Here is a 122,931-nt window from a genome sequence, read left to right on the forward strand (position 1 = left end):
TCATTTTAATCCCCTTCTCCCTACGTGCTGCATGCCCCACGAAACACCTCTCACTCACATGGCTTAAAGTTATTTGGCCACTTTAGTTCGGTTTGAAAAAGTTGCAAAAAAAAGAGGTATGCATTGTTTCTCGCTGGGCATCATTCACAAGTGATAATATATCATTTACAAGTGATAGGCTAAAATTGTCGCCCATCAGACAATTCCTGATTTAATCTTGTATACTAAATAACATATACTAAATAAAATGTGTGAAATTTGTTTTGATTTAGAATGGACCATTATCACGCACCTGTCTTGAAACAGGGGGGGCACTTAAAAAGCAAATGGAGGATGCTTTTCCCGTGGTTCATTTTTATGCCAGCCAGGTAGGCTATACTCCTGTTGTAAATACAAGCAATATTCTTAATATTAGGAAAGTTGATATATAAATATAGTAGGCCTAGCCTATAGAAAGCTGATGGGATCCTCCTCTTTTTAATAGAAGCCATCACTCTGTTTTCTCATTCAATTGCATAGCCTATAGAAATGTTGTGCAACATGAACTCTCATGAAGTTTTTGATTAGATTTTCGGTCACATTTGCATTTATGTCAGAGTGATTAGAGGGACAGTAGAGTACTGAGTACCAGGCAGTTAGCAAGTTTGGTAGGATACTAATGACCATCAGCAGTATCAGAGCATGGAGATGCCAAATTACCGTGACTAAATGGTCACTTGAAATTTGACTGCCTTCATGACTCGTGACTGCAATAACATAACAGCCCTAGTGCCGTGCAGATTTTTTTTTTTACGTACGAGAGGTCGAGGTATCGGAGCTTACACTATTACTAAGTCTGTTGGTACCCCTGACGTTGCTCCTCACCCCATTTAACTTTTATTTGATATGGGGTCCTCAGTCTCTATCCTGCCCAAGCATTTGTATATGCACTACTTTCATAAATCAGAGGTAGATCTCTGGCGTTCGCAAATTCACTCTGTCTATCTACTTAGATTTCAGAGCACTCTCATCTGACTGTGCCAGAGCGTGGAACTGATGAATTTATCAATGCACAACACCTGCTGAATATGACCTGTGCCAGTAAACGTAGGCAAAACAAGTTATAGTTAGCCAAGAATGCTCAAGATAACATGTAAACAACCTAACCAGCTCTCCTACGGCCAGTAAAATGGTCAGCGTGAGATGTTCTCTGATTTGTGTTTGAAAGTAGCTAGCTAGCAAGCTAGCCAACTTTAGCCAGTTAGTTTGGGTGCTTGGTTGGGACAAGCATGCATTGGCAGGAAAGCTGCAGAAGGATGAGGAGGCTACAATTCCCCATCGTTTATCAGTGCAATTTTGATGGCCAACTAGCTGAAAACGTTTGAGAGGGTTTATCTAATTTGTCCCTTCGTTAGATTGTAGCCCATCTTGCTCTGTCTAGCATTAGTTGTTGATCTTGTTGTTGTTGATGTGTATAACTGAGGGAGAGAGAGCCTATCTTGTCATGGTTGTTTGACCAATAGGACGGTAAAAGTTCCCAAATGCAAGAAGACTCCCGTGGTATTGACATATTTGCAGAAATCCATTCAGGTGTATTTTGTGGCTTTTGTTGAATGCACTTTAATGATCTAAAGTCACACTGTTGCAACTGCCTGTAAACACACAGTCCTGTTCAAAGTGAATGATGGCAGCCCCGTGTGGCAAATGGCTTGTTGGTATAGAGGTCTACTGCAGCTTTGATTGGCTATAGCGCACCGCTCTGTGTAGACTCTTGTACTGGACAAGACATACAGTACCAGTCAAAAGTTTGGACACACCTACTCATTCAAGGGTTTTTTATTACTTTTACTATTTTCTACATTGTAGAATAATAATGAAGACATCAACCTATGAAATACACATATAGAATAATGTATTAACCATAAATGTGCTACTTATTCAAAGTAGGCACCCTTTACCTTGACAGCTTTGTACACTCTTTGCATTCTCTCAACCAGCTTTGTGAGGTAGTCACCTGGAATGCACTTCTAACAAGGTGTGCCTTGTTAAAGGTTCATTTGTGGAATTTCTTTCCTTCTTAATGCAATTGAGCCAATCAGTTGAGTTGTGACAAGGTAGGGGTGGTAAACAGAAAATAGCCCTATTTGGTAAAAGACCAAGTCCAAATTATGGAACATTTCAAGAACTTTGAAAGTGTCTTCAAGTCTATTCGCAAAAACCATCAAGCGCTATGATGAAACTGTCTCACATTGAGGACCGCCACAGTAAAGGAAGACCCAGAGTTACCTCTGCTGCAGAGGAGAAGTTCATTAGAGTTACCAGCCTCAGAAATTGCAGCCCAAATAAATGCTTCACAGAGTTCAAGTAACAGACACATCTCAACATCAACTGTTCAGAGGAGACTGTGTGAATCAAGCATTCATGGTTGAATTGCTGCAAAGAAACCACTACTAAAGGTCACCAATAAGAAGAAGAGACTTGATTGGGCCAAGAATCACGAGCAATGGACATTAGACCAGTTGAAATCTGTCCTTTGGTCTGATGAGTCCAAATTTGAGATTTTTGGTTCCAACTGCTGTGTCTTTGTGAGACGCAGAATAGGTGAAAGGATGATCTCCACATGTGTGGTTCCCACCGTGATGGGAGAACCTTTCCAGAAGGACAACCATCTCTGCAGCACTTCACCAATCAGGCCTTTATGGTAGATTGGCCAGACGGAAGACACTCCTCAGTAAAAGGCACATGGCAGCCCACTTGGAGTTTGTCATAAAGCACCTAAAGGATTCTCTGACCATGAGAAACAAGATTCTCTAGTCTGATGAAACCAAGATTGAACTCTTTGGCCTGAATGCCAAGCGTCACGTCCAGAGCACTCAGGACCTCAGACTGGGGCGAAGGTTCACCTTCCAACAGGACAACAACCCTAAGCAAACAGCCAAGACACTGCAGGAGTGGCTTCGGGACAAGTCTCAATGTCCTTGAGTGGTCCTGCCAGAGCCCGGACTTGATCGAACATCTCTGGAGACCTGAAAATGTCCTGCGCTGCATCCGTCCACGTGAAATAGCCGCCTGGCCTGTGGCAGGCGCGCATATGCTCGACCTAGAGACACTGCAGTAGTGGCTTCGGGACAAGTCTCAATGTCCTTGAGTGGTCCTGCCAGAGCCCGGACTTGATCGAACATCTCTGGAGACCTTCCATCACTCTCCATCTTGGTCAAATGTCTGGAGGTGTGTTTGGTTATTGTCCTGTTGAAATACAAATGATAGACCCACTAAGTGCAAACCAGATGGGATGGCGTATCGCTGCAGAATGCTGTGATAGCCATGCTGGTTAAGTGTAACTTGAATTCGAAATAAATCACTGACAGTGTCACCAGCAAAGCACCCCTACACCATCACACCTCCTACTCCATGCTTCACGGTGGAAACCACACATTCGGATATCGTCCGTTCACCTACTCTACGTCTCACAAGGACATGGCGGTTGGAACCAAAAATCTCAAATTTGGAGTTGGCACGGGTCTTGTATCTTTGTTTATTGTTTATCAAATTTGGACACAAATCAGACCAAAGGACAGATTTCCAACAGTCTAATGTCCATTGCTCGTGTTTCTTGGCCCAAGCAAGTGTCTTATTATTATTGGTGTCCTTTACTAGTGGTTTCTTTGCAGCAATTCGACCATCAAGGCCTGATAGTAGTCTCACGTAGTCTCCTCTTAATAGTTGATGTTGAGATGTGTCTGTTACTTGAACTCTGTGAAACATTTATTTGGGCTGCAATTTCTGAGGCTGGTAACTCTAATGAACTAATCCTCTGCTGCAGAGGTAACTCTGGGTCTTTCTTTCCTGTGACGGTGCTCATGAGAGCCAGTTTCATCATAGCCCTTGATGGTTTTTGCGACTGAAATTATCTGGATTGACTGACCTTCATGTCTTAAATTAATAATGGACTGTCGTTTCTCTTTGCTTATTTGAGCTGTTCTTTCCATAATATGGACTTGGTCTTTTACCAAATAGGCCTATCTTCTTCTGTATACCAACCCCTACCTTGTCACAACACAACTGGTTGGCTCAAACGCATTAAATAGGAAAGTAACTTTTAAGAAGGCACACATGTTAATTGAAATGCATTCCAGGTGACTACCTCATGAAGCTGGTTAAAATAATGCCAAGAGTGTGCAAAGCAGTGATCAAGGCAAAGGGTGGCTATTTGAAGAATCTCAAATATATTTTGATTTCTTTAACACTTTTTTTGGTTACTACATGATTCCATATGTGTTATTTCATAGTTTTTATGTCTTCACTATTATTCTACAATGTAGAAAATAGTAAAAAATAAAGAAAAACCCTTGAATGAGTAGGTGTGTCCAAGCTTTTGAATGGTACTGTATATATATATTTTTTTTTTTCCGGAACTCAGTCTGGCTTTTAACTTACCCTTGAAGGTTTTGAAAGTTGTAATAGTAGAATGCACAAGGTGCAATTTCGAAATTGGGTAGTGCATCATCAGGTCCTCTTGTCATGTTAGTCATTGCATACCTTAAAGAGCTATTTACAACTTGTTAGAAATGCCCAGATCAACTAGCCCATGTCAGCAAAGTATTTTTATTTAGGTTTTTTAGCCCATAGATATTGTTGTAATTTTTTTGTGACTCAAATATCACATGAATACACATTAGACATGACAAAATGTATAGAATTTCACGAACATTTGCTTTAAACCTGCAAAATTCTCTCCACCAACAAGAGGGTTGTGAACAGTTTGTGTCATGAACAGTGCTTGTGCCCATAGAAATAGACATGGCACGTGTGCGCACACCAGTGGGACGCGGGATGTTCCCCAATGCTGGAAAGGGGTCCCAGAGTGAGAAAGTTTGGGAACCCCTGTACTACATGACACCTATGGTCCATTCTGTCTGGGACAAGGCTTACTTACTTACTGGTGGATGCACTTACCCTTACCCTAGTTACTACCACATTCATATTAACATGCCTGCTGCAGCCGATTTTCCTCTGTGAAAATGTGGGGCTAGATTATAAAGTCCCTATTCTTGTGGCTTAAATGTCCAAATAAAGAGAGATGATACAGTCAGTGGTTATAGTAATCGAGGACTCAAGCCTCGCTGTGCAAGTGTCTGGGAGAATCGTAGAATCTAGATTTTGATCAGCAGCACTGCTCACCTATACATTTATCACTGACCTCAGAGGAACGCTTGAGAGCACAAGGTGCAGAGTTGAACAATTTCTCTGTCCGTCATCCTTACCCCACTCTCGTATTACATGTTTACATCTATCTCACAGTCCTGTGCTCTGCACTCGATTAAAACAGTTTTTTCCCTATGCTAATGTGCGGGGCAGCCTAGCCTGCTGGCTTCTGTTTTATTTAAAGCCCTTTGGTGAAGAGAGAAATTAAACTCTTACCACTCGAGTAATTCATTGTTACAAACGGCTTCTCACGTTTACAGTGGAAACCAGCAAGGATCCGACTACAACATGGGGCACATTCAGTAGGGCCTGCAACAGAAAACATTTTCAAATGTTTTGCATCAGAAAACAAAAATAAGCGTTTCTTATTAGACAACTTCAGGTAGTCCATCCCTGTTTCAGCTAGTATATTGTGTTATTGGAAACGTGCGCTGTTCTGCGGGCTAGTCTTTCAAAAGGAGTGCACTATATACAGTATATATGTCGACGTTGCAATTATATTACCACTGCTCCTTGTTAGACATCAATAGGTCTACTGGTGTGTGTATACTAGACACTGTTGAATCACCATTCCTGAACCCACATGTTGGTTCCTTGGTGCAGGATTGGGAATTGCAGACTCTTGTTATCAACTATTAAGTGAAATTAGCACAAGGGGTATCCAAGGGGTCCAATCAGTAACTGTTGATGAGATAATAATAATTCATGTTAGTTAATTACTGATTATTACTGAAAACTACCAGGCTCAGATTGATTAATAGGGATGAGTTCAGTGACGGTGGTGTTGGTTACGATGATGGTGGTGATGAAGATGATAACGATGTTGACGGTAAAGATGTTGACGATAACAATAATTATTTATATTGATAACGATTTCAATAACACTATCGGCAACGCTGATAAAGCTGTTACATCACAGTTTGAATATTAGCTCATCTAACTTCTCCTTCGCCTGATAGGCGTGTCTGAGATGGAGTGTAGTAGCGGGATTATGGAAATGGCAACGTGCAGAGAATCTGGCGGTTTCCCCTCACAGTTCGACTTCAAAGCAAGAGCAGGACTGGAGAGAGAGAATTAGTGCTCTGCCTAATCCCAATGGAGGAGGGAGGGGACGTTTCACTTGATTAATGCATCAGCATGCTTAATCAGAGAGACAGAGAGACAGAGATGAGGGTGGTGGGAGGGGGGAGAGAGAGATGGCAGGAAGATGGGGGAGATGGAGGGCAGGGAGGCAGAGGGATGGAGGGAGAAAGGGCAGGGAAGAGATAGAGATGGAGGGAAAGAGAAAAAGAGACGGGCAGAGATCAGGGATGAGGTAGAGGGAAAGAGGTGGTAGAGAGAGAGGGCGAAGGAGAGAGATACAGGTAGAGAAAGAGCTGGGAGAGATGAAGGTAGAGGGAAAGAGGCAGTAGAGAGAGGGAAGAGAGAGGGTATATAGTGAGAGAGAGGGAATATATCAAAGGGAATTGTGCTCACCGGAATACTCGTGTGATTTCCTTGTTTCTCTAACATGGCTCCTCTCCTGCAGAAACACCTCAACGCTAATACTTTTACAGTCAGAGGAGAACAAGAGGAGCAGGAGAGGAGCAGTTTACGAGAGACAGGGAGCGAGAGGTAGTTGAAGAGAGAGAGATCAAATGAAAGCTATGAGGGAAAAGAAAGAGAAAGGAGGTAAAGAAACTGAGAGGAAGAGAAAGAGGATGGAGAGAGAGAGGGAGAGAGAAAAGACAGGATGAGGAAAAGAAAGAAAGGAGAGAAAGAGGGAGAAAGAAAGAGAGGAAACAGAGGGGGAGAAAAAAGGAAGTGTGAAGTAGATCACTAAAGGTACGGCAGATAGACTCTAAGCTACAGTACAGTGTGTACGCAGCCTGTGATACCCAGCAGTCTAGCTCAAAGTCTTAGGAACACATCAGCAATGACCTCTATCAATTGCTTCAGTCGTATTATCCCATAGAATATGCAGAAATAGGTCAAAGCACCAACCATTAAGGCCCTCGACCTCATTCAATCCAGAAAGAATATCACAGTGAAGAGTGTTTGGGAGGGGATCAAGTAATGTCAAACATTTTAAAAAGTAGCTATCATGTTTTTTTGGGGCATTGGGATTTCATCTTCTAGAGAAAGCGTGCGAGAGAGAGAGAAAGAAAGACAGAACGATAGGGGAAGAGAGAGGGAGAGAGAGAAAGATAGAAACAACAGTCAGCCCCATTCACACCCGAGTCAATACTCATCCTGTCTCATCTCTGAGTCGATCAACATTTTCTCGCCGACATCAACGGATTGTCTTATTCTCGTCTAATGCAGGTTGCCAGATAATCACGTGTCTCATGCAGGTTGCCAGATAAACAAATCATAATTATGAAGATAAACGAATGCTAATTCTGCCTGGCCTCTGACTGCCCCGCTCTGTACCACAAGCATTATATTAACTGGTTCTCATGCCGTTGGTGTGTGTGTGCGTCAAAGTGAGTATCTATAAAGATACGAGCAGCCTATCCATCGCTTTGATGATGCAGTGATCAAAGCGCCGGCACAATGAGCGGCACAGTATGCGTGTCACATGCTGAGGTGTGCATGTGTGTGAGTATGCATGTGTGTGTGTTTACTATAATGTACAAACCATCGAACAAGCAAGTAGGACCCATTTTATGATGTTATTTCATATATCTGTCGTACATGTGAACTAGTAGTTTGCGGCCAGGTTTTGGGCACGCTCTCGCCATAACGTAAACTGCATATCGTAATGAAGTTATTTTTTAGAATTCTAACACGCGATTGCATTAAGAACTAGTGTATCTATCATTTCCTATACAACATGTATTTTTTAGTTATGTTTATGAATAGTTATTTGGTCAGAATATGTGTGTCAGAAAAAGTGTCAGAAAAATATCCGGACGTTGTGGGAAAAAGATGCTACGTTAGCACAATGTATAACCACTGATTTCGAACATGCACATTTTCGAACAAAACATAAGTGTATGTATAACCTGATGTTATAGGACTGTCATCTGATGAAGCTTATCAAGGTTAGTCAAAAATTATATATCTTTTGCTGGTTTATTCGCTATCGCTAACGTGCCTATTGCTATCGCTAACATGCCTTGATGAATGAATGCGGTAGTGTGGTAGGCTATTGTAGTAAGCTAATATAATGCTATATTGTGTTTTCGCTGTAAAACACTTAAAAAATCGGAAATATTGGCTGGATTCACAAGATGTTTGTCTGTAATTTGCTGTACACCTTCGATTTTTCAGAAATGTTTTATGATGAGTATTTAGGTATTTGACGTTGGTGTCTGTAATTACTCTGGCTGCTTCGGTCCTATTTGTGACGGTAGCTGTGATGGTAGCTGCAATGTAAAACTGATTTATACCTCAAATATGCACATTTTTCGAACAAAACATAGATTTATTGTATAACATGTTATAAGACTGTCATCTGATGAAGTTGTTTCTTGGTTAGTTTGGTTGGTTCTTGGTTAGTTAGGTTGGCTTTGTGCATGCTACCTGTGCTGTGAAAAATGTCTGTCCTTTTTTGTATTTGGTGGTGAGCTAACATAAATATATGTGGTGTTTTCGCTGTAAAACATTTTAAAAATCGTACATGTTGGCTGGATTCACAAGATGTTTATCTTTCAAATGCTGTATTGGACTTGTTAATGTGTGAAAGTTAAATATTTCTAAAAAATATATTTTGAATTTCGCGCCCTGCATTTGAAGTGGATGTTGTCATATTGTGCCCGGCTTCGGGCTTGCAGCCCAAAGAAGTTAATGACTCCAACCTAAGTGTATGTAAACTTCCGACTTCAACTGTATGTGAGAATGCTGTTCATTGACTAAAGCTCAGCGTTCAACACCATAGTGCCCACAAAGCTCATCAATAAGCTAAGGACCCTGGGACTAAACACCTCCCTCTGCAACTGGATCCTGGACTTCCTGACAGGCCACCCCCACGTGGTAAGAGTAGGCAACAACAAGTCTGCCACACTGATCCTGAGCCAAACACGACTCCAACACCATCATTAAGTTTGCTGATGACACAACAGTGGTAGGCCTGATCACGACAACGAGTTTTGTTTATTTATTTCACCTTTATTTAACCAGGTAGGCTAGTTGAGAACAAGTTCTCATTTACAACTGTGACCTGGTCAAGATAAAGCAAAGCAGTTCGACACATACAACAACACAGAGTTACACATGGAATAAACAAACATACAGTCAATAATACAGTAGAAAAAGTATTTATACAGTGTGTGCAAATTAGGTAAGATAACGGAAGGTAAGGCAATAAATAGGCCATGGTGGCTAAGTAATTACAATATACCAATTAAACACTGGAGTGATAGATGTGCAGAAGATGAATGTGCAAGTAGAGATACTGGGGTGCAAAGGGGAAAGATAAATAAATAAATACAGTATGGGGATGAGGTAGTTGGATGGGCTATTTACAGATGGGCTATGTACAGGTGCAGTGATCTGTGAGCTGCTCTGACAGCTGATGCTTAAAGCTAGTGAGGGAGATATGAGTCTCCGATGGGGGAGGAGGTGGAGGATGGAGGAGGAGGTCAGAGAACTGGCAGTGTGGTGCCAGGACAACAACCTCTCCCTCAATGTGAGCAAGACAAAGGAGCTGATCGTGGACTACAGGAAAATCCGAGCCGAACAGGCCCCCATTAACATCGACGGGGCTGTAGTGGAGCGGGTCGAGAGTTTCAAGATCCTTAGTGTCCACATCACCAACAAACTATCATGGTCCAAACAAAACATTTTCCCCCTCAGGAGACTGAAAAGTTTTGGCATGGGTCCCCAGCACCATCGAGAGCATCCTGACCGGTTGCATCACCGCCTGGTATGTCAACTGCTCGGCATCTGACCGGAAGGCGCTACAGAGGGTAGTGCGTACAGCCCAGTACATCATTGGGGCGAAGCTTCCTGCCATCCAGGACCTATATAATAGGCGGTGTCAGAGAAATGCCCATAGAATTGTCAGAGACTTCAGTCACCCAAGTCATCGACTGTTTTCTAAGCTACAGAACGGCAAGCGGTACCGGAGCGCCAAGTCTCGGACCAAAAGGCTCCTTAACAGCTTCTACCCCCAAACCATAAGACTGCTGAACAATTAATCAGATGGCCACCAGACTATTTACATTGACCCCCCCTCCCTTTGTTTTTTACACTGCTGCTACTCGCTGTTTATTATCTACGCATAGTCACATTACCCCCACCTACATGTACAAATTATCTCAACTAACCTGTACCCCCGCACACTGACTCGGTACCGGTCCCCCCTGCCTCATTATTGTTATGTTATTGTGTTATTTTTTTTATTTTATTTAGTAAATATTTTCTTCAACTCTTCTTGAACTGCACTGTTGGTTAAGGGCTTGTAAGTAAGCATTTTACGTTAAGGTCTACAATTGTTGTATTAAGTTTGGTTTGATTTGTATCTGTATGCTTGTGAAAGACAACCAAACCAAACCTGCAGTACTGTATTCTCGGCAGCAGAGCGGAGGGAACGCAAAGGTGAATGAGATGATGAATGATGGGAGCGTGAGTAGGGTACTCAGGGAGAGATGGCAGACCTGTGTATGACCATTTGATTTGCGTAAAATACACCTTGATTACCAGGGGTGACCTTCCGCGCTTAAGTGGGCCGCCATTAACATCCTCCTGTTAATGAATTGTCGCTCGGCGACTGACAGTGTGATGCGAGCCAAAATAGAGAGGGGGGGGGGAGAACGTTTTTGGGGGAAAGAGAGTGATTGTAGGACGCTGGGTGGGGGGAGAAAGTGTGAGAGAGAGAGCGAGAGAGAGAGAGTATGGTTGGGGTGAGAGAGATGCCATAAAGCATCTGGCTGTGCGTTCACAGTCAGCCCACTAACACCCCTATCAGATCACAGCAAAATCACAGTCACCTGAAGATAGCAATACTCAATCATGAGACATCAAAGCCAAAGGAACTACACAATATTAAGAAGTGCTATAGATAGAAGGAAAGTAGTGTAGAAACCTGCCAAAAAACAATTAGGCAACAACAAATTCCCTTTTAGACAACTTCCTGGACAAAACTTTTCACTGTAATAGTGAAGGTGTAAACTTGTCAGTTGAAAGCCTAAACAGTATATTTGACCTTTCAGCTTCCCTATCAAATCTAAACATTTCAAGCAGACAACTTAAGAAAATTAACAATAATGACAAATGGTTTGATGAAGAATGCAAAAACCTAAGAAAGAAATTGAGAAACCTATCCAACCAAAAACATAGAGACCCAGAAAACCAGTCTACACCTTCACTATGGTGAATCACTAAAACAATACAGAAATACACAATGGAAAAAGAAGGAACAGCATGTCAGAAATCAGCTCAATGTAATTGAAGAGTCCATAGAATCTAACCGCTTCTGGGGAAATTGGAATACACTAAACAAACACCACAAAGTTATCTATCCAAAACAGAGATGTGTTGATAAACCACCTTTCCAATCTCATTGGCTCTATAACAAAGAACAGCAAAAACATATACATGATCAATTACAAATCTTAGAATCAGCTATTAGAGACTACCAGAACCCACTGGATTCTCCAATTACATTGAATGAACTACAGGACAAAATACAAACCTCCAACCCAAAAAAGGCCTGTGGTGTTGATGGTATCCTACATGAAATTATAAAATATACAGACCACAAATTCCAATTGGCTATACTTAAAACTATTTAACATGATCCTTAACTCTGGCATCTTCCCCAATATTTGGAACCAAGGACTGATAATCCCAATCCACAAAAGTGAAAGAAAATTTGACCCCAATAACTACAGTGGGATATGCTTCAACAGCAACCTTGGGAAAGTCCTCTGCATTATCATTAACAGTAGATTTGCACATTTTCCTCAGTGAAAACAATGTACTGTGTCACGCCTGCTCCCACTCCCCCTCCAAGCGCCAGGCTGCCCAGCATTATACACCCCTGCCACCATCATTACGCACACCTGCCTCCGCCCTGTCATGCGCATCAGCGATTATGGGACTCAAGTCACATCTGTCATTACCTCCCCTATATCTGTCTGGTTTCCCGCTCTGTTCCCTGCTTCAGCATTAATGTTCCTATTTCTTTTCATTACCTGTTGACTGATGCTGTTCCTGTCCGTTCCGCATTAGATGTTCAACTCACCGTACCTTACAGTACTGAGCAAATATCAAATTGGCTTTTTACCAAATTACCGTAAGACAAACCACGTTTTCACCCTGCACACGCTAACTGACAAACAAACCAAAACAAAGGCAAAGTCTTCTCATGCTTTGTTGACTTCAAAAAAGCTTTTGACTCAATTTGGCATGAGGGTTTGCTATACAAATTGACGGAAATTGGTGTTTGGGGGAAAAATTATGACATTATAAAATCCATACACAAAAACAACAAGTGTGCGGTTAAAATTGGCAAAAGACACCCACATTTCTTTCTACAGGGCCGTGGGGTGAGACAGGGATGCAGTCTCGACCCCGCCCATTTACTTCCGGCGCCGACAGAGACGGCTGCCTCGCTTCGCGTTCTTAGGAATCTATGCAGTATTTCGTTTTTTTATGTATTATTTCTTACACTGTTACCCCAGGAAATCTTAAGTCTTATTACATACAGCTGGGAGGAACTATTGGATATAAGAGCAACGTCAACTTAGCAACATTATAACTAGGAATACGACTCCCGAAGTGGATCCTCTGTTTGGTCCACCACCCAGGACAATGGATCGGATCCCAGCAGGCGACCCAAAACAACAGCACCGCAGAAGGGGCAGACTGAGCAGTCTTCTGGTCAGGCTCCGTAGATGGGCACATCACCCACCGCTCCCGAGTATACTACTCGCCAATGTCCAGTCTCTTGACAACAAGGTAGACAAAATCCAAGCAAGGGTTGCCTTCCAGAGAGACATCACAGATTGTAACATTCTCTGTTTCACGGAAACATGGCTCACTCGGGATACGTTATCAGAGTCGGTACAGCCACCTGGTTTCTTCACGCATCGCGCCGACAGAAACAAACATCTCTCTGGTAAGAAGAAGGGCGGGGGTGTATGCCTTATGATTAACGAGTCGTGGTGTGATCATAACAACATACAGGAACTCAAGTCCTTTTGTTCACCTGACCTATAATTCCTTACAATCAAATGTCGACTGCATTATCTACCAAGAGAATTCTCTTCGATTACAATCACAGCCGTGTATATACCCCCCAAGCAGACACCTCGACGGCCCTGAAAGAACTTCATTGGACACTATGTAAACCACATATCCTGAGGCAGCATTTATTGTAGCTGGGGATTTTAACAAGGCTAATCTGAAAACAAGGCTCCCTAAATGATATCAGCATAACGAATGCGTGACCCGGGCTGGCAAAATTCTGGATCATTGTTACTCCAACTTCCGTGACGCATACAAAGCCCTCCCCCGCCCTCCTTTCGGCAAATCTGACCACAACTCCATTTTGTTGCTCCCAGCCTATAGACAGAAACTAAAACAGGAAACGCCCGTGCTCAGGTCTGTTCAACGCTGGTCCGACCAATCTGATTCCACGCTTCAAGATTGCTTCGATCACGTGGACTGGGATATGTTCCAGATAGCGTCGAACAACAACATTGGTGTATACGCTGACTCGGTGAGTGAGTTTATTAGCAAGTGCATCGGTGATGTTGTACCCACGGCGACTATTAAAACCTTCCCCAACTAGAAACCGTGGATTGATGGCAGCATTCGCGCAAAACTGAAAGAGCGAACCACTGCTTTTAATCATGGCAAGGCGACCGGAAACATGACCGAATACAAACAGTGTAGCTATTCCCTCCGCAAGGCAATCAAACAAGCTAAGCGTCAGTATAGAGACAAAGTAGAGTTTCAATTCAACGGCTCAGACACTAGAGGTATGTGGCAGGGTCTACAGACTACAAAAAGAAAACCAGCCCTGTCGCGGACCCCGATGTCTTACTCCCAGACAAACTAAACAACTTCTTTGCTCACTTTGAGGACAATACAGTGCCACTGACACGGCCCGCTACCAAAACCTGCGGGCTCTCCTTCACTGCAGCCAACGTGAGTAAAACATTTAAACGTGTTAACCCTCGCAAGGCTGCCGGCCCAGACGGCATCCATAGCCGCGTCCTCAGAGCATGCGCAGACCAGCTGGCTGGTGTGTTTACGGACATATTCAATCAATCGCTATCCCAGTCTGCTGTTCCCACATGCTTCAAGAGGGCCACCATTGTTCCTGTTCCTAAGAAAGCTAAGGTAACTGAGCTAAATGACTATCGCCCCATAGCACTCACTTCCGTCATCATGAAGTGCTTTGAGAGACTAGTCAAGGATCATATCACCTCCACCCTACCTGACACCCTAGACTCACTCCAATTTGCTTACCGCCCCAATAGGTCTACAGATGACGCAATCGCAATCACACTGCCCTAACCCATCTGGACAAGAGGAATACATATGTAAGAATGCTGTTCATCAACTACAGCTCAGCATTTAACACCATAGTACCCTCCAAACTGGGTCTGGGTCTCGACCCCGCCCTGTGCAACTGGGTCTTGGACTTTCTGACGGGACGCCCCCAGGTGGTGAGGGTACGAAACAACATCTCCACCCCGCTGATACTCAACACTGGGGCCCCACAAGGGTGTGTTCTCAGCCCTCTCTTGTACTCCCTGTTCACCCATGACTGCATGGCCATGCATACCTCCAACTCAATCATCTAGTTTGCAGACGGCACTACAGTGGTAGGCTTGATTACCAACAACGACGAGACGGCCTACAGGGAGGAGGTGAGGGCCCTCGGAGTGTGGTGTCAGGAAAATAACCTCACACTCAACGTTAACAAAACAAAGCAGATGATCGTGCAGTTCAGGAAACAGCAGAGGGAGCACCCCCTTATCCACATCGACGGGACAGTAGTGAAGGTGGAAAGTTTTAAGTTCCTCAGCGTACACATCACGGACAAACCGAAATGGTCCATCCACACAGACAGCGTGTTGAAGAAGGCTCTGAAGAAAGGAGGCTGAAGAAATTTGGCTTGTCACCAAAAACACCCACAAACTTTTATAGGTGCACAATCGAGAGCATCCTGTCGGACCGTATCACCGCCTGGTACGGCAGCTGCTCCGCCCACAACCGTAAGGCTCTCCAGAGGGTAGTGAGGTCAGCACAACCCAGCACTGGGTGCAAACTACCTGCCCTCCAGGACACCTACACCACCCGATGTCACCGGAAGGCCAAAAAGATCATCAAGGACAACAACCACCCGAGCCACTGCCTGTTCACCTCGTTATTATCCAGAAAGCGAGGTCAGTACAGGTGCATCAAAGCTGGGACCAAGAGACTGAAAAAACAGCTTCTATCTCAAGGCCATCAGACTGTTAAACAGCCATCACTAACATTGAGTTGCTGCTGCCAACATACTGACTCAAATCTCTAGCCACTTTAATAATTAAAAATTGGATGTAATTAATGTATCACTAGTCACTTTAAACAATGCCACTTTATGTAATGTTTACATACCCTACATTACTCATCTCATGTATATACTGTACTCTATACCATCTACTGCATCTTGCCTATGCCGTTCGGCCATCGCTCATCCATATATTTATATGTACATATTCTTATTCATTCCTTTACACTTGTGTGTAAAAGGTAGTTGTTGTGAAATTGTTAGATTACTTTTTAGATATTACTGCATAGTCGGAACTAGAAGCAGAAGCATTTCGCTACACTCGCATTAACATCTGCTAACCATGTGTATGTGACCAATACATTTGATTTGATTTTTAATCCCCACCCTCTTCAACATATATATCAATGAATTGGCAAGGGCACTAGAACAGTCTGTAGAACCCGGCCTCACCCTTGTAGAATCTGAAGTCAAATGTCTACTGTTTGCTGATGGTGCTTCTGTCCCCAACCAAGGAGAGCCCACATCAGCACCTAGAACTTCTGCACAGATTCTGTCAGACCTGGGCCCTGACAGTAAATCTCAGTAAGACAAAAATAATAGTGTTCCAAAAAAGGTCCAGTTGCCAGGACCACAAATACAAATTCCATCTAGACATCGTTGCCCTAGAGCAAACAAAAAACGATACATACCTCGATACATGCCTAAACATCAGCGCCACAGGTAACTTCACAAAGTTGTGAACGATCTGAGACGATCTGAGACAAGGCAAGAAGGGCCTTCTATGCCATCAAAAGCAACATAAATTTGACACACCAATAAATACTTGAATCAGTTATAGAACTTATTGCCCTTTATGGTTGTGAGGTCTGGGGTCCGCTCACCAACCAATAATTCACAAAATGGGACAAATACCAGATTGAGACTCTGCATTCAGAATTCTGCATATATATCCTCTGTGTACAACGTAAAACACCAAATAATGCATGCAGAGCAGAATTAGGCCTATACTCGCTAATTATCAAAATCCAGAAAAGAGACGTTAAATTCTACAACCACCTAAAAGGAAGCAATTCCCAAACCTTCCATAACAAAGCCATCAGCTATAGAGAGATGAACCTGGAGAAGAGTCCCCTAAGCTAGCTGGTCCTGGGGATCTGTTCACAAACACAAACAGACCCCACAGAGCCCTAGGACAGCAACACAATTAGACCCAACCAAATCATTACTTACATGACACATTGGAAAGAAAGAACAAATAAACAGAGCAAACTATCATTTTATTTGGCCCTAAACAGAGAGTACACAGTGGCAGAATACCTGACCACTGTGACTGACCCAAAATTAAGGAAAGCTTTGACTATGTACAGACTCAGTGAGCATAGCCTTGCTATTGAGAACAGTCACCATAGGCAGACCTGGCTCTCAAGAGAAGACAGGCTATGTGCAAACTGCCCATAAAATGAGGTGCAAACTGAGTAGCACTTCCTAACCTGCCAAATGTATGACCATATTAGAGACACATATTTCCCTCAGATTACACAGACCCAGAATTCGAAAACAAATCCAATTTTGATAAACATCCATATATTTTGGGTGAAACACCACAGTATGCAATCACAGCAGCAACATTTGTGACCTGTTGCTACAAGAAAAAGGCAACGAGTGAAGAACAAACACCATTATAAATACACCCATATTTATGTTTAGTTTTTTAAGGTTATTTTTTTTACAATTTGCACATCGTTACAACACTGTGTATAGACACAATGACACTTGAAATGTCTTTATTATTTTGGAACTTGTGTTAGTGTAATATTTACTGTCAACTTTTTATTGTTTATTTCTCTTTTGTTTATCCATTTCACTTGCTTTGGCAATGTTAACATATGTTTCTCATGCCAATAAAGCCCTTTGAATTGAATTGAGAGAGAAATGAGGGGAGTGAGGGGGAGAGAAAGAAATGGGTTCGCAGCGAATGAAAACAGAGTCGCTTGTCACTGTTTTGTTTTCAGAAAACAACTCGATTCTTGATTTATATTAGGTTAATCGCACCTATGAAAGGATACAGCGGTGAGAGTATGTCTTGATTAGTTTGTAGCGTTTAATCGGGCAAAAGGAAGGACTAAAAGTCGCTTTTGAATTTTAGTTTGAAGGATGTTTCTATTCAGTTTCTGTGACCTTGAGTTTTCACTTAGTCATAATCATAGGCATTGTATCAATTCTTGGAAGGGTGAGACAGATAGCGATGAAATGGATGTTGCAAATCATCTCGGTTTGTCAAAATGAATAATTGCTGATTCATCCACTTTGGATTCATGAGTAGGAAATATATTCAATCCACTACTGTGCAGTAATATGAATCTTTGATTGTGTGTACAGTTTGAGACAGAGCCATATATAAAGATATATAACAGTGTATATATATATAGCTCTTTCCATAATGTAACGGTGTAGGGTAAAGTTGCCCCTAGACGCTGTCTTGAGTCAGTTTTGCATTTCCCGCACTAACAAATAAGGTTAGGAATGGGAGAGGGGAAACTAATCCTAGATCTTTACCAAGGTAAGATGTCACGGAGCATTGATAATGCATGAGGGCCTCTGAGTTCTTGCAAGGGTTGTCACTCCCTATGCCTAATCAATAAGGTAGAAATAATTTCATACAATTATAGTTTGAAATACAAAGAGTTTTCTTATTTGATTGATTAAAAAACCAACAGTCATGATCGCATTTGAACCATCAAAAGTGTGTATGTAGTCTGATCTCTTAATAAGGGATGAATAGAAAATGCCATTCAAGCAATAGCCTACAGTTCAACATTCTCCCTCTGGGCCCATTCATTTGGGTATGTTATGACTTTGCGATATCTATTCAATATCTCAACTCACCCCACTGCAAATGTATATGTTGCGGCCGTCAGACACAAGCGTAGCAGAGAGTGGATGTTGCTGTCCGCTGGCACCACCACATGGCCACTTGCTGCACCAGCAGCAATGTCAGATTGCCATACACACAGAGATTAGGGTCGTGTTCATTAGGCACCAAACAGAAGAAAAGTGACTGAAACAGGTCTTGTCCAATAAGAAAAGCATGCACAATGTTTTATGTTGCATGTCCTAAGGAACATGACCCAGGTTTACTGCAGCTGTCAGAAGGGGATCCTGTGATAACTGCATATTCTATAAGGGCCCGATCCCCTTTTTATGCACTTTTGTCTTTTGTGTATTCTGACCTTGAATTTAAGCATGAGAATAGCATGCTATTCACCAGCTATTCGTTTGAGGTGGAGATCTAATAAATTAAGGTGTGGCGGAGTGGTCTACCGATCTTCTGACCTTAATTCCCTAATAATTCCAACACGTGTGAGGAAACCATGAATAAAGTCTAGCGAACCAACCTGTTTCAAGTTGTAAAATCATCTATTTTTTCTTCTCCATGCACTTTAATATACAACTTAATAAGAGCTAGGTACATTTGTAATCCGTTTGATAAGGTTTTAATCTATTTTACCTTATAATTGCTGGAGACAAATGTGAAACCAGTCATATGACAGCAAACGGAAGCATATAAACATATCAACTTTCCCACAGTAAAGTTTCTGAAATGCTGTGCCTTTATGCAGAATTTAAATTGTACAGACTCTTTTTTTCTTTTACCCCTTTTTCGTTGTATCCAATTGGTAGTTACAGTCTTGTCATCGCTGCAACTCCAGTACGGACTCTAGATAGGCGAAGGTCGAGAGCAGTGCGTCCTCCGAAACACAACCCAACCAAGCCACACTGCTTCTTGACACAATGCCCACTTAACCCAATGTGTCGGAAGAAACACTGTGCACCTGGCAACCGTTTCAGCATGCACTGCGCCTGGCCCGCCACAGGAGTTGCTTGTGCGTGACGGGACAAGGACATCCCTGCCGGCCAAACCCTCCCCTAACCCGGACGACGCTGGGCCAATTGTGCGCCACCCCATTGGTCTCCCGGTCACGGCCAGCTGTGACAGAGCCTGGACTCGAACCCAGAATCTCTAGCTAGCACTGCGATGCAGTGCCTTAGACCACTGCGCCACTCGGGAGGCATTGTACATACAGCCTTTTAATGCAGGGATGGCCACTCTCAAATGTCTTAATCATAGGCTACCCCGACTTTCTCTCTCCTATTTCTATCATGTTAAATATTAGCCACTATCAGTATCGATCGTTAGTAGGTCTAAAACCACACATATTCAACTGCCAATTTACTGTTAGTTCCCTTCAGGTGGTATAGCCTATATTATCATTTCATGTAATTACATTGTTTCATTTACCTTCATTTGATTCCTCTGTAAACGCTGTCACGGCTGTGTGGTTGTTGCTGAGGATCATTAATAACAGTTGATAATATTTTTTAAAAGACATGTATGATAATTAAATTGTTATGAAGTGGAGCGCAGACCAAGCCCTTGGCGCAATACTTGGCCATGTCGTCACACAGTTCCATCGTTGGTGCAGGCAATAGACAGGGTATAGTCTAAAATGTACACTATTCAAACCACCGTTTTCTTTATTCCGTGCGCACGACAACACCTTTTTCCCCCTCAGGAGACTGAAAAGATTTGGCATGGGTCCCCAGATCCTCAAAAAGTTATACAGCTGCACCATCAAGAGCATCCTGACTGGTTGCATCACCGCCTGGTATTGCAACTGCTCGGCATCTGACCGTAAGGCTCTACAGAGGGTAGTGCATACGGCCCAGTACATCACTGGGGCCAAGCTTGTTTTTCATCGGCAGGGACTGGGAAACCGGTTAGAATTGAAGGACGGAGCTAAATACAGGGAAATTCTTGAGGAAAACCTGTTTCAGTCTTCCAGAGGTTCACCTTCCAGCAGGACAATGACCCTAAGCATACTGCTAACGCAACACTTGAGTGGTTTAAGGGGAAACATTTAAATGTCTTGGAATGGCCTAGTCAAAGCCCAGACTTCAATCCAATTGAGAATCTGTGGTTTGACTTAAATATTGCTGTACATCATCGGAACCCATCCAACTTGAAGGAGCTGGAGCAGTTTCGCCTTGAAGTATGGGCAAAAATCCCAGTGGCTAGATGTGCCAAGCTTATAGAGACATACCCCAAGAGACTTGCAGTTGTAATTGCTGCAAAGGTGGCTCTACAAAGTATTGACTTTGGGGGGGTAAATAGTTATGCACGCTCAAGTTCTGTTTTTTTGTGTTATTTCTTGTGTGTTTCAAAATAAAAAAGATTTTGCATCTTCAAAGTGGTAGGCATGTTGTGTAAATCAAATGATACAACCCCCCCAAAAATCAATTTTAATTCCAGGTTGTAAGGCAACAAAATGCCAAGGGCAGTGAATACTTTCGCAAGCCACTGTATATACTAGGCGGTGTCAGAGGAAATTGTCAAAAACTCCAGTCACCCAAGTCATAGACTGTTCTCTCTGCTACCGCACGGCAAGCGGTACCTGTCAATGGTGTGCATACTGGGAGCGGAGTCAAGTGCAGGAGAGCAGAGAGTTGTGAACAGGCGCACACTTTGAGGCAGGAGAAACCAACAGATGGACACCACTGCGTTGAAACCTCCAGCCAATATGCAAAAGTGCAAAATGCGCAAACAGTCACAATAATTATGTTCAAACAAATAAACATACCTTGTGAATAAAACATCGAACAAAACGAACACCAGTCTACCGCGTCAAAAATTGACACGTAACACAAAATAATTTCACACAAAGACATGAGGGGGAACAGAGGAATAAATACATGTAGTGTGATTGGGGAATGAAAACCAGGTGTGCAGGGAACAAGACAAAACAAATGGATAAATGAAAAATGGAGCGGCGATGGCTAGAAAGCCGGTGACGTCGACCGCCGAACGCCGCCCGAACAAGGAGAGGAGCCGACTTCGGCGGAAGTCGTGACAGTACCGGAGCGCCAAGTCTAGGACCAAAAGGCTCCTTAACAGCTTCTACCCCCAAGCCACAAGACTGCTGAACAATTAACCAAATGTCCACCTGGACTATATAAATTGACCCCACCTTTGTTTTTACACTGCTGCTACTCACTGTTTATTATCTATGCATAGTCTCTTTACAAATTACCTCAACTAACCTGTACCCCTGCACATTGACTCGGTACCGGTACCACCTGTATATAGCCTCGTTGTGTAGTTTTCTTGGTTACTCTTATTTTTTTATTTTGTAAATATTTTCTTAACTCTATTTCTTGAACTGCATTGTTGGTTAAGGTCTTGTAAGTAAGCATTTCACAGTAAAGTATACACCTGTTGTATTCGGCGCATGTGATTTAAAGGCTCTCCAAACCAGTCTTTTTATGTTTCATAAATAATTTCCTAAACAAAATAATCTATAAAATCAGAGTATTTTTGTATCTACCAATTGGTGCTGAAACGGAGACTAATATGCATATATTTAGATGGCTTTCTTTCATTGATCCCAGATACTCTGAACCCGTTCTCTCGATATACATTCTAGTGAGTCTGTAGACAAAATTCGAACTTAAAGGTACAGCGTATTTAAAGGGATGGCTTAAGATAAATGTACTGAAAACCCTATTGAATGAAAACAAATGAAAACATTTGTTGGTCACTAAGTGGAAGGGTTTTCAGTGGTTGAATGAAATTTATTCAGAGCGTGTGTCATGGCTGTTGAAGGAGGAGGACCAAGGTGCAGCGTGGTGAGCCTACATTTTCTTTATTATTATGAAAAGACGCCGAACAAACAATAAACACTACAAAACAAACAGTGAAGCTAAAGGCTAAGTGCCATAAACAAAGTCAACTTCCCACAAAGACAGGTGTGAAAAAGGGATACCTAAGTATGGTTCTCAATCAGAGACAACGATAGACAGCTGTCCCTGATTGAGAACCCTACCCGGCCAAAACATAGAAATACAAATAATAGAATATAGAATACCCACCCCAACTCACACCCTGACCAAACCAAAATAGAGACATAAAAAGGATCTCTAAGGTCAGGGAGTGACAGCGTGCAAGGGAGCCACATCTCAACAAGGTAAGTCTGAATATCAAATACTGAGACGTGCGTAGGAAAGGCGTGCATAGGAAAGGAATCCATTCCTAAGTCGGAATCGGCCCCTAAGACTTTATTGTATAATGTAAACACTATAACAGATCAGATGAGAATTGAGATTGCATTATTGGATTGTGGTTTGTTGTGGATTTCCATTTGTGGCAATGATATTACCTCAGTTCAGTCTTGTGTTAACTTGGAAAGAGAGAGTGAGAATTAGAAAGTGAGAACGAGAGTGAGGAGGGGCAAAGAGAAACAGGAGGGGGAGAGAAAGAGAATGAAAGAAACAGAAAGAAGCTGGCAATAAATCCTCTCATCCATGACTGACAGTGAGACACAAATCCTGGTTGGTTTATCACCCCTTAATAACTGTTAACTACCTGTAATGCCATTAAGTACTATCAAGATGGAGGGCATAAACAACGCTAGATGAATCTTTCTTCGTCTGTGATTGAACTTATTCTCACAGACGTTGACTGTCATCTCATCATATACACGGATACAGTCACATTAATACAAACAAACACATTGTGTTCCAAATGGCACCCTATTCCCTCGTGCACTACCTTTGGTCAAAAGTGTAGTTGAAAACAGAGAGTGAATCAATGTGAACAATGATGAAGGCCAGTGATGAAGATGCATCTAGAGAACTTGCTGGCACAGAGGCCCAGCATGATGACTCAATCCCGATTCATGACAGTTTTTGGATGGCTGACCATCTGTGGGATATCACAGGGGTCAAACACACCTTATCTGTGGCAATCTCGAGGAAGAGACATTCCCACAGACGCCCTGGGGTCACTGACGCCAGGAGAGGTGTGAAGACTGATGAAACTTGAATCAACAAAATGAATGTCACTGTGTGAATTAAATTGTTATGTTTGGATTGTTTCAAGAGTTCTTAAAGAACTATGCATTTTGATATGTTTCATTGTACTGTAAGTGCTATAGATTTATTGTTACAGAGACACTGTGTTATTCTGTTCGTCGGACAGTGGATAGTTCAAAGAGGAGCGACACAGGGTTTTGCTCTTATCGTACAGTTTTGAGGTGTGGTGATTAGATGTATGTAAAGTTTGATGCCTTTTGTTTTCATGTTTTGGGCCATGCAAAGTGATGTTAATTAGACGATGGGAGATACTGGGGTTTGAAGCTCCTGGAAGAATAAAAGCTGGGTTTAAACTTTGATCATGGAGTCATTGGTAAACCGATCTCCTGATGTACGTCATAGTGGTGAATTTTCTATGCTGTTAAAAGTTAGAATATTTTGTATTCTTTTTATCGTGAAGATTTCTGGTATGTACCATTTGCTAATTGTATTCTTATTGCGTAACTGTAATAAATCGGATTACTTTTAAATAGGTACGAACTGTAGCCCTCACATTCCTGAGTAACATTTCTTGAATTATTATTTGGTGAAATGTCTAATGGGAAATGTTATTCACAATACACATAGCATATATGCTTGGTCTTTAACTGTGCATCTCTGAGCTAAAGTTAACTCAATCATTGAATGTGAGCACATCGATTGCAAGATATTAGCTCCTTGTTCCTTAGCCTCTTAATAATTGCATAATGGTAAACCTAGACACGTGCAACATGTAGTATTCCGATTGGTGACGCAAGGCTCGCAACCTTGGCTATATCCACCTGATATGATTATGGGCATATAGCATTCATATGATAATGGAGTCAGATGGTATATCATATTAAGGTCATTGACCCCTACACTAATTCTCTGTCATCCTCAGACAAAGTGGATTTTCACCTACAGTATCTACAAAAGTAGTGCGCCATGTTCCGGTCAGTCTCAGATAACATCCATCTATATGCTGACTCGGTGAGTGAGTTTATAAAGAAGTGCATTGGAGATGTTGTACCCACTGTGACTATTAAAACCTACCCTAACCACAAACCGTGGATGGATGGCTGCATTCACACAAAACTGAAAGCGCGAACCACCGCATTTAACCATGGAAAGAGGTCTGGGAATATGGCTGAATACAAACAGTGTAGTTATTCCCTCCACAAGGAAATCAAACAAGCGAAATGCCGGTACAGGGACAAAGTGGAGTCACAATTCAACGACTCAGACACGAGACGTATGTGGCAGGGTCTACAGGAAATCATGGACTACAAAAAGAAAACCAGCCACGTCATGGACACCGATGTCACGCTTCCAGACAAACTAAACACCTTCTTTGCCCGCTTTGAGGATAATACAGTGCCACCGTCGCGGCCCACTAACAAGGACTGCGCCCCCACCCCTCTCCTTCTCCGTGGTCGACGTGAGTAAAACATTTAAACGTGTTAACCTTCGCAAGGCTACTGGCCCAGACGGCATCCTTAGCCGCGTCCTCAGAGCATGCGCAGACTGGCTGGCTGGTGTGTTTACGGATATATTCAATCGCTCCCTATCCCGGTCTGCTGTCCCCACATGCGTCAAGATGGCCACCATTGTTCCTGTACCCAAGAAGGCAAAGATAACTGAACTAAATGACTACCGCCCCGTAGCACTCACTTCTGTCATCATGAAGTGCTTTGAGAGACTCGTCAATGATCATAAAACCTCCACCTAACCCGCCACCCTAGACCCACTTCAGTTTGCATACCGCCCCAACAGGCCCAGAGACGATGCAATCACCATCACAATGCCCTATCCCATCTGGACAAGAGGAATACCTATGTAAGAATGCTGTTCATTGACTACAGCTCAGTATTCAACACCATAGTACCCTCCAAGCTCATCATCAAGCTGAAGGCCCTGGGTTTCAACCCCACCCTGTGCAATTGGGTCCTGGACTTTTTGACGGGCCGCCCCCAGGTGGTGAAGGTAGGAAACAACATCTCCACTTCACTGACCCTCAACACTGGAGTCCCACAAGGGTGCGTGCTCAGCTCCCTCCTGTACTCCCTGTTCACCCACGACTGCGTGGCCATGCACTCCTCCAACTCAATCATCAAGTTTGCAGACGACACAACAGTAGTGGGCTTGTTTACCAACAACGACGAGACACCCTACACGGAGGAGGTGAGGGCCCTCGGAGTGTGGTGTCAGGAAAATAACCTTTCACTCAATGCCAACAAAACAAAGGAGATGATCTTGAACTTCAGGAAACAGCAGAGGGAGCACCCCCCTATCCACATCAAAGGGACAGCAGTGGAGAAAGTGGAAAGTTTTAAGTTCCTCGGCGTACACATCACAGACAAACTAAAATGGTCCACCCACACAGACAGTGTGGTGAAGAAGGCGCAACAGCGCCTCTTCCACCTCAGGAGGCTGAAGAAATTTGGCTTGGCCACTAATAACTTAATAAACCTTTACAGAAGTACAATTGAGAGCATCCTGTCGGGCTGTATCACCGCCTGGTACGGCAACTGCACCGTCCTCAACCGCAAGGCTCTCCAGACGGTGGTGGGGTCTGCACAACGCATCACCGGGGGCAAACTACCTGCCCGCCATGACGCCTATAGCATCCTATGTCACAGGAAGGCCAAAAACAATCATCATCAACGACAACAACCACCCGAGCCATTGCCTGTTCTCACCGCTACCATCCAGAAGGCGAGGTCAGTACAGGTGCATCAAAGATGGGAACGAGAGATTGAGAAACAGCTTCTATCTCAAGGCCATCAGACTGCTAAACAGAAATCACTAACTCAGAAAGGCTGCTGCCTAAATTGAGACCCAATCACTTTAATAAATGGATCACTAGTCACTTTAAACAATGCCACTTTAAACAATGCCACTTTAATAATGTTTACATATCTTACATTACTCATATCACATGTATATAATGTATTTTATACCATCTATGGCACCTTGCCTATGCCGCTCGGCCATCGCTCATCCATATATTTATATGTACAAATTCTCATTCACACCTTTAGATTTGTGTGTATTAGGTAGTTGTTGGGGAATTGTTAGATTACTTGTTAGATATTACTGCACTGTCGGAAATAGAAGCACAAGCATTTCCCTACACACGGATTAACCACTGCTAACCATGTGTATGCGACCAATAAAATTTGATTTGATGTAGGGTGTCATTTAGGATGCAGCCTAAAAGTTACACATACAGCCAGTCAATGTAGGAGCTCGGTTACGATCAATAGACAATTGAAGCAGTAGACTGTGCCTTGCATGAATCCAATGTCTCTCCACACAGAGAGAAAAAATGACACTTCAATTACTGACGGACCTATGGGGCGGTGAGGAGAGAAAGGCTGCTATGATCTAAAGGCTGCCATGGTGTTGTACACACAAAATTGTGTCATTCTGAACTTTATCCGCAACATATTCCATTTTTGTTGGACTCGAGCAATACTTTCCTGTGTGCGCATGCTTTCTTGTTTTCAGTGTGCTGATAGAAAGCACGTGCATGGAAAAGTATCTCTTGAGTCCAACAAAATGGAATATAATGTTGCGTATAAAGTTCGGAATGACATCATTTCATGAGTACAACATCTAAAGACCTGCATCACATATTTTGGTGTTTTTGGAGCCTTCGTTCATGTTTTAACACATGATACCGATACTGCAGAACGAGCATGAGGAAGTCTATTGCTGGTGGGGTAAGTTTCTCATAACCAAGTGGAACCGCAAAAAAAAAGAAATCACTGGACAAAAAAGTTCACTTGTAAAATCCAGGCTCGTAGGTTTGATTCCCGGGACTACCCATATGCAAAATGTATGGAAGCATGACTATGTCACTTTGGATAAAAGCTTCAGCTAAATGGCATATATTATTATATAAATCTAATCATTTTGCTCTGTATATAATTTCTGCTCTGTATTTAATGTTATCTGTTTGGATTGTTGAAACATAGGACACCATTGAAAGAGAGACCCTGGACTCATTAGGGATACCCTTTATAAATAAAGGTTAAAAAAATGGCCCCGGGTCTTAGTGCAACATTTCCTGTTAAAAACCAGACTCAAGGGACAGCCTCTGGTGGCACACTGACCTTTTTCATACTACTGAGCTGTGCTGAATCAAGCAGAGCCAATCTTTCCTGGTTACACTTCCACAATATCTTCTGGACCTGTGCTGAAAAGGACAGTGTGAAAAGAAAATATCAGAGCCAGAACAGTAAGGTTCAAGTTGGCATGGTCATGTGAAAAGGGTATTTCTGTCTGGTTGGCTCTCTGCTAATTGAAAATAGTAGTAATAGGAATAGCAAAAGTGTAATAGTATGATGTCCTAAACAGTGTATTTAGTAGAACCAGCGTCAACACTTCACATTCTCTACAGGATCGGTGTCCCCCCGCGGGGGTAGCTATTACAGTGAAAGAATACCATGCTATTGTTTGAGGAGAGTGCACAGTTATGAACTTGAAAATGTATCAATAAACCAATTAGGTACATTTGGGCAGACTTGATACGCCATTTTGAACAGAAATGCAATGGTTCATTGGATCAAAGGTTCTTTGCACATACACTGCTGCCATCTAGTGGACAAAATCTAAATTGCACCTAACCTGGAATAGTACATTATGACCTTTCTCTTGCTTTTCAAAGATGGAACAAACAAAAAATGACATGTTTTTTTCTTTGTATTATCTTTTACCAGATCTAATGTGATAAATTCTCCTACATTAATTTCACATTTCCACATACTTCTAAGTGTTCCCTTTCAAATGGTATCAAGAATATGCATATCCTTGCTTCAGGTCCCAAGCAACAGGCAGTTAGATTTGGGTATGTCATTTTAGACGAAAATTGGAAATAAAGGGTCAGATCGTAAAGCCTGCAGGTATAATGATTTAGAACGTATTATAAGTAGGCTATATACTGTATAACATGACTCTTTACGTATCAAAATGGCTGGTATTTAGTAAAGAAGAATGTTACCCAACTAGCTGTAGCAGGCCAAGCGTAATATATAGAGCAGAAAGTGTGGACAAGACTAAAAATCCTCACCCAAACATTCTCCCCAGTGACAAGCTTGTTTGTGTGAGTTCACTCCCAGTGGAGGTTAGTGAGCGGTGCTGTTAAACTTGTGCATGCCGGGGGAGAGTGACAGTTTCAGCTCAGACAGACAGACACAGGGTTTACCTGAGGACTCCTTACCTGTACTGGAAGTCTGTCTGTGGCTGATCCTCTTAAATCCTGGACTTTGATGTGATGCACAACGCAGCGTTTCCCCGCTTTGTTCTCACACAGCCCTCTCGGTCTGATCTTAAAGAGGTGCTCTCTCTTACATGCTCTCTCTCCAAGGAGGCATCCAGTGAGTTTGATAACAGAGCCTCTTGACAAAGCCCCCAAAGCCCAGGTGATGTGTGTATTGTGTTTGTGCGTGTGTAGGGAGATGGAGTTAGGGTGAGTCAGTCAGTCTCAGGCATGTGTCCTGACCAAACACTGCTGGAGGTGTAAAGGCTTAGCAAGTAACACTTCCTCCTGACTCAGCTGATACCGATTGCTCAAACCCAGGCCCTCTGCCTCGCAAAACAATCCAGGAAATGCCACCGCAATTCAAGAAAGATCAAATGTCTTAGTAGTCCTCCAACCTGTTTTAGCTGAAGGAGCAGAGCCTAAAGACATCGTGCTCTCTGTACTCCTAAAGTTTTAGGACATCAATCACGATGATAACAGAATTAAATAATTTGCTCAAGCTAGCCACACACACACACACACACACACACACACACACACACACACACACACACACACACACACACACACACACACACACACACACTGTGAGCATGAGGTGAGAGTCATCTCAACATGACTGAACTGTATGAAAACACAAGCTTTCTACACTCCAAAAGTCCATGGGTAACGGACATTGACAATTGGTCAGCTAAAAAGGTAAGTGGCTCTTAAACTACTCGGGGCTGGTATCCATTCTGGTGTGGAGTGGAGAGAGGGCAGGTTTGAGAGAGGAGAGCATGACACGCACACACACACACACACACGTTCTCTCACGCGAACGCACATATAGAGGAGAATGTGACACACACACACACACACACACACACACACACACACACACACACACACACACACACACACACACACACACACACACACACACACACACACACACACACACACACACACAGAGAGAGACATAGAGAGGGATCTGATGTGATCTGCACACTCTCCTCTAGGGCTAGTAAGTCACCTACCCTGACAGGGCAGCTAGTAACCTATTTAGCAGGGTAGCGGATGAGAACAGTAGAAGATAACATCAATAATTCATGGTAGCCTCGAATAACCTCATGAGCTCGTGAGAGAAATGCAGACTGTCGTGTTGACAATCAGTGGTTATATTTGTGTGTCAGGCTCACACACAGACAGACAGACGGACAGACAAACCCACACACACCCAGACAGACAGACACAGGCAGACAGACAGACACCCCTCTGGGCCTCATCATCACCGATCGATATTAACCTCATCCACCAGGAGCAGACAGTACACTTTAGTAAGGGTCTCTTATCAGCTGATGCAACATTACACCAAAACGGCCGACATGCGGCAGCATATTATTAGCCATTTCCCAAAAGATCTTTCATCTTCCGCCCATAGCAGCCTCCTGCCTCCCTTATAGCCCAAATGTTCAGCTGTGCCTTGGTTCAGTGATGTGTGTGTGTGATGCAGACAGATACTGATGCCTCCAGTAACAGAGGGTTCCCCCCCTTCAGAGGGGTTGGGTTAAATGCAGAAGACACATTTCAGTTGAAGGCATTCAGTTGAACAACTGACTAGGTATCCCCCTTTCCCGCCCTGCTGTACGCCTGCAATGTAACAGCTCTGTTAGCTGATAATGTTAGCATGCACGCACAGACAGTGCTGCAGGAGCGGCAGATAGATAGCTTTGATGAGAGCGCAGGACGGCAAAAATAAGAGATAAGGGCGACAAAGGAAGAAAGATCTAGCGCGGTGTCTCGTGATACAAACCCTTCTCCCTCTAGGACTGATCCTACTACTTCAACCACATCCAACTAGCTGGGGCTCTCTATCTGTTATGATCAACAGTAGATCATTGTCTGTTCGAGGAGGCAGGATTCGATCCAAAGCCAGCACCTTCATACTCCAGAAGCTAGTGGACGAAATTTGTCTTAGTTGGGCAAAAGAAGAGACATTACTTCAGGTCTCAGGGATGGTGACATCACCTGGCTGCTGGCGCAAGCAATTTACTTTGATACAGCTCGGGTCTTTAGCTGACATCTGCTCCTGGACTGACCAGCACTGGCACTGGATCTCTTGATCCATCATTGACTATCTTCAATCAAGCTGTTTGTTTGGTGTCTTGTGATAGAGATGGTGTTGAATGGTGATACACTGAAACCAGTAAGCAGGGGACTTATGGACTGAATGATAAATAAAGAAAAAACTATCTAGACTAGGGGGAAATGGCTCTAGTGTGTGTGTGTGTGTTTCATGAAGGAGAAGACGTGGTAAATATATGACAGGTTAGAGATTGCCCAGGACTCCTTTCAAGGTACAACTAATTTGCTGAACTTCAGGACAATAAATAGTTTAACTATGCAAAACTGACCCAAGATCCTTCCAGCTGTACGTATTGGTTTCGTCCTCTGGTATTGAGTCCTGTATGTCCGCACCGTGAGAGAGGTGACGCACATCGTTGCATAGAAGCCTAATAAAACCGTGACCCACTTTGAGCTGACATTACCACCCTAACCCCCCCCCCCCCCCCCCCCCCCCCCAAAGAGAGAGACACGCACATCAACGTGTACACACCGGAATGCTGCCAGACACAAACACAGCTCATCCATGTTGTGACACACTCCTGCTGAAGCTGTGCTTAGCGTCATGGTTCTCACCAGCCAGCAGATGATCTGTACCTGGCTGTGTCACGGTGCTAGCTCTCGTCTCTGGGGCCACAGGGAGAATTACACAGACATGATTAGTGGGCTGGAAGAACTAACCAATGAGGATATCATCGCTTTGGAACCCTTCAGGACCCCCTCTCTCGTGATAGGGAAATTAATGTGGAGAATAGCATCTGAGTTTAAGATATTTTCATAGATTTAGGTGCGCTCAGAAATAGTAAACACAATTCTTTAAGAACTACTAAGATGTGTTATTTGGTGCACTATAAGCACAGACTTCTCTGTACATATGCAAAGTTTGGCAAAATAATTGATTAGAGGGATACTGCGAGATTCTGGCATTTAGCCCTTGTTCTACTTACCCAGAGTCAGATGAACTTGTGGATACATTTTTATGTTTCTGCGTGCATTGTGAAGGAAGTTAGCTGTAGCTTCGCAAGGCAATGCTAACCAGCGTTACCGCAATGACGAAGTCAAAGAGAAGAAAATAGTATCCGCGAGTTCATCAGACTCTGGGTAAGTAGAACAAGGGCTTAATGGCAGAATCTCGGAGAATCCCTTTAAAATATATCGATATCTGCCCATATTCTTGATTCAGACTGTTAATAAACTCACTGGTGAGAACACAAAATCAACCAAAATGGCACTGCTAATGGCTCTATATAAAAATAGACAAATATATATATTTTATAATAATTAAATTCATTATCATTTCTATACACTTTCAACCTGGTTTAAGTCATCTATATTCAGACTGGAGTATTTTTTTAATATACACTGCTCAAAAAAATAAAGGGAACACTTAAACAACACAATGTAACTCCAAGTCAATCACACTTCTGTGAAATCAAACTGTCCACTTAGGAAGCAACACTGATTGACAATAAATTTCACATGCTGTTGTGCAAATGGAATAGACAAAAGGTGGAAATTATAGGCAATTAGCAAGACACCCCCAATAAAGGAGTGGTTCTGCAGGTGGTGACCACAGACCACTTCTCAGTTCCTATGCTTCCTGGCTGATGTTTTGGTCACTTTTGAATGCTGGCGGTGCTTTCACTCTAGTGGTAGCATGAGACGGAGTCTACAACCCACACAAGTGGCTCAGGTAGTGCAGCTCATCCAGGATGGCACATCAATGCGAGCTGTGGCAAGAAGGTTTGTTGTGTCTGTCAGCGTAGTGTCCAGAGCATGGAGGCGCTACCAGGAGACAGGCCAGTACATCAGGAGACGTGGAGGAGGCTGTAGGAGGGCAACAACCCAGCAGCAGGACCGCTACCTCCGCCTTTGTGCAAGGAGGAGCAGGTGGAGCACTGCCAGAGCCCTGCAAAATGACCTCCAGCAGGCCACAAATGTGCATGTGTCTGCTCAAACGGTCAGAAACAGACTCCATGAGGGTGGTATGAGGGCCCGACGTCCACAGGTGGGGGTTGTGCTTACAGCCCAACACCGTGCAGGATGTTTGGCATTTGCCAGAGAACACCAAGATTGGCAAATTCGCCACTGGCGCCCTGTGCTCTTCACAGATGAAAGCAGGTTCACACTGAGCACGTGACAGACGTGACAGAGTCTGGAGACGCCGTGGAGAACGTTCTGCTGCCTGCAACATCCTCCAGCATGACCGGTTTGGCGGTGGGTCAGTCATGGTGTGGGGTGGCATTTCTTTGGGGGGCCGCACAGCCCTCCATGTGCTCGCCAGAGGTAGCCTGACTGCCATTAGGTACCGAGATGAGATCCTCAGACCCCTTGTGAGACCATATGCTGGTGCGGTTGGCCCTGGGTTCCTCCTAATGCAAGACAATGCTAGACCTCATGTGGCTGGAGTGTGTCAGCAGTTCCTGCAAGAGGAAGGCATTGATGCTATGGACTGGCCCGCCCGTTCCCCAGACCTGAATCCAATTGAGCACATCTGGGACATCATGTCTCGCTCCATCCACCAACACCACGTTGCACCACAGACTGTCCAGGAGTTGGCGGATGCTTTAGTCCAGGTCTGGGAGGAGATCCCTCAGGAGACCATCCGCCACCTCATCAGGAGCATGCCCAGGCGTTGTAGGGAGGTCATACAGGCACGTGGAGGCCACACACACTACTGAGCCTCATTTTGACTTGTTTTAAGGACATTACATCAAAGTTGGATCAGCCTGTAGTGTGGTTTTCCACTTTAATTTTGAGTGTGACTCCAAATCCAGACCTCCATGGGTTGATAAATTTGATTTCCATTGATCATTTGTGTGATTATGCACATTCAACTATGTAAAGAAAAAAGTATTTAATAAGAATATTTCATTCATTCAGATCTAGGATGTGTTATTTTAGTGTTCCCTTTATTTTTTTGAGCAGTGTATATATTTTTTACTCAGACACTCCAAAATGTGGGTGGCAACCTACCAGTTGAGAATCGCTGGATTAGAATATATCGGCTGGGCCCTAGCTCAATTTGAACAACATTTGATATGCGATTGCATTTGACTGACCACCAGAGGTCATGAGAAAACCAGAAATCACACAGGAGAGGGAAACACTTCAGGCCGCAGAGCTCCCACACAACAGAAAGGGGCTCGTCCATAAATTGCAGCAGACGTGATTTTTTTTGTAAATTGTGATTGATAAACTGATCTACAAAGAAGAATGAGTAGTATTTTGATTGATCCTTTATTTAAATAGGGGGCACCGTTGAGACCAGTGTCTATTTTGCAAGGGAACACTGCACATACAATTCAAAGACAAATAAAATAATCAAGAAAAACAGCCACATTCCTCAGGAAATAGTTACCCAATCAATATTTTAAGTGGCATCAGAGCATCCAAATGAAGTGTATTTTGCAGTTGGCTCCAACAATGACGTGCATTAACAAGCCCAATGATGAAGGCTTACCAGGTGTTACAAGAACTGGACCGATTTTAGAAAAGGAACCTCCTTACGAAAGCCTATCATGTGGAGACAAGTTGGAATGAATTTCATCTTAAAAAACATAGCATTTGGTTTACCTATGAAGATTTACCTAGACTGACTCATCATTGAAACAACAATGTTACAAATAGCAGAACTACAGTGCATTCGTAAAGTATTCAGACCCCTTCCCTTTTTCCACATTTTGTTGCGTTACAACCTTCTAAAATTTATTAAATGTTTTCCCTCAATCTACACACAATACCCCATAATGAGAAATCGAACAGTTTGACATTTTTGCAAATGTATTCAAAAATAAAAACAGAAAAATATTTACATAAGTATTCAGACCCTTTGTTATGAGATTCGAAATTGAGCTCAGGTGCATCCTGTTTCCATTGATCATCCTTGAGATGTTCTACAACTTGATTGGAGTCCACCTGTGGTAAATTAAATTAATTGGACATGATTTGGAAAGGCACACACCTGTCTATATAAGTTCCCACAGTTGACAGTGCATGTCAGAGTAAAATCCAAGCCATGAGGTCGAAGGAATTGTCCGTAGAGCTCCGAGACAGTATTGTGTCGAGGCACAGATCTGAGGAAGGGTACCAAAAAATGCATTGAAGGTCCCTAAGAACACAGTGGCCTCTAATCATTCTTAAATGGAAGAAGTTTGGAACCACCGAGACTCTTCCTAAAGCTGGCCGCCCGGCCAAACGGAGCAATCGGGGGAGAAGGGCCTTGGTCAGGGAGGTGACCAAAAACCTGATGGTTATTCTGACAGAGCTCCTCTGTGGAGATGGGAGAACCTTCCAGAAGGACAACCATCTCTGCAGCACTCCACCAATCAGGCCTTTATGCTAGTGGCCAGAATGAAGCCACTCCTAAGTAAAAGGCACATGACAGTCTGACTGGAGTTTGCCAAAAGGCACCTAAAGAACTCTGACCATGAGAAACACAATTCACCGGTCTGATGAAACCAAGATTTAACTCTTTGGCCTGAATGCCAACCGTCACGTCTGGAGGAAACCTGGCACCATCCCTACGGTGAAGCATGGTGGTGGCAGCATCATGCTGTGGGGATGTTTGTCAGCGGCAGGGACTGGGAGATTAGTCAGGATCGAGGGAAAGATGAACGGAGCAAAGTAGAGAGAGATCCTTGATGAAAACCTGCTCCAGAGCACTCAGGACCTCAGACCGGGACGAAGGTTGACCTTCCAACAGGACAATGACCCTAAGCACACAGCCAAGACAATGCAGGAGTGGCTTCGGGACACGCCTCAATGTCCTGGAGTGGCCCAGCCAGAGCCCGGATTTGAACCCGATCGAACATCTCTGGAGAGACCAGAAAATAGCTGTGCAGCGATGCTCCCCATCCAACCTGACAGAGCTTGAGAGAATCTGCAGAGAAGAATGGTAGAAACTCCCCAAATACAGGTGTGCCAAGCTTGTAGCGTCATTCCCAATTAGACTCAAGGCTGTAATCGCGGCAAAAGGAGCTTCAACAAAGTACTTAGTAAAGGGTTTGAATACTTATGTAAATGTGATCTTTTGTCATTATGGGGTATTGTGTAGATTGAAATAGATGTTCTAAAATTTAATAAAAAAATTAAACAAGGCTGTAACTTAACAAAACGTGGAAAAAGTCAGTGTCTGTATTCTTTCCAAATGCACTGTATTCGTTTACCGGGAAATTGGTCATACATGGAAGTAATTCAAGTCCAAAAGATCAAAATCTGGTAGCATATTGGTTTTCTAGTTGCCACCTGTAATAGTCTGTTGCAGGGATGGGCAAATGGCAGCCCCTTTGGTAGGATCAATTTCCCAAAATAAGACCCAATGTGTCTCGTTGTATGTGAAATTTGGTATAGTTATGAGGATACCATGTCATAATAGAGCACATCCCAATACTGTCCATTCTAGCTGGATATAGAGATGACATCACCATTCCAATTGTTTCGCACGTTAATGTGTTGTATTATGAAGTGAACTTATCAAATTGCCTTACAGATGATTTTTCCCTGATAATACAAAATTACATTTCATATCTTCAATCCTGTTGGCCCAAATAACAGCATAGGGGTCATAATAATGCAGTGATACCCATGTATCGGAGGTAGCTAAATGTGGGTATTATACCAAAATATAACCCGCATACATGGACCGTAATATGTGAAATTTGGCTCTCTGGCCCATTGACTATAAGTACAAGTAATCTGTGGGGCCAAAAACAAGATACTGTATTAATTAGTAGACATCTTTCCAAAAATGTGTGTTGTTCTTATGCCTTTCCCTCTTCAACCTAGGTACTCCAAAAGAAAAAGATCTACAGAATCAATAGGTAGTCTAGCCAGAAACTGACGACAGTTTACATTCTGTTGCTACTGTTGGAGGGTAAGACTAATTTCCTGATCAGCTCACTGAATGAGCACCTTACCCTTCAATGACAGTAACAGAAGGTAAACTGTTGTCGGTCTCTGGCATTTGAGGGCAAAAAATGACATGACAGGTGCATTTTAATTTAAGTTCCTTTTTTTAATTTGAAGTTTAATGTTAATTTCCATGCTGTGTTTCAGTAAGAATACAGACAGTGCTTGTGGCTCCAGTCAGAATATCCAGTAGTACAAATCAGATTCAAGTTACACATACTGAACAAGAGAGAAAATATGGGGGCAGGACAGAGACAGAGAAAGAAAGAGAGAAAGGGAACATTCTGGAACAGAATGGGGATACAAGATGACATAAGCAGGTTTTTCTTTTTTTAAACAAAGGTTGTTTTTCTTTTGACAGTGCCAATGCAAACCTGCTTTACCTAACATCAGAGAGAGGGAGATTCTTCTTTTTTCCACCCTCCAACTGCTACAAGCCATCGTGTCCTTACGTCAGCAATGAGTAAAAAAGCAGCGCTACAGCCTCTTGAGCACAAAAATGCGTGGTCCATGTCCTGGACTTGAGGGGTGATCTCAAAGAAAGAGACACTCATGGGAAGTTCAGCTATCACCATTGATAAAACAGAGTCTTGCAACGAACGAACGAACGAATGAGAGAATCACAAATAAAGAGGGCATTAAAATGTCCCTTTTAAAAACCGTCAAAATTCACGACCATCCCTAATTTGCGACCAGAAGCTTAGACGATTAGCGTAAAGTAGCACAAAGACATCACAGTTATGGAAAAAGAGTTACAGCAAACGTTTGCGTTTTAAAAATCAACTCGTTAAATTGTGTGAACTTTGACGACCCCAAGCAACACACTTGGCAACTGATGACATGGCAAAAATGTAAACGAAAAAAGCAACAAAAAAAGGAAGGAAAGAGAACGACGTGAACCTTACAGGCTTGCAACAGAGTTATAAAAATCAATAAAAGGTAACAACCAGGAACAGCTCGAAGCTTTAGCTTTTACATTTTCTCTTGTGTTTTAACGTGGAAGTATATTATTCCCACTGAAATAGGTGAATTTAATAGGATTTTTTTATAAGAAAATAAAAACCAGAAGAGATAACCCTAGGAAGCACAGAGGGGCTATGAGCTGACAGACAGATCGAGTGATAGAACATAAAGAAAGAATTAAAGAAAGAAGAGGTGGGGAGAAATAGAGCGAGTGGACGTCAGAGTAAAAGCCAAGTTTGGGAGCTCTCACTGACACGTAGTAGGACCTGGGGCTAGCGGGGCAGACAGGGGAGGTAATAGGATGGAGAGAGAGAGAGGGAGGTTTCGGGTATTGGCCATAAAGTCTCACTGCTGGGTCTCATCCTCCACATCTTGCAGTGCTTCTTTATTCTGTTCTTCACCTGAAGAGAGAGGAAAATGGATTACATTTTCATAATTAAAAAGACAGTTTGTCAATTTCACCACAAATGCAAAAAACATTTGAAAAAAATGGACAAGAATCCAGAGCCCACCCACTGTTACCATGACAACAGGGCAGTGAGGCTTCCAGTGATAAGGACTTTATGTAGATCCATGATCATTTCTACAGGTTTTAGTCATTTTAAAGTATACCGAGTTTGTTCCCCCGCCTCAAAATCAAATGACAAATATATATAATTTATCAAGACCTGCTATAACCATTACATACACAACAACAGGCTGCTTGGTTGGACTGCCCCATGTCCTCTGCCATCACCCAGACTAGTTCCATACATGTGAGATGGTGAGGGGAGAAAAACTAAACATCTCAGCTACATGTAGTTAGTGTGCTGGTGCACATCAACCGCACGTTTGCGTTTCAGTGTGAAGATTGAGTGTACCGTGTTCAGCCATATTAATAAGTGGAGTCCCTTAACTTTAGCTCAAAACCAGACAGACAGTGTTGGTAGAACTTGCGTTTCAGTGAGTCAGACAGTGTCACTAACCACACCCCATTCAACTCATGCCGAATGAGAGAGGAACATCTCTAGCTTCTACTTAATGGACACACAGACACACACCCGAAAAAACTGTTCTAAATGCTACCCAGATACTTGATGGTTGAGTTGGGCCATGTGGACATCACAGAGCACTTTAGGCCAGAGACAGTCTCATCTGGCCTAGACTAAGATTAGAACAGGGTCGTGTTCACTAGGCATGAAACTGAAGAAAATGGTAATGAAACGGGAAACATATGAACTTGTCCATTAATTAACTGAAATTGTTTATTTTCAGGTTGTTGTTTTTTTACGAATTGACTGACACATTTTCTGGCTAGCGCTCGCATTGCCTTCATTGTTGTTTTCCTTACAAATAATAACTTTGGATACGTTGGGGCGGCAGGTAGCCTAGTGGTTAAAGCGTTGAGCCAGTAACCGAAAGGTTGCTAGAACGAATCCCCAAGCTGACAAGGTCGTTCTGCCCCTCAACAACTGTTCCTAGGCCGTCATTGTAAATAAGAATTTGTTCTTAACTGACTTGCCTAGTTAAATAAAGGTTAATTAAATGAAACATGTGCACATTCCTATCAAAATAAGTGCCTTATTTTCTGTATATCGTGTTGTCGTTTATGTATGGAGCATAATGTATTTACAGTTTTATTCATGTTTTCAAGTACTGGTGGCAAATAATGCATTCTGATTATTGTATAGATTGTAATGGACACCCATGATGTGTGTCAAATACTTTTTGAAGGTTGTACTGATTATGATAAGCGAATGTTAAGCCATTTGCCAGCTATGTGTGGCACCATGTTTGTTGACATTATACAATGCATTCTGGGTGTCACAAACATCTGTCAGACCAAAGACGTTATAATGAGGTGAAGGAATGGTTCACTCATCTTTCGAGTAAACTTCCGGAAGTGAATGATCATAGAAGACACACCCCCTTCTCAACATGCATACTGCAAACAGAACAAACTAATCTGGTCTCCTCTTCGGCTGACGCGGAAAAACAAACATTGTGGCGCACACGAACTACCCATCGTCGGATTACATTCGATTTTTTAAAAGTGTTTTACTAAATAATTTCGATCAATGGTGAGCTCACCCGTGATTTGATGAATTGTAAATAGTAATTTCTATTAGCTAATTCCTATTGTGGTTTCTGTCAGCCGAGAGTTAGCTAAATATGACCACTTGTGTTAAGTCAATATTTCCTCAGTTAGCGCAAGGACTCATTTTATAGTGCCCCCTCTAAAAGAAAGCATAGTGGACAAGAGAAAGTAGTGCACTAAGAACCTGGGGAAGCATTGCAGGGGAGAACAGAAGAACAGGCTTATTTGAGTAGTTGTCAAGTTAGAAAAGGTTGGAGACCCCTGCCTGAGAGTCTACGCTTGAGGGACCCCTTTAGGTATAAAATAAAAAATATTTGATTAAACATTGAATTTGGCCTTAATGCCATTAGCCCATAGAAACACATTGAATAACAGATTCGTAGAAGGAAAAACAGATAGTCAAAAAATTCATTAAAATGAAGATTGTTTTGAAGGGTCTGTCCTATATCTGAGAGATGTAAGAAAAATCACTATTATTTATTTGTTTTACCCATATTTAAAGGGATAGTTTGTCATAAAATGGTATCCACGACTTCATCCGACTCTGGGGAAGTATATAAAGGGCCTCATTGCCAAAATCCCGAAGTATCCTTTTAACACATTTTTTAGGCAGTAAACTACTTCCATATATACTTCCATTCATTTTTAAAAACTGGTATCAGGCTACCTTCAGACAAGTCTTGTGAGGCTTGTGGGCGTCCTAGAGCAAAACAAGCGACGTACAGTGCCTTCAAAAAGTATTCATACCCGTTGACTTATTCCACATTTTGTTGTGTTACAGCCTGAATAAAAACATTATTAAATAGATTCTCACCCATCTACACACAATACCCCCTAATGACAAAGTGAAAACAAGTTTCTATAAATGTGTACATTTTAAATACAAAAATACATCTCATTTACATACATTCCTATCCGAGTAAAACTTTGTAGAAGTTTGTTGGCTCACCGTTGGTGGAGATTACAGTTTTGCACACCTGGATTGTACAGTATTTGCCCATTATTCTTTTTTAAATTCTTCAAGGTCTGTCAAGTTGATCGTTGCCAGACAACCATTTTCAAGTCTTGTCATAGATTTTCAAGCCAATTTAAGTAAAGCTGTAACTAAGCCACTCAGGAACATTGAATGTCATTTGTGTGAGAAAATCCAGTGTAGATTTGGCCTTGTGTTTTAGGTTATTGTCCTACTGAAATGTGAATTTGTCTCCCAGTGTCTGTTGGAAAGCAGACAACCAGCTTCTCCCTCTAGGATTTTGCCTGTGCATAGCTGTATTCGGTTTCTTATCTTAAAAAAACGTCTTAGTCCTTCCCAATGACAAGCGTACCCATAACATGATGCAGCCACCACCATGCTTGAAAATATGAAGAGTGGTACTCAGTAATGTGTACTCAGTGAACACTTTGTATTCTGGACAAAAAGTACATTTCTTTGCCACGTTTTTTGCTGTATTAGTTAAGTGCCTTGTTGCAAACAGGGTGCATGTTTTGGAATATTTGTATTCTGTACAGGCTTCAATCTTTTCACTCTGTCATTTAGGTTAGTAACTACAATGTTGTTGCTCCATCAGTTCTCATATCACAACCATTAAACTATAACCATTTTAAAATCACCATTGGTCTCATGGTGAAATCCCTGAGCAGTTTCCTTCCTCTCTGGCAAATGAGTTAGGAAGGACACCTCTATCTTTGTAGTGACTGGGTATATTGAAACACCATGAAAAGCTTAATTAATAACTTCCTCATGCTCAAAGGGACATTCAGCTACTTTTAGCCATTGATCGGTGCCCTTTGAGTGGCATTGAAAAACTTCCTCTGTCTTTGTGCTTGAATCTGTGCTTGAAATTCACAACTCTCTTGAGAGACCTTACAGACAATTGTATGTGTGGGGTACAGAGATGGGGTTAGTTGTTCAAAAATCAAGTTAACTATTATTGAACATGGAATGAGTCCATGTAACTTATTATGCGATTTGTTAAGCACATTTTTTACTCCTGCACTTATTTAGGCTTGCCATTACAAAAGGTTGAATACTTATTGACTCAAGACATTTCAGCTTTTCATTTATTTAAAAAAATTATACAAAACAAAATTCCACCTTGACATTATGGGGTGTTGTGTGTAGATCTGTGACACAATTTCAATGTAACACATTTCATATCCTGGCTGTAACAACAAAATATGCAAACACGAAAGAGGTGTGAATACTTTCTGAAGGCACTGTACGTGTTCGTGAGTCTCACCTTTCCATAGAGGGGTCATAGTGTGTAGCCCAAACTAGAGGTCAACCGATTAATCGGAATGGCAGATTAATTAAGGCCGATTTCAAGTTTTCATAACAATCGGTAATCTGCATTTTTGGACACCAATTATGGTCGATTACATTGCACTCCACGAGGAGACGCGAGCGCAGCAAAAGCCAAGGTAAGTTGCTAGCTAGCATTAAGCTTATTTTATAAAAAACAATCAATCTTAACAATCACTAGTTAACTACACATGGTTGATGATATTACTAGTTTATCTAGCTTGTCCTGCGTTGCATATAAATCGATGCAGTACCTGTTAATTTATCATCAAATCACAGGCTACTTCGCCAAACGGGTGATGATTTAACAAGCGCATTCACGAAAAAAGCACTGGCGTTGCACCAATGTGTACCTAACCATAAACATCAAGGTCTTTAAAACCAATACACTTGTATATGTTTTTAAACCTGCATATTTAGTTTAAATTGCCTGCTAACATGAATTTCTTTTAACTAGGGAAATTGTGTCACCTCTCTTGCGTTTTGTGCAAGCAGAGTCAGGGTATATGCAGCAGTTTGGGCTGCCTGGCTCGTAGCGAACTGTGTAAAGACCATTTCTTCCTAACCCAGACCGTAAATAATTTGCCGGAATTGTACATTATTATGACATAACGTTTAAGGTTGTGCAATGTAACAGCAATATTTAGACTTAGGGATGCCACCCGTCAGATAAAATACGGAAAAGTTCCGTATTTCACTGAAAGAATAAACGTTTTGTTTTTGAAATGATAGCTTCCGGATTTTACCATATTAATGACCTAAGGCTCGTATTTCTGTGTTTTATATATAATTAAGTCTATGATTTGATATTTGATAGAGCAGTCTGAGCGGTGGTAGGCAGCAGCATGCTCGTAAGCATTCATTCAAACAGCACTTTCCTGCATTTGCCAGCAGCTCTTCGCTGTGCTTCAAGCATTGCGCTGTTTATGACTTCAAGCCTATCAACTCCCGAGATTAGGCTGGCAATATTATAGTGCCTATAAGAACATCCAATAGTCAAAGGTATATGAAATACAAATGGTATAGAGAGAAATAGTCCTATAATAACTACAACCTAAAACTTCTTACCTGGGAATAATGAAGACTCATGTTAAAAGGAACCACCAGCTTTCATATGTTCTCATGTTCTGAGCAAGGAACTTAAACGTTAGCTTTTTTACATAGCAAATATTGCACTTTTACTTTCTTCTCCAACACTGTGTTTTTGCATTATTTAAACCAAATTGAACACGTTTCATTATTTATTTGAGACTAAATAGATTTGATGTATTAAGTTAAAATAAAAAAGTGTTCATTCAGTATTGTTGTAATTGTCATAATTACAAATGTATATATAAAAAGAAAATCGGCCGATTAATCGGTATTGGCTTTTTTTGGTCCTCCAATAATCGGTGTCGGTATCGACTTCACACGAGTCCTGTGACGCTTGTTGGGGTTGCACAGAGAACATTGTGTTCGTAAGAGTCATCTTTCCATAGAGGGGTAATAGTTTTTCTATAGTATGAATCTGCAAGTAGCTAAAGCTAACAAACTAGGTTCAATGATAACTAGCTAACATTAGGCTATAACCGTTTGGACGCGACAGGCATTTTCGTGAGAGATTTTCGGGATGTCTCCTGGACTGACAAACACCGCTGTAACGCTGCCAACTTACACCGCAGATGCTGAGGGCCAACATCGTCAGATGTAGACGCAGGCCATGCAAAAAAAAAGACAGATATTGATGTGTATTGTTTTACGGGGTTAAATAAGTGATAAGCAGTAATGGGAAGTCCCTACCATCATGGGACGTTTATTAATAGTTTTATTCTGTGTTTTTACAGCATTTAATGCACATAATGCATAGTGCATGTAATAAAACATTTTATTAAAAAAACAAAAACTTGATTATTTTTTCATTATCGAACCGAAGCTGAATAGACCTAAAAATGCACTCAATGTTCAGCACTATTTAATAAGAAACACTTGTTTTCCATTGCACAACATTTTGCTACGGTGTGCCCTAATGAACCCAACCTGGCGCTGGACGATGCAGTGACAAAGGGTTAGTGAGGGGTAGCAAGTCTGAGTGAGGGAGCAAGAGGTATGCCCAAGAAAGGTGAAAGAGATGACTTACAAAATACAGTTCTATAGAGGGAATGAAGAGGGGTTGTCCTTAAGAATCTACACAGAGGAAAACGGAGACACGAGAGAGATGGGGGAGAGATATTAGAGCAGTGAAAGGGAGTACAGCTCAACAGACGGACCAGAACAAAAAAAGTAAAAGGGAGAGAAACAAAGAGAAAGGTGAAAGATAAAGAGAACGAGAGGGAGAAAGAGAGTGCTAGAGATGGAGAGGTGCTTCGGTTAGAGAAGGACCACTGTACTGAGGGGAGGAGGGAAGTTAGAGAAAGGGTGGGTGAGGTCAAGTGTACACCGCACCAGTCCAGCAGTCTGTAAAGTCAATAGCTGAAAAACACCCATCCTCTATGTGACCTTGTTTGCTGTCAAGCTGATGTAGCAGCATACTTTTGAACAACACGGAAAAGAGACGCTGGAGTGTGTTTAGTCCAACTATTGTGCTACATATATAACAGATGAAGAAGCATGGAACGCTCACCGTCTCCCTGCATGTCTGAAGTCCATAATGTCAGGTTGTCGCGTAGCAACTGCATGATGAGCGTGGAGTCCTTGTAGCTCTCCTCGCTCAGCGTGTCCAGTTCTGCAATGGCATCGTCAAATGCCGCCTTCGCCAACCTGAGGGCAGCAGCGTGGGCAGAGCAGAGGGGTCAAAGGTTGGATTTCACACAGCATCCAAGTCATACATCAACAATGGGCTGAACATCTAGTAACATGTACTGGTATGGAATATACAATAAAATGTATTTGTAAAAAAGATATATATATTGTATTACTAGCCAGGGCATGAGGTGACTATCTCAATGTACTGTATTGGTGAGACTGTACTGCACACCCAGTCTGAAAATGTCACCATGGCATGATGCAGCACCAGATATGAGCCCCAAATAATAATCAAATCAGAACTCGTTTTGTTTCTTTGAAGATATTACTGAAAGACGGTTTAACGCCTGGTACTGCAGGAAAACAATGAGTAAGGCAATGCATATAAATCAAATGTATTATTACTCCCTCACAATCCCTTTCTACTTAACACATCTGGCAATTGAGTGTAGAGGGAGATGGGCGAGACAGATATGTGGAGCGAGTGGGGAAAAGAGAGAAGATGAGACAGGAGAGAAGGGGCCCACCTGCATGCGCGGTCAGGGGAATTGAGAATTTCATAATAAAATACGGAGAAGTTGAGTGCCAGTCCCAGGCGGATGGGGTGAGTCGGGGGGAGCTCGATCATGGCAATGTCGCTCGCGGCTTTGTAGGCTACCAAACTGTTCTCCGCCGCCTCCTTCCTGTCGTTGCCCGTGGCGAACTCTGCCAGGTACCTGTGGTAGTCTCCCTTCCTGAGGACAGAGGGGAGAACGAGACCATGGTTATTTCAACCCTTATGTTAACAGTCTCCTTATGTTAACATAGGACTATTTTCCTGAGGTATGCACTTCTGCACTGAACTCCCCTATTTGGAATTAAAAGGATTGGTGCTAAGAGCCCTTGCTTACACCAAGCGTGTGCTTATAAATCCTTGTGGGGTAGTGCTAGAGCTGGGCGATATGGACAAAAATCTATATCGCGATAAAATGTCCTGAATTGATGCTATAATGGTAAATAGAACAATAAGTCTATAACCATGTACACCAGAGTATTTGTTATGATTCTTTAAACCAGGGATGTCAAATATACAGCCCGTGGGCCAAATCCAGCTCGTGAGGGGGTAAAATAAATATATACAGTATTAGAATGATTTATTGATTTTATTTGGGGGCGGGGGGATGACAGGAACCTTCCCACTAGCCATGATTGGCTGAGATAATGTATGGGCTGGACATGCCAGGAGATGGGTTTGGATTGGTCTGCCATGTAGCTTGCTTCTGTCTATAACGTGAGCTGTTTAGTATGTGTTGACAGTCCTTTCTACCGCGCCATTTATTAAAGATATAACGTTAGCCATCGAGAACTACAAAAGTTTTGCTACTTTTCACAACAAGATTGATGCACTGAATTTAACAGGCACCATCGACAGATCAGTAGGAAAAAGTGATGGTCTACATTCTGCACACGCCACGGTTAGTGTGAACTGGAGTGACTTGACACAAAGCTGGCCAAACAAGACTTAGCTACAAAGAAAACGGAGTTAAAATGGTTCCAGTCTGCCGTGAAGCGTTCATCCATGTATACGGACGGGTAAGAGCCTAGCTCAGATATGTTTCAAATTTTGTCAGAAAGTCATTTTTATTGCAAGTTAAAGCAGACCGTTAGCTAGCAAATGTTAGCTTGCTGGCTCACTAGCTAACGTTACATGTATGATCTGTGTAGTAATATTATTTGAATCAGAAATCCATTTGCATTGCTAGTTATAGCCTAATGTTAGCTAGTTAACATTTAACCTAGTTTGTTAGCTTTAGCTAACTGCAGATTCATACTACAGCTATGACAATGTTTGTATTGGTAGTAGTTGGGGTTACGCCGGTTCATTGTTTAGCTAGCTAGCTACATGTCTAACAAAAGACTCCACTTCGTCCGGATTATTACATGACTCATCAAGTTAGCAGGTGTGTCTGTGGGTGATAACAACCATCAATGGCATTTCATGTGTACATTGTCTAGACAATAGTGACCCATTCACTTAGCTAGATCTGGGTGAGGGGTGGTTATAGCATTTCCTTCACATAACCCATCAATTTAGACAAGTGTGTCGGGTAAGCGTCATCTAATAACGAGAAAATATTCATAAAATATTTTTATCCGGACACTTTGTTTTTGATATTGCTACTATGCAAGTACTATCATTGTACCGTTTACACCTTCTGCATCCTGTGCATGTGACAAATAAACTTAGATTTGATGTGATATAACGTGTGTTTACCACATGACCTCACATGTGAATCCTTAAAGAGATGGCTGGGACTAAGACTTCAGTAGGTGTGAACGATGCTGAATGGGTACAAGATAAAAGCAGAGCTCTCCAGTACGTGTACCAAAAGGGCCATTTTCTCAAAAGTGGGGTTACAAGTTTATCAGCTTTCAAAGCAAAGTTACTTTCCCATTGTTGCTCAACTGCAGTGTATAATATAACATTTTGTAGCTCTGCGTCTCCAATTTTATCCAACGTAAAAAACACCATTTAAAATTTTGATACATAAGACCAAATCGAGGCGGTCGGTCACATATACTTTAAAATTACAAAAAACAAATGGAAAATGTGCAGAAATTATAATGGACCTACATTCATACCGTTTCTTGACTGTGTCCAGCTCGCTAATAAACACCGAAATGAAAGTAAGACAGTCAGGGAGCACAGAACATTTTAAACACTTTGGATAGAAGACTACTTTTTGCTAATTTTAACAGAGGAAATATAACACATTACTACTAGTTTGATGGTTGTAGCCATCAATTGTCCCATTAACAATCACCCATATTAGCAAATGTCACATTTTTCTAGTATAGTCTGCTTATTGTAATGAATGATATCAGCAAAATGTCTGCGATAAGTGATTGGTATGGTCGGTGTTGATCATTTTTGGTTTATTGGCCAAGCTCTAGGTTGCGCACAAGTGCACACTTCACAGAAAAGTGTGGAAAACAGATGCAGAGTAGCTGTTTTTTCACAGCTCAGATAAGAGGTTTTACGCTCTGCTTGCCAGAGAGAGAGAGAGCGTGTTGTGTGAGCGACGGCCACAATGCTGCACTGAGAAGACATGGCAGCCTTTTCTCATATTACTAGCGCAGTCAGGGCGTACATATTCACTGGTGTGTGCAAAATAGTTTTTGAAAATATCTCCCATCCACAGACGTACATTTTGTAGTAGAAAACCTTTGATTCTCCCGTGTTTGCAGCTGGAATGAGGTGCTTATCCAGTACATCCAGAATGTCGTTACAGATTGATTTTAGCTCAGTCTCCACCTGCAGAGCAGACAACACACACAACACCAGTTGTCAACAAACTCGAGAATGGGGAAAAAACATCACACTCAACTTTGAAGTCTCATTTGTACATAACATGACCATTGAATGACCTCTTCAAAAGATTAAGAGGACCCGAGTCTTAACCTCTACTTTGAAAGGAGCCACAGACCATCCCTCCGATGCAATAGGTCTACATTTATTATGTAACTAACATTGACAGCAAACTGCCTTCATCAGGGATTCTATTCTTCTACTACCGCCGTCCCGGTGGCTCACCGTTTGCCTGTATTCCCTGATCATCTTTAGCTTGTCTTCGCCTCCTTTGTTCTCTTCTTTCTGTTCGAGGCTGCTGATTATCCTCCAGGATGCTCTTCTGGCTCCGATCACGTTTTTGTACGCCACCGACAGCAGGTTCCGCTCTTCTACCGTCAGTTCCACGTCCATGCCGGCCACGTTCTTCATGGACTCCACCATTTCTAACAGAGAGAAAACAGAGAAAAGAATGAACCTCAACCATCACACACCCCATTTTCAATAAGGTAGGAACAGTCTGTTCTGAGGATCGTCAGTTGCTTGCTGGCTGCAATAATTAAACATTTTAATAATTTAGCAGAAGCTCTTATCCAGAGCAACTTAGTTAGTGCATTCATTTTAAGATAGCTAGGTTGAACAACCACATACACATGACCAAAAGTATGTGGACACCTGCTCGTTCAACATAACTTCCAAAATCATGGGCATTAGTATGGAGTTAGCTTTTGCTGCTATAACAGCCTCCACTCTTCTGGGACGGCTTTCCACGAGATGTTGGAACATTGCTGTGGGGACTTGCTTCATTCAGCAACAAGAGCAGCCGAGGTCAGGAATTGATGTTGGGCGATTAGGCCTGGCTCGCAGTCGGTGTTCCAATTCATCCCAAAGGTGTGCGATGGAGTTGAGGTCAGAGCTCTGTGGAGGCCGGTCAATTTCTTCCACACCGATCGACAAACCAATTCTGTACGGACCTCACTTTGTGCCCGGGGGCATTGTCATGCTGAAACAGGATTCGTCCGTTGACTGCCAGATGGTGAAGCGTGATTCATCAGTCCAAAGAACGCGTTTCCACTGCTCCAGAGTCCAATGGCGGCGAGCTTTACACCACTCCAGCCGACACTTGGCATTTCACATGGCGATCTTACTCGGCCATGGAAACCCATTTCATGAAGCCCCCGACGAACAGTTCTTATGCTGACGTTGCTTTCAGAGGCCGTTTGGAACTCGGTAGTGAGTGTTGCAACTGAGGACAGACCAATTTGACGCCCTACGTTCTTCAGCACTCGGCGGTCCCGTTCTGTGAGCTTGTGTGGTCTACAACTTCGTGGCTGAGCCGTTGTTGCTCCTAGACAGTTCCACTTCACAATAACAGTAGTTACAGTTGACCAGGGCATCTCTAGCAGGGCAGAAATTTGACGAACTGACATGTTGGAAAGGTGGCATCCTATGACGGTGTCATTCTACTGCCAATGTTTGTCTATGGAGATCGCATGGCTGTGTGCTCGATTGCATACAGCTGCCAGCAACGGGTGTGGCTGAAATAAACAAATTCACATATTTGAATGGGTGTCCACATGTACACAAAAGTATCTCACTGATAGTAAGTACATTTTTCTTCAATAACGTAGTTATCAAAGTTAGTGCTAGTAGGGAGGAAAAGTCAAGTGTGACGGTTCGTTCACGAAAGGCAAGTACCATGGTCTTGTAGTGGATGCAAGCCTCGACTGGAAGCCAGTGGAGTGTGCAGAGGAGCAGGGTGACATGGTAGAACTTGGGAAGGTTGAACGGCATGCGGCGTTCTGTATAAATTGCAGGGGTTTGATGGCACAAGCGGGGAGCCCAGCTAACAGCGAGTTGCAGTAGTCCAGACAGGTGGTGACAAGTGCCTGGATTAGGACCTGCGCTGCCTCCTGTGTGAGGTGGGGTCGAACACTACGGATGTTGTGGAACACGAACTTGCATGAGCGAGTCAACACTTTGGTGTTTTCAGAGAACAAAAGAATGTGTCAAGGGTCATTCCAAGTTCTTTGCTCTCTAGGAGGGGGACATTGTGGAGTTGTCAACTGTGATTGAGAGGTCTTGAAGCGGGCAGGCCTTCCGGGAGGAAGAGCAGCTCAATCATGTCGAGGTTGAGCTTGAGTTGGTGGGCCGACATCCAAGCAGTGATATCTGCCAGGCACCTGGGTGTGCCACCTGGGTGTCAGAAGGGGAGGGGAAGGAGAAAAATAGTTGAGTGTCATCCGCATAGCAATGTTAGGAGAGAACATGTTATGATATGACGGAGCTGAGTAACTTGGTGTATAGAGAAGAGGAGAGGGCCTAGAACCGAGCCCTGGGGGACACCAATAGTGTGAGCATGTGGTGCACACACAGATCCTCTCCACGTCAGCTGATAGGAGCGGCCTGCCAGGTAGGATGCAACCCAAGAGAGTGCAGAGCCTGAAATGCCCAGCCCTGAGAGGGTGGAGAGGAAGATCTGATGGTTCATGTGTCGAAGGCAGCGGATAGATCTAGGAGGATGAGAACAGAGGCAAGAGCGTCAGCTTTGGCAGTTCCGGAGAGCATTCGTGAGACAGAGAGCAGAGCAGTCTCAGTTGAGAGACCTGTCTTGAAGCCTGACTGGTAAGGGTCAATATCGTTCAGAGAAAGACAGCAGGCTCAAGTGTTTTGGAAAGAAAATACTGAATACCGGTCTGTAGTTTGACATCAGAGTGTTGGTTTCTTGAGGAGGGAAGCAACTCTGGCTTTTTTTAAGTCAGAGGGGATGCAGCCAGTGGTCAGGGATGAGTTGATGAGGGAAGTGAGGAATGGGAGAAGATCTCCAGAGATGTTCTGGAGAAGGGGTTGGGGTCGAGCGGGTAAGTTGTCGGGCGGTCTGACCTCACTAGTCGCAGGATTTCATCTGGAGAGAAAGCCGTCAAAGCGTGTGAGTGGGACCTGTGGACTGAATAGGCAGAGTGAATGAGGAGCGGATGTCGTCAACCTTTTTAAATTGGTTATTTTCAAAGTGGTTGACAAAGTCATTCACACGACAGTCAACATAGGAAAATCAAGATTTTCGCTAGGGGATAGGTCAGTTTCTATTATGCAGGAAGTGAGGATAATGTCGAGAAAGCAGGAATTCCTGACGAATTATATCCCTGACTGACACTAACATATCAAGAAGCACACAGCACAGCAGTATTTATTTAACCACATTTACAGCCACTGTGAGGGAAATTATAGGGGTCAAGGGTTTGCAGCCAGTGGTCAGGGATGAGTTGATGAGGGAAGTGAGGAATGGGAGAAGATCTCCAGAGATGTTCTGGAGAAGGGGTTGGGGTCGAGCGGGTAAGTTGTCGGGCGGTCTGACCTCACTAGTCGCAGGATTTCATCTGGAGAGAAAGGGGAGAAAGCCGTCAAAGCGTGTGAGTGGGACCTGTGGACTGAATAGGCAGAGTGAATGAGGAGCGGATGTCGTCAACCTTTTTAAATTGGTTATTTTCAAAGTGGTTGACAAAGTCATTCACACGACAGTCAACATAGGAAAATCAAGATTTTCGCTAGGGGATAGGTCAGTTTCTATTATGCAGGAAGTGAGGATAATGTCGAGAAAGCAGGAATTCCTGACGAATTATATCCCTGACTGACACTAACATATCAAGAAGCACACAGCACAGCAGTATTTATTTAACCACATTTACAGCCACTGTGAGGGAAATTATAGGGGTCAAGGGTTTGTTGGTGGTTGTGAGTTTAATTAGCAAGTCTTTTTGGCTGCACGAAACCAAAAGTTGTCAGTGTAAGTAAAGATCGACCCCCTGAAACCGGGGCTGAAATGGGTCAACGTAGAACGGAGCATTTGAACTGGGCCACTAACTGTCTCATAAGTCATGTGAGTGAATGAGTCAAACTGAGGAATGAACTGAACGCAAGTGGGTCATTTGATGGGGTAACCGGTGTTAACGAGGACACTTGCTGCATTTATGAATCAGTCTACAAATATGCAAATAGCCACGCCCACTTCAGTACTAGCCTATACGAAAGCTCATCACAAGAGGTTACAAAGCCATTACCCAACGCCATACCTATAGCCTAAAAACGCATAAAGTCAATATTTTTTTTGCATACTCGCATAGCTTAGACCCTACTTTATATACTCTGAGGCTGTGTTGTGCCCTCTATCAGTTGAGACCAGGGGAGAACGACTGCCCCTTCTCAATGAAGCCACAGAAGTTCAAGGCCGACAGTGGTACTGCGGGCATTGTTAGCAGAAAACAAGATCCCCATTATAGAATGGAAAAATGACGTGGTCAATCTTATAAATAAAAACATTTTAGAAGAGAATCATGGTGCCAATAATTGCTTCTAATACACCAGAAGTATGTCCTAGAGCAGATTATTCAAAACAAACTGTGTAATTCTGTGTAATCGCACACAGAAGTTACAGATAATTTAGTTGCCAATGGTAGCCTGCAGTACCACGGTCTTCAACTTGAGTTACTCAATGAGATGGGGCAGCACTGAGCTAGCCTGAAACGTTACTTCATGGAGTAGCACAAACTGTGCATCTAATGTCTCCATGAGACGCCATCTTAACCGACTTCAGTTGGCTTCAATGCGCTATTGAGTCTAAACATAGGAATGAATGGTGTCAAGTGATCGATGGCTTTGTCCACCCACCGTCAAAGGTCAATTTAAATGGTAACATCTATTCTATTAACTATATTTCTATGAATAGGTTTGTTATGGGGGATTGACAGAATTTCAAACCAATATTCCCATTCAAGTATATCCCACAATATATATACACAACATTATGTGAACACCCCTTCAAATTAGTGGATTCGGCTATTTCAGCCACACCTGTTGCTGACAGGTGTATAAAATCGAGCACACAGCAATGTCAATCTCCATATACAAACATTGGCAATAGAATGGCCTTACTGAAAATTCAGGGACTTTCAACGTGGCACCTTCATGGAATGCCACCTTCAGTTCGTCAAATTTCTGCCCTGCTAGAGCTGCCACGGTCAAATATAAGTGATGTTTTTTTTTTTTTTCACCTTTATTTAATCAGGTAGGCCAGTTGAGAATAAGTTCTCATTTAAAAATGCGACCTGGCCAAGAGTGAGCAAAGCGACACAGAGTTACACATGGGATAAACAAACGTACAGTCAATAACACAATAGAAAAGTATTTATACAGTGTGTGCAAATGTAATAAGATTAGGGAGGTAAGGCAATAAATAGGCCATAGTGGCAAAATAATTACAATTTAGCAATTTAACACGAGTGATAGATGTGCAGAAGATGAACGTGCAAGTAGAGATACTGGGGTGAGAAGGAACAAAAAATAAATAACAATATCGGGATGAGGTAGTTGGGTGGGCTATTTACAGATGGCTATGTACAGGTGCAATGATCGGTAAGCTGCTCTGACAGCTGATGCTTAAAGTTAGTGAGGGAGATAAGAGTCTCCAGCTTCAGTGATTTTTGGAATTTGTTCCAGTCATTGGTAGCAGAGAACTGGAAGGAAAGGCAGCCAAAGGAGGAGTTGGCTTTGGGGGTGACCAGTGAAATATACCTGCTGGAGCGCGAGCTACGGGTGGGTGCTGCAGTGGTGACCAGTGAGCTGAGATAAGGCAGAGCTTTACCTAGCAAGGACTTACAGATGACCTGGAGCCAGTAGGTTTGGCAACGAATATGAAGCGAGGGCCAGCCAACGAGAGCATACAGATCGCAGTGGTGGGTAGTATATGGGGCTTTGGTGACAAAACGGATGGCACTGTGATAGACTACATCCAATTTGCTGAGTAGAGTGTTGGAGGCTATTTTGTAAATGACATCGCCAAAGTCAAGGATCGGTAGGATAGTCAGTTTTACAAGGGTATGTTTGGCAGCATGAGTGAAAGATGCTTTGTTTTGCGAAATAGGAAGCCGATTCTAGATTTAATTTTGGATTGGAGATGCTTAATGTGAGTCTGGAATGAGAGTTCACAGTCTAACCAGACACCTAGGTATTTGTAGTTGTCCACATATTCTAAGTCAGAACCATCCAGAGTAGTGATTCTAGACGGGCGAGCGGGCAGCGATCAGTTGAAGAGCATGCATTTAGTTTTACTTGCATTTAAGATGTTATTGTGAAGTGGAAACCTCTAGGAGCAACAACGGCTCAGCCGTGAAATGGTAGGCCACACAAGCTCACAGAACGGGACCTCCGAGTGCTGGAACGCGTAAAAATCGTCTGTCTTCGGTTGCAACACTCACTACCGAGTTTCAAACTGCCTCGAAGCAACGTCAGCACAACTGTTCGTCGGGAGCTTCATGAAATGGGTTTCCATGGTGATCTTAGGCACACAAGCCTAAGATCACCATACACAAGCGTTGGCCAGAGTGGTGTAAAACTCACAACATTGGACTCTGGAGCAGTGGAAACACGTTCAATGGAGTGATGAATCACACTTCACCATCTGGCAGTCCGACAGACGAATCTGGCTTTGGCGGATGCCAGGAGAACACCACATAGTGCCAACTGTAAAGTTTGGTGGAGGAGGAATAAATGGTCTGGTGCCTGAGCCCGTGCACGCATAGAAGTACCTGGCCTACAAGCTTGGCACACCTGTATTTGGGGAGTTTCTCCCATTCTTCTCTGCTCTGTCAGGTTCAATGGGGAGTCGCTGCACAGCTATTTTCAGGTCTCTCCTGAGATATTTGATCGGGTTCAAGTCCAGGCTCTGACTAGGCCACTCAAGGTCATTCAGAGACTTGTCCTGAAGCCACTCTTGCATTGTCTTGGCTGTGTGCTTAGGGTCGGTAAACCTTACACTGGAGTGGGTTTTCATCAAGGATCTCCCTGTACTTTGTTCCGTTCACCTTCTCCTCGATCCTGACATGTCTCCCAGTCCCTGCCTGTGAAAAACATCACCACAGCATGATACTGCCACCACCATGCTCCACCGTGGGGACGGTGCCAGGTTTCCTCCAAACGTGACGCTTGGCATTCAGGCCAAAGAGATCAATCTTGCTATCATCAGACCAGAGAATCTTTCTCATGGTCAGAGTCCTTTAGGTGCCTTCTGGCAAACTCCAGGTGGGCTGTCATGTGCATTTTACTGAGGAGCGGCTTCCGTCTGGCCACTCTAGCATAAAGGCCTAATTGGTGGAGTGCTGCAGAGATGGTTGTCCTTCTGGAAGGTTCTCCCATCTCCACAGAGGAACTCTGGAGCTGTCAGTGACCATCGGGTTCTTGGTTACCTCCCTGACCAAGGCCCTTCTCCCTCGATTGCTCAGTTTGGCCGGGCGGCCAGCTCTAGTAAGTCTTGGTGGTTCCAAACTTCTTCTATTTAAGAATGAATGATGGAGGCCACTGTGTTCTTCGGAACCTTCAATGCTGAAGAAATTTGTTGGTACCCTTCCCCAGATCTGTGCCTTGACACGATCCTGTCTTGGATCTCTACATACAATTCCTTCGACCTCATGGCTTGGTTTTTCCTCTGACATGCACTGTCAACTGTGAACCTTATATAGACCGGTGTGTCATTTCTAAATCATGCCCAATCAATAGAATTTACCACAGATGGACTCCAATCAAACTGTAAAAACAGCTCAAGGATGATCAATGGAAACAGGATGCACCTGAGCTCAATTTAGGGTCTCAAAGCAAAGGGTCTGAATACTTATGTAAATAAGGTTTCATTTTTTTCTTTAATAAATTTGCAAACATTTGTCATTATGTCACTTTGTCATTATGGGGCATTGTGTGTAGATGGATTAAATGTTTTGTTTCCTCAATTGTAGAATAAGGCTGCATCGTAACAAAATGTGGAAAAAGTCAAGGGGTCTGAATACTTTCCGAAAGCACTGTATATAGAGACATTAAACACTGGACCGTTTCATTTATACTGTCATTAACACTGTATTCTTCCTTTCCCTTTCATATTGCTCATTCTAATACATCTACTACTATTGCATTTTTGTTACACTATTTATACACAGTATTTATATACTGGATTAAATACAGTATTCTTATTCATATACTCAACTCTTCACATAGCTCATTCTCATGTGTTCCGGGGTCCTCTCTCCCAAAACAAGTACTGAAAAGCTTGATTCTGGTGGCATTTAAAAAGGGAAAAAACTCTAACCATCTTAAATATATTTCCACCGCTAGAAATGAGCTCAATAACGTATTGGTAAAATGATTATAGTATACAGGATGCAATTTAAGGTTGAGTGCTTCAGCCATCTAAAGAAACACAACAGAGACCTTTCTGAACTAACAAAGTTTATATTGACTAAATTAACAGAGGAACATGAATTAGAGCCCCCTGATTCATGTTCATCACAAAAGGAGGGCGTTGGAAATCTCTTTCCAGGTTCTGACAAAAACCTAGTTCTGACTTAGGTAACAGCCTTTGTCAGAGCACTTTATTCTTCTGGGCTTTCCAACACCCTCCTGTAATTGAGCTCCTTGATTGATGCAGAGCCGCATGCAGGCGGCTAGATGCTCTCCATGCAGTCTGTTCCTCAAGTCTGTTTTGACCTGCAATAACAAAGAATAATAAGAGAAGGGAGTGGGACAAAGAGGATCTACTTCCACATTTAAATGTTCTTACTCGTTTCATTGCAGAGAAGTCCCTCTCACAATTAACGGAAGACACTGATATAGTCAGTGCGATTGCTGCCAGTTGGATAAGGCAAGTGTAGATGGCCTCCACTCATCAAACTGAGAGGCCAGCTTTGTCATTGCCATCTGGTCCAACCCCTGAAATACATTAAAAACAAAAAGATATTCAACATTAAAAGAAGAGCCAACAGAGTGGTAGTTCAACAGGAAAAAAGGTTGGGCAATACTGGCCTAAAATGTTCTCTTCAAAAGGCTCACACTCAATGCCATACCTTGAATGCTCCAACAAACACATGTTGCTTGTAAGAGAACCACTCTTGCAGCATAGCAGCCTCTGGCGGTTGCAAGAACTGCCTGGAGAAGAGGGTCAGGTTAAAGGTGTTTATCCTCTCACTAGAGAAAGCAGGCTGAGGTCCCAACAGACTGAAGGCCCCCAGAATCTACCGGTGTTGGAACTTCCGGTCTAGGCTGTCCTGAAGGCCAACAAGATATGGATCCATTACCTAATTACAGCACAAAACAGAAAATAAGTGATTAACAGCCATTTTAGTTTATCCAACACACAGGATGTAACATTGGTTTAATCACAGCATTTGAAAACAAATGTTTTTACCTCCTTTCTGAACCCGAACCCAGAACTGCACCCTGGTCTTGTCCACCTTGCCTCTCCCTCTCCTCCTCCTCGATGTTGAATGCACCCAGAAACCCATTGGGCCATCGAGGTCCTGGTGGAGTTGGCTCAGAAATAAATACATAATGCTGCAGACAAGTACAGACTAAATATGCACAAACATTTTTAGCCCTTAGCCTAAGTAAAGGTCATTTGACTAACCATGTGGTGTATTATATAGCCACGGCTTCAGTCTGTCAATTTTATGTCACATCTGGATTGCCGGTGGCGTGCACTTGGCCTTACTCAGCTCTCCTCTACTCCTTCCATCTACTCTCCTGGCTTTCCTCTCCTCTGTTAAATTTTGTCCCTCATGCATCCCTAACTCACTCCCCGGATTCTGCCTCGTCTCAGTCTAGTAAAGTCACACACTTATTATAAAAAGGATAGCTCTCTTTAAAAGCTTAAGCTAACTAAAGAAAGCTCCATATAAAAATCAGGCTGATTTGACGTTAGCTAGCTAAGTTAACGTTACCTGACACTTGTCCCTGCTCCCCCTTTCTATTTGCTGCTGTGGCTGTAAAAATTTCAATTAACTCGCCTGAGAAAAAAAATTCTAATTGAAGACAGATAAATGTAGCCATCTTTCTTGCGCATGATACAGTTCCAAACAAACTACCTAGCTAACTTGCTAGAATAGAAACGTTGGAACCATGTTTCTATCATCAACATAACGTTACTTGTGGATATTCAATAGCTGGCCTTGCAGTTTTCAATTGTGGCAACAATATTATACAGTTGAAGTCGGAAGTTTACATACACCTTAGCCAAATACATTTAAACTCAAATCCTGAAATTTAATCAGAGTAAAAAATCCCTGTCTTAGGTCAGTTAGGATCACCACTTTATTTTAAGAATGTGACATGTCAGAATAATAGTGGAGAGAATGATTTGTTTCAGCTTTTATTTCTTTCATCACATTCCCAGGGGGTCAGAAGTTTACATACGCTCAATTAGTCTTTGGTAGCATTGCCTTTAAATTGTTTAACTTGGGTCAAACGTTTCGGGTAGCCTTCCACAAGCTTCCCACAATAAGTCGGTTGAATTTTGGCCCATTCCTCCTGACAGAGCTGGTGTAACTGAGTCAGGTTTGTAGGCCTCCTTGCTCGCACACGCTTTGTCAGTTCTGCACACACATTTTCTATAGGATTGAGGTCAGGGCTTTGTGATGGCCACTCCAATACCTCGACTTTGTTGTCCTTAAGCCATTTTGCCACAACTTTGGAATATGCTTGGGGTCATTGTCCATTTGAAAGACCCATTTGCGACCAAGATTTAACTTCCTGACGTCTTGAGATGTTGCTTGAATATATCCACATCATTTTCCTTCCTCATGTTGCCATCTATTTTGAAGTGCACCAGTCCCTCCTGCAGCAAAGCACCCCTACAACATGATGCTGCCACCCCCGTGCTTCACGGTTGGGATGGTGTTCTTCAGCTTGCAAGCCTCCCCCTTTTTCCTCTAAAAATAACAATGGTCATTATGGCCAAACAGTTCTATTTTTGTTTCATCAGACCAGAGGACATTTCTACAAAAAGTACGATCTTTGTCCCCATGTGCAGCTGCAAAACGTAGTCTGGCTTCTTTATGGCGGTTTTGGACCAGTGGCTTCTTCCTTGCTTAGTGGCCTTTCAGGTTGTCGATATAGGACTCGTTTTACTGTGGATATAGATACAAAAGTATATTTTTTTCCTCCAGCATCTTCACAAGGTCCTTTGCTGTTGTTCTGGGATTGATTTGCACTTTTTGCACCAATGTACGTTCATCTCTAGGAGACAAAACGCGTCTCCTTCCTGAGCAGTATGACGGCTGCGTGGTCCCATGGTATTTATACTTGCGTACTATTGTTTGTACAGATGAATGTGGTACCTTCAGGCATTTGGAAATTGCTCCCAAGGAGGTCTACAATTTTTTTCTGAAGTCTTGGCTGATTTCTTTTGATTTTCCCATGATGTCAAGCAAAAAGGCACTGAGTTTGAAGGTAGGCCTTGAAATACATCCACAGGTACACCTCCAATAGGCTAATTGACATCATTTGAGTCAATCAGAAGCTTCTAAAGCCATGACATCATTTTCTGGAATTTTCCAAGCTGTTTAAAGGCACAGTCAACTTAGTGTATGTAAACTTCTGACCCACTGGAATTGTGATACAGTGAATAATAAGTGAAATAATCTGTCTGTAAACAATTGTTAGAAAAATTACTTGTCATACACAAAGTAGACGTCCTAACCGACTTGCCAAAACTATAGTTTGTTAACAAGAAATTTGTGGTTGAAAAACGAGTTTTAATGACCCCAATTTAAGTGTATGTAAACTTCTGCCTTCAACGGTAGATCTAAATGATGTTAGAGTTTTTAGGTTATAGATAGTTTATGTACTTAACTAGTTGGCTGGCTAACGATAGTCAAACAAACAGGCTAACATACCTTTCTTGCAGTTTCTCACACGGGTACATTGAGGTGATTCAAGTGAATTGTGTTTCACGCCACAGGCGCGCGGTGTTTCTCGAGTTGCAGGCTGCCTGCCACAGCTCAGTAACCTTCAGAACTGTGTTGAAGCCAGATTATCTATTTACCAAGAAAAGCCGATGTGCTTCACAGAATCTTATTGAAACTATGTTTGGTAGAAATAGGTGTGTTGGCAATGATTCTGTCGTGGCGCAGCGCCACGCTTAAATGAATGCAGAATAAACACGCTCTACTGCTGTACATTGCGATTTTTAAATACTGTTTATATAAAAACACAGCCTGTAGTTATATACTGGATTCTTGACATGGCTCACTAATATATTTACTGCTGTACATATTCTTAGTATATCTGTTGGTGTATGTACACAGATTGCACTTTGATTACTAATAGTTTTATTTGGGTTGTTAACTGGATTGGTCCTGACAGACGTCATTTATTTTCTTTTAGTTTTAGATTTTTTGTTGTGTAATAAATCAAATTGTCAAGGTAAAATATCCATTTTTATTAAAAACCATTAAGAAATGATCTAATTGTTTGACAACCCTGTTTGTAAAATTATATCAATAGTTTCTTGTTTCGAGTGTTGAAAACATTGAGGTCTCAAGGTAGGGTACGCAAAATACAGTATGTAAACTTTGAGCACCATCTCTTGAATGTTTTGGCATTCAGGTCTAAAAATTCCCTTTCTGAGCACTTCTACAATGGGCAAATATGTATTGAAGGATTCGTTCAATCTAAAAGAGGTGATTGTCAAAAAGTGATTGAATTCAAATGGATTTATCCTCAATCCAAAGCGGTTCACTGGGTTTTCATACACAATGACTATCAGAACGGATGACATAGGCCAACTACACTCACTGTATAGAACAGGGTCTCCTGGCACATTTCTCTTCCATATTTAGATGTATAAAGAGATTAGATGCACACTTTGAAAGGTTCCTGTCATCACCAGCTCTCTTAATGGAGTGTCTGGGGAGTTGCCAGCGTAGACAGGGGGGGGAGGACTTCATGCAAACCTACATTAACGCTAGATGGGCGTAGCCGTGGGAGTAGAGCCCAGCTGCCTGCTGAGCCAAAGACCAGAGGAGTGTCTCGGAATTCTAGAATCTTCCCTAGTAGAACGTCGTCGAATTCAGTACTGCGTCAGTGTCCAAGTCTGGGAGAATTTTTTTTGTAAAATAACTTTGCGTTTTTGTCTGTAAAACACAGTAATCAAGAGACACCATTACAGGGCTGGTGTAATCAAAGTGAGGCAACTTGCAGGTGGGGGCCTTTCACATTTAATGATACACCAGTAAATCAGATCAAGGAAAATGACAGGAGCTGTGCAGCTGTCCAATATGAGTGTTATAATACAGTAAGTGGTTACAACAGTTCTTAGCTGGAGCAGAAATATTGCTCATAATAATTACGGCATAACATATTGCCGTACTAGGCCTATATGTTTACAGTTACACAATACCCTACTATTGCTTTATACCAATCCTTATGGGACTGAGGGGGAACCCCCAGAAAGCGTGGGGTCTTGCACTGTGTGACCCTGCAGGTGCATACAAATCAGAGCACCACCATGCAGTGCACAGGCAGGCAGCACAGAGTGTGCCATATACATAGAGCCTATGACTTCTAGAGACAGAGTGTACCTACAGCAGCCAATGGCAGACCTCCACAAAGCATGCTGCAGAAACTCAATGCTTGACAGTCAGAGCCCAGGGAGAGCAGCAGCACTACAGTATCTCTGCAGCAGAAGATCAGCGGACTAGGGCCGTGCTCAAACACACTCAGTGACCCCTCTACAGATTGACACAAAATGTAAAAGGAAGGTAGGGGAAAGGAAACAATATTTATTCGAATAGGATTTAAAGGAGAGGCACCACAAGCTGAAATAAAATTTCATGAAATTGGATGAAACCAGATCAAAAGTATGATGACCAAAGTATGAAAAATTACTGTTGCTTCTAGATTGATAAAGTTAGATCAATCAATACTTGTCCCCTCCCCCATGTCCGAACACTTGGATTCAGGGAGGTGGATTATTAAGGGCATAGGGTGACGTCAACCTAACTCATTTTAAAACACCAATGGTAACATGGTATTTTTGACCTAATTTAAAAATGTACTGCCTTGTAACCAACGTCGCTGGGATAACTACTCTATCGGTGCCAAAATTTGACTGTAGGGTGTCTGCAAATATAATTACAAGTTTACACTATTCATGTATGGCAAAGACATGGTGCCTTCAGAAAGTAGTCAGACCAATTGACTTTTTCTACTGTTAGGTTACAGTCTTATTATAAAAATGTATTAAATTGTTTTTCCCCCCACTTTCCCCCTACACACAATACCAAAGCAATTTTTTTTTTTTTTTTTTTTTTTAGCTAAGTTAACACATTTCCATAAGTTTTCAGTCCCTTTAAATCAGTACTTTGTTGAAGCACCTTTGGCATCGATTATAGCCTCAAGTCTTCTTGCGTACAAGCTTGGCACACCTGTATTTTGGGAGTTTCTCCCATTCTTCTCTGCAGATCCTCTCAAGCTTCGTCAGGTTGGATTGGGAGCGTTGCTGCGCAGCTATTTTCAGGTCTCTCCAGAGATGTTTGATCAGGTTCAAGTCTCAGCTATGGCTGGGCTACTCATTCAAAGAATTGTCCCAAAGCTACTCCTGCATTGTCTTGGCTGTGTGCTTAGGTTCGTTGTCCTGTTGGAAGGTGAACCTTTGCCCCAGTCTGAGGTCCTGAGTGCTTTGGAGCAGGTTTTCATCAAGGATCTCCCTGTACTTTGTACCGTTCATCTTTGCCTCGATTCTGACTAGTATCCCAGTCCATGCCGCTGAAAAACATCTCAACAGCATGATGCTACCACTACGCATCACCATAGGAATGGTGCCAGGTTTCCTCCAAACGTGACGCTTGGCATTCAGGCCAAAGAGTTCAATCTTGGTTTCATCAGACCAGATAATTTTGTTTCTCATGGTCTGAGAGTCCTTTAGGTGCCTTTTGGCAAACTCTAAGCAGGCTGTCATGTGCCTTTACTGAGGAGCGGCTTCTGTCTGGTCACGCTACCATAAAGGCCAGATTGGTGGAGTGCGGTAGAGATGGTTGTCCTTCTGGAAAGTTCTCTCTCCTATTTTCACAGAGAAACTCTGTCAGAGTGACCATCGGGTTCTTGGTCACCTCCCTGACCAAAAACCTTCTCCCCCGATTGCTCAGTTTGGCCGGGACGGCCAGCTCTAGGAAGAGTCTTGGTGGTTGCAAACTTCTATTTAAGAATGGAGGCCACTGTGTTCTTGGGGACCTTCAATGCTGCAGAAATGTTTTGGTACCCTTCCTCAAATCTGTGCCGACACAATCCTGTCTCGGAGCTCTACAGACAATTCCATCGACATCATGGCTTGGTTTTTTGCTCTGATATGCACTATCAACTGTGGGATCTTATATAGACAGGTGTGTGCATTTCCAAATCATGTCCAATCAACTGAATTTACCACAGGTGGACTCACTTTCAAGTCTCATAGCAAATGGTCTGAATACTTATGTAAATAAGGTATGTTTTTTTTTATTTTTAATACATTTGCAAACATTTCTACAAACCTGTTTTCACTTTGTCATTATGGGGTATTGTGTCTAGATTGCAGAGGATTTTTTACAAAAAATCCATTTTAGAATGCGGCTTCAACCTAACTAAATGTGGAACAAGGCAAGGAGTCTGAATACTTTCCGAAGGCACTTTATATGTTTCCCCTTTCATCTGTGTCTGGTGTTAGCTAGTTATTGGCTAGCTAGGTCTTCAGCCAGCATGGAACAGAGGGGGAAGGGTCATTCAAAACTGACAAAGTTGTCATGTCAGCACAACCGTCAGTGCTGCTGTGATTCACATCACAAGAGACATGCCATACGGGAGATGTATAAAAGACATAATTCATGCAATTTCAATGTTGTTTGAGTTGCTTTGTATATCACCAAATTTGCTTGAGATGATTTTACTGCAACACTGAATCCAAGTTTCTTGACATAGGCGTTTCAAGAGCTGTCAGTCAAGGCGAGCTCATGAATATAAGCTTACCGCCCATAATCCTGTCTTTTCAAACTTCCTGGTAGTTAGCCATAAGAGAAAGAAATGCAAAACATGTTAGTACTATCACCCACTCATGGGAATCAGAATTCATGTTTGGGACCTTTAAAAAAGGTAGACTCAGCGAAATGACTGCCACGAGCAGCACCGCAGACATTCAGACGATCGAGATGCAAGACTCCGCTCTCACACAGTATTTGCGCATGTGCACGGGTTCGCTTCACAGCGTGGTAGCCAGGACACAAACAGCGGAGAAGTTGAGCCACACGTTTCAACGCTCTTAGTTGTTGAGGAAATTTAGCCACTATGCTGTTTACTTTCTGCATCTACGTCATATCGCTGAGTCTACCTTTACTGTTAGTACTTTCAAAAACATCAAAAAATCAAACTTATTTGTTTATCATGCTATTGTCATAAATTATGAATTTTAAAATCACATTAAAATGGACAAATCCATAATGTCAAAGCTCACTACATGTCACATGTCGTGATTGGGTCTATATAGACATTTGGTCAGCTTAAGTCATTGTTCTTTAACTGCCATTTCACGAAAGTCAGACTCTTCCCACACGCCAACTAATTTATCAGCTTCAGAAACATCTGGATTTGCGGTTATACTTCGATATATTCTCCAGACTTGTATAGAGGGAATTGTTGATATGTTGTAAACTTTTGATTCTGATAACAATTGTTGGAAATATGCACCAAAAATGCTGTGTATGTACGTCTTTAGTATTTACAGATAGAAAAACAAAAAAGTATATATCCACAATCTGCTCTATACATGTCTGGTCCTGTTTTTTTTTAAACTACACCTAAATATTTATGCTGACTTCATTCAGTGTGCAGAAAATTGAGATGTATAAAATTATACAAATTTGGCAACAATATTTCAGAAAATATGTAATACAAAAACAGTGTTATATCGGTGTCCATATTCAACTGGTAAAAGTTAATTGTGAAATGATTGGTTGGTGGGGGGGAGATCACCCTATTAGGGTGTGGTGCCTCGCTTAATGTAGAAATGTCATGTCTGTGTGGGGGACCTGGGTGATAGAGAACACATGAAGAAAAGGAAGATCTCAGCTAGTTTGAATGAACAGGACTAGCATCAGCTTGGCTTTCATACATGTGTGGAAGCAGCACATCTTACTATTGTGCTCAGCTACTCTGCCACCCTGATTAGCACGACTCGACAAAATCAAATTAACATTCTAAATGACTGCAAGAACAATCGGTGTCTAAAAAAAATACTTTCTGGTAACGGTTCTATCTTTATCCATCAAGCAAAGAAAGAGGAAAACTACTCAGTATGGAGAAAGAAGAGAACAGACGTGACTGAGGTGTGTTGGGGGAGGGGTGTTACCGCCACCATTATGACACCACATTGGAACGTGTTCAGGTCTGTTGAGTGACAGGCCAGGACTGCTGAGCCCGGTGTGGCTGGAGGCAGTGTATAAGTGCACTTCCTGAAAGAATAGGCACCAAGGAGGGGAGCGAGGAAAAGGTAAGAGAGCACAGTCTTTGCAAAGATCCTCACTAAGCAGGCAGCTCCTGTCTGATCTATTTGCACACACACTGGGGCTGGATGACTCGCCTGGGCTGGAGAGAGCGAGAGAGAGAGAGAGGGGTTACATAAGAGAGGAGCACACTGCTGCTCCCATCTCCTGTCGTCCCTTGGTCCCTATGTCAGGGTGGCTGCATAGGCGCATACCTTCCCGTCTCTGGTCTGGCTTAAGCCCAGCTGCACTATCCGCCTTGCACATTCCTCTGTGCCAAAGGGGGCTCAGGAGGAGTGGCCTGGTTCCACAGCAGGCCTGCAGGCGGGGAAATCATCCTGGCTCTGAGTGGCCGGCCCCTCCAGGTGATTGACCTCTTTCAACAGGCGTAACGACATGAGGGGTGGGCGGGGTGTAGGCTAGAGCTGGTAGGGGACAGTATCCTGTTTCATAGCAGGGCAAAAGAGATCAGAGAAGAAACTGCATGGCCCATGTGTAGCACTGCTGATCTTTGATATCAAAATCTAGAAAACTCTCAGGTACTACTACAGCACTTCAGTGTGCCTTCTCAGCAATACTGCTGTCATGTTAAAAATGGGGGAAATAAAAAGTTAAATGAAACTATGGCATTTAATGCATCTTCCTCTGCATTCATCATCATGGGAAAGTCTTAACCCATATATATATATATATTTTTTTTTTTTAAGTCTTAGCCCATATATATATTTTAACAGTCCTTGCATTCTCTTCAAGAGTAGTGATAGGAAGAAAAAAAATCAAGTTACATGTCGGGATATTATTATTGATGCTATATCATATCGTTTTGACAACATTGCAATATTATTTTTGCCATTAGTTGGCTGTACCTACCCATTTTTCCTTCATAGCTTGTTATCTATCTTTTTAAATAGGGCGGCAATTTGTATTATGCACTTTTATTTCCATGACTAATCTAAACTCATCATCATGGCTCTTGTCACTCTGCAACAGAGATATGTGAGCAATATGTTTGGAATATTGAATCTCAAAATCACAGTATCGAATTGTGATACATATAGAATCTCAATACATATCAGCACCTAAGTACAGCTATAATATTGTATGGTCCCTGGCAATTCTCAGCTCTATTCAAGAACCACATCAAAACACTCGTCAAGGAAAGATGGTGGTATGCTACAGGGAAGGCTTCCAAAAGGAATTCAGAAGGCTCCACTCAAAAAGAAGCTTGAAGGATCACTTCAGCATAATTGGGCACTAACAGGCATCAATGATAGGGAGCCCTAATGTGTAGCGACATCCACTGAGGAAAGAGTCATTGCAATCATAGAAATTATAATGGCGCCGGGGGGGGGGGGATGTCTGCCGTTTTACAGGCTCCTAACCAACTGTGCTATTTTGTGTGCTATTTCGCATTGTTTGTAACTTATTTAATGTTGCTGATACTGTCTCGTTGACCGAAAAGAGCTTCTGGATATCACAACAGCGATTACTCACCTCGAACTGGACAAAAATATATATTTAATGAGTTCGACGCGAATTATATAGTGCTGCTCCAAGAACAGGCCCAAATACAGGGGGCGGAGATCGGGGTGCCTTGTGAGAATTCATCAGTGAGTGGGTAACCCGCCTCTACCATCCGTTCTATTGGCCAACACGTAATCACTGGAGAGTAAACTGGATGATCTCTGTTTGAGACTATCCTAACCAACAGGACATTCAAAATGGTAATATCTTATGTTTCAGAGTCGTGGCTGAACGACGACACGGATAATATGGAGCTGGCTGGGTTTTCCGTGCATCGGCAGGACAGAACAGCTACGTCTGGTAAGACGAGGGGTGTGGGTTGTGTCCATTTGTCAATAACAGCTGGTGCGCAATATCTAATTTTAAGAAGTCTTGAGGTTTTGCTCGACAGAGGTAGAGTACCTCATGATAAGCTGTAGACCACACTATTTACCAAGATAGTTTCATATTTTTCGTAGCTGTCTATTTACCACCACAAACCGATGCTGGCACAAGCTATGAGGCCATATGTAAAAAAGAAAATGCTCATCCCGAAGCGGTGCTCCTAGTGGCCGGGGACTTTAATGCAGGCAAACTTAAATCCTCTGTACCTCATTTCTACCAGCATGTTACGTGCAACCAGAGGAAAAAATATATACATTTAAAAAATAAACACTCTAGACCACCTATATATACTCCACACACAGAGATGCATACAAATAACATAATTTTATCCTCCTGATTCCTGCTTACAAGCAGAAAGTAAAGCAGGAAGTACCTGTGAACCGCTAAATACGGAAGTGGTCAGATGACGAGGACGCTACGTTACAGGACTGTTTTGCTAGCACAGACTGGAATATGTTCCGGGATTCATCCAATGGCATTGAGGAGTAGACCACCTGTCACCGGCTTCATCAATAAGTGCATCTACAACGTCGTCCCCACACAGTGACCGTACGTACTTATCCCAACCAAAAGCCATGGATTACAGGCAACATCCGCACCGAGCTAATGGCTAGAGCTGCCGCTTTCAAGGAGTGGGACACTAATCCGGACACTTATAAGAAATCCCGCTATGCCCTCAGACGAGCCATCAAACAGGCAAAGCATCAATACAGGACTAAGATTGAATCCTACTACACGGATGTGGCAGGGCTTGCAAACTATTACGGACTACAAAGGGAAACCCAGTAAAACATAATAATCAAAACCTATTTATTTCACTTACTTGCTGTGCTGTTTCGTTGTTCATTTGTTCAGTCGTTTAATTCTCAACCAGGATTTCATGACATGTCAAGCAGTGAAGTTTCAGCTCTGTCTGTCCATGGCCTTTCTTTCTCCGTGCGCACGGTCACTGTGTCTGTTTCCATCTTGTCCAGCTGCGTATGTAACATTTCACGTAAACCCCGTTTTTGTCTGCATCGAAGTACATAGCGTCGAGCATAGTGGCGACACAGAGAGAGAATGCCACCGAATCGCTTTGTTGAGCAGGCGTTTTAATGTCATGACAGAGGGTATCACATCTGCTGCAGGCGCAGTGGATGAGCATATATCTCGAGTCAGTTGTTTGAATGGAGCTTGCTAGTGTGTTCATGTTTCCAAGTTTCAAACATGTTCTCATATGCCATTGAAAATGGCAGCAACGGTATGACAAACCGGCACATTCACGAACATGCAATACGACTTTCCTCAGTACGAAATCCTCAACGACACATTGTGCTGTCAGACTCAGCATGCTCACACGGCTGATATCGCTGGTCCAAATGTCAGTCATAACGCTAATAGCAGTGACGCAATGTTTATTTTTTTAGCAGTGACGCCATTACTGTGTAACTTTGGTAGAGCAACATCTGAAAAATAGCACACTTGATAGTGTGTACTAGTGCTCGACCAGTCGGCAAAAGCCAACATCACCCACGACAGAACGGTTAATTGTCAAGGGCAATGAATACCATTATCTTGCCATTAATGGATTTCGCCTTTGAGTTGTGTCGCTGAAATTGTCTTACTCTTTCAAATGACTGCTCGATCCACACAGCAGACATTTTGGGTTAGGTTAGGAATGTTGTTGCAAATGTAGCGCAAAATTTTACGTGGCATCATTACGTCATGTACCTACGTTATATAGGTATGCACGTCAGCTTTGACATCGGTTTTGCACATCGGCGTTAACTTCTTTGGGATAGGGGGCAGCATTTTCACTTTTGGATGAATAGCGTGCCCAGAGTGAACTGCCTCCTACTCAGTCCCAGATGCTAATATATGCATATTATTATTAGTATTGGATAGAAAACACTGAAGTTTCTAAAACTGTTTGAATGATGTCTGTGAGTATAACAGAACTCATATGGCAGGCAAAAACCTGAGGAAAAATCCAAACAGGAAGTGGGAAATCTGAGGTTTGTAGTTTTTGAACTCAGCCCCTATCGAATTCACAGTGGGAAATGGGTTATGTTGCACTTCCTAAGGCTTCCACTAGATGTCAACCGTCTTTAGAACGTTGTTTCCGGCTTCTCATGTGAAGGGGGGCCGGATGGGAGCTGTTTGACTAAGGGGTCTGCCAGCAGCCTCGTTCTCAGTCACATGCATTTCACATGAGAGGTATCTCTCATTCCATTGCTTTTCTACAGACAATGGAATTCTCCGGTTGGAACATTATTGAACATTTAAGATAAAAACATCCTAAAGATTGATTCTATACTTAGTTTGACAAGTTTCTATACTTAGTTTGACAAGTTTCTTCGACCTGTAATATAACTTTTTGTCCGACTGGACCTGAACGCGCTTTTGAATTTGTTTACCAAACGCTCTAACAAAAGAAGCTATTTTGACATAAATGGACATAAATGGACATTATCGAACAAAACAAACATTTATTGTGGAACTGCAATTCCTGGGAGTGCATTCTGATGAAGATCAAAGGTAAGTGAATATTTATAATGCTATTTCTGACTAATGTTGACGGCGCAACATGGCGGATATTTATTTTGGCTGGTTTGGGCTCTGAGCGCCGTTCTCAGATTATGCTTTTTGAAATCTGACACAGCGGTTGCATTAAGGAGAAGTGTATCTAAAGTTCTATGCATACCACTTGAATTTATCAACATTTATAATGAGTATTTCTGTGAATTCATGTGGCTCTCTGCAAAATCATAGCATGTTTTTGAACTACTGAACATAACACACCAATGTAAAATTAGATTTTTGGATATAAATATGCACTTTATCGAACAAATCATACATGTATTGTGTAACATGAAGTCCTATGAGTGTCATCTGATGAAGATCAAAGGTTAGTGATTAATTTTCTCTATTTGTGATTTTTGTGACTCCTCTCTTTGGCGGGAAAAATGGCAGGGTTTTTCTGTGACTTCGTGGTGACCTAACATAATAGTTTGTGGAGCTTTCGCTGTAAAGCATTTTTGAAATCAGACACTGTGGCTGGATTAATGAGAATTGTATCTTTAAAATGGTGCCTAATACTTGTATGTTTGAGAAATTTGATTTATGAGATTTCTATTGTTTTGTATTTGGTGCCCTGCAATTACATTGGCTGTTGGCGGAACCCCAGTCCTAGACAGGTTAAACTAGACATCGGGCCAATGCTGATAAGTTCACCAATATATTGTGCATCCCTAGTTGTTACAGGTTTCAAGCTTATGGGCATGTGGCAGCACTGTGTAGGAGGGAGGTTCCTATGTGTGAGAAGTGTGCAGAAAGACATGAGACAAAGGAATGAGTAGCATTGGGAAAAGAAGCGGTATGTGTTAATTGTTGGGGTGCCCATGGGGCTTCGGATCAGAAATGTCCAGTGCGAGAGAGACAGGTTGAGGTAACCAAGGGTTAGAGTAGTGCAGAGTGTGTCATATGCTGAGGCAGTGAAGAAAGTAATGGGTCAAGGGGGAGGGATCCTGAGAGGATTTGTGAGTAGTAGATCTGTACCAATATGGAGGGATAAGGCCAATGATATATGCAGTGTTGCCATGTATGCAATTTTCCAACTTAATGACTGACTGTCAGGCAGTGAGAAAGGCTGTTGCTGAGTGAGTGGTGGGGAGGGCCGGAGGGATGTGTGTGTTGAGAAAGCACTACAGTTATTGGCTGAGGCACGTGAGCGAGAAAGCAGCTAGCACGTGCACACGTTTTGACAACTTTTTACCAGTTGTAGGTAGGCTATTTAGATTGTCATTATGGAGACAGCTATTTTCAAACCTTTTTCCATAAAACATTAATACTCTAGAACTGTATCCAGGCACCCCGCATTGCGTTGTGGTTATTGGCCACTGTGGTATATTGGCCATATACCATACCCCCGTGTGCCGTATTACTTAATCATAGCGGTCAAGCGAGTTAAATCCACATCCATTGATGGAAAATGATCTGGCAAGTTAAATAAGGACGACTTATCAGTTCTCATGTCACATATTCAAATTCCTTAATTCCATGTCATAGCTTACAATAATTATTTTAAAGAAACCTAAATTTTGCTTCTAACGTCGTTACATGTTACAATGATATTCCTTATTAATTGGCTGGATAACTTACGGAAAATGGTTTATTGTATAGATATGGCAACTCCTCACTTGCTGTGGGGAAAAAATGGGGCTCGTTTTCAAGCCTTTGGTGCAAGTTTTGAGTGGCCATTGTGCTAGAAATGTTAACTTGACCTGGCAACCCTGGATATATGCTTCAGTAAGATTGGCTTTGTTCATAGCAATGGTTATCAACAGTACTGCAGGGATGGAACACAAATCGCATAAAATAGAGGTTGTGGTGGCAGATGCAGAGAAGTATTTGGGTGTACGATATTTGACGTCAGAAGAGTTACCGGGTATGTTGAGTGGTGGTGTCCCGTCCTTTAAGCCTGAGGTAGGACTAGACAGATTTAAATAGTGGAGTAGGGTGGTGGGTTTTTAATTCGTGTAGGGTTATAATAGGGGAAACAAATACCGTACTTTACCCAAGCAAAGTATAAGAGGGTTCTATTCCAGTCTACTTGGTGGCAGTAATGCAACATTTCTGGGTGCCGTTAAACCTCATCTAAGTAACTTACTTGTAATTTCCTTGAAAAATAGTTGGCAAAACTGCAGTCGCTAGCAAAGTAGCTTCAATACTAACGTTAGTTAACTAGGCTACGAAGCCGCTATTTCTAGTGTAACGGCATTACTGTCAAAATAGCTAGCTAGTTCATCAAATAACCAAATTATTTTAGTGAACAAATGGTTAGGTAACCTTAACCATTCCCCATGACACGGTAGTTATTATTGCAATTTGTCAACCATTGTTAACCGCTATTTTACCACAGATGTTAACTCACGTTCGTTAGCTGTCATGCTCTCTTGTTGACTAGCGTTAGCTAGTTACAGTAACGTTAACGTTAGTATATCCATTGAGAACTAACAACGAAGTCGGAACAGGACCACCAGCAGAAACAACCAACGGCTTTCAAGATAGCATGGGCTGAATATCACCCATGCCCATGCAAACACTGAATAGCCTAAAACCCAGTAATACACATGTGTATCGCTTGATACCTTTGTTCAGTCAAACCACTAACGTTAAATGACTGTAACTAGTTAGGAAACGCTATCTTCTCCGCCATTTTGTCCCTACTACGATCTCTTAGTAGCTAGTCCATCTTCAAACCACCTCACCCGCTCCTGGAAGCCCCCCGTTAGAGGGAGACAAGCGAATGAGGGGCATACTCCGCATTGACAGTAAATCTTAACCCTTACCATCGTATCTTTCGGCTTGTTCGGCGAGTTTGGCCTGGTATACTAAGTGTTCTCGATCTGCCATGGTGTTCGAGGTCGGGCTGTCGATGATGTGCGGCCTGAAGGAGAGGCTCGACCGTGGGTCTGTCTCAGACGGCGGTTCCTGGTGGAGCAGCAGCTCAGCGTCCCCACTCTCTAACTACCGGTAGCACTGGTTTAAAGATGGCGTCCAAACTCAATCCGGGAAATTGACGCAATCCACGCCAACACCACATCCCCGCTCTTCACTTTTCTTTCTCACACACTCCCGTGCAAGCTATTGGCCACCAACCCATTTCATCTCATGTATTTATGGTGTGATTATATGTCAACCAAAAATCTATTGAAAGACAATGTGTATGTCAACCAAAAATCGATTGAAATACAATGTGAAACACAAGCCAGTATTAAAAAGATTCAGTTAAATATAATCCACTCGGCATGACCAGACTCCATAAAGTAGTGTGCATATAATAATGGTGGTTCACACATCAGGGCCACATATTTACATTTTAGTATATGGCTCTGGTTCACAACTCCTTATCATTACTTGAGTCAATACGTTATTATAATCCTGTGACTCCGGAGTGGCGCAGTGGTCTAAGACACTGCATCTCAGTGTTTGAAGCGTCACTAAAGACACCCTGATTCGATTGCAGGCTGTATCACAACTGGCTGTGATTGGGAGTCCAATAGGGCAGTGCACAATTGGTCCAGCGTCGTCCGGGTTTGGCTGGTGTAGGCCGTAACTAAGAATTTGTTCTTAACTGACTTGCCTAGTTCAATAAAGGTTTAATACAAAAATATAAGTGATTTTAAAACCTCTTCTCACCAGCCATGTGAGCCATGGGTAGTCAATCAGTCTGTCATAATCTCAGGTCGGCTGTATGCATTGTTAGCTTTCAAACTCTAGGTGGCATTTTGCTTTTCCCCTACAGTTCTCAGCCATGACTTCTCCACGACTGCCTCATGTGAACTACAATCCCCCTTTAGAAAAGTTAATAATCATTGCTTGCGATACACCTTTCGCAACATACATCCCTTATCTTTTGCACAGATCCATAGAACTATGGGTGCCTCCATCTGATAAAAATATTTTCCCCGAGTTGCACTTACACAAAGGTGTTCGGGGGAGCTTGCTAGATAACTAATTAGCACAGGTGGTCGCTTCGTCTTGTCTGTTTTCCGTAAACAAGCGCTGTAACATGTAGATATGGTGGTGTGGAAACACTAACCTTATCAAGGTGTGTATAAAAAATTGTATCTCACTGATATGAAAGATAAGGTCCTTATGCTTCCAAAACCATACAGCAAGCGATGCATGGTAATGTTCAGACCGAGCGTCTGGGATCTTAAAACTTCTTAGGGATAGCTCCCTTTTCTTTTCTTTTTTTTCGCCTAAATGACATACCCAATCTAACTGCCTGTAGCTCAGGCCCTGAAGCAAGGATATGCATATTCTTGGTACCATTTGAAAGGAAACACTTTAAAGTTTGTGGAAATGTGAATTTAATGTAGGATAATATAACACAATAGATCTGGTAGAAGAAAATAAAAAATAAAAAACCAACCAGTCTTTTTCTACCACCATCTCTGAAATGCAAAAGAAAGCTCATAGTTCTAGCCATCACTCAGGTTGTAATTCCGATAGTGTCCACAAGATGGCGGCAGTGTATGTGCAAAGTTTCAGATGGATAACTTGAAGTATGACTGATCTACAAGACTTTTAGTGTGAAGTCCCCAGTTACATTTGGGCAAATCGTGAAGGAGACATTCGCATTCATTTTCCATTTTTTCTGCAAGAATATTGTCAAATCTGTATACTTGGATTTTGATTTAGCTTTCCAAGTATTAGTAGCCATATTATAAGTTCAACAGTTGCAAAACAACCCGTTTTCATAACTTCATAACTCTGAATATCCTTATAATTTTTGTCCAAAATGAAAAGGCATGCTGTCGTACAAGGTTAGTAGCTACATTTTATGACATGTACATGGTTTCCGGATACTCCCGTAAAGCCCAGGTCATTGGCTATCTAGCTAGCTGTGTTTGACCCCGATTGGTCCCGTATATTTGACAAATATACAGTCGTTCAAGTAATGGGCGCCCGAGTCATCGGCGTGCCATGAAGGTGTCGCTCTCTGACCAAATATGGTGTCCTATAGGATATACTACACCTCTATTGAAATCATGAAGTCTTGTTACCTGCTAGGATCTCTGAGGAATAGATACGAACGTGATTTGACTGTTTAGGGTGAGATTTTCAGATTCCTTTCTTTGCAAATTGAACGAGTGGAAATACAAAACGATCGTGCATGCTATATGGACCACTTTAGGATATGAAAAATTATTTTATCTAACAAAACGACACTTCGTGTTATCTCTGGGAATTTAAGCTTTCAGCCGATATAAGACACTTATATGTACCTCCATTGTTGTTTCTCTAAAATCTGTGATCTTGACATAAGGCGCTGCATGATTTACAACTGTCCCGTTGATGGGACGCCGATCCTTAATTAAAACTCCCCTTACAGAAGACGCCTTCATCCATGACTCTTATGTGTAATGTAATGCCATGGAACAGTCATGATCAAGGGCTAGCTAGCTTTCAGTGTGTATTGTATCACTTCACTTTCGATTTGTGACAGTCAGCGGAGACATTGGCTATAAGTGACAAAAAAAATGCCCAAAATGTAAAAATGCCTGTATTTGTATTTATTATGGATCCCCATTAGCTGCTGCACTCTTCCTAGGGTCCAGCAAAATTAAGGCAGTTTATACAATTTTAAAAACATTACAATACATTCACAGATTTCACAACACACTGTGTTCCCTCAGGCTCCTACTCCACCACTACCACATATCTACAGGACTAAATCCATGTGTATGTTATCGTGTGTGTATGCATGTGTCTGTGCCAATGTTTGTGTTGCTTCACAGTCCTGTCAGGCATTGGATGGAGACAAACACAAATTAAGACATAGCAAATTGACACAATTGTAATTTTATTTACTTAGGTTTTTATTTACTAAGGATATTAACACATTACATGCTACAGAAAATAAAAGGTAAAATGTGAACTCCAAATAATAGTGTTATACCACAATGGAACATCTTAAAATCAATTATTTATATTTTCACCCACTCCTGTCCTCTTCAAAAGAAAAGGGATGGCACGAAAGGAAAATTGTAATTGGGATCGAGCAATTTCATGTAATGGAATTACGCTGAGATTTCACTTTAAAAATGTATACCAAACAAAAAAACGTTAATTTCAAAGTTTAACCATACAAACTCTATGCACAATGACTACTTATACATTTTTACAAAAAATATTTACAGGAAGAACTGTGCAGATAACATTTCCTGGAAAAACTATTTTTTTGTTTGTAATTTACTGTTCAAATTAGTCATTGTGCATAGTTGTATGGTTTTTTATTAAACTTTTAAATAAATGTTTTTTGTTTGGCATATTTTTTATTTTTTAAACCAGAGTCTCAGCGTAATTCAGTTTCTGTGGAATTACCTGGTACAAAAATACAGGAGAATGAAAACAGTTTGCAATGAATGATGATGAGGCTTAAAAAAACTATCATCAGTAACAGAGGCAATATAAGAGATAAGGTGCAGAAAAGGGATTCAACGTTGAAAAATGTTTGTGAAAGGACACCATTTTAAAATCACTCATTAAAATCCAAGTATTCGTTGGTCCAAGGGCGAAAGTTGCTTCACCTGACTGGCCTATACTCCACTAGACAAAACGGTATCATATGATCATGGCCCTCTATGAAATGGAGACAGTCTCTTCTCTTCAAGGCAAGCCTGAGATGGTTGGATGACAGACGGGTGTCACTGGATGCAACATGCAAGTACAACAGACACAACAGGACCTGGCTCAACTGGCAACAGATTGCAGAATGGTGTTGGTGGGAAATGTTCGAGAACATTTGAGCAATGTTAACCAAACAAAGTACAACAACTTCTTACACTATGAACATAATGGTAAAATACATACCCATCAGTGCCATACCAGAGGACAACATAAAAAGCCAAAGACCAACAGAAAGCACATCAATTATTTGTTTCCTTTCAAGAAATCCAAACAGTATTGACAACAGAGTTCAAGAAAACTAGAAAGGGAAAATGAGAGGTGCCAGGTGCATGTCCACATACCCTTCCCAATCTGCAGTATTGACTTAAACAAATAATTCAAAGTTATGCAATAGGGGAACTCTGTCAGGCAGTTTAATGTCATATTTTCAGTTTGAGTTTGTCATTCATTTATTTGTGTAAATCTTTCTGTCATTGCTAAATACAGATTGCATAATTTCTAATTCATTAAAACATAGAAATATTATTTAACAGGGGCAACACGAGTCTGGTTGTGGTCTGGTTCAGTAGGGAGAAAACAAAACAGTGAAACTGGGAGGTAGCCTACTACCTGAACTTGACCAGTAAGAACAATTTTTTTTACCCCCTTCGCAAAACATTTTGCTACTTTGTACCCTACTGAACACAACCCTGGTGCTTTCTGTAGTGTGTCATAGTTCAATCATCCTCTTGCCGTACTACTCCTCCCGTCACTGAACTATGTTTATATCACATACAGAGCATAAAACCATTCAAACTTTTACAGACACATTTTAACTGTTCATTGTCTCATAAATACAATGATGCTGCAGTCAACACAAGTTATGCAGGTTGCCCTCAGTGCTGCCTTCAATAGAGCAACGGTAGTGTCTTTGTAAACTTTAACATAGAAAACATCTACACAGGGCTTGTAATTAATATTCTCACTCTTAGTATTATTAAAAAGCCTTGCAGCTTCATAGACATTGACTTGGAAGGAACGTAAGTTCTTACACTGTTGGGAAAGATAAGAAACTATGCACATTTACACAATAATACCACAGGGTATAGTTGAGGGAGTAAGGAGTGTTTGGACTATAATTGTTCGGTTGGCAAAAAAAACAACCCCAAAAAATAAGGAAATAAAATCTACCAACATTTCCACAAAAATACAGATGAACTGAGCCTGGCACTTCAGGTCATGTTATTTTCCTATTTCGGAAAGACAATTAACATCAATTAAAACAATTCAGATGAGGTAGAAAGGACAAAATAAACAGACCCTCCCTCCCCAAATGACGATGATTGGCCTAAAAAACACTCACATGTGCCTACGATTGGTCAATACACCCACCCATGTTACTATGATCGATCAGTGGCTATGTGCCTTTCACCCACACAGTCCTTTAGCAATGTAGTGTAGTCATCCTATGAGGACGTTTAGCATACTGCGGTGTATCTGGCACGTCAGTGGCTGGATGTGTCATAACTGTGCCCAGAGGGTAGGTACTGGGTGAGAGGATGATAAATTGGCACTAAGGGAGACACTAGGGAAATTAACGTGGTCATGTTCAGTCGGGAGGAAAGGTTTCGAAACGGGGAGGTACTACCCAAACCTGTCCGATAAGAAACATTCAATATTGTTTTCTGTTGCATAACTTTTTAAAACACTTTCAACATTGTGCCCTACTGAATACAACCCAGACCGAACTAAGAGCTCCAAGTTGAAACGTAGCTGACAGAAACAATGAATTCAGTCAACTTAAAAACGTGTATGTATATTTACTGTGTGTTTGCTATGACCACGTGGGAGGGAAACTAGGGGAGACACCAAAGGATTAAGGCTGCGGCTTTCTGTCGAGTGTGACAATGTGAACTTCTGCATCACAGTGCTGGGGACTAAGTCTGCATCATTTCAAATGTGACGTTAACAGGTTCCATCTGCCAAAAGTCCTTTATGTACACTGAAACATAACTGTACTCTGTAGGTGCCTCTAGTGTCTTTAGCATAGGGGAGGTCCGGGAGGAAATGGATCACACCATGTAACAAATGAATGAGACAGGTGGAGGAGACTGACAGGATGGGAGAGGAGGGGACTGGGCAAATCAAAGTAAGAAGAGAGGGCAGTGTTGGTGTATTTACACTTTTCTGTCATTGTCTGGCCATTGTATACCCTCCTTATATGACCATTTCTCAAAACAATGAGGTGGACTGGACGAAGGCCCGATACCTGACAGTCCTAAGGAATGTCTCCACTTCCTCCCCAGACACAGTCATCATAGTGTTTCAGATAGACGCATAACAGTGACCACACAAAGCGTGAGGGTCTGTTCACACACAGGGCAACGAAAAAACAAAACATTTAACATAATATTTAGCATGTAATGATATATATACAGTACCAGTCAAAAGTACTTTACTATTTTACTATTTTCTACATTGTAGAATAATAGTCTAGACATCAAAACTATAAAATAACACATATGGAATCATGTAGTAACCAAAGCAGTCGTTAACAAATCAAAATATATTTTATATTCGAGATTCTTCAAAGTAGCCACCTTTTGCCTTGATGACAGCTTTGCACACTCTTGGCATTCTCTCAACCAGCTTCATGAGGCAGTCACCTGGAGTGCATTTCAATTAACAGGTGTGCCTTCTTAAAAGTGAATATGTGGAATTTCTTTCCTTCTTAATGTGTTTGAGCCAATCAGTTGTGTTGTAACAAGGTAGGGTTGGTATACAGAAGATAGCCCTATTTCGTAAAAGACCAAGTCCATATTATGGCAAGAACAGCTCAAATAGGCAAAGAGAAACTACAGTCCATCATTAATTTAAGACATGAAGGTCAGTCAATCCGGAAAATTTCAAGAACTTAGAAAGTTTCAAATGCAGTCGCAAAAACGTCGTCTTTGTGAGACGCAGAGAAGTTGAACAGATGATCTCTGCATGTGTGGTTCCCACCGTGAAGCATGGAGGAGGAGCTGTGATGGTGCTTTGCTGGTGACACTGTCTGTGATTTATTTAGGATTCAAGGCACACTTAACCAGCATGGCTACCACAACATTCTACAGCGAAACCCCATCCCATCTGGTTTACGCTTTGTGGGACTATCATTTGTTTATCAACAGGACAATGACCCAACACACCTCCAGGCTGTGTAAGGGCAATTTGACCAATAAGGAGAGTGATGGAGTGCTGCATCAGATGACCTAGCCTCCACAATCACCCAACCTCAACCCAATTGAGATGGTTTGGGATGAGTTGAACCGCAGAGTGAAGGAAAATCAGCCAACAAGTGCTCAGCATATGTGGGAACTCCTTCAAGACTGTTGGAAAAGCATTCCAGGTGAAGCTGGTTGAGAGAATGCCAAGCGTGTACAAAGCTGTCATCAAGGCAAAGGGTGGCTACTTTGAAGAATCTCAAATATATTTTATTTATTTAACACGTTTTGGTTACTACATGATTCTATGTGTTATTTCATAGTTTTGATGTCGTCACTATTATTCTACAATGTAGAAAATAGTAAAAATAAAGAAACTCTTGAATGAGTAGGTGTGTCCAAACTTTTGACTTGTACTATATATATATATATATATAACTGCCCAAAAAAAGGAAACGCCAATAGTGTCTTAATAGGGCGTTGTGCCACCATCAGCCAGAACAGCCTCAATGTGCCTTGCCATAGATTATGCAAGTTTCAGGATGGAACTCTATTGGAGGGATGCGACACAATTCCATGAGAAATTCCATAATTTTGTGTTTTTTTGGTGGTCTCAAACGCCACTCCAGAATCTCGCATAAGTGTACAATTGGGTTGAGATCTCATGACAGATGGCCACGTCATATGGTTTACATCGTTTTCATGCTCATCGAACCATTAAGTGACCATTAATGCCCTGTGGATGGGGGCATTGTCATCCTATGGGGGCATAGCCATGTTAGCCAAAATAATGGGCAACTGGGCCTGCCCAGCATTTTTATACATGACCCTAAGCATGTAGCGATGTTAATTGCTTAGGAACCGCACCTGTGTGAAAGCACCTGCTTTCAATATACTTTGTATCCATCATTTACTCAAGTGTTTCCTTTTTTTTGGCAGTTGCTGTACCTGTCATAATTCTATCATAATATTTTTCATTTCAGTACAAAAAGAGGACTTGGGGGTTTGTAGTGTGGGGTTTGTAGCAGAGAGGGGCTGGGTTAGAGCCCCTGTAGTGAGTAGTGGAGTGTGCTGTGGTAACTCGTGCTGTCTGTCAAGTGCAGCAATGGTCGGTTTCAGTCGCAGTGAGCATCTGTCTCCACAAGAGGGAGTCAAAATTAGGAGTCAGGGTGGCTACTATTCTCACTGCCAAGTTCACAGTCCGTTACTACAAAAGGGTGATCAATGAGTCTGTGAGAGACACCACATATACACAAGTATCTGAATTGTGTGCGTGCGTGTGTATGTATGCGTGTAGAGGAGGATTTCGTGGATAACATGGGAGAGGGGTCATAAACGCTGCTGTGTGTCGTGTATCAGGACTTCAATACTGGGGTGGAAGTGTAAACTCTATTCTGTGTGTGTATGTGAAGGGAGGGGAGTGTACTCCAGCCCCATTGGCAACAACAGCTGCTGAGTTGCAACTCCTGACCACTGTAGTCCGTATATCCTGTGTGCTCTTTCTATCATTTGTGAGAAACGATCACAGAGGGATTTTGTGAAGTGAGGAGTGAGACTAAGTGTGTCTCTCAGCTCTCATCCTCAGGGTGTTGGTGGTCCAGAAGCCGGACGTGCGTGAAGGGAAAGTGGCCATGCTTGCCCTTACACTCGCCCTCCCACTGGCCGTTCACGTTGATCTTGGTCACTTTTACCATGTCTCCGACCTGCAGAAACACACACAGGTTAGAATATAGAGATAGATTGGAAAGAAACAAGACCTTCAGGGGTCTGTAACGTGTGGCTCTTAAAAAGCCCCTATCGGGCTCAATGGTGATCTATAATTAGTCATTTAAAGCAGCTTAATCAATCAACTATAATAGCAGAAGAATGAACACATCAAATCAGCTCTACTCACACTTGAACAACCACATGAAAATGATTTAATAATTTGGCTACACCCCGTACTATTCAACAAAATTCTGTTTTGTTTCATTTGAAATGTGGCCAGGTGCGCCAACATCCAAGGTTTTTGTGGGGGGAAACGGTTCAAAATGTGTAGGAACAAAGCCTCCTCCTGTCAACCCGACCCCAGCCTTTGCCTGACATGCACAGTAGCTAAACTCTTTATTTCGTTTCTCTAACCCAGGTCAGTTTCCACTTCAAATACACTCAGGGATGGGATTGACCCAAACCCTGTAAACAAATTAATAAGCTACAAAGCAGCACAGTTCTACTAAGCCTGTGTTACACACTACACCCATGCCCCATCTATAATCTCCATGTTGCTTCACTTTCTGCAGTGCAAATACATGGGTGCATCCCAAATGGCACCCTGGCCTATTCCTTACGTAGTGCGGAACTTTTAACCAAAAGCAGTGCACTACATAGGGAATAGGGTGCCATTTGGGATTTAGTCCATGTTCCTCTCATGACATACAGTATACCAGTGGGTGTGTTTCTTCACAGGAACGCTCTTTACCAACAGTGAGATTGGACACATGAGCTGCAAGACATGAACTGTGAGGCAACCTTTGCTCAGGAATTGCCATTTGTACTGTACGACGCAACAACAACAAAAATCAAGGGAAAACTATGCATGAACCCATTATGTATGTCATTGTGTGAATTTGCACGTGCGTATGTTCGAGTGTGCCTGCCTGCGTTTGCATATATATGCTTACAGGCAAGAGTAAGCAATTGCAGCAGCACCCTGACTCTCGGAGCAGAGAAAAGATATAGGCACATGACATGAAACAGAAAAGAGGGAGAGAGCGCCATAGACGGGTGGAGAACAGGGGGACAGAGGAAGGCGAAGAAAGGGGGCGAACCAATACCTCCAAGGCGAGGGCCGTCTTGTCGTAGGCATTGGGCACCCTCTTCTGAATGGCACGGGCGTAGACAGGCCCATTCTGCAGGTTGGGCAGGGGTGTATTACCCACGGGCTGGGCATACTGGCCTGGCTCCCCCAGAGGCGGGGGCAGCTGGGGAGCTGCTCCGTCGGTAGTGCTGCCTCCAACACCTGCCGGTACTCCGCCTACTCCTCCTGCCCCGCCAGGCCTCCCTGCCGCCGGAGCCACCAAGGAGTTGGGCGAGGCAGGCCGGTACTTCTCCACGTAGGGCACGGGAATCATGCCGACACGGCCCTCTTGGTTGGCCGCGTTCCACCACTGCTCCTCAGGCTTCTCCAGCACGCGCAGGACGTCGCCCTTGCGGAAGGGCAGGTCCTCCTCGTCGTTGCCAGGGAAGTCGAAGAGGGCGCGAACAAACTCTGCCTCCTGCAGGGCGCCGCCCGATGCAGCGGCGGCACAGCTCACGAAGCCCGCATGCTTGGCCTTGCTGATGGGCTCGATCAGCGTGGTGGTGTCCAGGTAGTGGATCTTGTAGAACTCCAGCAGGGCGGGTAGGGCGTCAAACTCCTGATCCCCGATGCGGAACCGCGGGGGGGCCAGACCTGGCGGGCGAGGCAGGGGGAGAGGATGGAGCAGTTTGTTATGTCAAACCATTACCACGGCTGATCTAACAACGCATGGTGGACCAATTGGTGGATTTTCCCTTCTGCCTCAATGGCAGTGTTGTACTAAATGAAGGTCTGACACTGAAGCAATTAATTTTGTTGAAATTGTTTATGTAAAAGCTGATGTTGGCTTAGGTCTCATGCTTTTATAGAGTTATCCCAAGCTGAGGTGACCTAGGCTCCTGCTGTTGCCTGGCCTATTCTGGAGAAAACCACTCTCCTGGAACTCGGAGATTACTGAAAGAGCCTCACAGCTAAAAAAAAGATTCTGACAATGGAGTCCTAACAAAAAATGTGTCTCAAGTCAAGGAGTTAGCTGAAATAGTATTTAAGTCTCCCACAGCTTCACATACAGCATGCATACGCTCCCAGTCACAAATTTTTTGCAAGTTTATTAAGAAAAACAAATCTGTTCAAGGGGTTCGTCGTCATAACAAATTTCAATGCCACCCACAGTATCTGGGTCTAAGACAACACAGGCCTACTCATTCAAGAGTTTGATTCAATTTCAAAGCATAGCTAATCGTCACACCATTGTCTTCCGATAGGTGCCGTCATTTTAACGTGATACGCAGTTGCCAGCTGTATTACAAATCGTGGAACTAATCTCTAAAAATTGTGATTTTGCTCATCCGCTTACACTAGTTCCTAAATCACTCCACTATGATACACTGGGCTAGCTACTACGGCAAACCATGCTCGACAAGCTGTGCAAACTTGCTCCAGTTAGAAGCTTACTTCTAGCTTGTTTGACTGGCCATTGTGGTAGCTCATTTGCAAGCTTGCTGATTAAGTTGTATGGCACTAAAGTTATGGGACTGTTCTCAGAAATCACATGTATCTGACAGCGGGTACTGTGCCTCGCTACTTTAACATTTAGCCAGCGCCATAACATCGCAGCTTGAGCAGTGCACTAGTCACGGCAGAAGAGAAACTGCATTATCATGAAAACATGAACTGTGCTATTAGCTGGAATTTCACTACAGTGGATAGCTACAGCGCCTTCAGAAAGTATTCACAACTCAGACTTTTTCCACGTTGTTGTGTTACAGCCTTTTGTCACTGTCAAAGTGGAATTACTCCACAATACTAAACTAATTGACAAAGTGAAAAGGAAGACTGTACAGAACAAAAATATCCCAAAACATGCATCCTGTTTGCAACAAGGCACTAAAGTAATACTGCAATAAATGTGGCAAAGCAAAAAACTTTTTGTCCTGAATACAGAGTTGTTTAGGGCAAATCCAATACAACACATTACTGAGTACCACTCTCTATGGTTTCTGAGCTCGTTACAGGTGCACCTCAGCCACGCTCAAGGTACTAAACGATATCATAACCGCCATCGATAAGACAGTACTGTGCAGCCGTCTTCATTGGCCTAGCCAAGGCTTTCGACTCTGTCAATCACCGTATTCTTATCAGCAGACTCAATAGCCTTGGATTCTCAAATGACTGGCTCGCCTGGTTCACCAACTACTTTGCAGACGGAGTCCAGTGTGTCAAATCGGAGGGCCTGTTGTCCGGACCTCTGGCAGTCTCTATTGGGGTACCACAGGGTTAAATTCTTGGGCCGACTCTTTTCTCTGTATATATCAATGATGTCGCTCTTGCTGCGGGTGATTACCTGATCCACCTCTACGCAGATGACACCACTCTGTATAAATCTGGCCCTTCTGTGGACACTGTGTTAAGTAACCTCCAAATGAGCTTCGATGCCATACAACTCTCCTTCCGTGGCCTCCAACTGCTCTTAAACGCTAGTAAAACCAAATGCATGCTTTTCAACCGTTCGCTGCCCGCACCCGCCCGCCCGACTAGCATCACTACCCTGGACGGTTCTGACCTAGAATATGTGGACAACTACAAATACCTAGGTGTCTGGCTAGACTCTAAACTCTCCTTCCAGACTCATATTAAACATCTCCAATCCAAAATCATATCTAGAATCGGCTTTCTATTTCGCAACAAAGCATCCATCACTCACGCCGCCAAACTTACCCTAGTAAAACTGACTATCCTACTGATCCTCAACTTCGGCGATGTCATCTACAAAATAGCTTACAATACTCTAATCAGCAAATTGGATGCAGTCTATCACAGTGCCATCCGTTTTGTTATCAAAGCCCCTTATACCACCCACAACTGCAACCTGTATGCTCTAGTCGGCTGGCCCTCGCTACATATTTGTCGCCAGACCCAATGGCTCCAGGTCATCTATAAGTCTATGCTAGGTAAAGCTCCGCCTTATCTCAGCTCACTGGTCACGATAACAACACCCACCCGTAGCACGCGCTCCAGCAGGTATATCTCACTGGTCATCCCCAAAGCCAACACCTGCTTTGGCCGCCTTTCCTTCCAGTTCTCTGCTGCCAGTGACTGGAACAAATTGCAAAAATCGCTGAAGCTGGAGACTTATATTTCCCTCACTAACTTCAAACATCAGCTATCTGAGCACCTAACCGATCGATGCAGCTGTACATAGTCCATCTGTAAATAGCCCTAACCCTAACCTACGGGATCGTCTGAGACCAGCCACCTGCACAGCTGATGAAACTGAGGAGTATTTCTGTCTGTAATAAAGCCCTTTAGTGGGGAAAAACTCATTCTGATTGGCTGGGCCTGGCTTCCTAATGGCTGCGCCCATGCCCAGTCATGTGTAATCCATAGATTAGGCCCTAATGAATTTATTTCAATCGACTGATTTCCTTATATGAACTGTACCTCAGTAAAATCATTGAAATTGTTGCATGTTACGTTTATATTTTGGTTTAGTATAGCTACGTGGTTAGCTTCGCTTGGTAACAGCAGAGAATTCCCTCTTAGATCAAGAGACTTGCTGTCTAATATTGGTTTTCTGCATGTAGCGTTTTTTTAGTTACTTGTATAACTTTGAGCTGGGATGTCTGTCCTGCAAATACTTTAGGTCAGAGACTGTATAAAATGTTCTCAACGCCCTCGTTAGCATTTAGTTAACATTCTCTATGGGATTGTACATGTACTTGTTAGCATTGCTAACCTTCGGATTACAAAGGCTCAGTGGGGTTTGAAAATAGCGCCCCTTGTGTTCGGTATGAAGGTATAACAATCTGGATATCGCCAAAGCTTTATCACATCAGTGTTTGTGAGTTATCAGCGATATCAGGCGCATGTCGAGATGGGATGCGCTAATTTCAAAGTTGCATATTCAAGTCGCATCAGGGAGACTTTTTGCATTTAGCTAACCCTAACCATAAACATAATTCTTATATGCTACATGAATTATTCTAACCTGCTGCGTAAAGTCACTTCTGATATTGGCAGCATCCCATCTGTCAAAAACACAGATCAGTGCAGATGGTCGTTACGATATCAAAATGAAGTCACAAATAAGAACTGAGCCTGTGTAAAAAATACATAAAAAACAGGGCAGGAACACAGGCATTCCACACACACCATTCGGAATAGTCATCCTCCAATTGTGACAGCCTGTCCATTCATTCACAGGATCAGCCCAGCCCAACCCACCCCTTTCACTCCGTCTACCAGGTTCTTACTAAACAGAAAGTACCTAAAACTCCAGCTGACAAAACTAAACAGACCTTTGAAAACCCACTATTACAGTTTTTTTTAAACAGCCACCACCAGTCATATATACTGTATGTAGTTCACTAAACACACGCTAACTACATGACCGCCACAGCTAACGACGTAACGTTAGGGTTGTTCCGTTGCAACATAATAATACAGTATATTCAGTCCTTAGCTAAACAAATAGCTACTGTCTTTGGTTTAGCTTAGCTAACTAGCTATTTCTGTCTGATGTAACGTTCGTTAGCTGGCTAGCTCGCTATCTTACCTGATCCAGATTGCCGGTTGTTGCTGATGCTGTTAATTATATAATGTGAGACTTTTGAGTTTTCTGAGACGGATAGCACGTAGTCCCCAGGACTGGTAATCGAGTCCCTGACCAGGAACACGCCATGTCTCTGACCCTGCAAGAGAGAAACCGCCTCCTGTCGGCTCAACCTTCCCCAGTACCAGCTAGCACGGTCCTCGGCATCAAAATTCCCGGCCATGGCTCCAAATCCACTCCGAGGATCCAAGGCCTTCCCCTTGCCTCTCCCTATTCGAAATCGGGATTCAACTCATACAAAAACTTTGGTTCACTAAGGAACACGCTCCGGGAAAAAAACATGGCATCGATACCGCTTTAAACCGTTACATCTATGTACATTTCACCGACTCCCACGAAACAATACAGTTAACGCCTTAATTAAGAATTAATTGTTGCAACCAGAAATCTATAATTTATTTGTCAAGGCGTTTTAAAATAAATCTCTTAAGTAATTTGCAATATAAAACTCAGAGGCTGAAATGGCGGATCTTTGGGGAAAGATTGACCTCATCCACCGGATGTAATGAGGTGTAGCTAGTCATGATGGAGCATGTCATGATGGGCATCACATCCATCCATTTTGAGAAGGTCGAGAAATAATGTTGATTAATAAATTATCAAAAGTTCACCTCTGACTTCAACTCATCTGGTTGCTTGTTCAATATAAGACTACCTGGTTATGTAGCCTGGACCGCAGAATTTTGTTCTTGATGAATATAAGTAAAGTGTATGCAGCTTCAACAATTTGACACTAGATGTCACTCAAATGCCACTTAATTGTACTTACATTTGACATTTTTTAGTAAGTCATTCATCTTAAATTAGCTAGGTGGGACAAACACATATCTCAGTCATAGTAAGTACATTTTTCCTCAAAAAGTACTTATCAGCAAAGTCAGTGCTAGGGGGGAAACGACTCAAGTGCGAGTGTTAGTTCATGCTGTGGGATTATTTAAGGTATTCTTTGAAGAGGTACGGTTTCAGATGTTTTTGGAATGGAATAAATGGAACAGAGTCAAACATGTGGTTTCCATATGTTTGATGTGTTTGATACCTTTCCAGTTATTCCATCCAAGCCATTATAGCACCTCCCACCAGAACCGAAACCTCATATGGTAAAAGTTGAATACCCCTGTTGTAAAGCATGAACCTGCAGGATAAAGTCACTGCTTTGATGTTTTCAGAGAATGACAGGATGTTGTCTAGGGTCACGCCAAGGTTTATGTACTCTGGGAGGGTGGGAGGGTGACGTGGAGTTGTCAACCGTGACGTAGAGGTCTTGGAGCGGGCAGGCCTTCCCCGGGAGTTAGAGCAGCTCCGTCTTGTCGAGGTTGAGCTTGAGGTGGTGGGCCGACAACCAAGCTGAGATATCTGCCAGGCACGCAAAGATGCGTCGCCACCTGGGTGTCAGAAGGGGAAAAGGAGAAAAGTAGTTGAGTGTCATCCACATAGCAATGATAGGAGAGACCATGTGAGGATATGATGGCGCCTAGTGACTTGGTTTATAGAGCGAAGAGGAGAGGGCCTAGAACCAAGCCCTGGGGGACACCAGTAGCGAGAGTACGTGGTGCACACACAGATCCTCTCCACATCACCTGGTAGGAGTGGCCTGCCAGGTGGGATGCAATCAAAGAGTGTGCAGAGCCGGAGACGCCCAGCCCTGAGAGGGTTGAGAGGAGGATCTGATTGTTCACGGTGTCGAAGGCAGCGTATAGAGGAGAGCGAGTCAACTTTGGCAGTGCGGAGAGCCTCCGTGACAGAGGAGAGCAGTCTCAGTTGAGTGACCTATCTTGAAGCCTAGGGAAGATGTAAGGGGGAATCAAAATCTTGCAGCCAGATACTGAAAAGTTTTTTTTAAAGTTACCTACTAGGTTAGGACAGCAGTCATTATTACATCCATAATTAACAAGTAGTTATGTCATGTTACTTGTGTAATGTCATAAGGGCATTAATTAATGATATTCTACACATTGCTCTGAGTCTATGACATCAGACTCTCTCCACTGCCATCTCAATGGACAAAAAATGTGATGTCTCAATGCCTCGAAAAGAGATGGACTAGTTATTTTGAGGTAACATGGTGACACTTATGACAACATTCTGGCGCACATTTAAACTTCCACAAACTTTCCTGTGTTTTTAATATATTTTTTAACGATATCATAAGTAGAAAATCATGATCTGTCCCATCTATAAACTATCTTGCTAATTTATTTGTATATTTTCCAAGTAGAACAAAAGCTATTGAAACTTGCTGGATTTTATAGGCTGGTTTCACAGACACAGATTAAGCTTTGTCCAGGGCCCGTATCCACAAAGAGGGGAAACTCTCAGAGTAGGAATGCTGATCAAGGGTCTGTCCATATAACCTTATTCATAATAATAATAATAATTACATTTCTATAGCGCTCTGCATAAGATCTCAAAGCGCTTCAAGAGCAAAAAACAAACAAGCAATATATCATGACAGGTCAACCAATAGAGGCAGAGTCTTTGAAAGCTGCATCCTCCGAAGATGGGGAGGGTCAGGTCATGGCTTGAGCAGAGAGAACTGGTCAGAGGATGGTAAATGGTGGTGATGGAGTCTGCTGATGATGTTGTAGAGGGCAAGTATGGGAACCAACGTGAGTCTTAGAGCCACTGGACTTCTCGTCTTCCATTCTGTGTAGCACCCACTTGGGTGATGCCTTAGCAACTCTGGGCGCCAGAAAACTCACCACACAAAGTTCAGAATCGTAGGCAGTCATCCTCACTACCCGCCGGAGGCCGGTAGTGAGGCAGAGGCCGCAGAGGCCTCAGCACTGCTGTATTCCTCTCTCTCCCATTCCTCTCATGTTTCAGCCGACTCCTCAAATGATGTTCTCAGAAGATCAGGAATTGGCAGCCAGGTGAAACAAAAAAAGAATTGTACTGTGTCCAGATGCATTTTTTCAAACAAAAACATTAGCCAGCTAGCTAGCCATGACAAAAGTGTTAACCTGTTAGTCAATCTGAAAATCTGTGGCTCAAAAACATCAGATATATGCTATAAAAACTCAATGTTAAACAGACCTGCTGTTTAACAGCAGGAGCGGTAGAGATACTCTCAATGATCGGCTATGAAAAGCCAACTGACATTTACTTCTGAGGTGCTGACCTGTTGCACCCTCGACAACTACTGTGATTATTATTATTTGACCATGCTGGTCATTTATGAACATTTGAACATCTTGGCCATGTTCTGTTATAATCTCCACCCAGCACAGCCAGATGAGGACTGGCCACCCCTCATAGCCTGGTTCCTCTCTAGGTTTCTTCCTAGGTTTTTGCCTTTCTAAGGAGTTTTTCCTTGCCACCGTGCTTCTACACCTGTATTGCTTGCTGTTTGGGGTTTTAGGCTGGGTTTCTGTACAGCACTTTGAGATATCAGCTGATCTAAGAAGGGCTATATAAATACATTTGATTTGAAATTGACTTGAATGTTATCAAAAACAAAAAAGATGATTGAAAATCAGCAATTAAAAACACCTACAAAATAACTAAATGTGTACACATTAACATGAGCTCTTTGCTTATGCTAATACTATGGCACCATGCAAACTATAGAACAGTTATTATTATCTAAAAGGTTAAACTGATTTTAGATCAGCATTCCAACTCTTATATGCTTTGTGGATACAGACCAGGATTAAAAAACCTTCTCAATGGAGATTCTCCATTAAAAGTTTTGTAATCCAGAGCTGTGTTCGAATACCCATACTAACATACTGTATACTACATAGTATGTAGTATATACTCATTAAGTATGTACTATTAGTTCATTTTAGTATACTGTAAACAAACAGTATCCTTTCAGTTGAGCATACTAGCTCTTTGCCAGTCTACCGGAACTTGATGCTGTTGCGATGCTGTTGCTATGCAACCTCTTGCTAGCTACTTAGCATAACAAATTACAAAATTGTGTTCTTAAATTCAATCTGAAGTGCCAAATTCCGCTCGGAAATTCAGACCCAGCTAGCACAGTGGATCTAGGCCGATTCCGGCTGAGAGTTGGGGCACTAGGCTGAGAGTCAGACTCGGCCGAAGTCATGTGGCCCTTCGACAGTATTACTTATGGCTAGGATGTGGGGATTGGGCTCTGGCTGATTCCTGTGTGAGTTATCTGCCCAAAATGTATTACTTGAGGCTCGGGCCGATTGGGACTACTCTCTGGCAGATGATTACACGGGCTGCTTTATATACAGTGGGGAGAACAAGTATTTGATACACTGCCGATTTTGCAGGTTTTCCTACTTACAAAGCATGTAGAGGTCTGTAATTTTTATCATAGGTACACTTCAACTGTGAGAGACGGAATCTAAAACAAAAATCCAGAAAATCACATTGTATGATTTTTAAGTAATTCATTTGCATTTTATTGCATGACATAAGTATTTGAAAACCTACCAACCAGTAAGAATTCCGGCTCTCACAGACCTGTTAGTTTTTCTTTAAGAAGCCCTCCTGTTCTCCACTCATTACCTGTATTAACTGCACCTGTTTGAACTCGTTACCTGTATAAAAGACACCTGTCCACACACTCAATCAAACAGACTCCAACCTCTCCACAATGGCCAAGACCAGAGAGCTGTGTAAGGACATCAGGGATAAAATTGTAGACCTGCACAAGGCTGGGATGGGCTACAGGACAATAGGCAAGCAGCTTGGTGAGAAGGCAACAACTGTTGGCGCAATTATTAGAAAATGGAAGAAGTTCAAGATGACGGTCAATCACCCTCGGTCTGGGGCTCCATGCAAGATCTCACCTCGTGGGGCATCAATGATCATGAGGAAGGTGAGGGATCAGCCCAGAACTACACGGCAGGACCTGGTCAATGACCTGAAGAGAGCTGGGACCACAGTCTCAAAGAAAACCATTAGTAACACACTATGCCGTCATGGATTAAAATCCTGCAGCGCACGCAAGGTCTCCCTGCTCAAGCCAGCGCATGTCCAGGCCCGTCTGAAGTTTGCCAATGACCATCTGGATGATCCAGAGGAGGAATGGGAGAAGGTCATGTGGTCTGATGAGACAAAAATAGAGCTTTTTGGTCTAAACTCCACTCGCCGTGTTTGGAGGAAGAAGAAGGATGAGTACAACCCCAAGAACACCATCCCAACCGTGAAGCATGGAGGTGGAAACATCATTCTTTGGGCATGCTTTTCTGCAAAGGGGACAGGACGACTGCACCGTATTGAGGGGAGGATGGATGGGGCCATGTATCGCGAGATCTTGGCCAACAACCTCCTTCCCTCAGTAAGAGCATTGAAGATGGGTCGTGGCTGGGTCTTCCAGCATGACAACGACCCGAAACACACAGCCAGGGCAACTAAGGAGTGGCTCCGTAAGAAGCATCTCAAGGTCCTGGAGTGGCCTAGCCAGTCTCCAGACCTGAACCCAATAGAAAATCTTTGGAGGGAGCTGAAAGTCCGTATTGCCCAGCGACAGCCCCAAAACCTGAAGGATCTGGAGAAGGTCTGTATGGAGGAGTGGGCCAAAATCCCTGCTGCAGTGTGTGCAAACCTGGTCAAGAACTACAGGAAACGTATGATCTCTGTAATTGCACACAAAGGTTTCTGTACCAAATATTAAGTTCTGCTTTTCTGATGTATCAAATACTTATGTCATGCAATAAAATGCAAATTAATTACTTAAAAATCATACAATGTGATTTTCTGGATTTTTGTTTTAGATTCCGTCTCACAGTTTAAGTGTACCTATGATAAAAATTACAGACCTCTACATGCTTTGTAAGTAGGAAAACCTGCAAAATCGGCAGTGTATCAAATACTTGTTCTCCCCACTGTAATTAACATTCCATTATTTATTTTTCCATGTAATTTGATCAACAAAATACAATTAACATTTAAATGAAATTCTTTAAGACTCCTGTGTAGTATTTTGATACTACATGCAAGCCAATTGATAAGCATCAAAAACTTTGTGGATGGAGCCTCCCGAGTGGCGCAGCAATCTAAGACACTCCAATGCAGTGCAAACTGTGTTGCAACAGATGCTGGTTCAAGACCCGTGCCGGCCGCACCCGGGAGACCCATGAGGCAATGTACAATTGGCCTAGCGTCGTCCAAGTTTGGGGAGGGTTTGGCCGGTATGTCCTTGTCCCATCTTGCTGTAGCGACTCCTGTGGCGGGCCACACGCACGCTGACATGGTCACCAGGTGTATGGTGTTTCCTCCGACACAAAATGTTTTTTGTGGATGTGTATAATAGTCATATTTAAAATTACAAAAATCGGGTCATTTTGTATACATTTATTTTAAATTTGCATCGGGCCGCTTCTGGGGGGATTCTGGTAAGAGGCCGGCAAAGTCAGCTGAATTCCGGTAGACGGAAACAGCTTGATGTACTTGGGTCGATTCTGGGCAGTCATTCATTTTGATTCCGGGCCGAGTCCGATACTTGATTCCGGGCCGATTCAATCAGTTCCGACCCCCCGAAAGAGGGCCGCTTCTGGGCCGATTCCTCATTGCTAGCTGGGGAACGTTGTCAGATTGTCTGTTTGTAAATTCAGAGTGTTTCGCTCTCGGAGCGCACACTGGACGCCCCAGCCAAGGAGTAGGGTTGATTTGAGTGTTCTGATCTTACAACGGCAGTCAAGCTAATGTTGGCTAGCTTGCTAGCTTCTTCCAGACACAAATGAGACCACTCTGACCATTTTACTCGCCCTAGCAGAGCTGGTTAGGCAGTTGTCATGTTATCCAGAGTGTTGATGACTAACTGTGTCGCTGGCATCAATTGAATTGCACTTTTTTGCAGACGTTTACTGACACCGCCTATATTCAACTGGTGTTGAGTGCTCTGAAAACGGAGTAGATAGCCAGAGCGAATTAACGAAAGCACCCGAATGTCGATTGAGAACGCACAATGACTATACCATTTAGCTAAGCTAAGAATGACGGAATAATCAAGTTAATAAACGATGGGTAGTTAGTTAGATAGCCTATACTTAATATACTGGCAAGTTTGATGTATAAGTAGCAAACTAAGTTAGGTAGCTAGCTAACAACATACCGGTACATACTGCTGTAATGATATGCTATGTGGTTTGTAAGTACAGCGTAGCTAACAAATTATCGGCCAATATAACGTGTAAGGTAACTTATTTGAAAAGTCATTACATTGCTCAACGTTTTCTTAACATTTGTCATAATTAGTTAAAGCACTGAATTTGTATCCGCTCTCATTGTACTTCGGCTGCATATTTTCCGCCATTTCCTTCAAATCTGAAAACGATGTGAAGCCACGCCCATTTCCTTAAGAACTGTATTATGGGCCCTAAAGTACGGAAATAGTGTCCTCTGTGTGTATACTTCATATTTTGGTGAATTTAGTACAACATCCGGGAACTTTTGGCATACTAACTATATCCATACTATGACCAATAAGCGTACTATATATTCAATTCACGTCACAAATAGTACGGTTAGTGCAGTTTGTATGAGTATTCAAACAGCTCAGGACTATGTGTTTGTGCCTGTTGTCGTGACTTTACTTTCATGTAATAATTAACTCATTAGGATTTGGGACACCACGAGAGTGGTTCTTTAAAGAGTTAACATGTCCTGAATTAAACTCTAAAGGTCTTTACCTATTACATCCATAAACAGTCAACTTATCAATCATAACCTCATATCATATCATCATTCTGAACAGTTGTGTCCTCCTTGCATCTGCAAGAACCTGAGCCTTACTTATGATTCAGTACTACACAAAATGGTTTAATTATTTATTTACTAGCTAACTAAATGGTAACACAGGATAAACATACACACTTAATACATTAGAAACAGGTCCCTAGCGGACTGACAACAATATGGCAGCTTGTTACAAAAGACATGGAGAGAGAGAGAAACAGAGACACAACGCTGGTACATTTCGAAACTACTCTCACTTATACTTTGCACACGAACCGCCGCCCGCTTGGAGTAAAGAAATCGTGAATGTATTTACATGGAAATGCCTTGGTTCGCCATATATCTCTTTCGGAACCTGGCCTTCTTGGAAAGGGGGTTGGTTGGACCTTTTCGCGTCACGCTTGTATAATCTCCTAAAATCATATCCCTCTCATAACAAAAACTCAAAAAAAAAATCATATTTAATGCACAATGCAGAGGATGCAAACTTTGTGCATATAGTATGTATACTTTAAGTTACAGTATTTCCTCTACAGTACAACATTTTTTATGACGTCACAAAATAACAACCAAACCGACATCAGTGTTCTTTTAGGTCACATCTGACCATTCCCCACGTTCTATATTAGAAATATTGTTCCAGTATTCGCTTTAGAACGTGTTAGAGTTTCGGCAGGAAAATGTCTGTGAAGCAAAGGCACATTCCTGTGGTGAACATTGGAGATATAGATGCTGAATGTTCTGTCCTTGATTTACAACAGGGTGTGAGCTGTCAACCCCCACCAGTTCCCTTCTCCCCCCTCTGCGGGTGAGAGGGGGTCTGGTTGAAGTTATTTATTGCAAAGCTGATCTGATCAATTTGGATCCTCACAGGAAAGTCATGACACTGTAGTGAATACGGTGTAGGTTACACGTACACAGTGGTGTAAAGTACTTAAGTAGTTTTTGGGGGTATCTGTACTTTACTAATTATATTTTTGCCAACTTTTACTTCACTACATTCCTAAAGAAAATAATCTTAACATTCAGTGAAAGTTAAGGAAGTTATTCAAAAAACTCAAAATAACCAATAATTTCCATTCTCAGAGCATTAATAAAACCTTAATGGAAAACTTTTAAGGAACCAGAGTAAAATGTTCTTAGAACCTCCCTGCAACCTAAAAATAAACATTCCCAGAACAGTCGAAATGTTCACTTCTGTTCTCAGAACGTTTAAAAAAAAACATTCAGTTTTACCGGTCAGGAAACGTATGACTTTGTTTCCACAACCAATGTGAAACTAAGAACATACGTTCCCAAAACATTGCTTGACAAGCTTGATGGAGGTTAGAATGACACCTTACCAGATGGGAAGTACTTACTGCCTGGTCCCAGATCTGTTTGTGTCTCCATTGCTCATGTTTGGCAATGGATGACAATGAGTGACAACCCACTGGGCACAAACTGGTGGAATCAATGTTGTTTCAATGTAATTTGTCAACGTATTGTAACGCGGAATCTACGTGGAAAAAAGTAATCTTGTTCAAAACTCTTGTTTTGATGGACAAATTTGAACCACATGATTATGTTATTATGGTAACAGAGACAAACCGTGTATAAATTATGCTGAATTTGTACCTTTAAAACAACATCAGAACTTCAATGTTATATCCACTATCATAAAAAAACAATAGGCTGGGCATTAACTCCTACTGGAGAATTTATCTATCTACAGCTACCGTTTGATCTCTCATCCAGGGTTCTAACCAAGCCCAGCCCAATAGCTATGTGATATCGTGAGAATGAATGTTGAGAAATATCCACTTAAACTAAATAGATTCATTGTTACTATCGAATTCATTCCAAAGGGTAGGTTTAGCAGAGCAGAGGAAATGTGACCATACGTTATCACTCATAAATCATCAATGATGCTAAACCATTTTGCAAAGTCATGAACAGCTATTGTTTCAACCAGGGTTCAACTAAAAATAGACAATACATAGGCCTAGGGTTTAAAGCTCTGGTTGCTTTCAAATGTAATGATATTTACTGAAATCTATCGCTATGGCCGGTAGTTCACACGCCTATCAGAGGAGGAAGGGGAGGACCATCCTCCTCAGTGAATTTCATAGAAAATAAAAATGGTAAAACATTTAAAAAGTTATCCTTTTTAGATAAAACTATACTAAATATAATCACATCACCAAATAATTGATTCAAACACACTATTCTTCAAAAGGTCTACAGTAGCCTCAACAGCACTCTGTCAGATAGCACCGTGGTGTAGCTGGAGGACAGCTAGCTTCTGTCCTCCTCTGGGTACATTGACTTCAATACAAAACCTAGGATGGTTTGTATTTAATAGGCTAATGTCTACAAATTAATAATTTATATGTTGAACTCACGTCTCCATCTCATCCAAAAATCTAAGTTAAAGAATAGGACTTGCTTGGTCTCTCATCTAAAACTTGTAGTCAGCAGAGTGTGAAGTCCCCACAGCATCCACTCACTGTCTTCACCAACTCTCTATTCAGAGATCTCGCAAAAAAAGTGTGAGCAAGCAAGAGGTACTGTACAGTACGTGATCCATTCCAAACTGTCTCTCTCTCTCATTTTCATGTGCCAAGTTCTTTGTGTTCTAGTTAGGTGTGATGACCGACAAAGTCACATGTTATAGCTTCCATTCCAGTTCTATCATACTGCAATGCACATTGAATGCAGCTTATTCTCTTGTCCTAAATATGCTGCATACAGTTGGATCCATCCCACTTAGAGGGCATGGACATGGACACAGGGCACATCAATGATACATTCAGTGAGTTGAAACGTCAAAACGTTTCATATTTAAAAAAAAATATACATAGAGCTGACATGATTCCTAATTACACGAGGGAAAATCCTTTCTGTTCTACAAAATGCATTTTTATCAGAAAGTTTTGTAACGCTGCACCCTTCTGAACATACCCCTGAAAGAACAGGGAGTCTAAATTCACGATGTTCTACAGGGGGCTCCTCTCGATAAAAAAAGTATTTGCCCCCTTTCTAATGCTCTCTACTTTTGCATATTGTTTTTCCTGAATGTTATCAGATCTTCAACCAAAACCTAATATTAGATAAAGGGAACCTAAGTGAACAAATAACACAACAATGACACATTTATTTCATTAACAAAGTTATGCAACACCCAATGCCCCTGTGTAAAAAAGTAACTGCCCCCTTCAATAACTGGTTGTGCCACCTTTAGCTGCAAAGACTCCAACCAAACTCTTCCTGTAGTTGTTGATCAGTTTCTCATGTCGCTGTGGATTAATTTTAGCCCACTCTTCTATGAGGAACTGCTTTATCTCAGCGAATTTGTGGGTTTTCAAGCATGAACTGCTCGTTTCAAGTCCTGCCACAACATCTCAATTGGGATTAGGTCTGGACTTTGACTAGGCCATTCAAAACGTCACATTTGAGAAGAATTCATGGTTCCTTCTATTAAGGCAAGTCGTTCAGGTCCTGAGGGAGCAAAGCATCCCCAAACCATCACACTACCACCATCATTCTTGACCATTGGTATAAGGTTATTACTGTGGAATGCAGTGCTGGGTTTTCAACAGGCATAATGGGACCCATGTCGTCCAAAAAGTTATGCTTCTGACTCATCTGTCTGTAGAACATTCTTCCAAGAGTGTTGATGATCATCCAGGTACTTTTTGGCAAACTTGACTCAACCTTTTGGACGAGATGGGTCCCATTATGTCTGGCGAATAGCGAATGATGTCAGCTCTATTCATACGTTTCTATCCGCAACTTGCTGAATGTTTCACTTCACTCAATATACAGCCCCCCAAAAATGTTCAGGTCTGATTGGTTGGCTAAGGGGACACGTGATCATCAATCCCCCTTCCTATTGGCTGTTTGGATTGGCTGGATGATGATTCGCCAACGCCACTGTGTGCCACGCTCTTTAAATCTTTTTGTCCTCCGTCTCCATTCACTGGATTCCTCATGTTACAGTCCCATATCTCGTCCTCTGACTCTTCTTCCTCCTCTTCCTCAGTATCGTCCAGTATCCTCCGTCCTTGCCACTCACCAGAGGTCACATCCCCAGCTCCAGCCCTGCTTTCCCCCTTGAGTGGCCTGCCGTTGGAGTTCTCTCCTCTGGGCATGGCCCCCCTGTCCCTGGGCCTCTCCCTGCTCCTGGATGGTGGGCAGCTTGCACTGCTTGGGGCAGCGCTTCCTTAGGCTCATGAGGAAGGGCTGAGGGAGGGAAAAGATGTCCACGTTGTTGCCCAGGTTCATCCAGGCGAGGGCAGGGAAGCAGCACGGGTCCTTGAAGGTGTCGGTGAGCTGGCGAAGGACGGCACGCGCCAGCCGGTTGCCGTTGAGCGCCAGCATCTGGGGGCAGGGCACCGTGGCCAGCAGCAGCAGTAGCAGTGCCTGTGTAACAGAGTGAGTAGGATGAAGATGCCCCTCGTCGCTGATGCATTTTCCCTACTAATGATTAAGGTTAAGATTGGGGGAGGGGAGGGGAAGCTGATCCTGGATCTGCACCTAAGGAAAACGTCACCCGGAGCATAACATAGTTGAACATGCATCCCTTGTATATTGTGACTTTCACCAAAATTGAGACACTAGTGTTTATATAGCACATAGTTATTTGGAGACAACTGGCTAGGGGAGGTGACTGTGTCTGTGCATTAGTAGGGTGTACCTTCCTTCCTCTGGAGAGATTCCAAGCTGCGCTGGAGATGGGTTACACCATGAAGATAAAACAAACTAACTAGAAACAATCTAGGGTTCGATCTCTGTGGGTTACACCATGGAGACAAAACTAACTAAACTCAGCAAAAAAAGAAACGTCCTCTCACTGTCAACTTAACATGTGTAAACATTTGTATGAACATAACAAGATTCAACAACTGAGACATAAACTGAACAAGTTTCACAGACATATGACTAACAGAACTGGAATAATGTGTCCCTGAAAAAAGGGGGGAGGTCAAAATCAAAAGTAACAGTCAGTATCTGGTGTGGCCACCAGCTGCATTAAGCACTGCAGTGCATCTCCTCCTCATGGACTGCAGCAGATTTGCCAGTTCTTGCTAGGAGATGTTACCCACTCTTCCACCAAGGCACCTGCAATTTCCCAGACATTTCTGGGGGGAATGGCTCTAGCCCTCACCCTCCAACCCAACAGGTCCCAGACGTGCTCAATGGGATTGAGATCCGGGCTCTTCGCTGGCCCTGGCAGAACACTGACATTCCTGTCTTGCAGGAAATCACGCACAGAACGGGCAGTATGACTGGTGGCATTGTCATGCTGGAGGGTCATGTCAGGATGAGCCTGCAGGAAGGGTACCACATGAGGGAGGAGGATGCCTTCTCTGTAACGCACAGCGTTAAGATTGCCTGCAATGACAACAAGCTCAGTCCGATGATGCTGTGACACACCGCCCCAGACCATGACGGACCCTCCACCTCCAAATCGATCCCGCTCCAGAGTACAGGCCTCGGTGTAACGCTCATTCCTTCGACGATAACCGCGAATCCGACCGTCACCCCTGGTGAGACAAAACCGCGACTCGTCAGTGAAGAGCACTTTTTGCCAGTCCTGTCTGGTCCAGCGACGGTGGGTTTGAGCTCATAGGCGACGTTGTTGCCGGTGATGTCTGGTGAGGACCTGCCTTACAACAGGCCTTCAAGCCCTCAGTCCAGCCTCTCTCAGCCTATTGCGGACAGTCTGAGCACTGATGGAGGGATTCTGCGTTCCTGGTGTAACAAGGGCAGTTGTTGCTGCCATCCTGTACCTGTCCCGAAGGTGTGATGTTCGGATGTACTGATCCTGTGCAGGTGTTGTTACACGTGGTCTGCCACTGCAAGGACAATCAGCTGTCTGTCCTGTCTCCCTGTAGCGCTGTCTTAGGCGTCTCACAGTACGCATATTGTGTATTTGCAATATTGCAATTTAAGTTCCTCGGTGTACACATCACGGACAAACTGAATTGGTCCACCCACACAGACAGCGTTGTGAAGAAGGCGCAGCAGCGCCTCTTCAACCTCAGGAAGCTGAAGAAATTCGGCTTGTCACCAAAAGCACTCACAAACTTCTACAGATGCACAATCGAGACCATCCTGTCGGGTATCACCGCCTGGTACGGCAACTGCTCCGCCCACAACCGTAAGGCTCTCCAGAGGGTAGTGAGGTCTGCACAACGTATCACCGGGGGCAAACTACCTGCCCTTTAGGACACCTACACTACCAGATGTCACAGGAAGGCCTAAAGGATCATCAAGGACAACAACCACCCGAGTCACTGCCTGTTCACCCCACTATCATCCAGAAGGCGAGGTCAGTACAGGTGCATCAAAGCTGGGACCGAGAGATAGAAGCAGTTTTTCAATCTCAAGGCCATCAGACTGTTAAACAGCTAAATCACTAACACTGAGTGTCTGCTGCCAACATACAGACTCAATCTCTAGCCACTTTAATAATTAATAATTGGATGTAATAAATGTATCAGCTAAACAATGCCACTTTAAATAATGTTTACATACCCTACATTACTCATCCCATATTTATATACTGTACTCTATACCATCTACTGCATCTTGACTATGCCGTTCGGCCATCGCTCATCCATATATTTATATGTACATATTCTTAATCATTCCTTTAGTTGTTGTGAAATTGTTAGATTACTTGTTAGATATTACTGCACGGTCGGAACTAGAAGCACAAGCATTTCGCTACATTCACATCTGCTAACCATGTGTATGTGACCAATAAAATGTGATTTGATTTACAATGAACCCATCCTCCTATAGCTCCTGCCACCAACCTCCACTGTAGTTAACATATACTTTTAACATAATTAGCTGGAAAACATTAGTCGTGAATTTCAAATGTTACTTGGTCACCTCCCTTTCACTGCACACAAGTGGATCGTCACATCAGATACTTCTGTTTTCTCCATGTGCTCTTTGTAAAAAAACAGACCATGTCATTGGCTCAATCAGCTGCTTTAGGGAATGGCTTCAAATTGAAAAGAATATGAAACAGGTGAAATTAAACATGCAATCTGCTTTATGTAGTGCACAAGTTGACTGCATGAACAGTTGAAGTTGGAAGTTTACATACACCTTAGCCAAATACATTTAAACTCAGTTTTTTACAATTCCTGACATTTAATCTGACATTAAATAAGTAAATATTCCCTGTCTTAGGTCAGTTAGGATCATCACTTTATTTGAAGAATGTGAAATGTCAGAATAATAGTAGAGAGAATGATTTATTCAGATGTATTTTCTTTCATCACATTCCCAGTGGGTCAGAAGTTTACATACACTCAATTAGTATTTGGTAGCATTGCCTTTAAATAGGTTTAATTTGGGTCATACATTTCAGGTAGCCTTCCACAAGCTTCCCACAATAAGTTGGGTGAATTTTGGCCCATTCCTCCTGACAGAGCTGGTGTAACTGAGTCAGGTTTGTAGGCCTCCTTGCTCGCACACACTTTGTCAGTTCTGCCCACAAATGTTCTATAGGATTGAGGTCAGGGCTTTGTGATGGCCACTCCAATACCTTGACTTTGTTGTCCTTAAGCCATTTTGCCACATCTTTGGAAGTCTGCTTGGGGTCATTGTCCATTTGGAAGACCCATTTGCGACCAAGCTTTAACTTCCTGACTGATGTCTTGAGGTGTTGCTTCAATATATCCACATCATTTTCCTGTCTCATGATGCCATCTATTTTGTGAAGTGCGCCAGTCCCTTCTGCAGCAAAGCACCACTACAACAGGATGCTGCTACCCCCGTGCTTCACGGCTGGGATGGTGTTCTTCGGCTTGCAAGCATCCCCCTTTTCCTCCAAACATAACAATGGTCATTATGGGCAAACAGTTCTATTTTGTTTCATCAGACCAGAGAACATTTCTCCAAAAGGTACGATGTTTGTCCCCATGTGCAGTTGCAAAACGTAGTCTGGCTTTTTTATGCCGGTTTTGGAGCAGTGGCTTCTTCCTTGCTGAGCAGCCTTTCAGGTTATGTCAATATAGGACTCGTTTTACTGTGGATATAGATACTTTTGTACCTGCTTCCTCCAGCATCTTCACAAGGTCCTTAGATGTTGTTCTGGGATTGATTTGCACTTTTCGCACCAAAGTACGTTCATCTCTAGGAGACCGAATGTGTTTTCTTCCTGAGCAGTATGACGGCTGCGTGGTCCCATGGTGTTTATACTTGCGTACTATTGTTTGTACAGATGAACGTGGTAGCTTCAGGCGTTTGGAAATTGCTCCCAAGGATGAACCAGACTTGTGGAGGTCTACAATTTTTTTTCAGAGGTCTTTACTGATTTCTTTTGATTTTCCCATGATGTCAAGCAAAGAGGCACTGAGTTTGAAGGTAGCCCTTGAAATACATCCACATGTACACCTCCAATTGACTCAAATGATGTGAATTAGCCCATCAGAAGCTTCTAAAGCCATGACATCATTCTCTGGAATTTTCAAGCTGTTTAAAGGCACAGTTAACGTAGTGTATGTAAACTTCTGACCCACTGGAATTGTGATACACTGAATTATAAGTGAAATAATCTGTCTGTAAACAATTGTTGGAAAATGTACTTGTGTCATGCACAAATAAGATGTCCTAACTGACTTCCCAAACTATAGTTTGTTACCAAGAAATTTGTGGAGTGGTAGAAAAACGAGTTTTAATGACTCCAACCTAAGTGTATGTAAACTTCCGACTTCAACTGTATTTATTTAAAAATAACAAATATTAAAATTGATTAAAAAACAAGAAAAAAAAGTTAAAACTGTGTATTGACTGTATTGTAAATCATACCATGGGTATTTGATAATACCCCGGTATGCCTATACCGCCCAAGTATAATGTGATGTACATTACCTTCAGAAAGTATTCACACCCCTTGCCTTTTTCAAAATGTTGGTGTGTTACAGCCTGAATTTAAAATGGATTAAATTTAGAGTTTTTGTCGCTGGCTTACACACAATACCCCATAATGTCAAAGTGGAATTATGTTTTACTTTTTTTTTTTTGACTTTTTTTTTTTTTTTTTTTACAAATTAATAAAAAAAAATGGAAAGCTGAAATGTCTTGAGACAATAAGTATTCATCCCCTTTGTTATGGCAAGTCTAAATAAGTTGTAAAAATGTGCTTAACAAGTCACACAATATGTTGCATGGACTCACTGTGCAATAATGGTGTCTAACATGATGTTTGAATGAGTACCTAAAGTACCTAAACAAACATTTATTGTGGACCTGGGATTCCTGGAGTGCTTTCTGATGTAGATCATCAAAGATAACGGAATATTTATCATGTAATTTCTTGTTATGTTAACGCCATCTTTGCGGCTGTGGTGTTTTACTTTTGAGCGCCGTCTCAGATTATTGCATGCGTTTCTTTTTCCGTAAAGTTTTTTTGAAATCTGACACAGCGGTTGCATTAAGGAGAGGTATATCTATAATTCCATGTGTATAACTTGTATTATCATCTACATTTATGATGAGTATTTCTGTTGAATGATGTGGCTATGCAAAATCACTTGATGTTTTTGGAACAAGTGAATCTAACGCGCCAAACATCTTTAGGATGTTTTTAACATAAATCTTCAATAATGTTCCAACGGGAGAATTCCTTTGTCTTCAGAAAAGCAAATGGAACAGAGCTTGCTCTCACGTGAACGAGCGTCACGAGCTCAAAGCATTCTGCCAGACCTCTGACTCATTCCCCTCTCATTCGACCCCACTTCACAGTAGAAGCATCAAACAAGGTTCTATAGACTGTTGTCATCTAGTGGAAGCCCTAGGAAGTGCAACATGACCCCATTTCCACTGTATCTTGGATAAGCAAAGAGTTGAAAACCTACAAACCTCAGATTTCCCACTTCCTGGTTGGATTTTTTCTTAGGTTTTTGCCTGCCATATGAGTTGTGTTATACTCACAGACATCATTCAAACAGTTTTAGAAACTTCAGAGTGTTTTCTATCCAAATATACTAATAATATGCATATCCTAGGATCTGGGCCTGAGTAGCAGGCAGTTTACTCTGGTCACGCTTTTCATCCGGACTTGAAAATACTGCCCCCTATCCCAAAGAAGTTAATGCCTCATCATCTCCAACAGACATAGTGGGCAGAAGATCGGTTCCCGTTCCTGTATTCCAGATGATAGAAGTTGCCTCTCACTGTTGATCCAGAATCAGATATATTTCATCCTCCTAATAGTTACGGCTAGGTTTGGTGGTAGGATAATCTGATCCTATATCTGAGGTTAGGGCCAACCTTTACATTACCACAAGCAGAAAGGTAGTGATTGGTCTGAATTTACATTGGGTCCCCTGCCACTGTAGTAGAAAGTATGTTTGTATCATCCTAATACGGTAGTATGCTTTTGTAAGTGTAACAGAGGTGGTTCTGAACCATGCTCGGTGGTAAGTAACCTTGCCTGAGACCTGAAAACATGCGTTGGCTTCCCAAGCGAATGCATAGGCTTTAGCTCAACAGGCTAACACAGTTTTGTGGAACATAGAAGACTACAGGTGTATGAGAGAATTGGGGCATACACTGAGTGTACAAAGCATTAGGAACACATTCCTAATATTGAGTTGCACCCCCTTTTGCCATCAGAACAGCCTCAATTCATCGGGGCATGGACTCTCCACAGTTGTGTCAAGTTGGCTGGATGTCCTTTGGGTGGTGGACCATTCTTGATACACACAGGAAACTGTTCAGTGTGAAAAACCCAGCAGCGTAGCAGTTCTTGACACACTCATACCGGTGCGCCTGGCAAATAAAATAAAATTGTATTTGTCACATGCGCCGAATACAACAAGTGTCGACTTTACCGTGAAATGCTTACTTACGAGCCCTTAACCAACAATGCAGTTAAAAAGTATGACAATGAATAGATACAAATAATATAGTAACACAATAAAAGAACAATGGCGAGGCTATATACAGGCTACATACAAAGAGTACAGGTACCTAATCAGTGTACTAGTGTATGAGGTAGTTGGGGTGATTGATTGAGGTAATATGTACATGTAGGTAGGGGTGAAAAGCAGAAAGTCTGCGTAGCCATTTAATGAACTGTTCAGCAGTATTCTGACTTTGTGGTAGAAGCTGTTCAGGAGCCTTTTGGTCCCAGACTTGGTGCTCTGGTACCGCGCAGTAGCAGAGAGAACAGACTGTGACTTGGGTGGCTGGAGTCTGACAATTTTTAGGGCCTTCCTCTGACACTGCCTGGTATAGAGGTCCTGGATGACAGAGAGCTTGGCCAGTGATGTACTGGGCCGTACGCTCTACCCTCTGTAGCGCCTTGCGGTTGGATGCCAAGCAATTGCCATACAAGACGTGATGCAGCCAGTCAAGATTCTCCCGATGGTGCAGCTGTATAACTTTTTGAGGATCTGAGGGCCCATGCACCTACTACCATACCCTGTTCAAAAGCACTTACATATTTTGTCTTGCCCCTTCACCCTCTGAATGGCACACATACACAATCCATGTCTCAATTGTCTCAAGACTTAAAAATCCTTCTTTAACCGGTCTCCTCCGCTTCATCTACACTGATTGAAGTGGATTTAACAAGTGACATCAATAAGGGATCATCGCTCTCACCTGGTTTCACCTGGTCAGTCTAATGGTTTGTACACTAACAGTACAAATCCCTCCATAAGAGCCCTTGATTGGCTTTTCATTCCATCACTGACTTCGCAAGCTGCGGAACATCCCATGAATTCATCCCCGATATAGAGACTGTGAGTAGGTATTGTGAGGGTACTTGGATTAGAAAGGAGACATGTTCTGCACCATATAGGTACAACTGGCAGCCGGAATCGCTTTCAGGATATCATGCACTAGCATTAGCACGCGCAACACACACACGTCTTTCTGCACAATAGTTACTGTAAAAAGGTGCTGCTAGCATCTGGAATCCCTTAGAGTATATCAAGCCCTACCATTAGCACAACAAACGAGTATCTCCCAGTTGCAGAGGCATCCAAACAATGCGGTGGCTGCACTAAGCCTGGGGTTAAGTGCTAGCGCCATGTGCCGGGGAAGAGGGAGACGGGCGCGAACACGAACATACAGAAGCAGCCAGGAGAGAGAGAGTCGCATTGAAGCTAATCGCATTAGTACAGTAGTACAAGCCTTTCGCATTCCTTCCAGCTTATTCCCCCATAATAGCAGAGAATGAGAGGAATTTTTAGGGGTGATGGCAAGGGAGACGGAGAGAGAGAAAGAGAGTGTTCCAGAACATGTGGGTCTCTGACCTCCTTCTGCCCCCAGCATGGCAGTACACAGTCACACACACACACTTTTCTCTGTTGTGAAGGAACCCTCTAAATCTGGCTAGAGATTTCATCGCTCTTCTTTATCTCATTTTTTCTTATTTTCTTCTGTGTACCCAACACATTATCACAAATTATTGTGAAATAGACACAAATTACGTATTTGAAATTCGTGACAGGCACACAAAAAAAAAATAAATAATTCTGCCCAAAAATTTCCTTATAAGGCATGTACGCAATATTCTTCATAAAGAATTCTAATTCCAAGGCTAGGGTTTAGGGTTAGAGATAAGACAATCAGAATACGTTTTTTCCTCCCCCAAAATAGTTCCGTCTCACGATTCCCGAGCATGAAACGTTCAATGTGCTGCGTGGCTATAATGACGAAAAACAGATTCCATGGAATTGAATAGTGGACTTTTGCACAGATGGGGCTCCATCTATGGCAGGATGGCAGGCAGGCCTGTGCACTCTAGTTATAAATGTGTCTCCCTCTGCCATATGGACGCATTGTATTATACACTGAGAGCAATTGGCGGCAAAAGAGCTGAGCACAGAACTCTGAGATATACTGCAGCAGGTAACTTCGATTGTAATCTCCATTAAATCCCATCCACTGTGCAAAACTATGTGGAGATTACATAATGACAGATTTTTTTTCACATGATTGGGGTCGCAAAAATGTTCAGATGTGGTTATGGAACAAAAATGTTTGGGAAGCCCTGGGTTAGGGTTAGCTAACATGCTAGCAAAATAGTTAAAAAGTTGTAAGTAGTTGCAAAATTGCTAAAATGCTAAAGTTGTGCATCATGTGATTCAAACTTTTGGGTTGCTAGACCTTCCTGTTAAATGCCCACCCATCCTCCCTGACTGACCAACCTCCCTCCTATTGTTTCTGTCTTAAGTAACCTACTGCCTTCATCTGTGATTGAAATACACTGTATAAGAATAGTGTGGCGGCCATTTTTTTCTGCGTGTCTCTGTCACAATTTTTTTTTTCACAATATTTTGTGATAGTGAGTTGGTGTACCACAATTCAGCTTTTAGCTGCTAATGTGTACAAGATTACCTATAAACATTCTTGCATGCGTGTGTTTGCAGTTGACACTGTACTAGGTGTGCGTCCCAAATAGCATCATATTCCCTAAACAGTATAGTGCACTACCTTTGACCACACTACTTTTGACCAGAACCTCATGGGCCTTGGTCAAAAGTAGTGCAATATGTAGGGAATAGGGTGACATTTGAGACGCACAGAGGTGTTTGAGTGGGAAGAAGTATTAGTGAGTGAGTTCCCCACCTGTGTGGCAGAGGTAAAGTGATGATCCATTAACCTGTGAAGAGCTATTGTCTTATCTGTCTCTGATCTCCCCATTGGTAGAAAGGATCAATTGAGGCCATGCCTATAACCAGACTAATGAGACAGTCAGTCAAACGTGTGTGTATGTGTGTGTGTGTGTGCCTGCGCGAGTAAGTGGATTCGTGAATGAGTGCATGCATGTGTGTGATGAGTGCAGGTGTTCTGTCGTAGGGGCAGTGGCCTCACCTGGGCTGAGGCTTGCTCTTCAGGAGCCCCTGCCTTCGCCACTTGGAGTGAGGGCTCAGGTGTTACATCAACTGCTGACACACCTTCTCCATAGCACCCAGGAAATCCCGTTCCTGAGAAGGAAAAGAAAGAAAGAGGCAGAGAGAGAACATTCAGAAGTGTGTCAGAGCATGTGATGGAAAATGTTATTGTGTGAAGAGACTTTTGTCTTTTGTGTCATATATAATACTTGGTTCCTGTCTGTGCTTGGTAAATATATGGGGGGGGGGACATGACCCCCTCCTTAGGACCATTTGGCAGAATGCCCAGATTATGTTTTATATGTTGAAATGATGGTGCCAGACACATGCAGGAACCAACCTATGAACCATGCAAATATAACTTGTCTGTTTAAGCAGTATACTGTATAAGAGAACTAACGGGACTCCCCAACAGAGCTCACTTCAGAGCGGTACTTTATGTATCCATGTTTGACTGACCTCTCCAGCTTGCTGTTAATAAACATTGATTCATCTAAGATTGACTTCAGGTGTCCCTAGAGGTAATTTCCACGACCGGCGAATGAGAGTGAGTGATGTTATTGGACCTTCGTTTTCATAACAGCCTTGACTTGTAGCCCAGCATGTTTTCTTTCCATGTCTGCTGCCAGAGCATATATTGACTGGGCCTGTATTGATCCCTGAGGCACTCCTCTGTCTTGACTGGTTCTGAAGAGGATTTACACAGCCCAGCTAGCACATTTGGTTCCTTGGAAGTTCAGGGAACGTAACTCTTTGGTTTCCGATTGTTTCGGAGAACAAAGCCATACGTTTCCTGACTGGTAAAACAATGTTTTTTTAAACATTCTGAGAACAGAAGTGAAAATTTCACCTATTCTGGGAACATTTTACTCTGGTTTAATTAACATTCTGAGAAGAGAAATTATAAGTTTAGGTTTTTGAATAACTTCCTTAACTTTCACTGAACGTTTCAATAAGACTTAATAACAGTGCTAGCTTAGGTTTACTGTTTTGAAATCCAGGCACAGATAAGACATGGAAATTAATTTGCTTAGGCATTAATCATGCAAACATATTTTCTTTTTTGTGGCATGGCGTCAGTGATATTAGAACGTATGATCTTCTGTTCTCTATCCCTGGAATTAGTCCACTGTGCCACCAGGATGGAGCTAGCATGCCATGTTTTTTAACTCAAAGCTGTTCATTTTAGTCTATTCAAACAGATCCCATTACAAAGGAAACAAATCACTCGTTAAGATTAGTGGGCGCTGCCAACACACCTAACAAGATAGAGGATAGAGAGTTTTGACGCTGAGAACAGAATGTACAGTGCCTTCAGAAAGTATTCTGTCACGATCGTCATAATAAGCGGACCAAGGCGCAGCGGGATATGAAGACATCTTCTTTTATTAAAGATGACGAAACACGAAACTAACACTTTTACAAAACAAAACAACAAACGACCGTGAAGCTACAAACGTAAGTGCATACACAAGCTACAAACGTTCAACATAGACAATTATGACACCTTAAACAATACACACACCCTAAACTAGACAAAACACACAAACATCCCCCATGTCACACCCTGACCTAACTAAACTAATAAAGAAAATCAATATAACAGAGGCCAGGGTGTGACAGTACCCCCCCCCCAAAGGTGCGGACTCCGGCCGCAAAACCTGACACAGAAGGGGAGGGTCCGGGTGGGCCTTCCTATGGTGGCGGCTCGGGTGCGGGACGTGGACCCCCCTCCACCATAGTCACTAACCGCTTTGGTGGCGCCTTTGGAACGGCGAGTCCCGGACTGAATACCATCCCAGAGGGCGCCACTGGACTGAGGGGCAGCTCCGGACTGGCAGATGGCTCTGGCGGATCCTGGCTGGCTGGCTGGCTCTGGCGGATCCTGGCTGGCTCTGGCGGATCCTGGCTGGCTCTGGCGGATCCTGGCGGATCCTGGCTGGCTCTGGCGGATCCTGGCTGGCTCTGGCGGATCCTGGCTGGCTCTGGCGGATCCTGGCTGGCTGGCTGGCTCTGGCGGATCCTGGCTGGCTGGCTCTGGTTGGCTGGCGGATCCTGGCTGGCTGGCTGGCTCTGGCGGATCCTGGCTGGCTGGCTGGCTCTGGCGGATCCTGGCTGGCTGGCTGGCTCTGGCGGATCCTGGCTGGCTGGCTGGCTCTGGCGGATCCTGGCTGGCTGGCTGGCGGATCCTGGCTGGCTGGCTGGCGGATCCTGGCTGGCTGGCTGGCGGATCCTGGCTGGCTGGCTGGCTGGCTCTGGCGGATCCTGGCTGGCTGGCTGGCTGGCTCTGGCGGATCCTGGCTGGCTGGCTGGCTCTGGCGGATCCTGGCTGGCTGGCTGGCTCTGGCGGATCCTGGCTGGCTGGCTGGCTCTGGCGGATCCTGGCTGGCTGGCTGGCTCTGGCGGATCCTGGCTGGCTGGCTGGCTCTGGCGGATCCTGGCTGGCTGGCTGGCTCTGGCGGATCCTGGCTGGCTGGCTGGCTCTGGTGGATCCTGGCTGGCTGGCTGGCTCTGGCGGGTCCTGGCTGGCTGGCTGGCTCTGGCGGGTCATGGCTGGCTGGCTGGCTCTGGCGGGTCATGGCTGGCTGGCTGGCTCTGGCTGGTCCTGGCTGGCTGACGGCTCTGGCTGGTCATGGCTGGCTGACGGATGGCTCAGATGGCGCTGGGCAGACGGATGGCTCAGATGGCGCTGGGCAGACGGATGGCTCAGATGGCGCTGGGCAGGCAGGCAGCTCAGACGGCGCTGGGCAGACGGGCAGGTTCAGGCGCCGCTGGGCAGACGGGCAGTTCAGGCGCCGCTGGGCAGACGGGCAGTTCAGGCGCCGCTGGGCAGACGGGCAGTTCAGGCGCCGCTGGGCAGACGGGCAGTTCAGGCGCCGCTGGGCAGACGGGCAGTTCAGGCGCCGCTGGGCAGACGGGCAGTTCAGGCGCCGCTGGGCAGACGGCAGACTCTGGCCGGCTGAGACGCACTGTAGGCCTGGTGCGTGGTGCCGGAACTGGAGGTACCGGGCTAAGGACACGCACCTTCAGGCTAGTGCGGGGAGCAGGAACAGGGCACACTGAGTTCTCGAGGCGCACTATAGGACTGGTGCGTGGTACCGGGACTGGTGGTACCGGGCTGAGGGCACGCACCTCAGGGCGAGTGCGGGGAGAAGGATCAGTGCGTACAGGGCTCTGGAGACGCACATGAGGCTTGGTGCGTGGTGCCGGAACTGGTGGTACCGGACTGGAGACACGCACCTCAAGGCTAGTGCGGGGAGCAGGAACAGGGCACACTGAGTTCTCGAGGCGCACTATAGGACTGGTGCGTGGTACCGGGACTTGTGGTACCGGGCTGAGGGCACGCACCTCAGGATGAGTGCAAGAAGCAGGAACAGGACACACCGGGTTGTGAAGGTGTACTGGAGACCTGGTGTGTATAGCCGGCATCAAATCTTCCGGAACTTTAACACAAGTTTCAGGCTGAGTACGAGGAACTGACACAGGTGGCATCGGACAGCTAACACGCTCCTCAGGGAGAATGCCATGCATACTCTGCCAAATCAACAGCTCTCTCTCTTCACTCTCCAATTTCGTCAACAACTCCTCGAATGTCTCATAATCTCCCCTTCGTTCACTCTCCTCCAATCTGTCCAATAACTCCTCGACAATCTCAGACTCACCCCTCAACTTCGCCGACTGCTCCAAGTGCCCCCCCCCCCCCCCCAATAATTTTATTGGGCTGTCTCTCGGGCTTCCTACCGTGTCGCCGTGCTGCCTCCATCTCTGCCTTGGGGCGGTGATATTCCCCAGGGTCCTCTCCCGTCTAGGATTTCCTCCCATGTCCAGAAATCCTGCGATCGCTGCTGTTGCTTTTTATTCCGCCGCTTGGTCCTTTGTTGGTGGGTAATTCTGTCACGATCGTCATAATAAGCGGACCAAGGCGCAGCGGGATATGAAGACATCTTCTTTTATTAAAGATGACGAAACACGAAACGAACACTTTTACAAAACAAAACAACAAACGACCGTGAAGCTACAAACGTAAGTGCATACACAAGCTACAAACGTTCAACATAGACAATTACCCACAAACACCTAAAGCCTATGGCTGCCTTAAATATGGCTCCCAATCAGAGACAACAATAAACAGCTGTCTCTGATTGAGAACCAAATCAGGCAACCATAGACTTTCCTAAACACCTACACTGAACACAACCCCATACATACTAAAAACCCCTTAAACAATACACACACCCTAAACTAGACAAAACACACAAACATCCCCCATGTCACACCCTGACCTAACTAAACTAATAAAGAAAATCAATATAACAGAGGCCAGGGTGTGACATATTCACAACCCTTGACTTTTTGCACATTTTGTTGGGTTACAGCCTGAATTCAAAATTGATTACATTTAGATTTGTCACCAGCCTACACACAATACCACATAATGTGAAAGTGGAATAATCAACCCATTTGTTATGGCAAGCCTAAATAAGTTCAGGAGTAAACATATGCTTAACAAGTCACAAGTTGCATGAACTCACTCTGTGTGCAATAATTATTTTTGAATGACTACCTCATCTCTGTACCCTACATCTACAATGATCTGTAAGGTTACAAAGTCAAGCAGTGCATTTTCAACACAGATTCAACTACAAAGACCAGGGAGGTTTTCCAATGCCTCGCAAAGAAGGGCACCTATTGGTATATGGGTAAAAATATCCCTTTCAGCATGAAGTTATTAATTACACTTTGGATGGTGTATCTATACACCCTGTCAGTACAAAGATACAGGTATCCTTCCTAACTCAGTTGCCAGAGAGGAAGGAAACCGCTCAGGGATTTCAGCATGAGGCCAATGGTGTCTTTAAAATAGTTAGAATTTAATGGCTGTGATAGGAAAAAACTGAGGCTGGATCAACAACATTGCAGTTACTCTACAATACTAACCTAATTGACAGAGTGAAAAGAAGGAAGCTTGTGCAGAAAACAAATATTCCCAAACATGCATTTTGTTTGCAACAAGGCACTTAAGTAATACTGCAAAAAATCTGGCAAAGCAATTAACATTTTGTCCTGAATAAAGTGTTATGTTTGGGGCAAATCCAATAAAACACATTACTGGTAATGAGTGCGCTGAGAGTCAGGAAGCAAGTACAGGGAGTGAGTGTTATAATAAACAAATAAACAAAACAAACAACGCACCGACATGAAAGAGTCAACACCTGAGGAAAGAACCAAGGGTAGTGACAGATATAGGGAAGATAATCAAGGAGATGGAGTCCAGGTGAGTGTCATGAGGCGCTGGTGCGCTTGACGATGGTGTCAGGTGTGCGGGATAATCAGCAGCCTGATGACCTAGAGGCCGAATACGTGACAATACCCCCTCCCCAATGCGCGGCTCCAGCCGCAGGACGCCGACAAAGGAGACGAACCCGGGGATCAGGAGCGGACCGGTCCCCCCTGCTGAAGCGCGGGAACCTGAGGGAAGTGATGGAGTCCAGGTGAGTCTGATGATGTGCGTAACGATGGTGACAGGTGTGCACCATAACGAGCAGCCTGGTGACCTAGAGGCCGGAGAGGGAGCACACGTGACATTACTGAGTACCACTCTCCATATATTTCAAGCATAGTGTAGCTGCATCATGTTATGGGTATGCTTGTAATTGTTAAGGACTGGGGAGTTTTTCAGGATAAAAAAAGAAACAGAATGGAGCTAAGCACAGGCAAAATCCTACAGGAAAACCTGGTTGTCTGCTTTCTACCAGACACTGGGAGATGAAGTCCCCTTTCAGCAGGATAATAACCTAAAACACAAGGCCAGATCTACAGTGGAGTTGCTTACCAAGAACACAGTGAATGTTCCTGAGGGGCCGAGTTACAGTTTTGACTTAAATCTACGGCAAGACCTGAAAATGGTTGTCTAGCAATAATCACAACCAATTTGACAGAGCTTGAAAAACACTGACTCAGGTGTGTGAAAACATGTTTTCAATTTGTCATTGTAGGGTATTGCGTGTAGAAGGGTGAGAAACCCCCCCCCAATTTAATCAATTTTGAATTTAGGCTGTAACACAAAATGTGGAATAAGTCAAGGGGTATGAATACTTCCTGAAGGCACTGTATATGTTTTTAAATAACATTCTCAGGATGTTCTTTGAACGTTACTAATGTTTTCTTGTGGTTTTTATGGAAGGTTTTCTGAATGAATATCTTGATTCTGTTAACTTCTCTAGGGTAGGGGGCAGCATTCGGAATTTTGGATGAAATGCATGCCCAAATTAAACTGTCTGCATCTCGGGCCCAGAATATATGATATGCATATAACTGGTAGATATGGATAGAAAACACTCTAAAGTTTCCAAAACTGTTAAAATAGTGTCTGTGAGTATAACAGAACTGATTTGGCAGGCAAAAACCTGAGAAAAATCCATTCAGGAAGTAGTTTTGTTTTTGTAGTTTTCTATTCAATGCCAATACAGTATCCATTGACTTAGGACTCAAAATGCAGTTTCTATGCCTCCCACTAGATGTCAACAGTCTTCAGAAAATGTTTCAGGCTTGTATTCTGAAAAATGAAGAAGTAAGAGCAGTCTGAATGAGTGGACCCTGCCGTGTCAGAGCTTTTTCCTGCGCAAGACCGAGAGAGTGCGTTTCTTGTTTACATTTTATATTGACGACGTTATTGTCCGGTTGAAATATTATTGATTATTTAGGCTAAAAACAACCTGAGGTTTGAATATTAACATCGTTTGACATGTTTCTATGAACTTTACGGATACAATTTGGATTTTTTTGTCTTCCTGTTTTTACTGAGTTTGAGCCTGTGGATTACTGAAGAAAACGCGCGAACAAAACGGAGGTTTTTGGGTATAAAGAGACTTTATCGAACAAAAATAAAATTTATTGAGTAAATTAATGTCTGCTGAGTGCAACCATATGTAGATCATCAAAGGTAAGGGATTAATTTGATCTCTATTTCTAAATTGTGTAACTGTTCTACCTGGCTGGCTACTGTTTGTAATGATTTGTCTAGTGGGCTATGTTCTCATAATCGTAAGACAGAGGTTATGAATGTGTTTGGGTGTGCACACGTGCCTGTATGTGTGCACCTCAGCGCGACAGAGGTTAGCTGCGAGGCCCCATCTCTGTAGCATCATCAAACCCACCCCCTCTCTCCCTGCTCCATTCAAGTGGTGATTATCAAAACAAACCAATGAAAGCAAAGCCACAGTGGCAAAATGAATGGGCACAGCGACACACCAACACAAAGACACGAGTCACATTGGCAACAACTGCAATGGAAGGTACCACACACATATACAAAAGGTAACGAACAATGAATACTTTGATAAACAAAATGAATGTTGTCAAACAATGTTATTTCTGGCATAAGAAAGCAATTTCATACCCTTCCTATGTGTTTGTGTGAGTGCATATGAAAGAGAGTGAGCGAGAGTGTTCCTCAGGCAGTCGGTCTCTATATATAGTTCAGTCTCTGCGAGTGTGTATGTCTGACCCCAACCCTCTATGGCTTGTCATCTTGGACTATTCAACTGGAGGACATTTTCTAAATAGCTCCTGGTGACCACTCTTAGAACACACATTCTCAGCAACTATTGTGAAGTAACAAATAAAAGGACAAACATCTCTATGGTCAATTTCTCTCGGCTCGCCTTAATCATGTATCGTTTCTGCCAGTGAGTGAGTGGGTGGGCGAGTGAGTCACTGAGCCCTCAAGCATCGCGGTGAGCACATTTCAATCTCTGCCCCAGCCATATCCACTTCAAAATTAATAAATTGGAGATGGGAACTTCCCCTATGCTTGTATCCAGACACACACACACACGCACAAACACACAAGCACACACGCGCATGCAACACATGAATGCAGTCACACACACTATTTAATTAATGCTATTCAAACACTCACCAAAATGTAATTACCCTGACAGACTTTAGCGAACGTAAATTACACACCAACACTGAAGAGAAAAGTATGTGTGAGTGAGTGAGTGAGATAAAGAGAGATTGTGTCTGTGGGAGAGAGACCGAGAGAGAAAAAAAGAGAGATTGTGTCCACGAGAGAGAGAGAGGGCGAGATGGTCCCACCATCTTGGGGCAGGTCACACATCTGGCCAGGCTGATGATGAGGTCGTGGGTGATAGGATCCGCCAGGTTCCTGAAGCTGGCGTAGCGTTACAGAACATCGTCCAGAGACGTGGACTCCATGCCTAGATCCTACAGCCAGGGGAAAAGGGATTGACTGATTACATTGAATTCACTTGGGGGTGAATCCTAACTTCCACTTAAGCTTTCACTTAGTCATACATTGATGTCAATGGTGTGGTATGGTGATCATGCAGCACACACACACACACACACACAACATTGTGCAGTGACGTCACCCACCAACACATCAACTGTCGCTCACGGAGTGACAAGCCAGCTTCTTGCTCTGTCAGTAGCACAGTTGACTTTAGTGATGCTATAATTTGGTGTATGCTTATATTTGTCCTATTTCACACGTATTGGAAATGTGTTTTTTGCATATACCACTCTCCCTAAAACAACCATTATCAACAGCAACCCAGGAGCAATTAAAGTTAAGTGCCTCGCTCAAGGGCACAACAGATTTTCCACCTTGTCGGGTCGGAGATTCGAACTAGTGGCCTTTAGGTTACTGTCCCAACACACCAACCGCTAGGCTACCTGCTGCCGTACTGGACAGGGTTCAAAGTTTGCGTCTTACCATGTCTAGAGGACAGGGACGCAACTCACTCTGTTCCATAAGCTTCTACTCTATACTACACTACGTAAAGTTGCAGGTTCAATACCCAAAAGACAACTTCATGGGCTGGTTTCCCAGACACAAATGAAGGCTAGTCAAGGACTACAAAACGTGCCAAATGCAGATTATCCATCAAAAGTGTTTCTTATTCCACGACTATGCTTAATCTGTGTCCGGGAAACTGTCCCTCGATGTAGCCTACTGATTTACCTTCCCTGGGAGAGAACATCTGAATGCAAAACGACTGTCCAGCTCCAACAAACGTACCATCCCAAATGGTACCCTATATAGTACACTACTTTAGAGCACTACCTTATGGGCCCAGGTCAAAAGTAGTACAATATATAGAGAATAAGGTGCCATTTGGGACACAGACAGTGATTAGCACAGGGATGTCAGGGGGGACAAATAGCATTCACGTCATAACGGATTCTCCATTTGAAAGAGAACGACGCCTCTGTTCTGCTCTACAACTGGCCTGCGCTAGCCTGCTAACATTAGCATGAAAATACACCGGACATCATGGGACAACAAAACAAAAGGAAAACATGATGCTGTGGATACTGGGCAGAGTAAGATATGGACCGACTTTTAAAACCAGGGTCATATTCACTAGGAAGCAAATGGTCTGGAATGGGGAGGGTGTACCTGAACATAAGAAGCACTTGTTTTCCATTGTAAAAATGTTTTGCTACAGTGTGCACTAAAGAATAAGACCCAGGAATGGTACAGGTGTGTGCAAATAGAGTAGTATATTTCTGTAACAACCAAGGAGAATAGTATATAAATATTGGCATACAGAACTACACACACTCTTTGCATATTATTGTATGAAACAATAATTACACCACTGGATATGTAGGCGTACTTGAGAGACCCACATATAGGGAGTTAACATTGTAAATTAGCTAAACAGGACACATGAAATACGTTTGATAATTCATAATACTCTAGGGGCCTATTGAACTGCAGATATTAAGAGGAAAGGGGAATCCGTGGTAAATCAATGGGCTTGAGATCAGGGTCATATTCATTAGTGCAAAACACAGCAAAACATTCTGTAATGGAAAACAAAAATGCCTGTTTGATCTGTTTACTTCCGATTGGCTTCTAGTGAATGGGGGAGGGGGGGTGAAGCACCTTTCACTAATTTAAAGTCCAAGTAGCAACAACCTCCCAGGGGTCCCAGCTGAGCCACATGCATGGGACCTCATACAGATTTTCACTAAATCAAGCACCTACAGCAATGGGTTATGAGTGTCACAAACATCCTGTGTGTGAGAATAGGCCCTATACCCACGTGATTTTTTGATACACCCCCCCTCTCTCTCTCTCACACACACACACACAAGCCCTCACATACCCCAACACAACTCACCTGTCGGAGTGTCTTCAGCAGCTCGGTCGCGTCCTCTTGACTCCCGTCCCTAGCCATCACCCCCTGGATCATACTGACGCGTCTATGGTAGGGTGGAGGAGCCCCGCGCGTCCCCAGACTACCACCGCCGCCTGTATGCGCTCTGCGTCCGTCTCCAAGCAGTGAGCATGACCCCCCGGAGTCCGACGCGGCTCCCTTCGTCTGTTTAGTCCCCATCGTGCGTCGTAAACGGAGTTCCCAAATCGTGAATGACGTCTATTAATCTGTAAAACTTGCTACTCACTCAACCTCCCGTAGCACGAGGGACGACAAAGCGAACGAGCAATGCATCATTAGAAAAACTAAAAACAGCACATTTGGTGAATGTGCATGCACAAAAAAGTTCGCGCTGCGCAAATACAATAGACCTATTGCTCAAGATGGCAAAAAATAAAGATACCTAATGCAAGTATCCAGTCCATAGGTTAGCCTACTGCATACAAATAACCAGGCAGACGTAGCTCCACACATCGCAGTGAGGCATAAAATATAGGCTACAAGTCACTTGACCTGCAGAAATAAAGGATGCGCTTGATTTCCTCGAGCGGTCTCAGATTCAAGCGCATGCAGATAGTCCATAGAACAGACAATTGGTGGAAAATATTCTAGCCAGACCTGATGTAAATCGAAATGGCAATTGAAGGGCATATGCGAAACTGAATTAATCTCATTCAGACAGGTTGGGGGAGAAGATATAGAGAGATGGAGGTGGTGATCTAAAGATGACGAAACTGCAGCCTTCACAATTACATTTACTCTGTAGGCCTACCCATTCACATTGTTCAAACCGTGGTTTATCTATTTTACTTGATGTGGATAACTGCTCCCTTGTAGGTTTTGGGAATTGCTACAGGCAGCATGGGTTTCTTCTAATTCTAATGGCCAATTACTGCACGGACATATAGGTGTCTAAATATCAGAGTTATGTAGAGTATAGGAAGAAGTGGGTCAGTTCACAAACATTTCCATTTTAAAGTGTAACTATTTTCAGTCCGTCCTCCATTAGTAAGAGGTGGACAGTAAGAGAGTAACAGGGTGGATCATAAAAGTAATAGGTTGGACAGTAACAGGGTTGACATTTTCAGGCTTGAATCAGCCAGAACTTTCTATGTGACTGTAGGCACATTGGGTGCAAAAAGAAAGAAGATAATTCTGAAATGGAGCATTCCCACAGGCACTCCTGCCGGGAGGCATAACATATGACTGCGACATTGACCTCCACCAAGCAAAGACATTTATTAGTAAAAATTATGAACCTGCCAAAAATAACGTAAGGGTGTACGGACCGACGCTGGAAAAAAGAAGCAGGTACTCCCCGTTTTGACCATTTAATGTGGGACAGACATTGACCATGAACAGAACCCGGTAACAAAATGACAAACGAACATTATTCCTGAAGTGGAGAATAGAGCTGGGGAGGAAATGACACAGGTGATTGAGTCCAGGTGAGTCCAATAATTGCTGATGTGTGTGACGGGGGAAGGCAGGTGTGCTAATGCTGGGGAGCCTAGCGCCTCCGAGCGCCAGGGAGGGTGAAAGCGTGAAAGATGGTTTAATTGTAACAATGCACAGGCCATGTTATGATGATGGTTCAAGAAAATGTTTTGAATTATGAAATTACCAATTAAAAGTAACCCTGTGACAACTTGATTAAGCTTTTGAATATGTAAAACTGCATAATCACACATTGAAGTGCAGAAACAATACATGAATCGATTCACACACATGGACACACCACGTCATCCATTCACACACACACAGGGAAGTAGTTAAGTCATCAGGAACAGCAACCGTGTGCTATTGGACTTTAATGTCCTCTGACAGCTGACATATAGTCCACATTCGTGCAATGCTGTAACTTTCAATATTAGTTAGCAGTTGTGTGAATAGGACGCTCTGGCAGGAACAGCATATTTGTCGTCCATGTCATGAGTCTACTATCACGGAACACTGGCCGCATGCCTACTTTATAACTTTCCCAAACTTTAACTGGCCAATGAGAACCACATATTAATAACATGCAAAGCATACATGGGAAACAGCCAATCACTACAGCAGTGGCGACCCGTCATTCAGGGCAGGTGGGGCAGCGGAATTATGAATATAAATTATAGATAAAATGTATCGGTACTCATCGGCCATTGGACATAAACATTACACAACAATTTGGAAAATCGCAAATTCAACAATGAGTGGTTTGGAAGGAATCAGTGGCTAACTGCAAGCATTGCAAAGCAATCACTAGCCTGCTATTCAATAGAGTGGGTGTGTGGTCCAAGTCTGGGTTTAAGGGTTTCTTTTCCAAGCTTAAAAGGATAAACATTCAACATTGGCCGTGTTTTCAATAATGCATTACTTCTGCTGCATTCAAAACAACTGGAAACTCGGAACTGGAAAATCTCAGACATGAGTTCAAGACAATTGTGAACTTTGAAAAAAACTAGCTCCGACTGGGAAAATACGTTTTGTACGGTCATCCAACTCGGAACTCCAAGCAGGGAGCTCGGGCCTCTTTCTAGAGCTCTGACCTGAAGATCACTGACGTCATGATTCAACATTGTTTTTTTTCCAAGTTCCCAGTTGTCTTGACAGCACCATCAATCCAGAGAATGACAAAGTTTGATGACAAAATTTGCACACGAAGGACCGCCGCGGCACCTTCCTGTTAAAGTGAGCACAGCACAACAAGGTGAGTCCAAAAATGTCTTGTATGCTGCTGCATAAATTATGTAATATGCCAGGGAGATATGTATACTGTAGCTAAGAAAGTAATAGTAAGTGTATGTTGTGTAGTAAGCTGTTAGTAGCCCATGTGCCTCAACCTAATAATTTGGTCCCTTTTCCCCTCATAACTTAGCCTACTCTTCTGACTTAGTGGTGCACATTTAGCCAATAGAAATGTCATAATCGAATGTTGTAAGAGCTTTTATTGTCTGCCTATACGCCCCCTTTACTTATCGAACGGTTCTGACTTGGTGTACAGGGAGAATACTGTAAGAACGGCCCATGTTCTGAATTCTGCCGCTGTACATTTCAAAAGTGCTAAACAAATATTTATATTGACTACGTCCATCCTAGCTCGCTCGTAAATATCTTAATCGAAATTACGGATTGCCTCTTATCAAATATAATTTTATTTGTCACATGCGCTGAATATAACAGGTTTAGACCTTACCTTGAAATGCTTACTTACAAGCCCTTATCCAACAATACAGTTCAAGAAATAGAGTTAAGAAAATATTTACTAAATAAACTAAAGTAAAAAATAAAATAAAAAGTAACACAATAACGAGGCTATATACATGTACTGAGTCAATGTGTGGGGGTACAGGTTAGTCGAGGTAATTTGTACTTGTAGGTAGGGGTAAAGTTACGATGCATAGATAATAAACAGAGAGTTGCAGCAGTGTAAAATCAAAGTGGGGGGAAGGGGTAGAAGCTGTTAAGGAGCTTTTTGGACCTAGACTTGGCGCTTGCCGTGCGGTAGCAGAGAGAACAGTCTATGACTGTCTATGACAGTCTATGACTTGGGTGACTGGAGTCTTTGACAATTTTGGGGGCCTTCCTCTAACACCGCCTAGAATATAGGTTCGCTTGTTGTTAGCAATGTTACTGTACACTTATTCAAGTGATAATGCCCTTGAAGCTGGTGTTTGGAGGATATATTGGCATGGGTGTTGTTAGGTCCAAGACAAAGTCGGAACTACCAACATTCAAATAAGGATTTAAATATTTTCATTAAAAAACTTTATTTTGATGAATTTATTTATACTATTTCATCCTTCCACAAGATATAGTCCCGACACAAATCTAGAGTTGCAACCCAAGCCGGCTGGTCATTCATTCTATCGGTTCAGTTGCTAGAGACACGACCCAGTCTTTTTGTTCTGTATCTATGGACGCGACCCAGTCATTCGTTCTAAATGTTCCATTGCCATACTGGCTGGCAACATTCTTATCATTTGCTTGCTAGCTAGCCAACAACGGCTAACTTACAGTCACGTCAAACAGTGCAGATAGAATAACAACAGTAGCTGCCTTTGCATTAAGCTGTTTTCT

At 43.0% G+C, this 122,931-nt stretch overlaps 2 protein-coding genes, 1 long non-coding RNA gene and 1 pseudogene across 7 annotated transcripts; all 4 read right to left on the reverse strand.

The window, feature by feature from the left end:
* Nucleotides 1-36,895: 36,895 nt before the first annotated feature.
* On the reverse strand, nucleotides 36,896-72,972 carry LOC120031598 (14-3-3 protein epsilon). 5 transcript variants are annotated; one of them, XM_038977412.1, is made up of 10 exons: nucleotides 72,745-72,972; nucleotides 57,409-57,520; nucleotides 57,068-57,298; nucleotides 56,785-56,933; nucleotides 56,212-56,711; nucleotides 48,432-48,631; nucleotides 48,046-48,152; nucleotides 45,385-45,591; nucleotides 44,736-44,872; nucleotides 36,896-38,158 (listed from the first exon to the last, which is right to left on the reverse strand). In XM_038977412.1, exons 5-10 carry the CDS (start codon nucleotides 56,288-56,290, stop codon nucleotides 38,103-38,105), a joined length of 786 nt encoding a protein of 261 aa, XP_038833340.1. In that variant the 5' UTR covers nucleotides 56,291-56,711; nucleotides 56,785-56,933; nucleotides 57,068-57,298; nucleotides 57,409-57,520; nucleotides 72,745-72,972; the 3' UTR covers nucleotides 36,896-38,102. The 5 variants fall into 5 exon arrangements, with proteins under 5 accessions (XP_038833340.1, XP_038833345.1, XP_038833335.1 ...); XM_038977417.1 differs by lacking the exon at nucleotides 72,745-72,972 and having other exon boundaries at nucleotides 56,212-56,701; nucleotides 57,409-58,281; XM_038977407.1 differs by lacking the exon at nucleotides 72,745-72,972 and having other exon boundaries at nucleotides 57,409-58,281.
* Nucleotides 72,973-75,750: 2,778 nt separating this feature from the next.
* Nucleotides 75,751-79,100, reverse strand: LOC120031633. The gene is made up of 2 exons (XR_005473744.1): nucleotides 76,778-79,100; nucleotides 75,751-76,661 (listed from the first exon to the last, which is right to left on the reverse strand). It is a non-coding gene; the product is annotated as an uncharacterized LOC120031633 (long non-coding RNA).
* A 1,109-nt stretch (nucleotides 79,101-80,209) lies between these two features.
* LOC120044371 (adapter molecule crk-like) lies at nucleotides 80,210-87,649 on the reverse strand. Its single transcript, XM_038988997.1, has 3 exons — nucleotides 87,108-87,649; nucleotides 82,590-83,206; nucleotides 80,210-81,479 (listed from the first exon to the last, which is right to left on the reverse strand). Exons 1-3 carry the CDS (start codon nucleotides 87,325-87,327, stop codon nucleotides 81,345-81,347), a joined length of 972 nt encoding a protein of 323 aa, XP_038844925.1. The 5' UTR covers nucleotides 87,328-87,649; the 3' UTR covers nucleotides 80,210-81,344.
* Nucleotides 87,650-98,873: 11,224 nt separating this feature from the next.
* LOC120043879 lies at nucleotides 98,874-119,049 on the reverse strand (annotated as a pseudogene).
* Nucleotides 119,050-122,931: the final 3,882 nt, after the last annotated feature.

Source organism: Salvelinus namaycush, chromosome 3 (assembly GCF_016432855.1).
Source record: "Salvelinus namaycush isolate Seneca chromosome 3, SaNama_1.0, whole genome shotgun sequence".
NCBI classification, from domain to species: Eukaryota; Metazoa; Chordata; class Actinopteri; order Salmoniformes; family Salmonidae; genus Salvelinus; species Salvelinus namaycush.

Excerpts from the sequence above, each read along its gene's own strand:
- LOC120031598 (XM_038977412.1), bottom strand. The coding sequence starts at position 56,290 with ATGCCACCAGAATCAAGCTTTTCAGTACTTGTTTTGGGAGAGAGGACC. Across the intron at positions 48,632-56,211 it reads GAGAATGAGCTATGTGAAGA|AAATGGTGGAGTCCATGAAG; the intron begins GTTGAGTATATG and ends TCTCTCTGTTAG. Across the intron at positions 38,159-44,735 it reads TTCAGACATGCAGGGAGACG|GTGAAGAACAGAATAAAGAA; the intron begins GTGAGCGTTCCA and ends CTCTCTCTTCAG.
- LOC120044371 (XM_038988997.1), bottom strand. The coding sequence starts at position 87,327 with ATGGCCGGGAATTTTGATGCCGAGGACCGTGCTAGCTGGTACTGGGGA. Across the intron at positions 83,207-87,107 it reads CAACCGGCAATCTGGATCAG|GTCTGGCCCCCCCGCGGTTC; the intron begins GTAAGATAGCGA and ends CTCGCCCGCCAG. Across the intron at positions 81,480-82,589 it reads AGACGGCCCTCGCCTTGGAG|GTCGGAGACATGGTAAAAGT; the intron begins GTATTGGTTCGC and ends GTGTTTCTGCAG.